Genomic DNA, 138,499 nt, shown 5'->3' on the forward strand with positions numbered 1-138,499 from the left:
TTGACCGAATTTTCATTGATATTGATATGGGATGCATCATATCACATAAAATATTTATTGAGTTATGTATGCAAAAAAATCAAATCCTAAACATGGTTTTTTTTTTCAAACCTATCAAGTATATATTAACATTTTTTTCCTAATAAAAAAATAAAATCTCTAATATTTGATAATTATATTAAATTCTGATTATTCAAATTAAATCAAGTTATAAAATTGTCTGATGATTTGGAGAGCTAATTTGTATGTGTTCTAGTCTCTACTATCTAGAAACTTCAATTCTAGTGAACTTCCTAACTTGCTTCTTATAATTAATATGGTCATCATTAAGGATTCCCCAACTTCAGTAAAATTTGTTACTAATTTTATATACTAGCTTAGTGTGAAAACGTGTTTTTCTGTATGCAATTTTTGTTAAGAAAAAAATTGTTGTAAACTTCTGTCAACATTTGTGTCGATCATCATATATGGAAAAAATTTATATTTGATGAATATATTGGCCTCGACTCAAAAATTGTGTACATAAAAAACTAAAAGTCCAAGTCAAGATCAGCTTATGAGAGTCAAGTCGGCAATGAGATCAAAAAATTAGTAGAATCACCCAATAGCCATTACAATCGTTACGATCATTACAAGCACTTCTTCACTCAGAAAATGGTAGGTTTGTGAGAAGCGTTACAAAAAGAGTCATTAAACTTTTTTTTTTGGTATAAATAGGGTGATCTTTACTTTGTAAGGACACAAATTGTCTTATTTACATACTCGATATTATATTCTCAAAAGTAGTTGTTTTGTAATGCTACTGACTCTATTACAATGTAGTATCTAAAGGCTCGAACTCACAACCTTCTAAATGAAAGTTCAACTCGAATACCATTAAACCACATAGTCATGGTCTTAAAAGTAGTTTATACCAAATAAAACAAGTGACTGTTTTATTTATAACAATTTATTTTTATAATTACCGTGGAGACAATTCACTCCCTCACTATTTATCAAAATAGACAATTTCTATACTAACATATTTTCAGAATATATTTTCTAAAAATCTCTTGGAAGCTGCTACATACATGATCAAAATGTATGATTATCATGTTTTTTTAAATGAAAACTTTTTTTTATAAGTAGTTGACTTTTCCATCCACCAAGCTTGGGGATAGAAAAATCTTATATTTTTCAACAGTGAAAACTAGCTATTTATAAAATCACGATATGTGTACTTTTATACACATAAAATTCAACACATTATACATATCTTTAAAAAGTATTTACAAATTAATTTTCAAGTTTACCCATCCCTTCTAATTAAAAAATAAAAAAAAAAAAGAACGAGAAAGAAGATAGGTTGAACATATTTCTCTTATTTAATTGGTTTTCGTCTCTAAAATTTATGAAAAAATAATTTTATTCTTAATTTTTTCAACAGAGTATTTATGTATCTTCACCCTTGTAACTAACTGAGCTGTCTATGCGGACTCATTTTTCTCTTCCAAATATTATTTTTGGATGTCCACGCGCGGTTTGACAGTACAATAAATTTTGTTTTATTCATTAATAATTATTAATAGACTGCAGGGACGGAGCCAGGAATTTTGTTGAGGGGGGGCGAAATAGGGACCGATTCAGAAATTTTTTCCAGTATAGGCGAAACATTAAAATAAAAAAAACATTTTTAAAAAAAATTACCTAAGAAATATATGTGTAAATATTATTGGATATGGATGAAAAATAAAACATATCAAAACTTTATAAAAATATTCATAACAAAATATGAAACATAATTAATTTGATAAAATAATTTGAATATGTATATATATATATATATATATATATATATATATATATATATATATGTGTGTGTGTGTGTGTGTGTGTGTGTGTGTGTGTGTGTGTGTGTGTGTGTGTGTATTAAATATTAAAAAAGCTATTAAAATCATAGGGAAGGAGTCAAAAAAAATTGTAAAATAATATTGACAACAGAAGGAATTGAACCCCTAACCTTTAATATAACTAAACACATACTCTACCAATTAATCTAACTCATTTTTTATTGACAATTAACAGTTTTTTTATACTAATACTCAAACATGTACTATATATACATATATACATACACATATTATATATGGGGTGGGGGTGGGGTGAGGGGGGGCAGCTGACCCCCCTGCCCCCCATCTGGCTCCGTCCATGTGACCCACTCACCTTTAATAAATAAATTAAATCTTTTTTTTTTGAAAACAATAAATAAATTAAATCTATTCATTAATTAAATATAAAAAGAACCAAACAAATATTAACACTTAAAAAAGGTAAAATTAGAAAAAAAAATTATAAATCTTTATGGATTTGCATTTTGCAGTATTCAATTCTTTAATTCATATTTATTTGGACGACGAGTAAGGTTAACGACTTAACGTAACATGCATCTCAACCATATCCACTACATATAATTTGATTTATTTTGTGTAATAATCCCGGATTAGCGCGGGGTTTGAGGTATTCAACTATTAAAGACCAGACAATTAATTAATTAATTAATTACTTAAATTAATCAATTTAGGTGGCTGCATTATGTTTCCCCGGCCTACATGCAGAAGAATCCAAGTAAACTCCCTTTTTTGGAGGTTTCGTGGTTTACCAACGTTGTTTCAGTCTCCTGCTTTGTCTCCTATAGTCCTATGGAGAGTTCAATTTTGGTACATGGTTGGTGAGATATATATTTGGTAGGTGGTTTGAAATTATCTGGTATCACATTTCTAATCAGACAAATGTTACTCCCTCCTACTAAAATCACTAGATAATATAATATTCATTTCATAACCTTTTTTTTTTTTTTTTTTTTTTTTTTGTAAATACTCTTAAGTCTTTACAAGTTAGTATCTATTCTATACTTTTTCAATATATCTCAATCCAAAGAATCAATGTCCACTATTGGAGTTCAATTTGTAACCACCCATTTAGAATGATAACAGATGTGTCATCACACTAGATGGTAGTTGGCTTCATTTCTTAACGTTAAATTACTATATAATATAATATTCATTTCTTAACATGACATAGATCCCAAAAAACAAACAAAAAGAGAAAAAAATCATTATTTCATGGATTATTCGTAACCCCACAATGTGATAATAAAGAGTGTAAATTTTGTGTGATTTGCTATCTAATATACATAATATATTTAGAAGAGGATTTATTTAGTGCATACTATTTTGAGCAGTGATTGTGATCTTCTTTGTTAAAAAAAAAAAAAAAAAAAAAACTATGTAATAACTAAATATTGAAATGTATTCGATCAATAAAGTGACGGTAATAATTAATAGAGATGCATGCAAATATCCAAAAAAAAAAAAAAAAACTTTTGGTTTCAAGATTATTGGACCATTTTTACATTTGAATTTGTCATCGACTAATTTTTATTTTTTTATTTTTTACATTTATTGGTCCTACGATTTTTATAACTTTGTCACATTTGATCCTCTTTTCTAATTTTCAGTCACTTGTGACCAAATTTGTACCTTTATGTTATTGAGCATAAGTGCATAATAATTAAGTGAATTTTGAATGACAAAATTTTCATTTTCTATGACATTTTACAATTAAAAAAATTCGATTAGTCACCAATGATCAAAAATTGTGTCAGAGGACCAAATGTGACAAAGTCATAGAATCAAATGTAAAATATAATAATAATTGAGGTGTACCAAATGTAGAAATGGTCCAATAATTGTGAGACAAAAGTAGAAAAAAAAAAATATTTCAAAAAATATAGTAACAAGAATTTTGGTCAAATTTTTATACATGAGAAAGCAACACACATTGACACAAACTAGAAAAATAAACGAAAGAAACAAAAAAAAAAAAAAAAAAAAAAAAAAAAAAAAAGTACATATATAGAAAATTATACTTTTAGTTATTGTCTCATTTAGTTACAGTGTTACACTTTGTTTTTGTTTTTAATTGTGCATAATTACATCATTGATTTGCATTTTTCTGTCACAATTAGTCATCCATTCAAAACTATGTTCATTCCATGTTTTGACATATAGGCCCTGTTTGGTAAAAAATTAGTCTATAGACCAATTTTGGCTTATTTGATCACTATTAATTGTTTGATTTAGTTAAAATATCAATATAAATGTTTGGTTAATTAGCTTTTTGCAACTCCAAAATGCTAAAATTAAAAAAGCTACTCCTAGCAACTTTTTCAATTAGCTTTTTGAGAAAAGAAATTATATCAAACAGCTAATTTACCAAACACTTTTCTACAATCAGCATACTCTCCAATTAACACAATCAGCTATCAGCCATTTTACCAAACAGTGCCATAATTTTTTTTTTTTTTTTTTTGAATGCTAGGCTCGAACTCACAACCTTCCAAATAAAAGTCCAACCCGGGTACCATTGGACCAAATTATATGTTTTGACATATAATTTAATCATTCAATTAAAAAAATTACAAAAGAGATTGAAATTACAATTTGGGACAAGAAACTTAAATGATGAAATTAAATGTTAGTTATCTTTGTTAAATGTGGAAGGATAAAAAATTAAATAAAAATAATAATCGTGATGATAAATAATAAATGAAAGTCAAGAATAAAATGAACCAAAATTTAAAAGAGTAAGGCAAAATATGATAATATCATAATAATCAAATACTAAGAGTGAAAGTTATTGTTTCATAAATTAGAATCCCTTTTTTTTTGTTTAAACTTAACATTTGAAACATCCAAACAAAAAAAAACAACAACAACAAATAAACAAACAAAAATTCATGCTTTCTAGTTCAAAGTTTGGCCATTTTGATCTTATCTTTGTATAGGCTTTGTAATTAGTGAAGATTCTTCTTATGATGATTAAAGGTTGAATTTGTGTTCCAATGGTATACAATTTGGGTTTGTTCTCCAACATAAATAATTGTTATGTGATAATATATATCCCTCTATATATATATATATATATATATATATATATATATATATATATATTATCAAAATAGAGGGAATTTAGAGACCGCTTAGTAGTCTCTTATATCGATTTACTTGAGACGAACTATTTTCATGAGATTGTTTGAATTAGTATATTTAATAATAAAATGCCTGAACATTAATATATTGTGGAGTTTATAATAATAATAATAATAATAATAATAATAATATTGTTTAAATTATATTTTAATTTGTAGTTCATTAAAGTGGTAAATTATAAATATATATATATATATATATATATATATATATATATAGAGAGAGAGAGAGAGGGAGGACACATCTATCCTTAACCAAAGGTCAAGGGTTCAATCCTTGGCTTTCATAATATAATGGTGCAGCCTTAAATCTCCAACCCAGTTGTCTCATCCAAAAGAGATGCCTACAATTCAGCGAGGAAATTATTCACTGTGTCCGACGGTGGAAATCTCGGATATATCCAAAAAATATATAGAGAGAGAGAGAGAAAAAGAATTACTTACGTTTTTTGTATACTAATAGTGTAAATGAATATTTGGCGTATAGTGTAGTTTAACATAAATGAAAAACCTTTCAAAAAGAAAAACATAAATGAAAAAAAAAACATAAATGAATATTTAAGACTTAAGAGTTAATTCCATTTTTTTTATCTTGGATTTATAGGTGATAGTCTATTTTTAGTCATTCTTTATTGGAACATCCACATTTGGTCCTAGTATTATTGTGACATGATCATTGTTGGTTCTTTATTAACAAAATAGTTTTAAATTTTTAAAGTCGTTAAATACAAAGGCATTTCGATCTTCAATTACAATTTTTTCAAAAAAATAAACATAAAAATATAAAAGGGTCAACTCACTTTGTATAAAAATGATCGAAATGACTTGGTATTTAACGATATTTCAATAATTTTGTTGACGGCGGACCAAAAATAGTCATGCCACAATAATACTAGGACCAAATATGGTTGTTTTGATAAAAAAAATGACGAAAACTAGACTATCATCTATAAATTTAGGACACAAAATTGAATTAACTCAATATTTAATGTAGTGTAAATACATTACAATAAAATTCTTTAAAAAAAAGTTAGAATTAAAAAGCTTATTGAGTTTTTTTTTTTTTGAAAGGGCTTATTGAGTTATTCAAAAACAAAGAAATATATAACCCGCATTAATTAATCGACCTAAATTCAATACTCGTGGTAAGAAATTTAAGGAAAAAGGAGTTATTCAAAGCACCGTTTTCTTTTAAACTTTGAAGAAATTTTACCTTCTCATTTTTTGTTTGATAACGAAAAAAATTTATATTTACTATTTGAGTATGTGCATAAGTAAATCTTATTATTGTGTAATAGCTCACAAATAACACATGAGAGATACCTTTAGTTCGTTTATGTGAAAATGACTCATAAACCACACAGAAAAGGTAATCGTACAAATAATAATAATAATAATAATAATAATAATAATAATAATAATAAAATCATATAGATTTTATCAAATGAATATCAACAAGAATCAAACTTGTAAACTTTTAGTACAAGAATCACACCTCATACACTCACTTAACTACACATTTTAAAGAAGTTTACTCGTAATTTTAATTTATCATGTGTGAGCCCGTTCAACATTTACTTGTGGATTTTGATTTGTGAGTAGGGTTTGGAAATTCCAAGTATATTTTGGATAATATTATAAGAATGATTTGTTTTTACTAGAAATTTTATCACACGCTATTGAATAAAATTGTTGATATCAACACTATTTTTAAATATAATTTCCCATATTAATAAATGCTTATTGAAAATTGGGAATACTCTTACAACATGTTTAATTGGTTCACGAAATACATTAGAAATGGAATAACATTTAAATAAAACGTATTTCGTTGTTTGGTAAGTTATTGTATTCCTGAGAATAGTATTATGGGGCCTCTGTTGGACCACATCGACGACATTCAACAACAATCAACAAAGGCCCAATGGCGATTGACGTCGGCTTGGTGATAGATTTGTTGAAAAAATAGCAAAAAAGGCAAATTAAGTGGTTATTTTGTGATACAACTATATGTGGGGTCCACTTTTGATGTGGGTCATTTCACGTGGATTCGGGTTTGATTGTAGCGAGACGAACAAATTAATATATTGTAAGCTCAAAACAGATAATGAGTTAATGAAAAATTGATTATCAAAATACACCAATTTTAGTTGGAAAATGAATGTGTAAAGTCTTGAAACAAGCACTTGTCCCACATTGGAAAAAAAAATTAAAAATTACATCACTATATATACAAGAACCTTTTAAAAGAATGTTGAATTGTATAGTATATAGACTATTTCTCGTGTGTTACGAATATAGTCTGGAAAAGTGACTGGCCTAGCAGGAACCAACCACTTGAGGATGACGTTTTCTATTGGAATCGAGAAAATTAAATCAACTTATTTTCCTCAATACTAGTTGCAGTATTTAATTATAATTTTTTAAAGTTCAATTCAAGAACGTAATTACTTTTTTTGTCAAAAATTATAAAGTATATTTGACCATTTCGGTCTCCTACTAATAATAATCAAACTTCATAACTTATATTATATTCTAAAAAATCTAAATTCAAATTCAAACATATAGCCCTCATAGGAGACATAGGTTAATTAACTTTTGTTGGGAAATCAAATGCTAGATATAGCCTGCGGCTATTCATGGTCTATATTTGTGGTTAAGCCTAAAAGGGTAATGTTATAGTCCAAAAGAGGGAAAATGACACTTTTTGCATTTGAACTATATGTTTATAGTAATTTTTTTGTTTCAATTATTTATGTATCTATATTAGTTTATCAAGTATTTTAAAAGTAACGATTTTTCACCATATTTATTAAATACGAATTTAGACTATTAAAAATAAAAATAGCAGAATTAATACGTAAACATAAATAATTCATTATTGTTAAATTTCTGTTTAAATTTTAATTTTGTTACTAGCATTAGTTTTAAATTATAATTATAGTGTTTGCAAACGGTGTATGTTCTTTTTTTCTTCCATTTAATCACATTCAACATACAAGCAATAATTTGTTGAAAAATGAAATTGACTTGAAATACATATTTTGTCATTATTTTTAACAATTCAAAAATCTATTTAATAGAAAGGGGGAGAAGTCTAATTTTGCCTGCAAGTGTATGTAATTTTGCCTTGTTAACATTCATTGATCGGGTGCACAAACTTTCACTTATAAGTGAACCTACTTTCACTTAGGTACACCAAGTTATAACTATAAGTGCACATAGATCTGGACACGTGGCGCGCGTTGAATTGTTCGCAGTTCTCTCCTGGACGCGGTTCGAACTTGAACGCGAGTCTATGTATGAGAATAACATGTTATTTTATATATCCTAACTATTTAGATTGATAACACGACAATTTGATTTTAATTATTTAATAACACTTCATTAATATAATATGGAATAATTCACAGTGGTACTGAAATAATAATCAATTCGCTAATAATAAATATAAAATAAAATAAGATACTATAAAATAAATACATAATGTGATAATTCATGAACCTAATTCTTTATGTAGTATGATGATACGTCTTTAATAGTATGCAAGTCTTGAAATATCATATTTGCTGGTGGAAGCCAAAATGGTGATTGCTAATTACTTGAAGCTCTAGTTCTCCAGGAAATTTTGGGGAAAAAAAAAAACAAGTAAATCACAATTTTTTTTTTTTTTTTTAATATTGTTGTTGTATACATTACAGGGTTCTTGACTTCTTTGTATTCTAGTGCTTGATGTATTCTGCAAATATGTAATGTCTATGATGAATACATGATCCCTAATTTGTAAGTGAGCTATAAATTTTTTTGCTTTTCATATATGTGACGAATTTTTAAAAATTCTGATAAATGATGGTAAATTTATAGTTAATTGATCCTTACAATTTGTACATTATGTATTTATGTTGGAATCTGGTGGAATCATATTGTGTGTCTGTGAGTCTATGACTATGTATATGTTGAATTGTTGAGCTATAAATTTTGGACATTTCCATATTAATGATGAATTTTGATTATAGTATGGATTTATGGCATTTATATGTTCCATTAATATGCATGAATGAAAAATTGTATTAAAATTTCTCCCTTTCAAAAAAAAGTATTAAAATTTCTCCAAAAAAAAAAACTGTATAAAATGTGAATGTTGAAATGTGGTGGAAGTTTGTTGTAAGTATTGCGTATGTTCATTGAGCCTTAATTTTTGGACATTTTCATTAAAATGATAAATTCTTATTAAGATCTGAATAATTGATTATTGATATATTATGTATTTCTGTTTGATGATTGTATAAGTCCTAAATTTGGACAATTTCATGTATATATGATTACTAAAATCTGATTATATTATTTATTGTATGAATGTCGGTGTATGTCTGTTACGGTATGTATGACTATATTGTGTATTTGTGTTCATTTGTTTACTGATTCCATCCTTATAGATGGAAAACATTAGTGGATTTGGACATCATTCCTCCTCAAGTCGTCAACTAAAGAAGAAGGGCTTTAGATGTGATTAATAAAGATGGAGGCTCAAAAGTACAAATTATATAAAATTCAGGGTCCAAGAAATAATAATTTCATTCTTAGAACTGCGGTAATTTCAACTTGAAAGGCACGGAAAATGGCGGCTTTAAAACTTTCCCGCCAAAATAGCACCATAGAAATAGAACTCATATTTCTGGAATCTTCTTGAACACGTTTGCCTGTTTCGCACACGGGCTGCATTTCAGTTGGATTAGCTCCGCGACGACTGAGAGACTGGTGATTAGCTATGGTATGCATTTCTCTCTTCATCGAAACCCTGGATTTTCCGTCTCAGATCACTGAATTTTCTATCCTTGTACGCCACTGTTTCCATTCGATTTCTATTTTGTTGGGAAATTTGATTTGTTATAATTGAAATTCCATCATTGTATGAACAATTTTGGTGGTAATTACTCTGTAGCAACGTTGAGCGGTTATATTCTTCTGGACGGATATTGTTACGGTTTTAGGCTTGTTGTAACTTGTAAACAAGGAAGGGAGTCCGATGTATATAAATTTGTGGATTCTGAAATTTTGCTTTGGGGGAAAGTGAAAATATCAATCTTAGGAGCTTTCTACAAGCACATATTGCATATGTTTTTGACAATTATAGGATATAGCTAGTCTGATATTTAGTTAGGAAGACTATTTCTGCCCTTCTATATGAGCCTAGGCCATTAATTATTTTAGATGTTCATCAGTTTTAGTGTCAATTTGAATCTCAGAATGTTTTCCAGAATCGTCTAGTTGCAGTTGCAAATTTATCCTTCTAAAGAAGAAGAGAACACACACACAAGCATGTTGTTTCATATGGACGAATGAGCCTTAGGGCTTAGGCACATATCATATATATTTTGTGAACTTGCTTCTGAATATGGAATCAGCAAAAATGGATATTCAAATGTTTAAATCATTATGGCTTAGAAGTTCAGTTTTGTGTCTGAATTCTGCGTGACTAGTACATAGTGGAGAAGTGGCACACATTGCTTTTGTGAACTTAAGCATCTGACTTCTGTTGTGCTGTTGTGCAGTCAAAGAAAAGAGGCCTTTCCTTGGATGAGAAACGAGAGAAAATGCTGCAAATCTTTTATGAATCACAAAACTTCTTCCTTGTAAGTCATGCTCTTTTTGTTCTTATGGTCTTCAAACGAATAGAGCTTTGGTTCCTTTGAAAAACCAATGCTCCCTAGACTTCACAGAATTGTAGAGAAATTCAATTGCTTATAACTTAACCTTATCCCCTGTGTTTTCTGCACTTGTACTGGCAACAGCAGAAACTAAGTCCTATTTTGTTTTTCTTACTATTCTAAATTGTGGTGTCTCTTTCTTCTGGTTTGGGGCCTGGGGGATGGGAGGATGGCTAACTTATGTCAACAAGTGAGCCCACAAGCTAAAATCTTATAATTATTGTTGTTGTTGTTATGCTTAAAAGTTCCAATAGATAGTTATTATCAGAAATTTTGAAAGTACTTGGCACTATCCAGAAGTGAATCAGTCTAAAAGCTTATGTTTTAGTTGAGCCATAAACATATTTTATCTTAGTGATATGAAGTTTATATCTTTTCTTTGCATTTATCAGTTAAAGGAGCTTGAGAAGTTGGGTCCTAAGAAAGGTGTGATTAGCCAGACTGTAAAAGATGTTGTCCAAAGTTTGGTGGATGATGACCTTGTTTCAAAAGACAAGATAGGGACTTCTGTGAGTAATTTTCCAGATTTGTGTTATTACAATTTATTTATTAAATTTTGTACTGCTAAGCACAAAATTTCCTTTGTATGTACTATGCACTTCATTATTTTGTGTTTAGGATGTTACAAGAGGTGGTTTTTTGTTACTGATGGAATTGAATTTAGTCGCATTATTTGTTTCCAATTATATAGAGGTTATTTGTGGTTTGTTGTTATGATCGAGGTTGTTCATTGTTATATCTGATTGAGCATTTTGCATATCTATTGTGTTATACTACCATTTTGAGATTAAAAAAAAAAAAAGAAAGAGGATGTAACAATGTTTATAAATTTTCAGGTATATTTTTGGAGCCTTCCTAGCTGTGCTGGGAACCAGGTGACCATACTTTACATGTTATGTAGAGTATATTATGTGGAAACTACTTTTATTGTGACAATTTAATCCATGATACCTATTTGACAGTTAAGAAATGTGTATAAGAAGCTTGAGGCTGATCTCCAATCCAGTAAAAAGCGGCATGTGGAACTTGTTGAACAATGTCAGAATTTGAAGAAAGGACGTGAGGAATCAGTAAGTGCACTGGGTTATATATGTTTTCGTAATAATCCATTTCCAAGACCTTTTATTAGGATCAGCTTATTGGCCTTTCTGCATTGGATGCATCAGGATGAACGAGAAGAGGCGTTGGAGGAGTTAAAAGCTACTGAACAGAAACACAAGGAGTTAAAGGTTGAGACTACATCCTTATGTTTTGGATAACAAAATAGTGTATTTCTTGCAATATATGAAAGGAGACTACACTAATAAGTGCATGGATGATTCATTCTGCAGGAAGAATTGGCACAATATGCAGACAATGACCCAGCTACTGTTGAAACAATGAGTTACTGATTCTTCTGATAATTCAACCAAATCATTACATAAAAAAATGCTCATTTTTCTACATGCCAGGGTATATATATATACATATATAAAGATTTTAAATCATTCTAACGTGTTGCATTCGTTTGACAGGGAATGCTGTTCAAGTTGCTCATGCAGCAGCCAACAGATGGACAGGTTTCTCCGTTTGTGTTATCGAGTCCATACCTCATTTCGCTCGAGAGTTTTTTTTTAAAAAAATGGTTTGCTTTGTTTTCTGACAAATTCTTGTGTGTTACAGATAACATCTTCACACTGAGACAATGGTGTTCTAATAACTTTCCTCAGGCCAAAGAGCAACTCAATCATCTATACAGTGAGGTAACACTTTCCCAGTACACGGATGTAAGCAGATCATAGTAAAACTTGAAGAAAACCAGGATTATATAAGTATCTCTGTTTTTGGTTTTGTTTTGAAATTCAGGTGGGAATTACAGATGACTTCGACTATGTGGAGTTGCCAGCGGCAGTACCTCATCCTCCTGTTGGAGATCAGATAGCAAGTGACTCCGTTTAGGTGGTTCTCAAGAACTTGCTTTATGTTCAAGCACACTTATTACAAACGCAAACCACCCTCCCCCAGCTCTTGGGAGTTGAGGCCTCAGCTAAGTAGAGGGCATGAGTTTCTATTGCTCCGTATCTGATATGATATTGCTACTGAATGTATATGTATAAACCTTGATTTAGTCATTTAAATCGATGCCAGTAGATTATAGTTATGCTTTACAGTCAGCAAGACAAGTATATTTGTGCTTTTTCAAGTATAGAAGAATGAAGTGGACAAATCACATTATTATTTTTAAAATACAATTTCAATTAGATGGTTGGTAAAATTGCCTGTAGTTCTTTATACATAATCAGAGGTTTCAAGTGTAAGAGCAAATATGCTATTTTTTTGTGTGTGTGTAAATAATGAAGTGTTTTGGGTTTTTCTCTATCTGTCTTACAGTTCGGATTTACCCGATTAATCTCAGTTCGTTTTGGGAGGCATGATAGTTGGGTTCAAGGGGAATCAAACTCGGGTTATCCCTAAAATCGTCCTCATAAATAAATCATTATTTGTATACTGAATGTACATTATTTGATATTATATAAAAAATTATGTATTTTCAAATAATGTACTTTTTATTTATGGTTTACACAAATGTGTGAACCATGGTCTATGGAATACAATCGTTATGCCGTGCATCCGTATGCACCGTACATGGTGCATACGGATGCAAAAATGACGTCGTTTTGACATCTAACTTAAAAAAAAAAAAAATCAGAATTGTATAACTACACATTCATAATTTCATAACTATACATCCAGAATTACTTAACTACACATCCATAATTTTATAACTATAAATTCATAATTGCATAATTACACATCCATAACTTCATAATTATACATCCAAAATTATATAACTATACATCCAAAATTACATAACTATACATTCATAACTTCATAACTATAAAATCAATTGCATAACTACACCAACACCATGCATAATAATGGTTGTATTCGAACCAGATGAGGCCGAAAGTTTTGGGTCGTCATAGTAAACCAATTCTTAGAAGTTAGAAGGCCCAAAGTTGCACTACCTCCGTTAAGTCTGAAAGAACAAACCCCTTCGCCGAGCCCGTATATATCACTCATAAACAAAAACCCTAACCCTAGAAGTTATCAGTCCTGACCGCTCGACCTCACCAGCGTACTTCTCCGCTTTCTTCCGGCTACACAGAAATCGACCATGGGTAATCTCAATCTCTCCTGTTATTGCTGGCCTTGCAGTATTTATTTTGCTTTAATTTCTGTAATTTTTCAATTTTTGATCTGGTTCATCGCACAATTCCAGGTAAGGTGCACGGTTCTTTAGCTCGTGCCGGTAAGGTGAGAGGCCAAACGCCTAAGGTTGCTAAGCAGGACAAGAAAAAGAAGCCCCGCGGCCGCGCCCACAAGCGCATGCAGTACAACCGCCGCTTCGTCACAGCCGGTGAGTCTTTTTTTTCTTCATCAGTTTCCGTCTTTCAATTATTTTTATGTGCTGGATCCACAATATCTTTTTCCCATATGTATGTGTTCACGTCTGCGTGCTACATTGTCGCATTTCAAAAATTTGCAGTAGCGACCTGAGAGCTATTGCCGCTCCTATCATTTATAGGATGTCTGAAATCTTTAATTAAGTTATCAATTATTTATTATTTTAGTTTGTCAAATTACTCTAAGATGTTGCCAGAATTCTCAAGATTGTTGTCTTAATAAGAATTCAGATCTATACCAATCTCATTTACAAGACTATTGTCTAATTGTACCTTAAGTTGATACATTTTAAGGGGATGTTAAGATGTTTAGTTCACGGGAACATGAGATTAGTGAGTTAATAGAATTATTTTCTAAAAGGTAATGTGAGGTTACATGATTTCCTCCAGTTTGATTGTAGGATGTAATATTACCTTAGAGTTCTCAATAAAACTGATAGATGTGGTATAAAGGGCAAACTGGCAAAGTGGAAATATTTTAAAGTAATAATGTAGGTAATCACATTACCCTTACTTTATCTATGTATTATTTTTTGGTTGGCGGGGTAATGTTAGGTTATCACATAACTTGAACTAAACAAGGAATTTGAAGATAATCATGCTCGCATTATCTTGGTAATGTTATATAACATCAACTTTTGGTTGAATTTTGCTTTCTGGGTTGGTTTTTATCTTTTCTATAGTTAGATTTTTGGCTTCTGAGGACTAATGAATTGGTGAAAAACTTCGTCACTATAAATTGTCTATGCCCACTTTTATAGGGATCTAATGCTTTAGTCTCTTGTGTTGTTATGGTCTCTTCTTTGTACTTATTGCTATGGGTTGTGAATTGTGATTTTTCATGTCAAAAAAATGCTGAACACGAATGTATATAAAATTTATATAATTATTGGCAGAGGAATTGTATAATCCATATATGGTTGTTGAAATTTGTAGTGATTGCTTTATGACAGATTGTAGAGATTCAGTTTTTGTCGGATATATATATATTTTTTTTTAAATTTAGTATGATATTTATGCTTGGTAGTTGTTGATGTTTTGTGCATTATTAGCATCTGTAGCGTTATTTGATTTTTTTTTCTGATCCGTGTTCTTGACTTCTTGTATACAGTTGTTGGCTTTGGAAAGAAGAGAGGACCAAACTCTTCTGAGAAATAAGTTATTTAATGGATCCTCTTTTTTTTTTTTTTTTTTTTTTTTTTAAGATATGGAGTTTGGAATTGGGATGATGGAAAGTTCCATATATCTTGTTGTTATAGAATTTCAGTGGCTGTACTACACTACAATTTCAAGCTCGTGATGATGTATGTTGAACCTCTGCCTCGTTTGTCATTGGATTAATACAGTCATTTTGTTCAATTCTCATTTTGTGCTGCGTATAGTTGTTATTGGATTAAAATACTAGGGGTGTAAATGAGTTAGTTGAGCCTGAATAGTTCAAGATCGAAAATATTTTACATCCAAATGTCATAATAATAAACTCAAAACCAAAACTGAGACAATTGAATTTCTATTATTTCTTTGTTTTTGATAAATTCAAAACAACCTTGAATTTACAAGAAATGATTAAGGCCATAGCTTTATGACCATAGTTGATAAATTATATAACTTGTTTTTAACTTTTAAGTGACTCAGTTTGTATGGTTTGCTAGTCCACTAGTTGATGGGTTGGGTTATAAAGAGTATGATTTGGCCCTTAGCCTGTGATGGGCCAGTTCGAATGAGCCAAATTGACCCATTTTGACACATTACGCAAATTATGCTGTGGACTCGTACACAATACAAATCCAAAACGACGACATTCCAATTGAATTTTTTTTTTTTTTTTTTTTTTTTGATTTTGTCTTGCCGTTATCAGCATTATTCGTTTGTGGAATTATGAATATACAGTTATGGAATTATAAATGTACAGTTATGAAATTATGAACTTACAATTATGAACATAGAGCTTTAAAATTGTAAACATAGAGCTTCGAAAATTATGAATGTACAGTTATGGAATTATGAACACAGAGCTCTGACATTATGAACTTACAATTATGAACATATAGTGATAAAATTATGAACATAGAGCTCTAAAATTGTGAACATAGAGCTTCGAAAATTATGAATTTACAGTTATTGAATTATGAATGTACAGTTACGGAATTATGAATGTACAGTTATGGAAGTATGAATGTACAGTTATGAAATTATGAACACAGCGCTCTGACACTATGAACTTACAATTATGAACCATATAGTAATAAAATTATGAACATATGCTCCTATATCGAAGCGATCTGAATTTTTTTTTTTTTTAAAAAAAAAAGATGGAAGATAATGGTGCCACTAACAACACTGTTACCGTGTCAACAATGCATGCTGGACGCGGGTCTATAGCATAACTATTGGACACATTACGTTTTTTTTTGTGTAGTCCAGAATTAATGAGTAATCTTCGCGTTGGATTGTAGGCACTTTTTATCCAAAAACAAAAATTGAACATCCTTTGATTAAGAATAGATAAATTCTTTCCACTCAATCACACCTCTCAGATTATTTTGTCACATTACTGATTGACCTAAAAAAATGTAATAGATTGCTTTCACAAATTTAATCCCTATCTTCTCACACGAAATTCATTCCCCAAAGTTACAACCTACTTTGTAATATGATACCAAGTAACCAACTACTAAACAACACAAACTTTCGCCTCATTGGCTTTTCTACGGGTAACGGAACCCCAACCCCCCCCCTCCGAAAAAAAAAAAAAAAAAAGGTGTCCAACTTAGATTAGATACAAATTTTTATTAAAATACATATAGAATTTTAGTTTAAAGGAATAAGGTTCGAATTGGTCACTGAACGTAACCTGAAAATGCAATTAGGTCACTGAAACGAAAAAGAAGTGCAATTAGGCCACTAAACACACCAAAAACGTGCAATTAGGCCACTGAACACTCCAAATATATGCAATTTTACTGGATAGCAGGTTACCATCAATTTTAGCAGGTTACCTGCTTACGTGGCAGCTGAGTTGGCATTTTTAATAAATTTTAAAGTAAATTTAATAATAAATTTTAATTTTTTTAAATAAATTTTAAATTTTACTTGATTACCATATATTTTTTTAATTTTTTAAAAAATTTATTAAAAATTATTTAAAAATGCCAACTCAACTGCCACGTAAGCAGGTAACCTGCTAAAATTGATAGTAACCTGCTATCAGGTAAAATTGCATACATTTGGAGTGTTCATTGGCCTAATTGCACTTTTTTTTTTTGTTTAATGGCTTAATTGCATTTTCAGGTTAGGTTCAGTGGCTAATTTGAACCTTATTCCTAGTTTAAATAACAAAAAGGAACAAAAAAAAAAAAAAAAAAAACGGAAATTTATTTACGCTGATGGTGGGGTCCGTCTGCAAGCGCCCAGAACATTCCGCGTCGACCGATTCTTTCAAACTCAGATTACACGGTTAAGCAAAACCGAAGCCCAGACTCCAGACACGGTGAAAAGCCTCCCAAAACCCCCACTCACGCCGGTGTCCGCTGGTTCCATCTTCCCTGAAGTTCTCCTGATCCATCTTTTATCTGTTCTTATAAAAAACGCACGCACTGCAAATTCACATATCTTTTTTCACTTCGGTCGCGATTCTCCACTGATTCTGTAACCCTAAATTCAGGTTCGTTTTTCAATTTTTCATCATTTATGCAAAAATTTCTTACACTTTCTGTGCTACTTTATACTGGATGGGATGAGAGGTTCCGTACTTCTGTTTCCTAGTTACGGATTGTGTTATTTCTCCGTTTAAATGTCTTGTTTTTGGAATCAGGGATCCTAGACTGGTGGAATAGCGAAGATGTTTTCTCGGATTTTTGGCAAACCAAAGCAGGAAACTAATGCTCTCTCGACTCTAGATAAACTGAACGAGGTAAGTGTCACTCTATGCATGATCATCTCGTATTCATGTACGGAGTATAATTTTGTCTGTTTGGAGGTCTAATTTCTTTTGTATGGGAGTTTAATTAGTTTCTAGTTCGAATGATATTCTTATGTAAATTGTTGTGCATCTTGTGATATTTGTAAGTGGTGTGCATCATTTGCTTTCCAATAAACTGCTATGATACCTATTCTATTCTGACATCAATATCAGCAGGATTTGGTTGTACAAGCTTCCTACATGTATAGGAAACATTTTGTTATTTGGAGATTTTTTTTTTTTTTTTTTTTTTTTTTTTTTTTTTTTTTTAATCTCAGGAAGAATAAATATATCTAGTGTTTTCATGAATTCCCCTTATATTTCTCTTGCTCTTAGAATATAGTTTCATGCATTTGAACTGTTCCCTGTGATTTGAGTTTCCCATCCTCCACATTTAGTCTTTTGTGCTTAAATTTACTACTTCGTTTGACTAGACACTGGAGATGCTTGAGAAGAAGGAGAAAGTACTTCAAAAGAAGGCCTCTTCAGAAGTTGAAAGGGCTAAAGATTTTACAAAAGCAAAGAACAAGAGAGGTATTGCCGGAATGCATGTGTCTTTTATTTGAAAATGTCCCATACTTATATGGATCTATGCATTCTGCCTTCTTGGCCGATTGTTATTGCCCATGAAAATTCTGTTAAATCCATTTCTATGAGGGTTAGTGAAAAATATTTTGTGTTTATTGTTATTGGCTTATTGCAAAGCATAATATCATGAAGTGGACTGATGAATGTTAGATCCCATAAAGGATTTCTACTAATTGATTTTTAACTTCTCGCACTCATTTGATAATGCAGCGGCTATTCAATGTTTGAAAAGGAAGAGGCTCTATGAGCAGCAAATTGAGCAGCTTGGAAATTTCCAGTTGCGCATCCATGATCAGGTTGACTATGATAGTTACACTTTGCACTGTCCTATGGTGTGTATTGGCCATAATTTGATTTACAAATTAACTTTCTCAATGTTCAGATGATAATGCTTGAAGGAGCAAAAGCTACAACCGAAACTGTAGATGCCCTTAGAACTGGGGCAGCGGCAATGAAAGCAATGCAAAAAGCCACGTGAGTATAAGAAAATAAATTTGTGATTGCCTGATGTAATTTTTTAAGTGCACATTAACTTAACAGCATAACTTTACGAAGGAGGACATAGTGTTTCAGAAATCAAGTGCTAGTGGCCCGTTTTCTTTTTCCTTCAGTGTTGAACAGTACATTGTAAACAGATCGCTCATCTTTAGATTCATCCTACTTTACAGGAATATTGATGACGTGGACAAGACAATGGATGAGATAAATGAACAGACTGAGAACATGAAAATGATTCAGGAAGCATTATCAACTCCAATGAGTGCAGTGGACTTTGATGAGGTTTGTCCTAAGCTCAATTTACATCTTAATTATTATTTTTTCTTTGCATTCTAGTTGTCCGGAATAATTTGCAATATCTCCAATTTTTGTCAAACAGGATGAACTGGAAGCTGAACTTGAAGAATTGGAAGGTGCTGACTTGGAAGAAGAACTTCTTCAACCAGCAACCACTGCCCCTGCCGCACCAGTGCATGTCCCAGCAGGCAAACAAGCAGCACGCCCAGTTCCTCATAGGAACACCGCTGAGGATGATGAACTTGAAGCATTGCAAAAGGAAATGGCGCTTTGAGCTAAATCCTTACGATATCTTGACCACCAGGACGTAGTACGCTGGGAATGATGGCAGGAACAAAAAGGGAAACCTCCTACCTTGGATGGTCATGAACTCTTAATTTCGGTTGTACTATATCCACATTCCATGATTTGTGACAAAAAAAATTGCCATCAATTCATTAGTTTTGGTCATTATGGAGTGTTTAAATTACTGTCCAGGTCAATATCCTTTGTACATGTATCCGTCTATCGTAGTATGTTCTTGCCCATAAATAGAATATTAAATTATCATAAAGATTTTTGGTGTGCAACTTTTAAGAATATTAGAGTATGTGGGCTACTGACCTTATTACAATTTATTACAATGTAGTATCTGTTAAAATATATATATATATTAATTAGTATGAGATATCTCACTTGCTTCCAAGCTCCTATAAACTGTGATTTGTCCATTCTTAAATGTAAATTATCTTTCGGCTTCTTGAATAGGACCTTGATCGAGACCTCTCGTACAAAATCAAACGGAGTATATTTATTTATGTGGTTGGATTCAACTTTACAAGATTTTAGTATTACAAAATCTTATATTTATTATGTTATTAGATTATTACAATATTTTTAGCATGAAAATCATATATTTATGTTATTGGATTATACAAGTTTTAGAGTTTCCTTGAATATGATTAAGTAGGGAGAGGATCCCTTAATTATGGGAGTGAGATTTTGTAATTATAGAAATGGAGACTAAGAGGATTCTTCATAAGATAAACTTGGCAACAAGAAAAAAGGTCCAAAAGCATTAAAAGATTTACTGAACTTCGTTCAAATTCATGCATAATCTGAACAATAATCATACAAGAGTTGAAAAAAAAAAAAAAAAAAAAACATATACACATGGTAAAAAGAAGGGGAAAATTCTGAAGAAATGCAAGTAAAACAGATAAAGAAGTTTACAATTTACCAAGAAATTCTGAACACATGGAAACTGAAATCCGAGTTTTTGGAAGTCAAAAACTAATAGAATATCAGATCAAATCAATACTCTAAAACAATCAAAATGCCAGTGTCAACTCCTCTAGAGACTAGAATTACATCCATCCCCCACTGCTTAATGAATAATGTAGGTAATTGCCAGAGCCACAAGCATAAGAACATATGCTATTCCTTGATCAATCGCCACTCCTGCAAATCCACAACCCATTATCACCACCATAACCCCCAATCACACTCGCATTCCAATCCAAAATGGCAACAGATTTGAGTATACGAGAGAGACTTACCATCGCTTGTGGGCGCAGGCGCCGGAGCGGAGACTTGGGCGTTAATGGAAGGAAACCCCAATGCCAAAATCAGAGCAACAACCGCCATTAATCTTGTCATCTCCATTTGAAGAATCCGCAGAAGAGGTTTAAACTTTAAACCTAAATCTGGGGATTTAAAGAGGGGTGGAGATGAAAGATAGAGTGTTGGGGAATGGAGAGGATATATCATATACAGAATATGTTGTGTGTATGGGCCGCCGTTCAATTATTGGTATCGATGAATCTGGACCGTTGATGGAGGAGGGCACATGCGTGCCCCCCTGCTTGGTTAGTTGCACGTTCTAAACCCAAGTCATACTGAGCTGTGCATAGTTGTATGGTGGACCTCATCTCAACAAAATTCTTCACTTCACAATTTTGATTTTGAATCTAACTCTATTTGCCAGTTTTTAAGTTTTAAAAATTGTATTTGTCTTCTACTTTTTGGATGGGTTTGGTTGAAATGATGTGTCCAGATGTATCACTTTTTCTAATTAAATGTTAGGAACAAAGCATCAAATAATCCATTGAATTATTAGTGTTTGTGTAATTGGGTGATTAAACAAAAAATGCAATTAAACTATTTAACTTTATAAATTTGTGCATATAGCATACATGTTATTGTGTTAGGGTATCCGTTCCAGGAAGTAAATTGATTTTATTTAATATTAAACTCATAGTGATATGGATTATTTCCCGAGTATACTTCCATGTACGTTCGGAGCGTTTGATTAGTATTCAAGTCAGGGTCGGATGTCTCATAGGGAATATTTTATTCTTGAAGGGTCAGGACCCTCACCTATATAAGGGCCTTAACCCCTCAACACAAGGGGCTCATTTTTCTGACAAATTATGCTATGCAACCGTGTACATCATGCATGGTGCACACGGGTCTAGATTCATAATTTCTATACTGTAGATTCATAATTTCTAAAATGTAAAAAAAGTTAATATTTTATATTATGTAAAAATAATAAAATATTTATTGACGAATAGAGATCAACATACACTCATAAGTACTTTCTTTTACTGCGGAGTCTAGTGTATATTAAATAATTGGAATAAGGGTCAAATAGGTCATCGAACTGCACATGATAATACAATTAGGTCACTGAACTCAAAAAACCAACAATTAAGTTTCTAAATTAACCAATTCCTAACAATTCATCTAATTTGAAGATTTCTAACAGGTCAACAACCAAATTAATTATTTTTTAAAAAATAAAATTTTAAAATTAATTATTAAAAAAAAAAAAAAAAAAACAGAAACGGCCGGAGACGAAGAAACTTCTTCGTCTCCGGCCATTTCTCTTTTTTTTTTTTTTTAATTACTTAAATAATTAATTTTTAAATTTTATTTTTTAAAAAATAATTAATTTGGGAGGATGACCTGTTAACCTGTTGGAAACTTACAAATTGGAAGATTTGTTTGAAATTGGTTAGTTTAGGGACCCGATTGTTGATTTTTTAGGTTCAGTGGCCTAATTGCATTATCTTGTGCAGTTCGATGCCCTATTTGACTCTTATTCCTAAATAATTTAACATTTAACAGTTAATAATAATATTTAGAGTAAATACTCAAAATGGTCCTTCGACTATAGCTAAATTCACAAATTAATCTTCGACTTTTAATTTCAACCAATTAAGTCTTTAACTTTGTAATTTTAACACAATATGGTCCTCTGTCTATTTGACCGTTTGTTGACTGTGATTTTTTAGGATATATATATAATTTCATAGTCCATCGTCGGTTTTTTAAGGTTCTGGTTGCATTTCCAGACCGCACTGTTACATTTGAATCCACTGCCGAAAGCAATCTACCAAATCCAGTCGCATTTCTTCATCCTCCCTTTGAATTCAATGTAGTTGAGTTCGTACCAGAGCGGAGAAGACGACGTGTTTCTGAACCAGTGCAACGTCATCCTGGAGGCCTCCACGTGCTCCGACGAGAGCTAAAGATTCTTCTGGAGATCGTCGATCACGGTCAACAAACGATCAAATAGATGGAGGACCAAATCATGTCAAAATTACAAAGTTAAGGACTTAATTTGTTGAAATTGAAAGTCGTGGACCAATTTGTGAATTTATCTATAGTGGAGGGATCATTTTGGGTATTTATTCTAATATTTATACTACTATAGAGAAAATTTCAATTTTGGTCCACTGACTATTGCACTTGTGTTAATTGCAACACTTGACTTTTAAAAATGTTAATTTAGTACTTTGACTATGTAATTTCTATCAATTTTTGTCACGCCGGCCAAATTGCCGGCCAAATCTCACCGGAAAATCTTAAACATTTTTTAATTTTTTATTTAGGGGGGCAAAACAGTCATTTTACGTTAAAAAAAATTAAAAAATTATTTACTTCTTCTTCTTCCTCAACACCTTCTGGAAGCCGTCGGAGTTCAAGCGCCAAGACCGGTCGGCGGCGGTGTTGGTGTCCGACAAGAGGAGTTGCTCCTTGGAGGCGCCGTGATCGTCGAAGTCGATACTTACTGCCTCCACCATTCGAACAGCAACTGAACCTTACTTTCTCACCTTCTCGTCGAAGTTCTCGCCGGCATTCGAACAGCAAAAAGGAATTCATCGTCGAAGTTCTCGCCGGCCAAATCGAACATCAACTGAACCTTACTTTCTCACATTCTCCTTATCTCTTTGTGAATGGAATCGAAATTGTGTCCATGCCGTCTGATTTATACTTCAGAGGCGACAATAATAATTATCCGATAATAAGTGATGTCCATTTTGATAACTCCACAGCCATGGAAACTCCGTACAGGCTGAACGTTGGGGGGGAGGCTCCTGGCGTAGATTACACTTCGGCAAGGGTCAATGGGTCATGGACAAAAGTAATAGAAACGCCCTTTTTTGGTTGTTCCATGTTGATGCCGGCGACGAGGGGAAGGATGTCGGAGGAGGGGAAGGATGTCGGAGAAGAGAAGGATGTTTAAATAACATGAAATGACACTTTTGCCCTTTTTATTTAAAATGTTTAAGTTTTTCCGGTGAGATTTGGCCGGCTATTTTGAGATTTAGCCGGCGTGACCAAAATTGATAGAAATTGCATAGTCGAAGTACTAAATTAACATTTTTGAAAGTCAAGTGTTGCAATTAACACAAGTGCAATAGTCAGTGGACCAAAATTGAAATTTTCTCTACTACTATATTCAACTAACTAATAGAAGTGTGACACATACATTTGTACAAACTTTTATGAAAGTTTTACACACAAATTTTAATTGTTATATCGTGCACCAAGATGGACCACTAATATATATTGTCATTTTAAATATATTGTATGTGTTTTTTAGTAAGATATTTATATTTATATTTTAATACATATTTATTTTAAGTATAAAATATCTAAAAAATAAGTATATAATCAATTAAAAATGAATATGTAAGTGGTCTATGAAACAATTTGCTTATAAATTCTTATTATTTAAATGATAAAAAATTACAATAAAATAAATCAATTTAAATTATATATAACTATCGAGTTCAAAAAAATCAATTAATAACTCACTTAAAAATCACACTTTAAACATGCTTGGAATTTTGTTTTTTTTTTTTTTTTGTTTTTGAAATGAGAATTTTGGTCATTTATGAGCAGAGCAGATCCGCTATTCCTTGAAAGCCCAGACCCAAATATATCTTTATGCAAAAACCCTATTCGTAAAAAACCCTCTACACTCTACAGCTTTGAGTGCTTGACGGGAAATCAACGCGAAAATGTCAGTTGATTCCACGCCGCCGGTGGACAAGCTCTCCCTGAGCGACTCCGTCGCTAAAGCAGAGTTCTCACAACGAGTCCTGATAAAGTCTATTCTTGGCCGTCCAGACGCCGGAGCTGGACTCGCCGGCCAAGTCGTCAAAATTGGTGGATGGGTTAAAACCGGCAGGGAGCAAGGGAAGGGGGCGTTTGCATTCCTGGAAGTGAATGACGGGTCGTGCCCGGCGAATCTACAGGTCATCGTCGACGCTGCCGTTCACAAGCTCGGTGATTTGGTTGCTACGGGGACATGCGTTCACGTGGAGGGACTGCTGAAGTTGCCCCCTGAAGGCACGAAGCAGAAGGTCGAGCTTCGGGTTCAGAAGGTCATCGCGGTTGGTACTGTCGATGCTGCTAAATATCCTTTGCCGAAGACCAAACTCACACTTGAGTTTCTTCGGGATGTTGTTCATCTTCGCTCGCGAACCAACACTGTATAGTCTCTTTTACGCTCTCAATTTACATTTTTTCTTTGTTGATTAGCTGATCTCTAGAATTTGAAATGCAGAGGGGATGCGAGTGAATGTTTTTTCCCAATATATCATTTTTTTTAAATGTTAACATTGTGATTTAACAATTTTAGTTTTCTAAAGGTCCCTGCGGATTCTGAACTAAATATCCAAATTGGTGAATTCATCATTTCCCTTTTGGAAAAGACTATTTTCTTACCTGAAGAAAAATTGTTACTTCAGATGAGCCTATTTTATAAAGTTTTAGTTTGATGCCTTCAAATATATGCTTTTATGAATCCTGATTTAGGTTTTCTCACTTTCCTGTCATACAATAGATTGATTTTATATTCATTGATATGGATTGTTCCTTATGACATATGCCTTCCTAGGGTTAGTATTTTTATTCAAGTTTATGTTCCTTCAGAAAAGAGAAAAGAGAAAAGAGAAGGATGATAGTCACTCAAAAATTTCATAAATGATCCTCTTTCCTGGTGTTCCTTCAACATATTGCATTGGATAATTCATTTTATGAGTTCTATTTATTTATTTATTTATTATTATTATTTACTGAAATCTAGTTTTTGCACATTCTTTTAGATTTCTTCACTTGCAAGAATCCGCAATGCCCTGGCATATGCCACTCACACATTCTTCCAAAAGCATGGGTTTTTATATGTCCATACTCCAATCGTTACCACCAGTGATTGTGAGGGTGCTGGAGAGATGTTTCAAGTCACAACTTTAATTAGTGAGGCAGAAAAATTGGAGAAGGATATGAAAGAAAACCCTCCTCCTTCTGATTCTGATATCAAAGCTGCTGAGCAACTTGTTAAGGAGAAAGGAGAAGCTGTTGCTAAACTAAAATCTGAGAGAGCGAGCATTGGGAAAGATGATCCTGGTGTTGCTGAGATCAATAAGAAAATAAGTGCTGCGGTTGGTGAGCTAACAAGGGCTAAGGAGAATCTTGCGAAGTTGGAAGAAAGATTCAAATTGGGAGAGAGGTGTAAGCATGCTGCTGGTATGCCTATGAAGGATGGGAAGATTGACTACTCTCAGGATTTCTTTGCCCGTCAAGCCTTCTTGACTGTTTCTGGGCAGTTGCAAGTTGAAACTTATGCCTGTGCACTTTCTAGTGTTTACACATTTGGTCCAACTTTTCGAGCTGAGCATTCCCACACTTCAAGACATCTTGCTGAATTCTGGATGGTGGAGCCTGAATTAGCTTTTGCTGATATTGAGGTATGCTGATGTCTGATGGTAGTAAACATTCCTACCCAACCCTGAGGACCTTTGGAGTCATTGTTGCTACCCTGTGGTGTGAATGTTTTTTTCAGGTTCTTGTATGCATGCATGAATTTGAAATTTTGAACCCTTTTTGTAGGATGATATGAAATGTGCAGAGGCATATGTGAGATTTCTGTGCCAGTGGTTACTTGACAACTGCCTAGATGACATGGAATTTATTGCTAAGTTTATTGACAAAGGTGCCATTGATAGACTTAGGTTGGTTGCTTCATCCGATTTTCGTCGGATAACTTATACAGAAGCCATTACCATTCTTGAGGAAGCAACCAAAGTCAAAAAATTTGAGAATAAAGTAGAATGGGGGATTGACTTGGCATCTGAACATGAAAGGTAATACTTTTTTGTCCTTGTTGGTGCATTACTGCATTTTTCAACTCTTTGTTCATGGTAATCCTATATTCTAGGTACTTAACTGAAGAGCATTTTAAAGCACCCACTATTGTGTACAACTACCCAAAAGGGATCAAAGCATTTTACATGAAGGTCAATGAAGACAAGAAGACAGTTGCTGCCATGGACCTGCTTGTCCCAAAGGTATGTTTGCACTTGCCAGTTCTGCTAAATGCTAATGTGTAATACCTCCAATTTTTCTAAAGTAGCAGTTTTCCCATACTTCACTGCTTCAAATGGCATGATGTACTCCTGCCAATGATGACCTAAATTCACAGGTGATATTTGATGTTAGTTAGTAAAACCCCTCATGGTATAATGCCAATTGACTCTAGGTTGTAGGTTTTTATTTTTTATTCTTAGGGTAAGAGCTGCCGAGTCATTTCAAAATGAAAGGAAAAATATCATGGTATTGGTTTCAGTTGTATCATCCTTGCACACAAACATTCAAATTACTGTTCTACTAGTTTAAAGTATGCCAGGAGCACTTATCCAAGAAAAGTAATAATTTAAAAAGATCAGTAGATGTGGATACAATCAAAGCCTTTCTGCAAAAGAGACTATAATCAAAGGCTATGTCAACATTTTTAAAAGTTGTTAATTCTACTTTTAGTCCCTCAACTATTTTTTTTTCATTTGTAGTCCTCAACTTCAAAATTGACCAGATTTGGTATGTGATTTTTGAAAAATTACCACTTCTAGTCCTAGTCAAGTACCAAATGTGGTACAAAATCCGGTTTTAAGTACTAAAAGTGGCAAGTTTTCAAAAGTTGGGTATCAAATCTAGTCAATCTTGAAGTGGAGGACCAAAAGCGAAAAAAAATGTAATAATTGAATGACTAGAACTGGCAAGTCTTTTAAAAAGACTTATTTCCAATTTAAAAATTTTGTTTTAGAAGCTTGAAGAATGCAAGATCTGATTATTTAACCAAAATCTGTCCAAAAGAGACTATCTATCAAAATTTTCTCCATATTGTTTGAAATCATCCTGTATTGTGGTTTGTTTGCCTTAGTTGAAGTATATTTTGTAACTTTGTGTGTGTGTGTGACTATGAAGTCCTTAAACTCTAATAACCTTTTGTTTTACAGGTGGGAGAACTAATCGGTGGAAGTCAAAGGGAAGAGAATTATGAGGTCCTCAGAGATAGGTATATGATGTTTTAGTGTTTGTAGTATTCTACATTTCTACTATTCTTGATCGGGTCCTCTGGTCCATGCTACTATACAAATAGAGTTTTATGTTTTTCAGACAAGTTTTTTCTATCCACAAAAAAAACTGAAATAAATTGGAGGTTTGATCCTAATGGACATTTAATTGCAGGATACTGGAGATGGGTTTGCCACTAGAGCCGTATGAGTGGTATCTTGACCTTAGGCGCTATGGTACTGTGAAACACAGCGGTTTTGGTTTGGGTTTCGAGAGAATGATTCTGTTTGCAACGGGGGTGGAAAACATCCGAGATGTCATTCCCTTCCCGCGATATCCTGGAAGAGCTGATCTCTGAAATGATGTTTCATAGATTGTTATTGGATCCAAGAGATTTTGAAATCGAAATAGCCTTGTGTGCCCCTTGAATTTCTTTACTCCCTATTTAGATAAATATGAATACATATGATGACGATTTGTCATACCCTTTTCACTGAATTGAAGATGTAGGATCTCTGTAATCTCCATTGTTCAATTATTGCACCAAGACTTTTGTAAAATCTGCTACATTACTTAACTAAAGTATATCATGAATTTGATACATATTGCCTTTGTGCATTTTGGCAATATTTGATTATTTGGTGGAGTGAAATATCAAGATTTTAGTTTTTATTGTTTCTTTGGGAAAATGGTCAAATAAGCTTTTAAACTTTACCTGAAATTTTGAAAAGTTAATAAGCCCTTTAACATGTTCTATTGAGACAATGAAGTCTAAAATCTGGTAAATGATGATAATCTAGTGGTTGGTGATGGTTGAATTGTCGGCCGATTGTCTTTTGTTGGAGATTGCCTTTTGTTGGAGAAGACAACCACTAGTCGACATTTTTTGTACTCAGGTGCGATCTTCAACAGTTAAAAAAAGTATAGAACAGATATTACGTAATAGAGTTAAAAAATTGTAACAATAATTCAGTCTTTCTACAGCAACTATGTCGTTATTTAATTTAAATTCTTTAATTTTTTGAATATAAAAAATAATAATAATTTGTTAATTTTTAATTTAATACGGAGTATTTGGAGACAATGCCTTCACCATCAGTTAGACAGTTACATATGAGCAAAATTAACCGGAATGCTAATTGCATAATTAACCATTTTGGCTTTTGCAAACTATAGTTTCAAAGTAGAGAAAAAAGAGGTAATAAAATTTAAATCGTGGAAACGATGTCGCTTCGTTTTGTTCAGACTTGAGAGAAAGGCTGAAGAGTAATGGTAACAGAGAAACATGATTTTTATTTTCTTTTTCACGCGGCGATGCAGAAGCTTACGAGAAAATGGAGGCAACCTCGAAGCAATGATTTCTTCGACGAAGAAGATCAATTCTCCCTCCCAACTCGCGATGATTCTCGCCCTATCGACTCTCATGGTCTCTGTTGCGCCCTCCTATTTGTGTATATATCGCCACTTGTTATGATGTTTGTGCATAAACGAGCCTATCTCTAAACTAGGGTTCTCACGTGCTATAGTTTACGTTTTTCAGAACAAGAGGAATTGGTTCGAACACTTGAGAGAGCTCAAGCTCAACAATCTCTCCTATGGAGGGTATGCATTCGTATCATTCATAATATCTTTTATTTTATTCTGTTTGGTTATCAGACTGAAATTTCTTTTCTTTTTGATCGTCTGTAGAGTATTTTCGCGGGGCTTCTGTTCTGCTATGTTGCGTTCCTCATTTTCTCAATATATCAGCAGGCATATTTTCCATGGGAATTGGTATTGCTCTGGGAATGCCTTTTATTTATTTATTTTGCCTTTTCCAAATCTCAACAGTTGTGGTTTTAGCTTAACTGTTTACTGTTATTATATACTCCGTAGTACTTATTTACTTGCCTAGTTGCCTGACATCATAAATTACTATAATTTATTATTGATAACTAAGCTGGGTTCTTGAAATTAAGAGGGCGTTTGGTACTGGGAATTAAAAGGTGGAAAAATTATTCCCACGTTTGGTTGCAATCTTTGACTTAGGAAAGTTCGGGTCCATGGGAATTACATTCCATGATATCAAGGAAAGTAAATCCCACCTAGGGAGGTAAGATTCTTTTTCCCTGGTGGCTAGGAATCTATCAAATTTATTCAATTACGAATTTATCTTTGTTGATGTCGGATTAAAGCCTCTTATAAATATAAAAAATTTGTTTCTCACACCATTACACATTGTTTAACAAATAAATTTACATATAGGTACGCAGTTAAAGTTTTCCGTAATCTAATTTGCAATATGATATACACACACACACACACACAAACATATGCACTACTCCATATATAACTTGATTAACTTGAGTTTAATTTTTTGGATACTTAATTAATTCGATAATTTGGTGATTTTTTTGTCATATGGTTTATTAATTTACAAGTAATTTATTAAACTCTCGATTATTTGTTATATTTTTTTAATGTTTGTTTATAGCAAGGATATATTAGAGATTATAAAAAATTTCCTAGGAAAGTTTAAACGAATCAAACATGTTAATTAATTTTCCCTGTAAAGTTATTCCCATCAAACATTTTCCCAGGAATTTAATTGATGGGAAAGTACCAAACAGCCTCTTAGTGCATACAACTATGGAAAATGATTTTTTTTTTTATTTCTTTAAATTCTGAAAATGGTTGGAAATGAACAATTTTAGCTTTCACAATATAAATAAGAAAACCATAGGTTTCATATTTACTTGTTCCTTATTGTTTTTCCATTTTTATTTTCCTAGAACACACTTCATGTGATTGTTATCTCCATATTTAGAATTTGATGGGTTGGTATTAAACAGTTAAAAGGTGAACAGTGGCGTGTATTTTATTTTTATTTTTCAAGCAATAGCTTCCATTTGAGTATGATTGTTAGGACTCATGTTTGTTGTTTCTGTCTAACTGAACAGCGATATCATGCTTACTTCATGTATGAAGTTGACCCCCAGAGCATCATTGCTGCAGGTTTATACTATTTTTTTCTGTGCTTTAGTTTCCTAGCATCTTAGAGGTTATTTTGTAGTATAAGATTTGCATAATGATAATGCTTTAGCTACAGTAATCTATAAATACATTTGTTTGAAGCTTCATTTACTTTGAGCATTTTTTCATATGGCATAAGTGGTGTTGATCTTCTTCCATATGTGAAGATATCAATTTTTGATTTACCTAATTTGTGAGTTCTTAAAGGAGATGGCTGGGAGAAGGGTAAAGGGGCATAGTTGGTAATTGGTGTAGCTAACCAAAGGAAACAAGTAAATTATTTGGATTGTTGTCTAGAGTTAAAAGAAACATCGAGGATTTCATTATATACTAAATTAATAAATATTTTTATGAATGTGGTTTTGAACTGGTTGTATTTGTATCATAGTGATGCAGTTTTTTTATGTTACACCAAGTCATTTTGTATTGCATTATCACATTGGAATCTCAATTGTCTACAGATTGGGTAGCTATTATGGTGTGCTTGATGACCATTAAGGGTATGCTGCATCATTCAAAGTACCAGAGGAAATGGCTTTGGTTTTCCTGCTGTCCTGGCCTATTGTTGGCAGGGTTTTGGTTGCATCATATGCTGAGGTAAGCTCTCTCTGTGAAGAACAAAAAAATAGAGTTCTCTATGACCAGCAGTCTTTTAGCAGTCACTATTATTGTCCTTTGTTCTACTGAATAGAGAACAAAAGTAAATGCTACTATGTTCGAGAACATTATGCACTCTTGTCTTTTATTTTTTGATAGTGAGGAGAGGTAATTTCAATGCTGCAATCTGTGCACTATGTACATACTTTTTTGTTACTATGTGCCTTTACCTTTTATTCTATACAGCTTCAGTATTGCTATTATCATAGTGTAGTTTGGATATAGTATCAGTACTATATTGCCATAGCTGCCCGAGTATCAAAACTACATAGTTGTAGGATCAGAATGACAGTATTGTATCAATATGATGTTGGATAATATTAATGGTGAAGACACAGTTTAAAACTGTATCCACGGACACGTTGCACCATAGAAAATTCTTAGTTAAATATATTCCGAAAATTTCATGCTACCTGGTCATCCTGCTGCCAAAGTGTCTTCTGACTTACAATTTTTTCTTTTCAAGAAATCACCCTATTGCCTTCATCATTCAATTCCTCTACCTCTTATTGCCTAGGGGTGATATTATACTCCTTTGTGTGCTTGTAACCTTTACCTACATTTGTGATGCAGGTTGGCAAGGTTTAGATGGGACATTTTATGGCTTCCATTTGGGCCACTGGGGTAATTCTGTTTTTGGTTTGTCGTAGCTCTTATCTGCTGACTAACCTGATTCCTAAAGATGTTCATCATTCTCCCATCATTTGCAGTGGAGCCGGGGTCTGCCTTTATGTTGACCATTTACTTAATGATTCCTCTGAAGAAGTGAGGAAGCTCCGTAGTTATATGTATTCTTTTAAGGCAAGTTAGTGGATGTGCACTGATTGATTTATAAGCGGATATATCATCATTCAAAGTCACATCAACAATGAGATTTTTGGCTCGCTGAACTATACTCAAAAGGTCAAGTCATGAGAGCATTTTTTGTTCTCAGATCAAGGTCCACACCACAGTGATTCTTTGTCCTTGAAATGTAAACTCTTGTGGCATGGCTTGTTAGGTTGTGTGGATATCATCTGATCCTCTTTAACTCAATCCTAGTGGTTTGTTGTGCTTAGGGTCTCTATCATTTTTTCTTTCACTTGTAATTACAGGGTACTATTTTCTTTCCTTCCACCCACTTGTTGCTGTTACAATTCAATCTCTATTGCGTGTCTCATGACCTTTATCGTATGCAAGCATTGTCACTAAAATATTTCTTTGATTTAAGGGATAGCTCGCAGTTATTGTGGGAAGGTAAATTTTGGTGAAATGTTGTTTGTGAGTTGAACTTAGAATAAATCAACTATTTAACTAATTTAGTTGGTATTTCCTGTAACTAAAAATATATGCAATTATGGTTTCCTAGTTTTACCATTTTCTTTGTTGACACTTGTACACTTAGGAACCTAAAAAATCTCCTCCCCTCCCCACTAACAACAACTATGCTCGATATAATTGTATTATTATAGAAATACATATAAAAATTATTATACTATAATGACTTATAATCTTTTCAAATAATGTAAGTGTATAATTAAAATAATTGAGCATGTGTTCCATTAATGATTTTATGCTCAACACGCCCCATCACGTGTGAGGTATGACTCTGATACTAAATGAAGAATGTGTTAAAAGTCTAAGTTGATAATTACATTGCACCTAAAAGTCTAAGCTGATAATTAGATTGCACATTAATGATTATATGCTCAACAAAAATATTAAGGGTGTGTTTGGTTCGCACATAGAAATTGGAATCGGAATGGGTATCAAATACTTGGTAATGGTAATGGGTTTTGGTGAAAGTATTTAACATGTTTGGTAGTAGGGTGGAATGAGAATGGTTACTAATAATAGTGCTTGAGAATGAATAAGGGAATTAAACCCTTATTTTACTTGGGTATGAGTTTTCCAATTGATGGGGTATTCGAAACCATAGTAGTGTTCTAAAAACTCATCAACCAAATAACAACAATCACTTTCATACCCATTCCTATGGGCAAAACCCACCAACCAAACACACCCTAAGTCTTGTTCTAATTAATCAAAAAAAGATTAATTAAACTAAAAAAAAAAACTAAAAACATAACATAGATTCGTTTTTTTAAATGCAATAAAATGATTTTCAAGATTTCTTATTTGTAATATTTGATGCTCAATTTTGAATGCTATGTATATAGTCTGACTAATTAATTGATCGAAGTTTATGTTAAATTTTATATTTTATATTTTACGGAGTATTTTTTTTAATACACTCTAACATATTCCGTTATATTTATTTTGATTTTTTTTTTTTTTACAGGAGCATAAAGAGTTAATGCCGTATCCACTGAGGTTCGAACGCACAATCGTAACCTTGATGTCATTAAATCACAAGGTCTCAACATACTTATTTAGATTATTAATTTGGTAATCATAAAATTAAGTGGTAGCACTCAAATACAACGAATCATCTTTGACCAACAACGGCAGACTATATAAAAATGATGGGAGGATAGTAGATGCACTGCATAACATAATTGATAATTCCCCAACTGGGGAATACATTTCTCATATTCCAAGTATCTAATACGGGGTACATTATTATCAAATAAAAAAGTAATTTATTATATATATATTTTTTACTATATGGAGTAATTATATATAAGCGCACTGAAGTGAAAAATAATCAAAATTCGCTGCGGAAGTTGTGACTTGGTGAAAGACGAGAATAGAGGAGGCGAGGATGGATTTGTTACCGGCGGAATCATCGCAGATGCTGCCGAAGAAACACCGGTTCCGTTCATTGAAACTGGTGAATGTGAACATGGAGGAGGCCTTGTCGCAGACGCCGTACGGAGTCGACTACGGCCGCCTCGACAATGGTCTCACTTACTATGTTCGATCCAATTCCAAGCCCAAAATGAGAGCTGCTCTCGCACTCGCCGTCCGAGCTGGGTATATTCTTGTCTTTTCTACCACTATGCCTCCTGATTTCATTTCTTCTACTGTTTCAAGTGCTACGGAGTATGCATCGGCACTGCCTTCTGATTTTTCACTTCCGTTTCTCGCAAAATTTTGAGTATCACTGTTCCTTAACTATTGATTGCGTGATTATTCTTACCAACTGCCGCAGAATAGGTGATAAACTACTCTAATGCTCTGTAATATGGTTGAGCAAAGGAAGAAATTGATAATGTCCTTCTGAATATCAGTTTGTGGTGATCGTTTGCAAATTATGAATGATTTTAATGTATTACTACTAATGGAAATACAAGTTCTCATCTCAAACTTATGAGAGGTCTTACTTTTAGGGAATTATTATCATTTAAGCTGTGTGATTTTAAATTTGCTTCCCTGAGATTCCAATTGTTCAAAGATCAAAGGTTTCTTTCAAACAGAAACTCCATTTTCAATTCAGTTCGTTCAGTGAAAAAAAAAAGGAGAATTTAGGGGACCTTTCAGTGGTTTTACTTTTTGTTTGCGTGTAGTATTTGCTTATTTGGACCATGCATGCTTTCATAATTATATTAGATATACTGATTTGCTAATCAAGTTCAGTTCAATTCATGGCAGCTCAGTTCTAGAAGAGGAGGAAGAGCGTGGGGTTGCTCATATAGTAGAACATCTTGCTTTTAGTGCCACTGAGAAATACACAAATCATGATATTGTTAAGTTTCTTGAAAGTATCGGGGCAGAATTTGGTGCCTGCCAGAATGCAGTCACATCTGCTGATGAAACTGTTTATGAGCTCTTTGTTCCTATTGACAAGCCCGAATTATTGTCTCAGGCAATTTCCATCTTGGCAGAATTCAGCTCAGAGGTGTTGATAGTTGTTCTTTTGTTTTATAATCTTTGAGATCATATCATGTTTTATAATCCCACTCATTTTCATTAAGGTCCGAGCGTCAGAACATGACTTGGAAAAGGAAAGAGGGGCTGTAATGGAAGAGTATAGAGGAAGTAGGAATGCTAATGGACGGATGCAGGATGCACACTGGGTCCTGATGATGGAAGGTTCAAAGGTAACATTTCTGGTTTAATTGATTGAATTCCTAGTTTTCATCTCATCTGGCCATCTAAATCAAAATTTATGGATATGTACTGTACATCTTGTCTAAGAGTCATAGCACAATGAAGAATATAGCTGGTCCCATTATCCTTTTCAATTACTTTTAGGGAATCTCATTGTTTGGTAACTATCTTCTTTGTTAGAACCATTATATCTTTCTAACTATACTGTGCTTATAGGTCTGGTGTTTAAGAGTGTAAGAAGGATTAAATTGAAGGATAAAGTATATTTACCTCCTTTTGTTTGATTTATCATTCCTTTATACTTTTGTTCTTGGTGTTGACTCAGAAAAGTTCATGTCTACTAATATAAGAACTTAGAAGGGGATTTTCAGATATTCAACTAGACTAGATTATGTTGTGTTGGATAATTTGCTCTGGCAAGAACAAGGAAGGATTAAGAGGACAAAAATTGGATAACACTTTCAAGGCGAACTAGGTTCACTTTCCTAAAAGTTTCTTATCAACCCTTTACCATAGCAACACTTTACCATAGCAACAGGATAAACAGATAAGAACTTTTGAGATACAATGTAGGTGTAACAATTGAATTTGGTTGCTTGACAAATTCAATCACAAGGGTAAATACGAGAAGATATTTGTCAACGTGTATTCTACAAAGGAGTACATATACTTCAATGAGAACGAATCCGGAAAAACTAGGAAATAGAAAATAATTTCCTATTAAGGAAATAAGGAAAATAATTTTTCTTCTTTCATTTCCTCACTTGCTGCCATTTTGCTGTATTACCTTTGTACATACATGCTTGTACCTTTGCCTATTTATAGGCAAAAGAATGGAAGTTACAAAGCATTTGAAATTGAAATTTTTAATGCTTTTATTAGATAGGAATTATCCTTTTTCGAGTTTCAACTGTTCAGCCGCCAACTTTAAACAACTCAAATTTGATTTTTCAAATTCTTCATGTCCGAATTGGACTTTTATTAGCATGGAAGGAATAATTATTTGTACATACATATATGTATATACATACATATACACATATATCGTACATCAAATGCTATAAATGTCAGCATTTCAATTACTCCAATATTCCGGCGCTAAATAGTTTACCAATTTATTCAGCAAAATCATTTCATTTATAATTTCGCAAGCTTAATCGGGATAAAATAATTACCTCACGATTAATAATCTTATCCATCATCTAACATTAGATGTGATTATTTATACACTCCACGACTCCAAATAGTTACACAAATGTTAAATCACATGCACATAAATAATGAATATTATAATTTTCCAACATGTTGTGGATTTGGTTTCATACTATAGATAATGGATAGAATACATCAGTAATCAGTTTGCTTTAGTTTAACTTTATTAATTGCCAAGAGCACTTGAATTCTGATTTTTGGAAACTGGGTCTTCTAAGCTTTTATTTGGTGCACTTTGAATGATGTTCTTTTACTTGGAATGCCTTTTTGATGTGGGTATGAACTTCTTCACTTGCAGTATGCTGAGCGGCTGCCCATTGGACTGGAAAAGGTGATCAGGACTGTTTCTCCTCAGATTGTGAAACAATTCTATAAAAAATGGTATCATCTGCGAAATATGGCGGTGATTGCCGTAGGGGATTTTCCTGATACACAGGTCGGGATAATGACACAGATTTCTTTTATGTATATAAAGGAATTAGCTTGTACTTCATAATGCATCTGTTTTCTTCTCTTTATGGCAGAGTGTTGTTGAGTTGATAAAGGCCCACTTTGGATATAAAACATCTCCACCTGACCCGCCTCCTATACCATACTATCTGGTTCCATCACATGAAGAGCCACGATTTTCATGCTTTGTGGAATCTGAGGCAGCTGGAGTTAGTATTTTATTCTATTCTTCATCAATTTTTTCAGATATATTATGTTTTTATGTTTCGCATTGATTTTCTAATAGGAAATTTTACTTTTGGATTGTCTTTTGACAGTCTGCTGTGATGATTAGCTGCAAAATGCCCGTGGATGAGCTTAAAACAGTGAAGGATTATCGTGATTTGCTTGCAGAATCCATGTTTTTCCATGCCTTAAACCAGAGATTTTTTAAAATATCTCGTAAGAAGGATCCACCTTATTATTCTTGCTCTGCTGCAGCAGATTGTCTTGTGCGTCCAGTGAAGGCCTACATTATGACTTCATCCTGTAAAGAGAAGGGTACTGTTGAGGCTTTAGAGTCGATGCTGACTGAGGTGTGCTTTTCTTTATCCTGATATTATGATTTTTTTCCTTTGTCTTTTCTAATAACTTGGATTTCAGGTTGCTAGGGTACGACTGCATGGATTTTCTGAACGTGAAATATCTGTTGTTCGTGCTTTGCTGATGTCAGAGATTGAATCTGCCTACTTGGAGAGGGATCAGATGCAATCGACAAGCTTAAGAGACGAGTATTTGCAGGTGCATATACTTGTTTTCTCTTTCTGTTGTAGGACTCTGCTTAGCTTTAATTGCTGACTTCTTTATTTTCAGCATTTTCTCCGTAACGAACCTGTTATTGGGATTGAGTATGAGGCACAACTTCAGAAAACTCTTTTACCTCGTGAGTATCCACTATTATGATCTTTCAAAAAATCTGCCCTTAGGCTCTTTTAGACAGGGAGAATAGGTATAAATTGCTTGAACTTTTCTTGTGGTTAGATATATCAGCATCTGAGGTGTCTAAATACTCAGAGAGGTTTGGGACATCATCTAGCTGTGTAATTAAAACAATTGAGCCCCGAGCAACTGCCACAGTTGATGATCTGAGATCTGTTGTTTTGAAAATCAATACATTTGAACAAAAGCAAAGCATTCCTCCTTGGGATGAAGAAAATATTCCAGAAGAAATTGTCTCTGTAAAACCAAGTCCAGGGTAAGTCACATCTTTTTAGACAAATCTTTTGCATCGGATATTAAAAGCAGTCTAGTCTCGAAGGATTAACATTGTGACAATTTGTTGTTGCTATGTTTAATGATTATTGTGTGGTTGTCATGCCTTTTCATTTTTATGAAACAGCCAGATAAGTCATTGTCCACGAGGGTGATTTTTGTGAATTAGTGTTTTTCTGGGAGCTGTAAGGATTCCAAATATATCACTTACACCATGTCCACCTTTTGTATATGTGATTTTCTTGGTCTGGCCACTGCCTGTATTTCTTGAAAATCAAACTTGAACTTTACAGTTATAATGCATTCAAGATGCTTGGGATATATCCTATGCAAATTGTGGATAATTTCACAACCACTTTATGTGCCTTGGTGCTCACTTCTTTACCATCCTGATATCTTGTTCAGGTGGATTATGCAGCAGTTTGAATATCAGAATGTTGGGGCCTTTGAGTTTGATTTATCAAATGGCATGCGTGTCTGTTATAAATGTACCAACTTTCTTGATGACCAGGTATGAAATTCCTAGGCACCGTGTTCTATTAGTTTTGATATTTCTATGCATCCCAGTACCCTTGAAATGTCCATGTCTTTTGAACTCTTAATGCTCTTCCTTCCCTTGATAGCATCCATTGTAGAATTTTGATGAGGATTACAAGCCTGCAAAGTCTGGAAGTTACTATTCATGTAGGGAGTGATAGCTGTATCAGAAAGGGGTTTAGATGAAAACTTATATATAATAATTGAATTGTATCTTACAAAGTTTCTAAGGTTCCTAAAATTTCCATCCAGAATTCCTCAAGAATTTGTTGGTTTGGATGTATCAACTTGTTATGGAATGTACAAGTAATATGGAACCTATATATATTACGCAACTTGGACTCTTGGAGATTTATAGGGATTTGAGTAAGTAGTCATATGGAAACTTATTTCCTTATTAGAAGTCTTGTAGCATGTATTTATAGGGCTGTGTATTCGGTATTCCCCTTTCTAAAACAGATTTATAAACCTTCTATTCACTTTCGTACAATATATATTTTGTTATTCCTTGATTCTTCATCTCTGCTTCCGCCTAACTGGCGGGTGGTTGTTATTCTCCACCCGCCAAGCCTTTGGATCTTTCAAATTCAACACAACTGAATCAAAATTGGTTTATTGTGTTAAATTCATTTTTCTTGTGGGTTGATGGGGCCTTGAGCATGAACCTCCTGTCCTACTGAAAGTTGATGGAGAGCCAGTTCTTCCCTAGGTTTGAGTAGTTGGCCAGAAAATGGATGATTGATTAACCATGTCAGTCTCTCAGACAACATACATTTTCACATTATTTTTTGTAGTTTTTATCCCCAAGAGTGGTATCAATTACCACGATTGTCCTTTTAGCGTTTGGTGAAAAGAATTGTAATTCCGTGGGAAAAGAATAAGGTGAGAGAATAAAGTAGGAATTCAAATTACATTGTTTGGTAGGGAGGAATAGAATTATTGGGAATGAGAAGGGAAGAAGTGGTATAAAGACTAAAATGTCCTTGTGTAATAATAATACTAATAATTATCAAAGTCTTTTTCTTCCTTTTTCCCTTCCCTTTCCCATTTTGTATTGCAATTTTCTTTCTGAGGGAAGATCTAATATACTTTTTTGTCTATCCACTTATGAGTTGATGAAATGCTTTTTATTTCTATTAACATCTTGTTTAAATAGGTTTTATTCACAGGGTTTTCATATGGGGGTTTGTCTGAACTTCCAGAAAGTGAATACTTTTCATGTTCAATGGGCTCAACCATTGCTGGGGAAATTGGTGTTTTTGGCTATCGACCTTCTGTTCTTATGGATATGCTTGCTGGAAAACGAGCTGAAGTTGGTACAAAGCTTGGAGCATATATGAGATCTTTTTCAGGCGATTGTTCACCTTCGGATTTAGAAACTGCCTTACAGGTTTGCCCTTTCTAAAATTACCAAAGAAAAAGTTTACATGCACTAGAGTTGCTGTCTAATGGATACACCTCAAGCATGTGTTTTTACAACTTGGAATGGTATGAACTGGCTGGTTGCTCTAAGAATAAAACCTTGTAATGAGGAATAATGTTGTTTTTTAGAAAGGTTGTGGTCCCTGCAGAGTCTTGGATCAAACTTTATTCATTTCATTCCGTATTATACTATTATGATGCACAGATTAAGCTACTTGAATCACATCTGCAGTATAATAAATATAATGAAATTGATTGTTTTAATTGTTGTTCAATCAAAGTGAAGCCATCCTAGAATTTCTCAATATCTTTTTAGTTGTTGACCATCCAAAAATTTGCACTTGTTTTGTGATGTTAACCTGCCTGCTTTCTGCAACATGGCATTCCCCCTACCCCAGCTCGTATATCAACTCTTCACCACAAACGTGGAACCAGGGGAAGAGGATGTCAATATAGTGATGCAAATGGCAGAAGAAGCTATACATGCTCAGGAGAGAGATCCTTACACTGCATTTGCAAACCGTGTACGGGAGCTCAATTATGGGAACTCCTATTTCTTCAGGGTAAAGTCTAATCCCCTTGCCTGTCTTTTCATTTTAGTTATATGCTTAGCTAATTTATCATTTCATTGAATTTTCTTGTGCAGCCAATTAGGATTAGGGATCTTCAAAAAGTCAATCCATATAAAGCATGCGAATATTTCAATAATTGTTTCAAGGACCCCTCAACATTCACTGTTGTGATTGTCGGGAATATTGACCCTGCCACTGCTTTTCCACTAATATTACAATATTTGGTAAGCCATATGACTTCCCAAAGTTTTAAGCCCTAGAATATTGAACAATCTATATTTTGAATTCCAATTCTTTATGCAGGGTGGAATTCCAAGGCCTTCTGAACCCATCCTGCATTTCAACCGTGATGATCTTAAAGGCTTACCATTTAAATTTCCTTCATCCATAATTAGGTGGGTTTCAGTATAAATTTGTAGTGCTTGTCTGTAGTTGGATTGCTAAGTATGAAAAAAAAAAAAAAAAACTTGGGTTCATATTCATCTTTGCATTATTATGTGATGAAGTGTCTGTTCATCTTGATCACACCGACTCATTTAACAAGTTTCATGTGCTTGTAGAGAAGTTGTTCATAGCCCTATGGTGGAAGCACAGTGTTCAGTCCAACTATGCTTTCCAGTTGAGCTTAAAAGTGAAGACATGGTATGGAGTGTATTTGTTTGTTTTTAAGTCAATACCTGCTGTATCTAAATGAACCTTGTTTCGTTTTTATAAGAGTTTTTAATTATATACTGCTTCATTTTATGCCTACTAGATGGAAGATGTTCATTTTGTTGGCTTTCTTAGCAAGCTTCTGGAAACTAAAATAGTACAAGTTCTACGTTTTAAATATGGCCAGGTGCATTCTCATCTTCTCCATCCTTTCCTTTAATTGGTTTCTCTATAATATACTAATTCTTGTGATCCATATTTTTCATAGATATACAATGCTGGAGTTTCTGTGTTTCTTGGTGGCAATAAACCTTCGAGAGTTGGCAATATTCGCGGTGATATTGGCATCAACTTTTCTTGTGATCCAGATATTTCATCAACATTGGTCAGTTTCCCCATCTTATATTTGTTATTTCAATTATGTCTGGTAATTCCTTATGTTACACTTTTCTTTCTTGAAAAGGTTGACCTCGCATTAGATGAGATATTGCGGCTTCAAGAGGATGGACCCTCTGATGAGGATGTTTCAACTGTGCTAGAAATTGAGCAGAGGGCACATGAAAATGGATTGCAGGTAATGTTCACAACAAGATATTTGTAATTTGAGTATATTTCACTTCAGGACACATTTTGTGAAGACTTGTTACATTTGAAGGTTTAAATTAGTAGTTTGAAGGTGCTCCCAGTTAACCAAGTATCTGTATAGTTTTAAAATTAATTCCACATCAATCTCTTTGATAGTGCTGATGCATTTGTGCTATTTCAGGAGAATTGTTATTGGCTGGATAGGATATTGCGCAGCTACCAGTCACGGATCTATTCTGGTGATGTTGGTGATTCTTTTAAGGTTTGTCTCATTCATATGTAAAGTTGTTTCCTCGCATTTCAATTTAAAGTTTTCAATTCTACTTTGAATGTAGTCAATTCATGTACATAGTAGTAAAATAAAAGTTCTTTGTTTTGAGGTCTAAGCACAGCTGAATTCCTCTTTTCCCCCAACCTTCATTAGACTTCCACCTTTAACGCAGTGTTTGATTTATAAATATTCATTAGGCCAGAGTCCTCCTAGATAATTTCTTGACACTCTAATGCAGGTGCAGGACGAGGCACGTTCCAAAGTTAGAAAACTATTGACTCCACTGACAGCCCAAATGGCATTGCAAAGAATCTTACCGTTTCCTTGCAAGAAGCAGTATACTGTGGTAATTTTGATGCCCCAAGCATCTCGTATGAAAAGACTAAAGTCACTTGTGTGTTCTGCCCCAAAACGGTATTGTACAGATGCAAAGGTTAGTCCTGTCTAGTTTATGATATTATGATTCACTAAATTTTCAGTGTCAAAACATAGCCCGCCCTTTGTTAGGTGCATGAGTGCATTAGGCTCTTTCCACGTTACATATGGCCCCGTTTGGTAAATGGCTGTTTGCTGTTAGCTGATTGTGTTAATTAGAGGGTAAAACTAGTTGATAACATTAGCTGTTGTAGAAAAGTGTTTGGTAAATTAGCTGTTAGCTGATAGCGGTTTGGTATAATTTCTTTTCTAAAAAAGCTAATTGAAAAAGTTGGTTGGAGTAGCTTTTTGAATTTTAGCATTTTGGAGTTGCAAAAAGCTAATGAACCAAACACTTATGTTGATATTTTAACTAAATCAAACAATTAATAGTGGTCAAATAAGCCAAAATTGGCCTATAGGCCAATTTTTTACCAAACAGTTACATTTATTTATGTTTGAATACTGTCCCGTTTCAGATTTTGGCGGGCACAGCTGGTGTAGCGGTTTTGCTTCTCACTCTATGGAGATATTCACGGAGCAGCCTGAAATCGTAATTTGGAGAGAGGATGATTAGGAAGGAAGGAGGGCAGTGAAGAAGAATCCATTGAACCCTTCAAAAACGGAATCGTAGTAGCACTAGAAGTACCGGGGTGCAGTTAGTAGCCTCATTGCTTCAAATAATCAGCATCGGCATCAGCCTCAGCCTCCTCAATTGTTGTACCATAGAATTGATTGGTTGTGCAGATTGTTAGGAATGGCGTAACAGGGTGGGTGTGGGTTAGCAGTTCATTCTCATCTGAACACCAGCTTCTCCTATAGTTTCTAACCTGAAAGATTGCTGATTATGCTTTTCTTATTCTAGGTATAAGATTTTGTCACATTAGACAAAAATAAAAATGGGGGCTTTAACAACAACAATCAAATATAAAGCTTTGAACAAATGGGATTAATTGCGCCTTCATAAATGAGGTGTTCACTCAAAGTGCTCTTGATAAAATTTGGTGTGGTGTTTTGGCATCAATTTTTATTTTTTATTGGATAGAAATGGACAAAAAATCTCAACTTATTTTATTTCTACAACACTTATCAATCAATATAATCAATGCAAACAATCCAAACTTGCCTAATCTAACTAACGGTTAAATTTTGTCTTCTTCTCCGTTGATTCATTGGCAGGTTTTTTGATTTCATTGTATCAAAATACAATAGTGATAGATTTAATTGCTACCTTAAAAAGTGTAGAAGCCTAATTAATTTTTTAGGTAAAGTTTGAAGGCTTATTTTATCATTTTTCGTTTTTTTTTTTTTCAAAACATTCTCATTTAGTCTTAATATTATTGTTACGTCATTGAACTGCACACCAAAGTGGAATAAGGGTTAAATAGGTCACTGAATTGCACACCAAAGTGCAGGTCATTGAGACTCAAAAACAATGCAATTGGGACTCTGAACAACACAAAATCATGCAATTAAGTTTAATGATTACGGAGTAGTAACTTGTGGTTGAGTGGAAATAACTTATCCATCATTGACCTTGGGTCCCTGAACAACACAAAATTATGCCGTTTAATGATTACAAAGTAGTAACTTGTGCTTGAGCGGAGGTGATGCCGTTTAATGATTACGGAGTAGTAATTTGTGGTTGAGTGGAGGTAACTTATCAATCCTTAATCAAATGTCAATGATTCGATCGTGCAATTAGGTTTAATGATTAGTGATTACAGAGTAGTAACTTGGAGGTGTGGTTAAGTAGAAGTAATTATTTCATTCTTAACCAAAGATCAATTGTTCAATTATTTGATCTTTAATTTTAGGTATGAAACATGTTTAAAGATCAATTTCAATTATTTGATCTTTAATTTTGGGTATGAAACATGTTTAAATTTCTATGTCATCTGTCTCACGCTATGTCGAACTATGAAAATTCTGGATATACCCTACCCAAAATGATTACGGAGTAGAAGTTTGTGTTTATTGGTTAAACAGTCCTGAAAAGTCAAAACCCACCCCCCATTAGAAGAGAACTTCGACGTAAGAGAACTTCGACGTGAGTCTTCTCTTCTTCCCCGCTGAACGGCAGCCAACCCACGCCTGCTTATCAACTACCGACCGCCACCTATGTTTACCCTTCATCTTCTTCAATCCTCCACTTCTCATTTTCAACTACCACCCACTACTTCATATTTTTCTCAACCCTATGGCGCCCAACCATTTCTACGCTTTTCATTTCCAACTCGAACTCATTTGCAACTAAACCCATGTTCTCATATTACCAGCGCAAGCAACACCCGGAGATCAGAAACCAAGAATTCCCTAACCCGATTGGAAGAAAGCAACATCTATGGCGACAAAGATGAGGAGGAGGTGGAAGGCTTTGGTGGATTCAGAGGGTTTGGAGGGATAGAAGAGGAGGAGGAAGAGGATGATGAGGGTTTTGGTGGCTTAAAAGGGAGAGGAGATGAGAAGGATTATGATAGAGACCCTGAGTTTGCCGATATACTTGGCAGCTGTGTCGATAACCCTCAAAAAGCTATGTCCAAAGTAAGTTACACTTGGATTTTGATTCTCTATTTTCATTTCGATTTTGATTGGGTCAGATTTGAATAGAGTATTGATGTTTTTCAGTAATATAAAGATTACAATAACTTTCATGGTTTTGTTTGATAATTCTGGGAATTTAGCTGTTCCTTTTGCCAATGCTCATATATTCCTTTACTTTACATGCATATCAGATTGATGACAGGTTTAGACAGAAAAGGAACAAAATTTTGCAAACCAAGACTGGTTCTGGAATACCCATGAAAGTGAAGTTCAACAAGTAAGTAAGCTATCCTGGGTGTGTGCACAAATACAAAGTTTGTATATTTGTGAGAAAGAATACATCATGAAATGATCCAAGTACAGAATATTTGTTAAAATTACGTTAACAATGGGCTAACTTGGAAGCGGCAAAAAATGTATATCCGTTCCGTTTTATGCTACTTTGTTGTAAGTATATCCTTTCAATGACTTACTCTGTGTCTTGTGCATTGCTAGGTTTGATTTTTCAAACTCGTATATATGGTTTGAATTCTACAATTCCCCATTGGAGAAAGATGTGTCTTTGATTTGTAATGTAAGTAATTTTTGCTTCACTTTTGATGCATCTGCAAATGGATTTCAACTGACTTCTTGTTGACTTGGTTATGTCACAGACAATTCGGTCTTGGCATATTGTTGGACGTCTTGGTGGATGTAATTCAATGAATATGCAAGTAAAGTTCCTGAAATTTTACTTTTAGTTCATTTCTTTAGCAGGAAAAAAGGGAAGAAAAGATTAATGAATCACTAAAAGGGTCATGTTTTTGTAGGTTTTTACGAGTAGTTCATTGACTTGTGTGAATAGACTTAAAGAAAAAAGGGAAGAAAAGATTAATGAATCACTAAAAGGGTCATGTTTTTATAGGTTTTTACGAGTAGTACATTGACTTGTGTGAATAGACTTAAAGAATCCGGACTCTTCCTTGTTCCTTGCAGTTGTCACAGTCGCCTATGGACAAAAGACCAAGTTATGATGCAATTCAAGGGGCAAATGTAACACCAAGTACATTTTATAACATAGGTGATCTTGAGATTCAAGATAATTTAGCTCGCATTTGGTAATGCCTCTGCTTTATAATAGTGTTTAGAGATATAATAATATGGCACTAGTTGCTTATTAATTAGATTTGGTTTAATAGGGTCGATATTGGGACGAGTGAACCACTACTCTTGGATATACTAATCAATGCATTGACACAGATAAGTTCTGAGTAAGCTTCTGACTCTCTTTCCCTCAAGTAAATCTTTGTTCATTTTCCTCCACCCCCAACTCCCTGAATAAGTGAATATCACTTGAAATAATTTCTTGCAATAAATTTGACAATGATTGTCTAAATGAGCACTCGAATGTTTTGTGTATCATTGCTTTTGCCCGAAAAATATGCACATGAGCACATCTTTAATATGTAACACACACTTGTTGTGTTTATCTGATCAGCTATATAGGAATTAAGCAAGTAGTATTTGGTGGATCTGAATTTGAGGGGTGGAAAGAGAACTTGAAATCGGAGGATTTGGGCTACAATGTACACAAGATTTAGCTGCCGGTGCAGAGTGCAGAATGGCAACGTGCAGAGTGTCTAGCTGCCGGTTATTATAAAGTCCAGTTTGTTTCAAGAGATGCCACTGCAAGCATTATGTTCTAGATGGAGATATCTAAGCATCCTGATAGTCTACCTGATTTCATGAACTAGAACATTATGATCTTCTACATTTGTAACATGTACTATATTTGATTAGAGTCATCAGCTATTGCGCTAACTCAAAAAGTGTATAAAGTAGAGAATATTTTAGAACACCTGACTGTTAGCTAAGAATTTGTGTCTGGGGTGTCATTTCAATTGCTTCTGTAATCTTAGGCATGCATGTATTACAGTGCATAGTAAATGAGACTGACTTTGCAATTTGCATAACAATTCATAGGTTCACTGAAAGGACAAGAAACCCAACCAACCCAGTTTAATCTCTTACAACCAAATGCTAAGGTATGTTAGTTTCACTAAAACTACAACAGGCACGGCACAGTTTCCAACAGCTAAGAACCCTTCCTCTTCACATAACTTATACTCAAGGTTGAACAGAAACCTTGTCTGCACTTAACTTGATCTGTTTCATCCTTTCATCCACTAGTTTCTGTAGTTGCTCTTCCACATTAGCTTGATTTTCATCATCCTTCTTACAACTTAAACCGTCATCATATTTGAACATCACAAATGACATCTCCTGGTCGTGCTCCGTTGGAACTTCAACCACGCGCTTTCCACCAACTTCAGAATCTTTTCCTATAACATCGGCCTTTACTTTATCTGCAATGATGGCTCTATACCCCTCCATATATTTTTCAATTGGATCCAAGCCGAGATAGACCAGAACCTCCCAGCACTGCAGCAATTGTTTCTTGTTGATTTTCAAAGTTTTCCTAACATCCTCAACAACACTTGCTGGTGGACGAAACCTACGTACATCACCAACACTCCTTTTTGCAGGATTTTCTTGCTTCAAACGCAAGACATCTGACTCTAGCGCACTCTTAATTGGATCAAACGCCAGCAAGCGCTCAACATCAATGCAAGTTCTAACATGTTGAAGGGAGTCCTCTGGCTCTTCAACAGTCAGGTCATAAACATTTTCACGTATAGCAACATTGTTTAGCACCTTGACAAGGCAGTTGCCATAGCCCTTGCGTTGGTATTGGGGTAACACCAGTATCTGCCACCAATAAGCATTTGTTAAATGCTAGAATGATAACTGTCAATATACCAACATGCATATCGAATTGAGCAAAAAAGCCCCTACTTTATTTTCTGTTTTTTTTTTGGGTTTGAAAATGCACTTCTTTTTCTATTTGCTAGATACCTGCCCAAGTCGCATGCGTGCACTGTCAGGATAACGATGAAACCTATAAACAGCTGCAAAACCAAGCATCTGAAGATGTTCATCCTCTTGGGAATCGGAACACTTCTTGACCAAAAGATATATTTCCCAGCTTGGATCAGTAACATCAATAGGGTTGCTACCTGTTTCACAATAATGGCTTAGTAAACTGAAGCTGGACCTTAGGATTGTCTAATTAGAGATTAAAGCAAAGCAAGCATCAATTACCATCAACTAAGAGAAGTACAAGTGGCACCAACCGACAGTAAAGGAGCCCCAAAGGTTCTCCAACAATGCGAAATACCTGAACCAGCAAAAAAGATACATGTAAATCTCAAAACTAACAACCTCCAGGATGCAAACACAGCATTTTGAGCTTTCTTTCAAACATCTATACAGACCAAAAGAGTGATTTTTTTTTATTCTAGGAGCCCCCTTGGCCTTTGCTACTGTAGTCTACAAAAGGCAAGATTAAATAAATAAAGCACAAGCTTTACATAATTACATTCTTGTAGCTCTCTTTAGGCTCATGCTATACATAATAATTTTATGCAATCATCCTAGTTGACATTTTGCAGCTTTAACTTAATGATTTAGATCAGCATTTAAGAATTTGCACTTTAAGATTTTTTTTTTTTTTTTTTGAATATTTGGCAGGAAAATGTACTACAGAACAAAACCTAAAGAGGTGACTATACTCATTTCTATTCCTTATTACGCAAAAAAAATGAAGAGAAGGCACCTCAACCTTATGTTCAGTTGAAGTTTCGTGTTGTAACAATTCTGCATTTGAGACAACAGATCTGCATACGCGCATAAGTCAGAAAATTAGTTGTATTGAGAAAGAAAAACACAAATGAATGAACATCCCAACAAAGGATCACATCAGTGATTGCAGTTCAGATCGAAAAGGAAAAACAATGAAAAGCTGGAAGATCAGTATTGAATTTGGTTTCTCTGATTTTAATTTTGAAAAATGTTCAAGTGAACTCTTCTTTCTTTTGTCCTAAGTTACTATAAGACTTACTTAATGTAATGCCTTTCAGTTGAGAAGGTCTGAAGGAACACGTCTTTTTCTTCAACAAGGTTCTCTGCAAAAATACACTGCAAGATACATCACCATTAAACTCTGGATGTTGATAACATAGCCCAAATTATTATTATTTTTAATTTAAAAATAAAAACTGAGGCTAGTACCTTGACCAAATGGTCAGGGGTTCAAAGTTCAAACCACACCTGAAGCCATCCTAGTGAGGTTTTGTTTAAGTCCTTCATTTGTAGGGAAATTAATTCACTTTTTTGGGGGTGTTGTATTCAGTTGTTGTAAATTATTGTAGTGGCAAATTCATCAATTGTATTGGAGATACTGAGATATTCATTGAGTTGTAATTTGATGTATACTATTGGTTTCAAGCAAAAATAAATAAAGAGATAGCATAGCAAAAAAGTTAAACCAGTTTTTTTCTAAATTTACCTGAAGAGCAGACTTCAGATCTGTTATCCCTCTGCCTCCCTTGTGAAAAAAAAAAATTCAATGAAAGGCTATAATTAGAAATAGCCATAGGAACACTATCTCATTTATGTAAAAATCAGTGTTTGCCTCTTGCTTAGTGTGTGGCACGCATATTACGAAAAGTGTAAGGGTGATGAAACATAGTCAATAATGTGAGGCTGACATACAAGTGTTTTATTTACTAAAGATTAGGATTGTTTAATTTAGTAATTCAGTAGCCAGTTAAAATCAAAGGAATAATTTCTCCAGTAACATTCTTGAAACACAATGGACTTAGGCCCAAACACTAGTTCTTCCCTTTCAGAGTGGATTTCCAGATGCCAATAAATAGGAGAAGAAATACTTACATCTGAAGAACTCTCAAAAGAAATATCAGCATATGCATGAAAAGATATCACATTAATCCAGACTTTAATCTGCATAATTCATTTCACAAATTTAGTGGAAAAACATGAAATATTAAAGGCAAGGGCGCAAGGCATATTATACAATGTGACATTGAGTTCAATGCCAAGTGACAAACCAAGAGGAGCTCCCTCCCCGTTAGCCCTGATAACCAAAAGATGAAGAAGACGAAGAAAAAAAAAACAAGGAAGAAAACTAGCAGAAGGATATTAGGAGCCAAAAAAATAATAATAATAATAATAATAATAATTACCTTCAAGCCCTTATAACCATAAAACCTTCGACGATCTTCATCAAAAAAATGGTCCAAGTCAATCGGTTCAAGAAGGAAACTATCTGGAGATCCCACTTCCTCTCGTTTAGAAACTAAGAATCAATCCCAAAAAAACAAACAGTAAACAAGCATAGAAAGTTAAGAACCACTAGTATGATTCAGTGAATTTTCAATTAACACTGCTTGAACGAACAGATCCTAGGTTCACTACTCAAACCAACGAGAATCCTTCTCATCGTTGGAACAAATTACTAGTGTCTGAGCACCCTTAATATAAATAAAAATATTTTTGCATTCAAAATTGTAATAACACCTCAAAAACTATAAAATGGTACTGATTAACGACGAATTCGTACCCAAATATATATCGATGCAGTCCACAGCTTCAATTCCATCATCTACGCAGAAGAAATTTGTACAAAAAGGTCAGAGTGAATAGAGAGAACAGCTAGTAACAAAACGCCGAAGGGGAAGGAAATGGAGCTAAGTAAAGTCCATTGTAGCTGAGTGACTCACCGGTTATGAATCCAATTCGACGTCGTTTCTTAGGTTCGGAGGTTGATTTGGATGAGGAAGATGACTGGTTCTTCGTCCCCATCTCTCTCGGTTAGGGTTTTTGTCGGAGCGGGAAAAAAATGTTCAGAGGCGCGGGAAATGCAGGCAAATGGATACATATATAACTGTGGGTTCGCCCGCCCCATTTGGGCCTGAATCACCTCTCTTTATTTATTGGGCCTGGCCCATATCTCTATTTCTTGGGCTTTCGACACCAATTTAAATTAATTAATCTACAGTAAACATCAAGGGCGTTTGGTCTAGTGGTATGATTCTCGCTTTGGGTGCGAGAGGTCCCGAGTTCGATTCTCGGAACGCCCCTTTTCAAACGGAAATTTTGCAGTTTTTACTGGCCCATATCTCTATTTCTTGGGCTTATGAAAAAACACTTAGGGGGCGTTTGGTTCAGGTTATATTACATAACCATGGGAATATGACATTCCTGAGCTTAGATTCCTATGTTTGGTTCATACTATCTGAGGGAATATAACATTCCCAGGGAATGGAACATTCCCTCCACATAGGATTTTGAAGGGAATGTGATTCCCTTCCTTTTCTTAGGTAATGTGAGATAACCTTGGATATTTATAAATTTTGCTATTTTCATTCTAATTATTTAAAAATATATATTTTATGTTAGCTTATATATATATATATATATATATATATATATATATATATATATATATATATATAAAGATAAAGATAACCCTAAACCAAACATAATTATATTATATACCTCAGTCTTAACCAAACACAGGAATTTAACATTCCCAGTAATCTAACATTCCCAGCAATCTAACATTCCCTAAGGTAATCTAACATTCCCTAAGGTAATCTAACATTCCGTGAACCAAACGGCCCCTTAATATTAATTAATCTACAGTTGACGTCAAGGGCGTTTGGAGCAGTGGTATGATTCTCACTTTGGGTGTGAGAGGTCCCGAGTTCGATTCTAGGAACGCCCCTTTTTTTTAAACAGAAATTTTCCACATAGTTTTGCAGTTTTTACTGTTCCCGTTGCAGTAATATACTCTCTGTTGTATTCAACTTGAGTGAGACAGTGGAACACTTGGAGTAAATACATGCATACATTCGAAACAAATATGATATGAAGTACAACATATGTTATTGCTTCATGTTTTGAGAATGGAAAATAACAAGAGGATATAACATTTTTCCTATGAGAACTTGTATTCGAATTTTGAACAAATATGTACATGACTATAAAATCTGGAGGACTTGTTGGCTTCTTCTACACAGTAGAGAGGAGGTATGATTCAAGAAGGCCGCGATAGCCTAACAAACATATTCACAGATCATATAAAGCCATGGTTCTGGACTTCTGGCTAAAAGCACATATTGATCATCCAATGGGGAGAAGAAAGCTGAAGCCGGTGAGAACTAATTGGCAGTCCAATCATGTACCATAGATGATTGATGTTGCCTACCAAGAAGCTAGTTTGAGCAGAGAGACCGAAGAGAGGAATAACTTATTATAGGCTATGGGAAATCCAAGCGTCTTTTGTTCCTTCTTTCCACATTCCCCATCTCCATCTAATCCCCGGGCAGTAGGCTGCACACTTTGAAATGAGGTTACAAGAGACGTTGGAGACAACATCACAGTGGATCAATAGTGCTATGTCTGACAGATTAGGGCAACTCTCCAAGACTGTTTTAATGAATGATAGCGTACTATCAATATTATTTAGCACTAGATATGCAGTGATGTCTTTCAACCCCCACATATTAGTCCTAACTTCCAAACATTCAGGGCAGAGGTGCCTCTCCAATTCAGACCAAACCCCAGCGGCCAAAGTCAGAGTTGTAACATTTGGGAAATTTCTGGACAACGACCCAAGACAAATACCTGTTCCAACAGGTTCCACCCAGTTTATCTTGCCCAACGTCAAACTCTTAATTGTCTTTGAAAGCGGAAGTGTGCAGAGCAGGTCGCCAAGTTCCATGGATTCAAGATGAAGGGTTTCCAAGTTAACAAACTCTTCTACTTTTAAGTAGTCAGATTTCTTCAGAATACAGAAATGCATTTCAGCCAACAAGGGGGCATCAATGACAAGTACCTTCGGCCTTACACAAGTGAGTTTGAGTTTCACAAGTTTTGGAGCAACTACTGCCACAGAGTTTGGGGCATTAGACACCGTCCAATAACAACTCCTTAGGTCCAAGAGATGAACCCTGGGGTCTTTAAGCCCCCCAACCCCTATCAGATTAAGAACTTGTAAACAGGGGAAACACCCAGAAATGTTGTCAAGGTTTTCATCATCCAATCTAACATACTCAAGTGTCAAACTTGTGAGCTTAGGCATTGGTTTTAAACCATTCACTGACAACCAGGCATTCTTAATCTCTAAATCAACAAGATTATAACCTGCATATACAGAAAACAACCTTTCAGCAATGACCTTAACCTATAATCATCACAAAATAAGACATACAAAAGCAACCAAATAGCTTCAATAATGTTGTCGAAAAACATGTTTAAGCTCAGCTAGGAACCAATTCAGAACTTACTAGAGCTTCTCCACTTCCAAGCATTAGCATTGACAACAAAACAGAAATAATGTGTTCAAAATTTCCATCTATTTTTTATTTAGTCCAAATATTGAATAATCGTGTGATCGAATTCATCATCTAAGAACAGGATATGTGTGAATGTGAAATGAGAAGGGGCTCACAGTGAGAAGAAATGACAGCAAGCACACTGGATCTCCGCCAACATGACTGAACCCAGAAATCCGAAATCGAAACGGATGTCAAGCTCTGAGACACCCTCGGCAGCCACTCCTCCACAAAATTCACGTCCGTCAAGTACAAATCCTCCTCGTCTTCGACATCGTCATACGACGCCGTGCGGAGCGGCTTCTCGACGCCGATGGATACGGACTTGACGATTCGCAATTCGGAAAGGAGTCGGCGGAAGATCTGTTTGAAGGGAGTGACGGAGGAGCGGGTGAGGGGGGAGCGGTACTTGGCGTAGCGGTCGAATGAGCAGAGGAGGCAGACGGATTGGAGGTCCCTGGAGGTGGAGTTTAGGGTTTTGGAAGCGATTCTGCAGCGAGCGAGGTCGGCCGGGTCGGTGAGTCGACTCAGGATTTCGAGGAGTAACGGTGGAGGAAGCTCGTCCATGCTCTCTCTCTCTCTCTCTCTCTCTTGGTTGGGGCAGACGCGTGGGAAATGTGAATTCTACTCCATTTTATACTTTGGTCCGACGGACGATATGTGGCTGATGTTGGTTTGTTCAGTCAAAAGACAGATGTTTCAAGTTACCGGTTTAACCCTTACGTTTTATATTATGGAGTTATTTTGACATCATTGTATATTTCTTAGGACATGGGTTAATGACAAAATTAGACAAAAAAAAAATGATAAAAATATAAAGCTTTTTAAAGCTAGACAAAAATATAGAAAACTTATTTGTCTAATGTGTTTCTTGTATGTATGTAGCGTGTCTGCTCAATCGATAAATTGTCGTCGGTGAGAAACGTAAATCTCACCTCCGTCTCTCATTGCCTTCTGAAAATTAAAAAAAGAATTGATAATAAAAAGATACTCATCGATCTTCTTGTTCAAAGTCTATTTTCATATCTTGATTCGGAGATCAACCTTGCAATCGACGTTGGAGTTTGTGGTTTTTTACGGCTACTTTCCTCCTGGAATGCTCACACGCTGTCACAAGGTGACTTTGATGCCAACTTTCTTGGTTTTCAGGCCATTGACCTTCACTGTCACCTTAGTCTCCAAATTTAGTGTAAGTGGAAAAGTCTTATTTGATTTCAGCTTTTAGATATCTCTAGCGGGGTGAGTCTGCTTTGAGGTGGAGATTGTTGTTTTCAGAGTGATGGTGTTTTTAGTAGACTTGCGCCTCTCTATGCTGTATTGAGAGACGACGAAAGTCTCACGTGCGTCTCTCCCGACCGACGACAGTTTGCCAATCAATGAAACTTACCTATCTCGTATATATAAGTACAAAAAACACATTTGACAATTAAATTTTACCTATTTGTGCCCAACTTTCAAAAGCTTCATATTTTTGTCAAATTTCTTTATTTTTTACCTATTTCTATCATTAACCCCTTGGACATCTCCCACCATTTTCTTTATACATGACAATTATTTTTCTCCACATTATTAATACAACAATACTTATTTATCTTTAGGTGATCACTAATCACTAATATATATAGCCCAAAACAATAGTGCTATTGCTTGTTTGCCAATAGCCTTAAAAAAAGCCCCAATACAAATATCCATCAAATAGCCCAACTAAACTCTGTAGACAATAGACATACCCTTCTCCGCTTCTCAGCTTGTCCAGTCTCCAGTCTCTCCGTCTCAGCTTGTTGCTGTTGAATGATTGCTGTCTGTTCAAGGTTACGGTAAGATTCGCGCCATGTGAGTTATAGCCCGACCCGAACTCTAAAGCCTCGCGTTTTGAGAACGCAACACACAGTCGCAAGTTTTCAACTTTATTCCTCGCTTGCTTGCAGTGCTTAACCTTCTTCGCTCAATCACTCTCTGATGTAAACACAATGGGAGAAGCTACCAGAGATCAGAACCGAGTTATGGACGCCGTACGAGCTACAGTGTTTAAGAAATCGGAGAGCCTCGACGGCGAAGGCGGCTGCACCAAAATTGAGGGCTATGATTTCAATCGCGGCGTTGACTACCCTCAGCTATTGAACTCACTGCTCTCCACTGGCTTCCAAGCATCCAACCTTGGCGAAGCCATCCAAATTGTTAACGAAATGGTTTGTTTCATTACTCGTAAAAAATGTTTTTTTTTTTTTTTTTGGAGTTTCTGTTGGACTGTTTATCTCTGAATTTTTGCCCACAAAAGCCGAAATTCCCTACCAATTCCCACTGCCAGGCTCGATCCTGTGTCCCTACACATTAATCAATTGAGTTACCCGTGCGGGGTTTAGCTCTGAATTCTGCACATAAAAGTTGAGAGCTTCATTACTTGCTCAGGTTTTGTGACATTGTCGAACTTTTTGCATAGCAGCTGGATGACTGTACATGAGATATTTATTTCTAGCATTTTACTGATTTTTGTTTTAAATTGCAAAGTCTGAAATTTTCCTACAATCAATATAGTGAAGAGTAAGAATTTAAGATAAATGCTTTGTTTTATTTTCAGTAGTTTTTGAAAGTTTAGTTTAAAATCCATTGAGCCTTTAGTTCTAATTGCTGAAGTGCTTGCATTTGGTTTTGTGAAGCTTGATTGGAGGCTATCCCAAGAACCCATAATGGAAGATTGCGATGAGGAAGAGAAAGACCCTGCTTATAGAGACTCAGTGACTAGCAAAATCTTCTTAGGCTTCACGTCCAACCTTGTTTCTTCTGGCGTTCGAGACACAATTCGCTATCTTGTTCAGCGTCACATGGTGAGTAATGTCGAAAGCGAGATAAGCTACTTGGTTTTGTCTCTGTGTTATCATATTGCAGGGGACTTAATTACAAAACTTCATCGTCATCAAACAAATTATTCTTTTTCTGTTACTTGCCATGTTAGTTTACCATACCCCCCAGGTGCTTGTCTGTGACCTGTGTCTCTAGATATAATCAACACAAATCAATTATTTTGATTCATTCTAAGTAGTTGTGCTTGCCCCTCTAGGTACTTAAATGGAGCACTAAATTTGTTGAGCGAATATGTTTTAACCTCATGTTACTGTTTTCTTCTGTTGACTGACATGATAATTTAGCATTTGATTCCACCCTTCTTATCTTCACCGTGCAAAATTTTCTCACCCTTACAATTTAGAAAACAGCTGTTTAAGTTGTAGTTTTGGAGTCGAATGTTTTAGCATTTCTCAAAACGTTGTCAATGAAGGTGGGGGTTAGAATTTAGTGTTCACCGCCTCTCAGAAGAATTATTTTTACATAGGTTACTCTGATAAGAGTTAGACTTCACTGCCTCTTAGTAGAATTATATATTTTATATGCATAGCTCATAGTATGATATAATGCATCGCTTTGCCTGGCTGCAGGTTGATGTAGTGGTTACAACGGCTGGTGGTATTGAGGAGGACCTCATAAAATGTCTTGCACCAACTTACAAGGGTGATTTTTCTTTACCTGGAGCTGTATTACGCTCAAAGGGATTGAACCGCATTGGTAATTTGTTGGTTCCAAATGACAATTACTGCAAATTTGAAGACTGGATCATCCCAATTTTCGACCAGATGTATGAAGAGCAAACCAAACAGGTATTGGTCTTTTATGGTACACAAAATATTAGCCTATGAAAATTATACTAAAGAATTGAGCATTAGTTGTTTTTTAGCCTACTTTGGTCATTAATGAATTTGCTGAAAAAGTTAATTTTGATTGAGTTTTTAAATTTTTTCATGATGAGTGCTACTTATGTTCTCTACTATCTTCAAAACAAAGCATGTTGGTAAAATTCTTACTCAGTATTCTTAAATCCACATCTAATTGCTTCATATTGAGAGCATCCTTTTGGTTTCTTGGTGGACACTTGATATGCTTGAAAGATATCTGATTTGCTAAACCTTTGTCTCCCCCCATCATTGTCTCCTTTGTCTTCTTCTTCCTCTCCAATGTTTAAGTAATAAAGACCATTTTTTTTCCTTTTTGCTGCACAGAATGTATTATGGACACCATCTAAAGTTATTGCTCGCCTAGGGAAAGAAATTAATGATGAAAGCTCGTATTTATACTGGGCATACAAGGTACCTTTCCAATTTAATTCCATTTGTTCCATCTGTTGAACAATTGTTCCTCAATATGTGCAATGGGAATAGGAAACTGTAGCTGTTTATTGGAATGTTCACTGTTTATTGAAATTTCTTCCTAAGTTTTAATTATGTTATGCTGATTTTCTTTGCTCCCCAGAACAAAATTCCTGTCTTCTGTCCTAGTTTAACTGATGGCTCTCTAGGCGACATGTTATACTTCCATACTTTCAGAAAGGAAGATCCAAATAATCCAGACCACAACCCTGGTCTAATCATTGACATTGTGGGAGGTAATTGATCTTTTTGCTTGCCCCTATAGAATATTGATTAATTAAGAACAAATTGATAAGTGACTAGTCCGTTACTAGATATCAGGGCCATGAATGGTGAGGCTGTTCATGCTGGTTCTAGGAAGACTGGAGTGATTATCCTTGGCGGAGGGTTGCCTAAACATCATATTTGCAATGCCAATATGATGCGCAATGGTGCAGATTATGCAGTCTACATCAACACGGCCCAAGAGTTTGATGGAAGTGATTCTGGTGCCCGTCCTGATGAAGCTGTGTCGTGGGGAAAAATACGTGGTGGAGCAAAAACAGTGAAGGTTAGGAATCTTAAGTACTTAAGTATAACAAATCATTCTTGAAATATTTTTACTGCCTTGTTTGGAAAAGCCTGATAGAACTTTTCTTAAATCCCATTGTTTCTTTTACTTGCTTGTGATAAAAGTAGATGGCAGTACTTTAACTCATACTCCATGTTAGACTTCAGATTGAGTGGTCTAATTTGTTGTATTCTATTGGGTTTGTCTTGCGCCAGGTACATTGTGATGCAACCATTGCTTTCCCCCTTTTGGTAGCCGAGACATTCGCAACTAAAGCTAAAAATTCCACAGTCAATCAATAGGTGGCAATATATATATATATATATATATATATATATATATATATATTCACATTAAGGCCTTGTTGTTGCATAGCATAGATTTGATTCGACAAAACCACTTGTTGCTAATTTATTTCCTAATATTGTCATTTCTTGGACTTTGCCGTTGCTAATTTATTTTGAGGGAACTAAGAGCATCTACAACAGTTTTTTTTTTTTTTTTTTTTTTTTTTTTTTGGTATTTTCCTCCTGCAAATGAAGTTCTTTGTGGGGCCCAAGAGAAAAGGAGAGAAGGAAGCTCTGACTTGCGCGTGTGGCACAATATTTGCGCCCAGTAGGCACGTGCTACTTCAAAAATCACTACTATTGAGGATGTCTTAATTTTCCTTGCCGGGCAAATGTGTTTTTACTATTGAGGATGTCTTAATTTTCCTTGCCGGGCAAATGTGTTTTTATCTTAAAGAAGAATTCTGAGATGGGACTTTTTGGAATTTAAACAGTATGTGTATCTTGATTGTTTTGGATGATATAGTCAATATATGAAACATGCTTTCAAACTTTCTGTTACATACAAATATAATTTACATTCAAGTATTTTCATGTTCCCAGCTATTATTCATCTAAAGCTATTGAATTGTAGTCTGTAGAGCATAACATGCTCTCTCTTGTGATATTTATGTACTCATTTATTTATTTAGTTCTGAAAATGAATGTAACTCAATTGTAAATTTGCAATTATTTCATCTAACAAATATAATTTAATAAAGTTTTAATCACAATTACAATATCCAATAACAACATATCTAAATAAATAGATAGACCGACTCCAATTCATGATTGAGGTCAGTCTTTTAATCTAATGTTCTAACCTAATGTCATCAAGTTAAGTAGTTAACCTTATGTTAATAGAACTCATGCCTAGAATCCTGTCTCCGGAGTTTATAAAGATTAACAGATAATATTAATCTACGATGCATAAAACCTCAGGGAGTTGTACTACAACTCTACAACTAAATCAACTTTGTCAAGTTATTGGGACATAGAAGCCAAAAGTTCACTACAAGTTTCATTAAATAAAATACATCCATTTATTTCAAAAGGAAGACCCAAATATAGGAAAGTCTACGTGCCGATCAGCACCATGCTGATTTGCACCAAGTACAACACAAAAATGCATGTCTAGTTGCACTGGTGTAACCTACAAAGCTTTTATGGTTGTACTTGGTGCAAATAGACACTGTGCTTATTGGCACCTTAAAATTTCCCATGATTTATACAACAAAAGAACCATCATCTTTAATCAATCAAATAATACAAGAGGAAGAAGAATCTCTGTGCAAAGAGTAGCCTGTTTCTGTTTCTTTCAAACCAAAAATTCTTTTATCTGCAAATAACAAATAAATTAAGCAACCTCCATGTCTGTATACTATCAAACAAGATTACTCACTTACGGTTCATCCGGAGGGACTGCAATTGAGCGGCAATATTTTCATAGTCTGGAAGCTTTGGATGAACATGACTAGGTTTCTTTGTACTGTCCTCTCTAGCTAAAGTACTACCACTTGATCCAGATGCCTTGGGAGTTTGCGTGTTACTTGATGATTGTGTTTTCCTGTCAAAATGGGATGCTTGTTCTGTTGTTGATGTCTTCCTTTTTTCTTCATCCAAATATGTCTTGGACTTGGAGACTGGTCTTCCCAAGCTATGCTGTTCATGATATACCCATTGGCCTGAGGTTTCTTGCTGCGACTGGATTTCTTGTTTTCCAACATCATAAGATTTCCGAGTATCTTTTTGCTGTTCTTGCACTTCAGCAGCGTAAGATTTCCTTGTGGGTTTCTTGGTGTCTTGTGCTTCATTGGATAAATTCTTTGTACTTTTCTTGAGTTCTTGTGCTCTGGCCTCAGAGAAATTCTGGGAAGATTTTCTTTCTAGACTTGAAGAACCAGATGTTTCTGACTTGATATGAACCTGGGAAGAGAAGTTTGTTTCTGAACTGGGAGGAGAAACTTTTGTCCTTCGAGAAAATTGGCTAACCACGTGTTTTCTATTTATGTTGGGTTGTTTGGGAGATTCCACTTCTGAATCAGTGGAATCAAAATAAGTAACAGAACCTTTTGACCACCTTGGTTTTGTTTCAACCTCTTTGTCCAGCTTCATAACATCTGGTTTCCTCCTGTCACTTGAGATCTGCTGAGAAAGTTCTTCATCAGAACTGTCAGTATCAAAATCACGATGGGAGGTTGTCATTCTTGAGCTGGATTTGCTCCCTTTCTTCATACTTCCAGAATGGACAGAGCCCAAAACACTTTGAGAAGCAGTAGACAGTGAACTCGTGGCAGAAACCTCTTCAGATTTGTCAAATGAAGAGATTTGATGAGTCCTTGTATATGGAGGAGTAACATAGCCCTTATGTCTAAGACCGCCTCTTAACTTTCCAAAGTTCAATTCATTCACATAATCAGAATTAGATTGAGTTGACTTCTCTTCATCATCTATCCATGCATCAGTTGAGTGTGACAAGTGGGCATTGTCCTTGGCTCCATCTGCCACTGAGAGCCTTGAATGGGAGGACTTTAATTGGTTTGTTCCGTCTATTGAACTGAAAAATAATGATTCATCATTTGCATAGTCACCTTTCCTATAAGCATCTACCGAGTCTTTCTCATTAGATGAATGTGACAATTTTTTACTCTCAGTTCCACCAGTTTCACTAGATCTTGATCCATGACTCTGGGAGCGCTTCCTGATAAGCTCAGGCTGGTCCATATCTTCAGTTTCAGAGCTCACGCCATCTGAATCATCAAAGGTTGCATGGACAAAATTCTCTGCCTGTGGTTTTCCCCCAGATGCCTCCTCCAAGAAACTTTTAGGGGACTCAGGAGGTGAGTATCTTTCTACAAAAATTTGTGATGTCAAAGTAGAGTTTTCTGGCAACTTGCTGGTGTTCATTCTAGGGCTCCAATTATCACCTGTTAAGGAGGGATGAGTAGGCGATTTTCTTTCAGGTGATGGAAAATAAAATTTGGACTGCTGGTCATCATATATGGATTCTGTATGGAAATTAACAGCATCTTCATCATCTGAGCTAGATTTATCAAAAACTGCAGATACCACATCATAAGAACTTGTCTTCATATTTCCCTGGTAAACACGCTCTTCCTCGGCATTAGCAAAAAGGTCATTGCCAGCTTCATATACAGGCTTTTGGTTGTGATTGTTATCATCATACCTTGAAGTGCTTGAATGAGAAGCACGAGGAACATTGTTAACTTCAACTGTTGTCCTCTCTTCTCCAAAATAGTTCACGTCTTCCTCATAGTCACTCATGCTTTGAGGTTCAAATTCACCAGTGTGCTTATAGGAAACCTTTTTTGCTTGACTATGCTCTTCTTTTGATAAGTTTGTCTCTCTAGACCTATCTGGTTCTCGAGGACTATGTAACAAGTCATTATCAATTGAAATTTCAGATCTTGGAGAAGCCTGTGAACCTGAACTCCTTTCATTATCACCATCATCATGGTAAAATTTCCTACTAGCTTTCATCATATTATCATGTTCAGAACTGCCAACTTCATCTTGTAACCTAGAATCTCTACGAGTAAAGGATTTATCTGGGAAATCATGATGGCGCCGTTCAGCATTCCTTATTGAAGCACCAGAATATGCCTGCTGTTCATCTCTTTCAATGCTTACATGAGACCTCTTTGATTCGGTTTGGTACTGCCCAGGCATCCTTGAAAGTTCTGCAGCCGCTCTTGCAGCCATACTTGCACGTTCTGCAGATTCAGCAGCTGCCTGTGCTGCAGATGTAGCATCCTTGAATTCCATATTCCAACTCTGCCTACCCATAGAGAAATTGCCATTCTCGGGAAATGATTGCCCAACTTCATTCATTTCAGACCTAAACCCTGATACAGGAACCAACACTGAGGTAAAAACCTAGATACTGTATGCGCAAACTCACTAATGGCTAGATTAAAAATACCTGAATGTCTACGTTCAAGTTGAGAAGAGGAAGAAAGCACTGTGCCACTAGTGCCACCTTGTGAAGCAAAACTAGGGGTTGTCATTGGGGATCCTTTTCTCTGCTCTGAGACATTCAATGATTCATTATACACCTGGCTATAGGTAGGTGGAGTTCTGACTTCTGAAGATTCAAAGCGAGGAGGATCTTCAAGCACCTTACTGGGCTTCTCGAAAGTATTTGGTCCATTCTGGTCAAGCATTTGGAGAAACTCAGTAATGACACAGAAAAGGAATTGACCAGAGTCCTACCTCAAGATAGTTTTTGATGAAATACTTTACCAGCAAGTCACTGGGTGGTAAATCTGATTCTCCAAATGAATTAGGATCCCATTTGACACCTTGCTCCTCAGCAATTGCAGTCAATATTTTAAGCTTGGTTTGCCCATCGGGTGCTTTAGCAGATAACTTCTCAATCAACTGGAAGAAAACATGACAAAATCAGTGAAGCTTGGTTGCTAACTTTACTATGCAAAACTAATCAGTTCACATTATATCACATGTTAAAAAGTTGAAAGGGGAGTACATCACAGGTAAGACATGAACTTACAAGGCGACTAACACCACAATCTGGACGCAGTTCAACAGCTCCAGTGATGAATCCACTCCCATATTTTACTTTAAAGTGCTTCCGGACATCTATAAGTTCTGGTATGTCTCCACATCTTGGTGATGCAAATACTAGACTTGTAATGGCTTCCTTCAGGTCGATGGGACAGTTTCTGTAGATCAAAACAACATTATGATTTATGAAACCTTCAAGAAGTCACTATGTCACTACAGATTAACTTTCCCTACACTACCACATGGTTTAACTTTTGATCAGTTTCTGGAAAGATTGCAATAATGCATTTTCCCACACTACAAGATGGCATATGTTTACATACTTTTGTGATTCAATAATAGGCAGGCGTGCCACAATTAACTCGCAGTATATCTCTAGAAGATCATATGCTGCCATCATCTTCTCTTCCCTAACAACATGTTCCACCTGCAAATTCAAGGACAAAATAAATGAATCTAAACCTTAATACAAATTATGTTGACCAGACCTTTACATCACTAGTCAATGAATCCCTTTGTTTTACGAAATATCAAACAAAATCAGAAAATAAAGGAATCACAAACGCATCGCCATCAATAAAACGACTGCACAAGGTCCATATACGCTAGATTAAATGAAATCAGAAGCCAACTATTCACACACACACATACACACAGAGACAAAGAGAAAACGGTGACTCAATAAAATGAAAATATGATAATTACGCGGATTCGAGCCGTTTGGTTATGCCCTGATTCAAGCAACTGCGCCAGCTCCCTTTTCATCTGCTTCACTTGCACTTCCTTCTTATTCCTCATTAACTTCAGTCTCGATGATGCCAACTTTAGCGACGTCTTACTGCGTGTATATATCAGCAACCACATTCAACAAAAATCACTTCAAATCAAATTTAACCACAAACTCAAAATTACGTAAACACACATCAATCATCAAACTAGAAACTGAATTTTACAAATAACAACAACAAAATCACCATTTAGCAGAATTGAAGCTTTTCGTGAGCTTCTCTTTGGAACTCCGCAAAAAATTACTCGATTTCTTCATGGCTTCGAGACCGTAAGTGATTCAAAGAAAGAAAGAAAAAAAAAATCAAGGAAATTAAGAACTGAATTCGTGAATTTGATGAACCGTATATATAATCTATAATCTAATTGATCAACAAAAAAACTTTCGGAAAAAAAATGGTAAAAGGAAAGAATTAAAGGCGAATTTACAAGGAAAGAGAGAAGGAGATTCGTTGGAGTGTTAAATTGAAAGAAGGATGAGTGGACTTTTAGTAATCTGCGTCTCGAAGAATACCATTTTTAAAGTGGTGGGACAGCCAATGAAAGAAATATAAAATTAAATAAAAAAATATTAACTGCGTGTAAAATTTTACAAGTTTCTGTGTGTTGACTTGACTGAGTCATGGGCGGAAGGATCAAAGAAAGACGCTATGACAAAAGGAGAAAGCCGGAAATTGAAGTGAGAATAGGGAGAAGACGAAACTCACGAAACTCACGTTAACAAGTTTGGAATATGCATATTCCACTCTTATTATTATTCTTATTCCAGGATTGCTCCGTAATTAATCATTCTTAAACTAGTAAAGTTTATCATAAATTAATTAAATAAAAATATTTAATGTAAAAATTTATGTTTATTTAATGATATCTACTCCGTATTATTATGGTGGTTGATGTAAATAATTTGGGTAGTTGTATTTCGCCATCAAAGAAAGTGAAATTATGGCTTAGCAGTGGTGTCCTTTACAAACTGTCAAACATAAAACGACGTTTTAACGTGAACAGGTAAAGTCGTTTCAGGGTAATTTATATCGTGCACCAGGGCACACATTGCATTGTGCGCTCTGGTGCAAAACAATGTCGTTTTGTTTTTTGTTTTTTGTTTTTAATTTTGTTTTTCCGTGTTTGCTGTTAACTTGTTAAAAAAAATTATGTTTTGAAAATGCACATAATTATATACTAAAATGTACATGATTGTATATGAGAATATACATAAACTTTTAACTGTTAAAAAAAATAGCGTATTCGAAGGTACATAATTGTATAAAAAATTTAAATAATTATATAAAATAATATACATAATTGTATAACAGAATGTACATAATTATATAACATAATACACATACACTCTATTGCCGCAACTCTCCACACAACTTATCAAAACGACATCATTTTGAGAGATGTGAAACGCACAGTGCTATATACACCGTGGTGCAGGATATAACGATTGTCGTTTCAGCCACCAGAGCCGAAAAGTAGAAACACACGTAGCACGTCCGAAGGTTCCATCAATTATTGCTTAACGCGCTCTGCGTCCTAATCCTATAATGGAATATACGAAATCAAGTACCAATCATGATTATGCCTGACCATTAAGGGTGGTTTGGTAATTGGCACCCTGGTATGACTTTTATTATCATCTGGGTTCTGTGGGTTGTAGAAATAAATACAAAATTAAGTTATATGTGATAAAATCAAATACGATTATATATATTCATTTATTTATCTTTACTTCTTCAACTAACCATACAAAAACATATTACGGACTACGGAGTATAGTATTGTGAATCATGAAATTGTATTCTTTTTAGAATTTAGGCACAATCCCTTATATTTTAATTTTAGGAATAAAAAAATATTGTTGTAAATGAATAATAATTCTAAATAAAGAGGAATTGAGAAAATGACAGTTGTTATCCTGGTTAATTGTTATAGAAAAATAATTGATTCAATCCTTACATTATAGGGTTGGGATCATGGTTTTACTCTAAAGTTAAAATAATGTCTTAAGTTTTTAATGTGTGATGATACCAAAATAAAAATTTGGTTATAATATGATGATCCCATAATTTTGTGGGATTTTTTTTCCTGTATCAAACAAGTATTAATTCAATTATTCCAGCGGTGAATTCCTTCCCACAATTTATCAATTCTTACATTTGTGATTTATGTTGTAGCTAATGAGCCTAACCGACTAAACAAGAAAATAAACCACAAATAAAATCAGGAGTTACATCAAACTTCATAGCAAGCAGAGATTGAATTTGTGGAGTCCCCATAAAATACACTAAATAATCTTCTACACTCAAATCAAGCTATTGTCCTAGAATAAGAAGATAAATTCAAACAAAAAAACAATAATGTTTCTAGAGAAGGAGATTGACAATGAAAGTTTTTATAATAAAAAAACTCTAAATTGTACAAAATCTCGATAAGAATTCTTATTCAAGTCATCAAACATGATCTTGAAACAAAAGAATTAAGTGGTATACGTATATCTACCCAAGAAAGCTAATCAAAGTTCAGTCTTCATGTTGTTCAACTGACTAAACAAAATGGCCATGTCCATACCTTGTACCATTGTTGGCACGGCTGTATCATAAGGACAGTCGCTAGAAAATCCTTCCTTTCCTGACTTATGTACTGTCTGTATGCACTTCTTGAACTTCTCATGGCATTGGACATTTGTCAAACCTGAAAGTTAAGAGCATCTAAGTAAAGAAAAACATTAATAGTAAATATACCAAACAGTGTTGGAAAGCATTTTCCACTCAGTAAATTGCACTATCATTAGTTTGGGAGAAGGCATATTCATAGTTATAGAGTATGATTTAACAATTGAAGTGTATAATTCGAAACTGCAAGAACACATCATGGAACCAAATGGTTTTCCTTGCTGTTTATCAAACATACAGCATGCTACAAATTCCAAGTACTGTAATAAAAGCATTATCAAACAGGAAAAGAGATTACTCCACAAAATTGCAAAACCCATTGTCAAAGCTCAAAAGTCGCAAAAATGTAAAAGAAACAAATCATGATTTTCAGTTGAAACATTGAACCAAAATGAACACATGCCTAAAACAGAGAAATAACTATTGCAGGTTTGCAATGAAAAGCTAAGTACAACAAACAATATAAAATCCTGCAGACAAAGCTTACAATAACTCACTCAAATTTCAAGTGATTCAACTGAAATAAACAGCATCACCAGAAACATAAAGTGTTGTGTAGGTTGAATCTAAAGTTAAATGAAGGCATGTGCCCAAAAAAGAAGGTAAATTGAATGTACTTAACAGTAGCATTGTGTTTCAGAGTACAAATGAGGTGTAGAGAAACTATAATAGACAATTAGGCCACTTTCAAACTAGGAATTATAGAATAGAGCCCTAGCAATGCTAAGTTGTAACAATTTTTTTTTTATAATCTAATGTGACAAATAAATTATCAATAGACTGGAAAGCCAACATTACCAGCTTTCTCTACACATTCATCGTGAATTTCGCAACAGGCATCAAGATCATCGCAAGGTTTCTCCCCTGGACATCCAGTCCAGCCTACTCCACAATACTTCCCATATTTAATTCCAATCGCTATTACAATTTTCATAAAATGTAAATAAAATTAGAACTATTGATCATTCACATAAATGTTTTAAAAATATATAAACAGTCCATGTCAATATAATCAAGAGATTGAAGGGAACGGAGAAATACAGCCACAGTTTTCCGCAATGCACGTTCTACTGCATCCAATCTGTCATTCACATCAAGCATCGAAATTCTTAGAAATTTTTCTAGTAACACAACATCTGATTCATGAAAGTTGTACCTCCTCCCGTTGTGAATGTACCATGCTGATGCAGCGTGAATTTTTGCATAGCATTATGATTTGGTTGGTGAGAATTACCTGAGACTTGTTAGCTGATTCGGCGGTGGAAATTATAAAGGTGGAGAAGACGATGATTGTAACGAGGAATGAGCCGGCGGCACCTTTTCCGATGAGAAGTCCGGCGTGCCACTGCATTTTTTGTTTTCTTTTGCTTCTCCTTCGCTCTCTCTCTCTCTCTCTCTTTCTCTCTTCCTCTCTCTCTCTCACTCGTTTGCTTAGACAGTTAAACTTCGCCGGCGGATTTGTATTTAGACTTAGACAGTTAAGCTTTGTGCAGAAACTTCGCTGTGTGTTGCGTAGCAGACGCCTTCTGATTGGTGGATCTCGTTCTGATTTTGATGAGTCGGATTGACCCGAATGAACTACCGTTACTGACTGAGGGTAAAAATGCCATTATACTTCTCAGCATTTTTCTCATTTTTTTCGTGGTAAATACAACCATGCAAACAAAACAGGCCACTAATATTCTAATCAAATATGTATTTGAATTTTATTAGATAATAATAAATAGTAAATTTAATAAAATTTGACAATAATTTAATTACAAATTATTTAGAGGCCAACATGTCTATTAAACATCAAAATATGCAAACTAATCATGAAAAATTATGAATGTTTAAAAAAATATTAAAATATCATGATAAAATAATTATCATAATTAGATATATACTTAGGCTAATTGCACCGGTAAAAGAATATGATAATTATTCATTACTCACTATTATAAACAACAAATTAAAATATACTAGAGATCCTCATATTAAATATTGTCAAATTATTTGCTAAAATTATAGCCTAGAGGCAATTTTTTTGTTTGAAAAAAAGATCAAATATGTCACTAAATTTTATTATACAAAAAATCAATCAATTAGGTTTCTAAACATTTAAAAAGTATAATTAAATCATTAAACATGTTATTTTTATCAAATAAATTCAACAACCAAATTGTCACCGGAGATGATGCCAAAACCGAAATAACATATCATTTACTAGTTCTTGAACATTATTGCCTCAATATAACATGTTAAGGGATGTAATTGTACTTTTTAAAAGTTAAGATACCTAATTAACTTTTCAAGTAAAGTTTAAAAATGTATTTAACTAATTTCTCTAATTTTTATTCAGAATACTATTTTATTACTTGTTTATCTATATTTTAATGTTAATTTTTTGTATAAATATTTAATTTTTATATTAAGTAGACAATTGTGATTTGTGAATTGTCCTAATAAGTAATAACTAATTTTTGACCCATCCAAATATTAACTTCACTTCTCAAAACGAATAAAAAAAATTCAATGTTACCAAGAGCCATTGGTTCAAATCGAAAAGACTGAATTATTTAAACACAAGGTGGGGAGTTCAAACTCGCAGTCGCATAACATTTTTGTTACTTATGATAGTTTCAACATCAAAACATATTAAGAACACCACTACATAGTTCATCAACCTAGGTGCCTCTGACTCTGAGGGTAGAAAAATTGGCACAGATTATTACAGCAAACAAATTTAGTCACTGATTTCTCAGCTTCAAAAATGTTTTGGAAGACAAAACCTTGCAGTATTGAGTGCCAGTCGCTCAGATTATCCTAACCAAGACAGAAAGATTGTGGTTACCCAGCTGGTTCTTTTCAGGGATAGTAACCGGTGAACGTAAATCCCCTTCCTACTATCTCTCCAGCACAATACCATGCAAAGCATTCGAGGCCGAATAAAGCAGCTGTGCCAGCATCCTCGACCTTCAATTCGTGCCTATTCTTCCATGCCTGCTTGACATAATCAACTTCCTTCCAAAAGGCCTGGTTACGGCTGGGGATACTGAAAAATAACAGATTTAAGAAAACATCTATCGTTAGCAAGTGATGCAGTAACCTATACAAAACTTTCCAGCTTAAAAGTATGCCATTGAGCTTTGTTGCTTCAGCCATTTCAAATAACTGAACAGAGGCCATCACATTAAACTTAAGAATACTGAAACTCAGCATAATGTATTTGTGGTTCTCTGGGAGGGAAACAACAATTTTGGAACACTAGGGACACAGAAAGATGTTCATAGTCCCTTAATGAACTCCAAAAATCAACTATATTATTTAAATTTTCAGCCAGGTACTGGAATGTAGTCAAATATATGCAGTTATGGGAAAGTAAGGTACTCAATCAAGAATGGGAGTTAATGCACAATATTCACCTAGTAAAATAGAACCATTACATAAAGTAGTTAAAATGGTGATACTTTTTTTTTTTTGTTTGGATATTAGGGAAGGATAATGACAAAGCAAAAAGACTGAACACATCTATGTCAGGCAATGCCAACAATGTCAGTAAAAATGAGTGGCTTCAGTGCTTCACGCCTTCAAGGGAATGGTTAAAATGGTGGTACTTTGAAGCAAATAAAATATAATCTATAGCATAACAAATTTTAACCAGTGGAATAGAATGATGAGATGGAATTGTCTCTATAGTCTGCGATGCTGCTTTTGTCATATTGGATACAACAGCTGTGTACAACTTAGTTGCATGGACTACTCTTGTGGCTATACCGCTATACTGCTATAGCGGAGTTAATTAACACAACGTCAACTCCATTGGTTAAACCCTAATCCCTGAAGATCATGCTAGCACAGAACAAGAGTCCTCTTGAACAATTCTCAGAAGAATAATTTAATGTCTTCAGTCAGCAGAAAACTACTTAAAGGGCAAGTATACAGGTTAATTTAGTCAGCCTCACAATTAATGACAGCTTCTTCAACTAAAAATCCATACACCCCGCAGAATAGTGTGTGTGTGTGTGTGTGGGGGGGGGGGGGGTGGGTATTCATCCACACTGAAATTTCACCAGCACTCCGAACAGGCAAATACTGAATGAACCTCTTTTCTTTCCAAATAGTCAAATACAAAAGAACTTCATAGAAAAAAGCTTGTATTTTAAATACCTCAGAAATCAAAGATGCCCTTAGAAATGGAAAAAGTATAGCTCACCAGAAGTCAAAATCAATCCACTCATACTAATTTCAACTTGCAGGTTAAAACAAGAAGTGCAAAGCAAGGATTGGAAATCTCCAATTCAGCAATTCTCCATCAAATCAGTTAAACTCAGCATCCAGGCTAAAAATAAATATGCAAAGAATCACCTGGCAAGACGAGTGTAGAAGAGCTGTTTAGATAATTCATTGCACTTTTCCACAGTGGATGGCTCCACAATATACTGCTTGTTCTGATCCAATGTCTGTTTGTAGATAGCACAACTATGCTTGGTAATAAACTGTTTCGCTTGGCATGCCTTTGCTTGCAGTTGATGAAACTTGGATGCCATTAATTCTTCTTTTTAAAATATCCTAAAATTGAAAAATAAGTTACAAAGGTCAATTGAACAAAATACTATCTGGATTTTGGCCATTTACTATGACAAAGTTGTACACTAGTACCAACTAGGGATATTATATAAAATCATGGCGATTTAGATATCAATAATCAATTAATACCAAAAATGAATTTTGGTACCTCATAGCTTCAAAAAATTAAATAGATGTTTTCAAACAAAACAATGAGAATATGAAAGGGAGTAGCCATATGATAAGCATTGAAGTGTAGCATACTTCTCGCAAATTTTTAAAAGAAAGTCATTTCACAAGGGAAAGAACACACAACACACACACGCGTGGGCGGAATTGCTACTTCATTCCTGGGATCAACTGAGGCTAATTGATTTCCGCTTAACTAAAGACCTCACATTCTTCAACTTTCATATAAATTGGAAGAGGCATGGATATGAATTATCCTGTTAGATTAAATGTTTTATTTCTCTAACTGCTCGCATCTGAAATTCTGAATTAATCCAGTGATACAGTCACATTAGAAGACGGCAACACTTTAAGCTCCTTCCGACTATCAAACACTACAATAGACAAGGCCAAATAGAAACCATGCAATCATCGATCAATTCAATCATTCCACTTAACACCCAATTCACGGATCAGAAGGAACATCATCAATCAATTCAGTCAACAGGTATAGACTATAGCGACTGACAATTCAAACCACGATCCACTTATCAACATAAGAACATTGTACAGATACACAGTTCGACATCCACGCACGAATGTCTAAATTTGTAAACAATCAAAAAACGCGAGATCTGGGAATAACAACCTGAATACAACGTAGAAATAAAATGCAAAAATTAATAAATAAAAGGAATCAACGAAAGGGAATCGGAGCATAGGGATACAAATATGGAGCTTCCGACTTACCGGAGTATTGGTCAGAGAAGACGGCGAGGATTTGCTACTCCCGCCGCTGCGCTGCGTCTATTGACTCTATTCTAGAAAGAGGCTTTGAAGGGAGAAAGGAGAGAAATCAAGAGTATCACACGCCCAATGAAACTTCGTATTTCTACTGTTATACTTCTCCTTTGTTTTTATAAAAATACGTATATATTTGTAGAATCATAATTGCCCTAGTCCATCATCAAAAAATAATAATAATAATTGCCCTAGTCCTACATGACTAAAGTCAAAACTATGCATCTTGAGTTATAAAATTATGCACTTTAAAATATAAAATAATGCAATTATATTTATACTGATCTACTTTAAACTATAAAAGTGACACACATTAACTTTAAATATATGCACTTTAAAAATAAAACGACGCAATTTAATAAGAAAAACAACACATCTTAGGGCTTAAGCTATTAAAAATGCACCTAAAACTTTAGACTGATGCATCTTAAATTATAAAATTATCGTACCTTAAGCTTTAAATATACGTACCGTATAAAGAAAAACGACACACTTTAAGTTATGGAAAAACACACCTTAAAGTTTTAACAAAAAATTCACCTTAAGTTCTCAACTGACTATTGACGCACCTTAAACACATAAATCATGCACCTTAAGAAAGAAAACGACACACCTTAAGTTTGACCAATATGTAAAAATACCAAATTTAAAAAAAAAAAAAAATCTTCAATATGGGCTATTGATTTTGATTAGATCAAGAGTTAAGATTAAACTCCATCTTTTACCTGAAGATTATTACCGCATTTGATCTCTAATATATACACCTGTGTGTGTGTGTGTTACATGTATATATATTTCTATTTAATTTGATTTGTTATGTATTATATAATTTACAACATGATTCATTATACATTGTATTGTATACATAACTATTGTATTTTGAATATTATTGTTGCATACTGAACTTCTTTGGCATATGATTCATTAATTTATAAGTAATTTATTAAAATTTCAAATATTTGTTATGCTTTTTTAATGTTAGTATATAGCAATGATATATTAAATATTTTAAAAAGTGTCATGGAGAAGTTTAAACGAACCAAACATGTTAATTAAATTATTAGGTAGTTTAATTGTTATGTTTCAAACATGTTAATTAATTTTCATTGTAAAATTATTCTCATCAAATATACTTTCAAGAAATATTTCCCCATGAATTTAATTGAAGGGAAAGTATCAAATGGAGAATGACCTCTAAGATTTACATGGAGTTTCGAGTAAATTTACTTTGAATTGGGATGAAGTGTATAGTTAAATTATGATATAACCTGGTTAGTCAAAAATTCAATTATTAAAAAAGAAAAAAAGAAAAAAAAATAATACGAGTATATTTTGATCTTTTAAGTTTGGGAGAATGGTCAAATAGACCCTTTAACTATACGTCAAATTGTAATTAGTCCATAAACTAAGAAAAACTTCATTTAGATACTTTAACTTATCACATTTATGAAATTAAGTTAATTAATAAGTTACTGACATGATAATTGAACAAGGTAATGGATCTATCCCGGTGTGTCTAATCTATCAAAGCAGTCAAACAACAATCAATAGTAAAGAACATGTAAAACAATTACAAAAGCCCGCACATTAAAGCACCAATCGTTATGCTACGGACCCGTGTCCAGCATGCATTGTGGACACGGTAACGGTACCGTTAGTGGCACCGTTATCTTCCACCATTTTTTTATTTTTATTTTTTAATTTCAGACCGCTTCGTTATAGGAGCATATGTTTATAATTTTATCACTATATGTTCATAATGTCAGAGCTCTGTGCTCATAATTCCATAACTGTACATTCATACTTCTATAATTGTACATTCATAATTCCGTAACTGTACATTCATAATTCAATAACTGTAAATTCATAATTTTCGAAGCTCTATGTTCACAATTTTAGAGCTCTATGTTCATAATTTTATCAATATATGTTCATAATTGTAAGTTCATAATGTTATAGCTCTGTGTTCATAATTCCACAATTGTACATTCATACTTCCATAACTGTACATTCATAACTCCGTAACTGTATATTCATAATTCAATAACTGTAAATCCATAATTTTCGAAGCTCTATGTTCATAATTTTATCACTATATGTTCATAATGTCAGAGCTCTGTGTTCATAATTTCATAATTTCATAATTTCATAACTGTAAATTTATAATTCCACAAACGAATAACGCCGTTAACGACGAGATGTGTGTGTGTGTATATATATATATATATATATATATATATATATATATATATAAACTGGAATGCCGTCATTTTCCCTAAAAACAACGTCGTTTTGGACTCGTGTCCACAATGCATTGTAAACACGAGTCCACATCATAATTTGCGTTAAAACATCACCTCACAACGTCACTTATTAGAAAACTGTTTTTATCATTATTGTAATCGTTACAAGTTTATATTATAAAGGGAAAATGACACTTTTTCTCCCTATGTTATATGCTTATAACACTTTTTTCCCCTAAGTTATTCATGCATCCACATTTGCCCCCTCAATTATTATAAAAGTGGCAGTTTTTCCCCCTGATAATATTAAATGGACATTTCTACCCTTAAAATAAATATTTTATTTATTTATCTTCTTCAACAAATTATTGCTTATACCTAGGGATGACCACGGTTCGGTTCGAACTGAACCGAACACTATAGCAATCAAATAAAAAAATTTCGGTTATAATTCACAACTACTAGTAATAGCTTAAATTTAGAATTATAATATTTGCAAATAGTGTATGTTTTTTTTTTTTTTTAACATTTATATTGACTTTCACATATAAGTATATATAATCGTGATTTGGTTTTTATTTTAAATCGTCGATTCACGATTTCGGATCCAATTTGAACTGTTGGTTCAAATTTTATTTTAAAATTTTATTTTTTATTTTTAAAGTATTCGAAAAATTCAAAAATTAATGTATTTTATTTTTTCAAATCGTGGTTATAATTTGTTGGAAAAGAAAAATAAATGAAATATTTATTTTAAGGGTAAATATGTCCATTTAATATATCAGGAGAAAAAATTGCCACTTAAATAATTTAGGAGGAAAAAGTGCTATAAGTATATAACACATGGAGAAAAAGTGTCATTTTTCCTATTATAAAAACTAACCGCATATAAAAGGAGGACACGCTCAAATTCTTGTACACATAACTCATAGTAGTTCTAAAACTACTTTCTATAATTATCGCCTATATAAATTGCACACTGTGACACCAAAGAGCTCGCGTCCGAGAGATCTATCAAATCAAAGAGAAAAAATATGGACGAGCAAGATATCACAATCGGCGAAAATTTCCCTTTATTTTCGCGCAAAAAACTATCGCATAAACCCACAACCACCAATTCCGCCGCCGCCCCTCCCAGCACCGCCGCCGCCGAAAACCCTAAGAAGCTCGACAAGGAGAGCGACTCCAATCCCACCGCCACCAACCACATCTCCTTTTCCGACTTAGGCCTCTCGGAATGGGCCCTCCAGACCTGCAAAGAGCTCGGCATGAAGAAACCTACTCCCGTTCAACGCCACTGCATTCCCAGAATCCTCGCCGGCCAAGACGTCTTGGGCATCGCCCAGACCGGTAGCGGCAAAACGGCGGCCTTCGCCCTTCCTCTCCTCAACCTCCTCGCCCAGGATCCCTACGGAGTGTTCGCTCTCGTCGTCACCCCCACCCGGGAGCTCGCGTGCCAACTCGCCGAGCAGTTTCGCGCCCTGGGTTCCTGCTTGAACTTGCGGTGCGTAGAGGTGGTTGGAGGGATGGATTCCATCAATCAGGCCAAAACTCTTATGCAAAGACCCCACGTTGTAATAGCTACTCCCGGAAGAATCAAAACTCTGCTCCAACAGAATCCTGATATTCCTTCCGTTTTCTCCAAAACCAAGGTAATTAATGTCCATTAATTGTAATTGTTATGAAATGAAACATAGATTAATTGTGATTTAAATGAAACATAGCTCATATTTATATGCACATGTAAACATATAAGACATACACTCATATTGTTCTTTTAATTCGGTGCAGTTTCTAGTTCTAGATGAAGCTGATAGAGTTCTAGATGTTGGTTTTGAAGAGGAACTGAAAGTAATTTTCCAATGTTTGCCAAAGAACCGCCAAACTCTGCTATTTTCTGCAACAATGACTAGTGAATTGCAGACATTGCTTGAGCTTTCTGTGAATAAAGCGTATTTCTATGAGGCATATGAGGGGTTCAAGACTGTAGACTCTCTCAAACAGCAGTATTTATTAACTCCATCAAACATTAAGGAAGTTTCTCTTTTCTGTGTTTTGTCCAAAATGGAAGATATGGGCATTCGATCTGCCATCGTATTTGTTTCCACATGCAGGTACTATCTATTTGGTGCTCTTATTCTGTCGTTTTACTTGTCTTCTTATTGTTTATATCGAGGATCAACAGACAATGCCTGCGTAGAAAAGTTTTCTTTTCAGATTTGATTCATTTATGTAGGAAATTGCTAAAAGGAATTTAATACTAAACACTAACCTGGGGTCTAATCTTGAAAAGAAGATAGTGTTGTAGAAGAAAGAGTTTTATGCTCTAGTCTTGAAAAGAAGATGAGAAGATAACGGTATTTGATCTGGAAAATATTAACCTTTTGGAGAAGTATGCTGACCTTTAACTCTCTTCGTGATCACTTCTTTATGTCGGAAAAGTCACAGATGCTGTTTTGTGGTTGAGCAGGACTTGCCATTTTTTAAGCTTGTTATTGGAAGAACTTGATCTGGAAGCTGCTGCATTGCACTCGTTCAAGTCTCAGTCTTTGAGGCTCTCTGCACTTCATAAATTCAAATCTGGGAAGGTCCCTATCTTACTCGCAACTGATGTTGCCAGCCGTGGTTTAGACATTCCAACAGTTGATCTAGTGATAAATTATGATCTCCCAAGGTTGTAAACTTGATAAGATCTCGTAATGTTGCCAACAATGATGTAGCAGTTCCTTATGCTGACTTGCCATTGTTCTACTACAGGTATCCACGCGATTATGTTCATCGTGTTGGTAGAACTGCAAGAGCAGGTAGAGGAGGGCTTGCTGCTAGTATAGTTACAGAGGCAAGAAGTCAATACACTTCTTCTTTGACAAACCTTTTTTTTTTCTCCAGATTTTTAGCGTAACACGAACTTTCTTCTTTTGCTTTGTATTTCCTCTGTTGAGTTTTGACAAGTTGCATATTTGCGCTTTCCCGTGATACTGCAGTATGATGTGGAACTACTTCATGAAATAGAAGCTGTCCTTGGCAAACAATTGGAGGAGTTTGAATGCAAGGACAAAGATTCTAATGATAATATCACAAAGGTATATGACTGTTTTGTGTCCATAACACAAATATTCGGCTAGTCCTGCCTTGTCCTAATATTCTGATTGCTCGTGAAGTTAATCATACTTTTCTTATACATGCCTTGAATCTCGAAGTGTTTGAGATTGATTGATCTTCATGTTTTGACAGAATTCAAAATCTAGGATTTTTGCTGCAACTTTCTGAACTTAGTTGTTTTCAGGTCTTCAAGGCTAGGCGTGTAGCAATAATGAAGATGATGGACGATGGGTTTGAGGAGAAAGCAAAATCCCGAAAAGCTCAGAAACTTAAGATGCTAGAAGAGAAAGGTTTGTTAAAGAACAAAAAGCGAAAGAGAGATAGAACTGGTATGCACTAGAAGAATGAATGCTTATAAAGGCAAGCAGAATGGCAATATCTTTTTCCTTTTGATTTTCTTTATTATAATTTTTGTTGTATTTTTGTTTCTTAGTCTACATCATAATTTCATTGTAGCTCATAGAATGACATAGTGACATACTGCATCAAGAAAATTCATTTACATTGTTAACTTGAGGAAGACACATTAGCCCTAATGAACACATTATGAACATCATATGTTCCTTGGTTACCTTAAAAAAATCAGCTAGCCACTCTTGACTCTACCATACACTTTAAGTATATTAAAAAAATAAAAATAAAAATAAAAGTGTAGAATATGGATCTTGTTTGGCAGATGAGAGTTCATGGGCTGGAAAGGGGCCTATCAAGGGCTAACTATAGGCCTATTATTTCATGGATCATGGTCCCCTTATAACATAGACAGTGGCAGTGGCATCAGTTATATTAATGCCACTGTAATTAAGTATATGTAATGCCACTGTTCCAGAATATAAGTAATGCCATTGTAATATCTAATCTAAAAACATAATAAGTGTCAATACAAGTTATGTCCTTGATTTTTGTCCCTTTTTTATATGCTAATAAATATATACATTTTGCTTTAATTGTTGTACATTTATTTGCATTGGACAAAATCACCCTTACACCGTTATAACACCGTTAGTTTTTAATATATCTACCAATCTTACCATACACCTACATCTATCCTATCTTTTTCCTATTTTTAATTATCATTTTATTAAAATTATCATATAACAATTAATTTAATTATAAATTATATTTTAATTAAATATTTATATGAATGTTAAATTATATGTGTATCATATATATATATATATATATATATATATATATATATATATATATATATATATTATTTGTGTATCCATATCAATATATCATATATGTGAGTCTTAGCTTAGTATTATTTGTAAATTATTATTATATAAAAATATAATTTTTTTTTTTGTTTTGATCACTATATTATTCAAATATATGATAATTCAAAAGTATCATCGCTTTAAGAAATTGCAAAACATAATTTTAACTAATTTTTTAAATTTTATTACTTCCAAATATTTTAATATTGGGCATAAGTTTTCGCGCATCGCACGTACAAAATGCTAGTGTATATATATATATATATATATATATATATATATATAATAATAATAATAATAATAATAATAATAATAATAATAACTATATATATATAATAACTATTTTGGGGCGAGGCGGGGGGAGGGGTATCCCGTCCCCGATGAAAAATTACACGCATTTCCCGTCCTCGACTATGTTTTCTGAATTTTTTTTTCTTCTATTCTCGTCTCTGTCAGGATGGGAATGGGGATCCCTGTCGAGGACGATGCAGATTGCCATCCCTAAATTATACCAATAACTCTTGGTTTAGTAGTTTAATTAGTTGACCATTCACCTCTAAGATGTTTGAAACCCATATGGAGCAAATTTCATATGTATTTTAGTCCTCATGTATACAAGGCATTAGAGAATTATATATATGATGTTGTAAAATTCTCTTAAATATTGAAATGTGTGTGTATTGTATAAAGAGGAAAGGAGAAAATGCTTCTACATGAAATGTGACAAGATAATGCCCTATCAAAGCTACGATTCAGTACACATTTGTTCTCTGATAGACATGCCTAACACAATAACATATGACAAACTCATCTCTCTCTCTCTCTCTCTTGAGTAACTTTCAAATAGTACTAAATACTAAGGGCATCCTCAATAGTGGGGGTTTTGGTGTAGATTTGAGGAGTTCTTATAGGTGTGATTAGAAAAGAGAAAATGAAAGGGTAGGGAAAAAGAAAAGAAAAAAAAAAACAAAATCAAATTCTAAAAAACAAAAATAAAAAAATAAAAAGTAGATTTACGCGCCCAAGAGTTGCACCTCACATGTGTGAGGCGCAACTCTTTCTTCCCACTGTGGGATCCACACCACTGCAAAACCTTGGGTGCTTGTAGAGTTGCAGAACCACTCCAAGCATTCTCTCTCTTCCAACAAAGCATTGCAACATAAAAATTTGTACAAAATCTCCTTATGGGGTTGCTCTAATCAATTGCTATTGCGAGCCTAAACAAAATGATCTTGATGTGAATTATTAAATATATATTTTTTCTTTTTCATTTTTAAAAGGGAGATCAATAATTGTACTACAATCTTTCAAACAAAAGGAGGACAAAATAGTTTTCATAGGTTTTGACACCACCATGCTGCATGGTCCATGCACAACTTCCATTATAACATTACAATTGTAACCTTGAAAATTACAAATTCGATCTAATGAGTATATCATTCATATCAAGAAAATGTAAGAGGTACATTAGTACATACCTATGACCTAGTTAAGTATAAGTCTGCCAAATTCTGTTAGGACAAATGGACAATAGTGAAAATTAATAGCAACTCCATCACATCCCATCTAAAATGTTATTATTATACACACCCTAGTCAACTCTAGACCAATATATAGGAATTCCAATTTCGTATAATATATCATTCATTTACATTAATATGCTTTGGTACAAGCAAACTAATTCCAACTCATATTAGACAATCCCAATTAAGTTGATCAGGTTGTTAACTTAGTAATGACAAAATTACAAATTTGATTTCCAGGATGAATTATTGATTTTCTTGATTTGAACCGGTCAACTATGAACAACATTACCTCCTCTTAAAAAATAATAACTCATATAACATAGGAACAAGTTGCAGGTTTTCCTCATAATAGTAAATATATATATATATATATATATATATATATATATATATATATAACTCAAATTGAAACTAATGTACTGTTCCAATAAAATCCAGTCACATCGATCATACCGTAAACACTGGTCAAAGTGTTGCGGTTTGAGTAAAAAATGTGACTAAAAAAATCAAGAATTTAAGGTATTAAATGGCCCCATTATTAATCTTGGTTCTGTTGTTCATGAAACGGCGGATTCTGTCGAGTGCAACTTGGAGTGTTTGTTCAGTCATGTTAGCAAAGCAAACTCTGAACCACCCTGGCTCCGAGCAATGGCAAGAAGATCCCGGTGATATATTCAGCTTCACTTCACGCAAGAATTTTTCCCAGATTTCAAGTTCGCATTCCCGCGTGGGTTCCTTCAAGAATGGGCTCAAATTCATCCAGCAAAACAGACCGGCGTTCCCTTTCAGGCAATCGATTCCGGCGGCTTTTAGCCCCTCCACTATCATGTCGTAGCGCCGCCTCAGCCTCTGGCGGTTGGTGTTTATGTAGTGTTGGGTGAAGTCCCTGTCGGAAAGCATGGAAGCCAAGAGCTGCTGCGTGTGCGAGGAGATTAAGGTGAAGCTCGACATTCGTCTGGCGGTCGTCACCACCTTGTCGTTGTAGGAGTATATCGTCCCGACACGGAATCCCGGGAGGCCTAGATCCTTGGACAGGCTGTAGACAATGTGGCATCTTTCGGAATCTTTGTGGTCTCTGGATTCCAGAATCTCTGCAATGCTGACGAATTCGGAGGAGGAGAATGCGGAGCCGGAGTAGATTTCGTCGGATACTAAATGGATGTTCTTCTTCGTCGCGAAATCCAGGATGTCTTCCAGGATTGATCTTTGAATGGTTGCACCCAATGGGTTTGATGGGTTTGTTATTAGTATCCCTCTGACCTTTATCCCCTTGGATTCAGCTTCATTGTATGCTGTCTCTAATGCCGTCCGAGTCACCTGAAAATTGGTTGAACTGTCACAATGGACCGGCACAATCTTCACCCCCGTTCTCCACCTCAAATCTCTATCAAATCTGTAATAAATAGAAAAACACACCATCAGTCAATCAGAACTGTCTCATTAGCCTTAACAGTTGCAATATGAGAGTTTCACCCTCTTGTAGGAGGATCAGATAGGGGTTCTCCCTTACTAATCCTGTCATGTAGTGGGCCCTTGGGATAGGAAATGTAGGGCCCTTAGAGCGACAGATTTCGTTTTTTGTGGACAAAAACAGTAATGTCTTGTTAATTAAAAATATATTTTGTCTAAACTGAAGATTTACCCTGGATAGTATGGGGTTGGAACGAGCAAAGCATCGCCGGGATCAGCTAGAATGAAGGTTAAGAGCTCGTTAGCGGCGGTGGCGCCGGCGGTAATGACAACTCTTTGAGGATCAAATCTTGCTCTCCCACCTCGAATCTGTTCCATGAAGGAAGCCATTGCCTTTCTGAAAGAGATAAGACCATGATAGTCTTGAAACAACGCGTTTTCCCTAAACCCGGAACTGCTTGTTCTGGTTTCCGGGTGCTTCTCCAAGTACTCTTCCAACAAATCAAACGAAACCTAAAACAAACAAACAACAACGTAGTACTCATGTCAACAACATTATATATATTACGTCGTACCATTATTATTATCGTTAATTACGTGTGGTAAGATGATGAAGAAGATCAGAACTTACTTGATTCTCTGCCAAACCCATTTGTATGACTCCCAAAGGGTTATGCTTTTCATGAAAAGGGTCTTCGTCATATGCTTTCCACCCTGCAAAATACGGCGAGTTCTCGCCATGGGTATCAGACACGGCAACCTTTGATAGCTCCACACAAGGTTGTTTTTGTTGCTCAATCTCAATACCCATGGCTAATAAGTATAATATATCTATCTACAGTAATAATATCTTCTCTCTCTTTCTTTGGGAGAGAGAGAGAGAGAGATGGGGTATATGTAAAATGGAAGGAAGAGCTAGCAGAAGAGAAGTGTGGGATAGAATGAAGGGTTTTGTGAAAGGGCCTCTATATATATAGAGGAAACTAAGCTAAAATAAGATCAAAATTCAGCTTTTAGGAATACTACATGTATATAATATATAATGATTAAATATTGGTTGGTGACAACTGGTATATATTTTTCATAGCATTTCTATATCTCAATCTTCATAAGATTCCCTCAGCAGATATAGTGGTTGATGGGGGTGGTGTTTTTAACTTAACAAAACTATACCGCCGCCCATTGATTGTCTACTTTTTCTTCTTTTCTTAAAATTTTTTAACACTTGCTTGATCTCAATTCATTATGTAAACAACAATTGCTTTTGAGATAACTATCTATATATAGGATGTAAATCCTAGTGCAATATAATATGAACAAAACATGCCATCCACTTATATATGTTCTAGACTTAGTTTACCCGGCCTCATGCATTATATATTGTTTAATTTCTAAAGTAATACTGATGTCATCCAAGAACAACTTAATTAGCCGACCAACCTAAAAGAAGTTGATAGTTATAGGTTCGATTATATTCTTAGGATCGATGTGTTGTGGGTACTAGTATACAAGCATTTGGATAGCCGCGCCGATGAATAAGTTTTTTTTATTTGGACGATGAGGGAAACTCGCAGTTAGTACCGAGGTGTACATGTACTAGGTAAATCCATTCATGTGTAATAGCCTACAAACCACACATATTTTGGAATGGCAAGTCAAATTCGGAATCACTACCTAATAGCCTACAAACCACACATATTTTGGAATGGCAAGTCAAATTCGGAATCACTACCGAGGTGTACAACACGTAGTAGCTAGGTAAACTCCGCTCCGGTATAATAACTTGCACTCTACATACTATACAAATGAGAGGTGAATTGCACTATCTAGGAAGACCTTATACGATGAGCTCGATTAAGAGGGTGTTGGTCAGAATCGAAATTGTGACAGTACATTTAGGTACGAGAATCCTGAGTTACTCTTGGTCTTAGACTTTTGTAACATATATACTAATATTGTCACTTTTAATGTTTGATTTTAAAATCAACCAGAAACAATATGCTATTATGGTCAAAATATTTCGAGTTTCTTTCAACATCTATATCAGTAACATAATAGAATTTCTTTTGACATATATATATATATATATATATATATATATATATATATATATAACTTAAAGTTCAAATTAATATTTTCAAAAAAATATATATTTTACATTTATAAAAGCATATTCAAATATTATACCCACCAATTAATACCTAAATCAACATAATTAAATTATTTTTAAAGTTAAATACTATAATTAAATATAATTGTCAGAAGACATAAATATTTGATTTTTTAAAAACCAATAAGCCTAAATATGATAATTGTAAAAAGTATTTGCACTTAACGAGATTCGTAGTATATTAAAATAATGTAATTTGCATTAAGACACATGTCAATAATGATCATTTGGATTAGGTACTAAATTGGGTTTAAGGTACATTAATTAGGAAGGAAGCGGCTTCAAAAGCATGATGGATATATTTAATAATATAATATACATTATATCATTGCAATCTAATTAAGTAATATATATAGTTAAAGACTTAATTAAAGTACTTCCTTAAAAAAAAAAAAGACTTAAGTACTAAATACTAGCTGAATCACGAACTTTGATTAGAGTGTTTAGAATTGAATTTCATTTTCTTTAAACCAAGTTTTAAGTTCGTTCTGTGGATGGAGTAATAACTTTAAAAAAAAAAAAAAAAAAACTTTTATGTGCCAGGAGCAATTCTAAACACTTATTATTATGTCAAAAATTATACGAGTAATTAGTAATAAAAGTGTAATTTTATTTTTTTTATACGCGCAATTGACCATGTGATCTCTTCAGGATTAAGTGCTTATCATTACGCCAAAATATATAACTAGCTAGTAGCGAATGCACAATTTTAAGGTTGAATCTCCAACCCTAAACGCCTCCACGCTCCGACACGACAGAACTGCCGCTAGTAAGACTCGATCTCAAGTTATTATTTTCAAATTTAACCCCTATGACTAATTGAGCTGCCTATGCGAGTAATCGACATTGTATTGATTCGACGTTGTATAATTTTTTTTGAGAGCTACTGACTCTATTACATTGTAGTATCTATTCATCTATACTTTCTCAACATATTAAAGCACAAAGAGTCAACACCGTCTCCACTGATAAATGATAATAATCTCTTACGAGAGGATAGAAATTAGAAAATAAAAAGAGCGCTAAATACTAAGCAGTCAATGGGTCAAAACTGCATAATACTAGACAGCTAGCATGTATTAAAGTGGGGAAAAAAATGTTATCCTATGAATGCAACTTATAAACTACACTACTACTCACTTCATTATTGATTCTTGTCATGCAATCTATTAATGGCAAATCTCATGTTGAGCGATTCTTGCACATGGATCACCCACTCTCTTGATATATTTTAATGAATATTGTGTTGGTAATTTTATCAAAATTGACATTTTGAGTGACATTTTGTGGAACAAATGTATGTGGCGTCTATTTTTTATCTGTATTAGATTCAAGTATATTCGAGTTTGACAAAGAAATCAATATATTATATGCTTATTAAAATTGATAATGGATAAATTTGAAATTGATTATCAAAATATACTCATTTGAGTTAGAAAAAAAATGAAATAACGGGAATATTATTTGGAAGAAGTTTTTGTCCCACATTGAAAAAGGAATGCGAGTTTGCACTAATATATTACGATTCACTTTTTGAAATAATTTGAATTGTATAGCACTCTCTCACGCGCATGGTATCTCAATATAGTTAGGTGAAACATAGAGCTAGGGTTCGTCATAGGTATATGTACTAGCACTTGATCTTGACAATATGCAAAGATATAATTTTTAATGATTTATCTTGATAGAATTCAATTGCATTGCTGACATGATATGTATTAAAAGTTTTATTTTTCAGTTGTCATGCTAATTGGGAGAAAAAATTCAAATGCTTTACGTGTTGGGAGACGGTTTGAAGAGCTAGATCCATCATCATGCCATCGAAAAGTAGGACAAAAAAATAAAACCGTTACCATCGCTTCATCCTGACAATTTGCAAAGAATTTTTTTTAATGATTTATCTTGATAGAATTCAATTGCATTGCTTACATGATATGCATTAAAAGTTTTATTTTTCAGTTGTCATGCTAATTGGGAGAACAAATTCAAATGCTTTTAATAGTTTAATTGTACACCGTTGAAATTTAGTGGTTTAATTGCACAATAGTTATAAATTTAATTGGATATTTGACACTTTTATTACTTAAATGTTTTGGCATATTATTCTATGTTTGAATCCGAGATAGTACATTATTGAAGTAACACTAGAACTCTTTCAATTTAATAAAGCCCTTGGCTGGTTTGCAAATAATTATTATTTTTAAATATTCAATACGTACAACAGAATTTTCAGACATAATTACATAAATAGACATATAATTAGACATACCTAATAGAGTCAAAATGCGACTTTCATCATTAGTCAACAAGTGATAATTAAGGTTAATCCTTGGGATTGCAGAACTTAACCCCTAATGATTGCCAATGATTAGGTGATGATTCATGATTAACAAAACCTAAATCTGAGTTTTCAGTTGCTTTAATAATTAATCATATCATTATATTGTGGACCATCATGTGCAAAATGGACCAGTGACATACATTGCATGTTTATTTTTAAAATACAAAATGTTCATTTTCATTGCATTACATATTAATTTTTAAAAATTTACTCTTAATGTTATATATGTAGTTTCATTTTTAGTATATTGCTTAAAAATTAATATTTATATGTGATTGCATTTACAATGTGAATTATGGTCGATAGTAAGAGTTGAAATTGGCATTAATTAATGTAGGGAATGGGGCCATCACGAGGGTGTTTGGTAAATAGTTTTTAGCTGTTAGCTGATTAAGTTAGTGAGTTTGACTAGTTGATAACATTAGCTGATTGTTGAAAGATGTTTGGTAAATTAGTTGTTAACTGATTAAATGCAAAATAAATTTTTCAAAAAGCTGATCAAAAAATTATTTTGAACAGTTTTATGAATTTTAGTGTTTTATTGCAATAAGATGATACAAAAAACTAATTAATCAAACACTCACTGTGTCCGACTGTGGAAATCTTGAGTATACCAAACAAAAAATTGTTTGTTTAACCAAGTCAAAAAACTAATATTGGTCAAACTCGTCAAAATTGACTGATACGCTAACTATGTTACCAAACAGGGCCACATCTTCTAATAGTTTTTTATTTATTTATTTTTTAATTTTAATGTTTGGTATACAAATCAGAAATCAGAATTTTAATGATCTTATGCAAGTAGTATCTTTGTCAAGCCGGCCATTGCTCACTGCCTCATTGGTCACTGTGCAACTTAACTACTATTGGATCTTCACAATTATTTGCTTTCACAAGGACTATATATATGCTTATCCAATATCTTTCTCGATTTTCTTCTATCTTTTTTTTTTTTCAATAATTAAATAATTCAAATTAAATATTATAAAAATAATGATTTTTTTTTTGTTCACAAATTAAAAATATATTATATTTCTTTCAATTTTTAGCACAACCGTGTTCATCGGACAATTAGTTTGATAACTACAAAATTCAAATTTTACTCTTTAATTGATTGGCCTTGCAAAATTTAATTGTCGGCTACGAAACATGGAACTGGTGCACGATATAACGATTGGTAATTAAGGGGGCATTGAGCTCCCCTTTTAAAGAGGGATCGAAGTTCAACGACCTCTTTTAATTACTTTCTCGATGTGGATCCAACATCAGTTTTTTTTTTTTTTTTTTTTTTTTTAAATTACTACTACTACTATTATTATGAATGCCCTTTTTTTTTTGTTTTTTTTTTGTTTTTTGTTTTTTGTTTTTTTTTTTACCAACTAACCGCTAACATTAAACAACTGATTTTATCAAACATTTTTTTTTTTTTTATAAATCGTTAATACAGTCAGCTAGTTAAACCTGCTAACACACAAACTAAACCGGTTACTAACTGCCGATTGCCAAACAAGGTCAGTATTTCTGTGTTAATCTTTGGTAAACCAAAAGTTGAGAAGGGGGATGAATTGAATAGACTTCAGTTTTAAACTCTTTTCTAGATTTTAATAAATTAGCTAGAACAAGTGTGCAACATAAGTCTTCTATTTATACTTGCATGAAGTTAATTTCTATCTTATCTTCAAATTCAAACATTTTCAAATTTGTTAATTTGTTGGTAGTTGGTATGTACTCATTCACAGGTCAATATATAGTTGTGTTTATAGCTATTTTTCAGGATTTGTGCCTCCTAACTTGTGAAATACTTTATCTCCACTTTTTAGCACAAGTTGATGACTATTTTTTGATAAGTTTAGTTGCTCATATTGTCTTTCTTTGTGTTTGTCACGATTTTGGCGTATTATCCTTGGTAGTAGTTAGAGATTTTTTTTATTTTTTTTATCTTTAATTTTTTAAGAGTTAGAGAAAAAGATACATTTTTATTTTTCTGAAATTCAAATATTATTGCCTTATAATCCTAACTTAAATGTCTCTTCTAATATTTAAACTTTTCCATAGTAACTCGTCTTCTATATCTCATTACAACTCTACTTCAATTTGACCATTTACTCATTTGTTACAAAGATTTCTATCGGAGTAGAGTCTTCTTAGCTTGAATTGGTCTCTTCCATCAAAAATTGCCTACTGAATTAGTGAGCTAAATCCGTGCGGCCAACCTGAAGCATTTCTTGAATGGATCTGATGTTGAAATTGAATGAAATTAAAGTGGATGACAACTAGCCTAGATCGAGGTTTATAAAGCCAGCAGAATTTAAGGAAAATTAAGGGAATATTATAGGATCCTAATAAGGCCACGTTTGATGAGGTGAATATAAATTAAAGCAGCAGAATAAAACATGTGTAGTTAGATTTATATCACTAATTAACGTACATACAGCTCATGTTGTCGATAAATTCTTAGAAAAAGACAATGTTTGATTATTTCATATGTTGTGCTTCTGGACTGCAAATGAACATACAAGCTGTACCCTTAGATATATCCTTCATAATATTTCAATGCTGCAATATAATTTAAGTCTTATTGTAATATTCTAGGTAGGTATGGTAGAGTTAGTTGCTGTTAGAGGTTCTCATTGCCCCTACGTTGATGACTTCAAATGTGCTTAATTAAATAGGGGGTGATTAAGGAAGTCAAATTGGGATTAATAACATTGGACAATAATATAATTAGTTTGAGACAACATCAATCTGATTGAACAGTGTTAGGATCAAACGCTTACCACTACGCCAAAAGATATAGGTCCTGTTTGGTAAAATAGTTAGTTTATCAGTTAATTTTAGTTTATTTTGACCATTGTTAATTATTTGACTTGGTTAAAAAATCAATATAAGTGTTTGGTTAATTAGCTTTTTGTAACTCCAAAATGCTAAAATTCAAAAAGTTGCTAAAAACAACTTTTTCAATTCGCTTTTTGAGAAAAGAAATTATACCTAACACCTATCAGCTAACAGCTAATTTACCAAACATTTTTCTACAATCAGCTAATGTTATCAACTAGTTATACTCTCTAATTAACCCAATCAGCTAAGAGCTATCATTTTTAACAGCCATTTACCAAACAGGGCCATAATAAATAGTGAAGACCCAACTTTATAAGCAAAAGTTATAGGTAGTAGCTTGTTTTGATACAAATTGTCGTATCAAACACTTACCATGCATTACTATACGTCGTTCAAAGCTATAACTAGTAGCGAATGCGCAACTTTATTTATTTATACTTGTGTGGTAGTCAATGCCATGTTTCGATGACATAATGCTAATCTCGGCTCTCCAAGTGTCATGGGATTAATTGTGCCTTAGTGAACGTTGTTAATAACTTAATATAGTCAATAATCCTAGTCTGATCTAATGTCTCAAATTAACAATGAAAGATTATAAATATTAATAATTTTATAAGATTCTTGTCGTGGAATGTTTCTAATATCTACTACACTACTATAGGTCTCACCCTTACGATATCTATTCAAAGAATAAAATAAAAGATTTGTACAAAATTGTAGTTAAGATTTGCATAATATGAACAAATCTATGTTACATAAGAAATCCAATTATTTTAATTAAAAATAGGAAATTAAACTTCTTTTAATAGATACAATGAAATTTCATTGATATTAAGTATTTTTTGGTATAAAGTACACATGGAAAGTATGCAAATTAAAGACAAAATTTTAACACCTAACTTCGTCATCGATATGATGGATGATCAAACGTTTTGATTATTCATCAAGAGAGCAATTAACATTAAACTAAGCAAGGAAAATAACAAATTTAATAACTATCTACTTTATGCTACTCGACCACAAAATTATTAGCATATTTTATCTCACTTAATTTGAATGAATTAATTAATTGTTGAAAAAAAAAAACAGAAAATCCAGAAAGATATAGGATGAGCATAGTGCTTGTGAAAACAAATAATTGTGAAGATCCAATTGTAGTTAAGTTTCGCAATGACCCAATCAGCAATCGCCGGCCTGACAAAGATACTTGCGTAAAATCAACAAGATTATGATTTTTTTTTTTTTTTTAAATTCTGATTTGCATACCAAAAATTAAAAAAATAAAATAAAAAATAAAAAGGAGAAAAAGAAGGTGCTAGAAGATATGGTGACGCCACTCCCGACATTAAGTATTAATGACGGCCAGTTTCAACTCTCATGCATAATTAAAGCAACAGAAATTATAACTAAGGTTTAGGTTTTAATAATCATGTTAATCATGAATCATAATCATATAATCATTGGCAATCATTAGGGTTTAATGATCTACAATCCCAAAGGTTATAACTTAATCATCACTTTTTGACTAATAAAGTCGCATGTTTGACTCTATTAATTTCTCTAAACATATGCCCATATAATTATATCTTTAGAAATTCTGTGGTATAGAATATTAAAAAAAAAAAAAAAACTCAACTAAGTTGATTTGATAATATAATCACAACGTTTCAAGTTTAATTTATCGTGAGAACTTCTATTGACCTTCTTGATTTGAACCAATTAATTATAACGTACAACCTATGTCGGACCAAGAAAGTGTTGACAATAATCAAATAAATAACATTTATGTACGATAATTATATTCCACCTACATTCAGAACTTGTGTAACTGTCTTTGATATATGATATTATTATCTAGCCATTGTAATCTTTATCATTTGGTTAGAAAATAATTAGACTTGATGTTTACGTACAATTGTGAACTACAATTTAACCTATTATTTATCATTTGTTTTTGTGTTTTTTTTTTTTTTTGTTTACAATTAATTAAGTATTGATGCTAAATCTTCAATAATGATGAACCATATCAAACTTCATACTCATGGGAATCTGAAACGTACACTAGCCTAGCAAAGCCCAAGTATAGGGAGGTGGGATAAATAATTAATCAGATTTTGTTGTTGATGAGGAGATTTCAGTTTTCAAGCCACATACCCTTGAGATCGAATAAACAACCAAAAGGAGAAAGGAGATGGAAGAGATCTAATGCAAATTATTGTGGATCATTATCCACACAGCAACGACGTCGTGAATTTTATGAGTTAGAATAATGTACATTATGAGTTAGAATAATATATTTTATGTGTTAGAATTTAAGATAATGTATTTAATGAGTTAGAATAATGTACATTATGAGTTTAAAAAATATATGTTGCAATGGATGGGTTGCGTGAAAAAAAAAAAAAATTTACACGAAAAATGACGTTGTTTTTTAATTGTGTAGACCACGGTCCACGCAGTAACTATTGGAGATCGAAGTAGCATGTAAGAAACATAAATAATAATTAACAAACTCTCTATATTGGGCCAGCTTCTGTGCCTCTCGGAGCGAACCGGGTGGACCTGGACCGTTAAACGGATAGAGAAAGACCCGGACCACAATGTGTGGTTGACACAAAAAAAAAAAAAAAACAAAAACAAACTCTCTATATATCTAATAAACGAATGAATGGAGATTTAAACATACGTGGTGTCATTAATGTAAATAAGTAAAAAAAAAAAATTGAATGAAGAAAGTATGTGTATATATATACATAATTACATATCCAGAACAATCCATGCGCGTTAAGTTTACTAATCTAAAAACAATGTGTATACTATTGAGCATATAGTCATTAATATGCAATCCAACTATTAGCTTAAACTTTTAGTTGAGATGGAACACATACTTCAATTTGGTATTAGAGCCAAGCGACTACGGTACACGTGTTGCTTGGAACCCGCACCTCACACGTGAGGGGGCGTATTGAGCATATAGCCATTAATGTAAAATCCAACTATTAGCTTAAGCTTTTAGTTGAGATGGAGCACATACTTTAATTTATACAATCTTCGTACACAGCATTTAAACATGCAAGTTTTGGACCAAAATAATGTGGATTTCTCTCAAAATGATCGACATGGATTTATCTCAAATTTGTGCATGAATTATTATTATTATTATTATTATTATTATTAAATTATTATTATTATTATTATTATTATTATTATTATTATTATTATTATTATTATTATTATTATTATGTTTTACATATTTAGAAAAATATCATTACCTTTTTGAGTTAATACCCAAAATCGTCCTCGACTATAGTGGTTTTTCTCAATTTCGTCCTAAACGACTTTGGTGACCTAATATCGTCCCAGACTTTTGTGTTTTGCTCAATTTAGTCCCAGACTTTTGTGTTTTTGCTCAATTTAGTCCCTCATTTGTTATTCTGTCCATTTGGTGTTAAATAAATAGACAATTCAGTAATTTTAATATTGGCATCTCTTTACTCATAGACATGTGAACTGCGAAATTCCTTTTTTTTTTTACGAATTACTCCCAGAATTACTCCTAAAACTGCGAATATAAAATTTGATTTGCAGATCCGGGAGTAATTTTGAGTGTAATTCGTACAAGAAAGAGAAATTTTGCACTTCACAAGTTGGAAGTAAAGAGAGATCAATATTGACATTACTGAATTGTCCCTTTATTTAACACCAAGTTGACGAAATAACAAATGGAGGACTAAATTGAGCGAAACACAAAAGTCTGGGACGATATTAGGTCACCAAAGTCGTTTAGGACGAAATTGAGAAAAACCATTATAATCGAGGACCATTTTAGGTATTAACTCTTACCTTTTTTCATTTAAACTTGAAGATTTTTTAAAAATAGTATTGTTTTCAACAAAAGCAATGTTATGCTCCTATCCAATCAAAGTGATGCTATTTTTCATTAAAATATATCAAGATCGAGTGGGTGATCCATGTGCAAGAATTGAAGCAGTCAACATGAGATTGGGCATTAATAGATAGCATGACAATAATCAAGAACTAGAGAATGTGATGATCAAAGTCAGTGTAAGTTGCATTCATAAGATAACATTTTTTTTGTATTTTTCCCACTGTAATACTAGCTGTCTCTTGTATTTAATTTGCAGTCTTGATCGACCCATTGACTGCCTAGTATTTAGCACATTTTTTAAATTATTATTATTATTATTATTATTATTATTATTATTATTATTATTAATTCTCTTGTCAAAAATTAATTTTGAATAGGAAAAATTATAAAAAAATGTCCCTCTATAATATGCCAATTATCAATGTCACCCCTGAATTATGAGTGGTGTAAATGTTGCCCCTCAATTATCAAAATGGTGCACATATAGCCCCTCCCATAATGGACTTGTGGTTCCCCACCGCTGTCCATCGCTGGTATTTTGAATCGAGGGAGGGAAAAAACAACTAAATTACATATTTACTCCGACTTAATGGTGTCGTACACTAACGTGGAACCACATGTTCGTTACGGGAGGGGCTATATGTGCACTGTTTTGATAATTGAGGGGCAACATTTACACCACTCATAATTCAAGGGTGACATTGATAATTGACATATTATAGAGGGACATTTTTTACAATTTTCCCTTTTGAATATATATATCTAATATTTTGTAGGGCATGCACCACTTTTGCATTGGAGATTGGTGGACAATTGTTAATATATACGGAGTATATGTTAACTGCATATACATGTCATTTCGAAACAGAGTTCAGAATGCAAGGTAGACCTTGATCCATTTATTGTATAATTTTTAACTAGATGGGGGGGGGGGGGTACCTGAATCACGGGATTAGGCAAGTGCCCACAACAAGGCCAAATCCATCTCCCTTTTTGGTCTTTGGTAAGATTCGAATCTTGCACCCTACGGCTGCTAGCAAATCAAAAAAAAAAAAATTTAGTACTGTTGACTCTATTATAATGTAGCAAAGCAAATTTTATGAACTTATTTTGATTAGTTGATCACTCCTTGAGCTGTGCACTGTACTATGGGTTAATATATAGTCTTTAACTATATATATAGCACTTAATTAGGCTAAAAAGATACCCCTCAAGTTAATCATATATTGGTTGCAATTATACAATGTATATTATATATATATCCCTCATGCTTCTGAAGTTGCTGCCAAATTAAAGTGCTTTAACGACAATTTAGTACCTAATCCAAATTAAATGATCGTTGACTTGTGTCTTAGCTGAATTAATCGGAATTATTGTATTTTCTAGCAATTGATATTGTGTGAGACCGTCTAATATATATAAGAAGACGTGTAACATTTTTTAGTGAAAACATAATAATTTTTCATGAATCCATAGAAAAATTCATATTTTCTAAGCAACTCACACCCCTTTCACTTAAATCAATACATTTTTTTGGTTATCATATATGATTTTAATACACTACAAATCTCATTATTAACTGCAAATTAAATAAATTTTTAAATTATCAATTAATTATTTTTATTATTGTAATATTCCTTCATAACCCCCTTATAACAAAATTGTGCACTATTATTTAGAGTTGTTAAAATCAAAAGACTAAAAGTAACAATGTTACTCAAGTCAAATGCAATAATCAACATTGAATTCTTGTATAACTCTTGTACATAAAAGTCATGAGTTTGATTATTGTCATATAAATCTTCTCATAGTGTTGTCTAGCTAAAATGTACAATAGATTGAAAAGAAAAATTAAAACTATTAAGGCAAAAACTTGTGTGATACCGTCTCACGGATCCTTGTTTAAACGTATACATTTCTATTTTAACCTGACCCATGTCACATATAAAGATTCGTGAAAAGGTATTACAGGAGAGTCACTCAAGCTATTAATATCAATAATTACGTGAATTGCAGTAAGATAATGAATTGAATGAAGCTAATTTAATTAAGGATTTAAGTTTTCTTTTAAGTACAAAATAAAATGGGCGGCGGTGTAGTTTTTGTTGAGTTAAAAACACCACCCCCATCAACCACTATATCTGCTGAGGGGATCTGGTGAAGATTGAGATATAGAAATGCTATGAAAAATATATACCAGTTGTCACCAACCAGTATTTTATCACTAAATATTATATAGATATAGATATGTATGCCTAAAAGCTGAATTTTGATCTTAGTTTAGATAAGTCATTTCCTCTATATATATAGAGGCCCTTCCACAAAACCCTTCATTCTATCCCACACTTCTCGATCTTCTGCTCTTCCTTCCATTTTATATATACCCCATCTCTCTCTCTCTCTCTCCCAAATTAGAAAGAGAGAGAAGATATTATTACTGTAGATACATTATATTTATATTTATTAGCCATGGGTATTGAGATTGAGCAACAAAAACAACCTTGTGTGGAGCTGTCAAAGGTTGCCGTGTCAGATACCCATGGCGAGAACTCGCCGTATTTTGCAGGTTGGAAAGCATATGACGAAGACCCTTTTCATGAGAAGCATAACCCTTTGGGAGTCATACAAATGGGTTTGGCAGAGAATCAAGTAAGTTCTGATCTTCTTCATCATCTTACCACACGTAATTAACGATAATAATAATGGTACGACGTAATATATATAATGTTGTTGACATGAGTACTACGTTGTTGTTTGTTTGTTTTAGGTTTCGTTTGATTTGATGGAAGAGTACTTGGAGAAGCACCCGGAAACCAGAACAAGCAGTTCCGGGTTTAGGGAAAACGCGTTGTTTCAAGACTATCATGGTCTTCTCTCTTTCAGAAAAGCAATGGCTTCCTTCATGGAACAGATTAGAGGTGGGAGAGCAAGATTTGATCCCGAAAGAGTTGTCATTACCGCCGGTGCCACCGCCGCTAACGAGCTCTTAACCTTCATTCTAGCTGATCCCGGCGATGCTTTGCTCGTTCCAACCCCTTACTATCCAGGGTAAATCTTCATTTTAGACGAAATATATCTGTTCTTTAGTTAACAAGACAGTTCTTGTTCATAAAAGACTAAATCCGTCATCCTGAGGGCCCCACATTCCCTATCCAAGGGCCCACCACATGACAGGATTAGTAAGGGAGAACCAGTATCTGGTCCGCTTACAAGAGGGTGAAATTCTCACACTGCAACTGTTAAGGCTAATGAGACAGTTCTGATTGACTGATGGTGTGTTTTTCTATTTTTTACAGATTTGATAGAGATTTGAGGTGGAGAACGGGAGTGAAGATTGTGCCGGTCCATTGTGACAGTTCAACCAATTTTCAGGTGACTCGGACGGCATTAGAGACAGCATACAATGAAGCTGAAACCAAGGGGATAAAGATAAGAGGGATACTAATAACAAACCCATCAAACCCACTGGGTGCAACCATTCAAAGATCAATCCTGGAAGACATCCTGGATTTCGCGACGAAGAAGAACATCCATTTAGTATCCGACGAAATCTACTCCGGCTCCGCATTCTCCTCCTCCGAATTCGTCAGCATTGCTGAGATTCTGGAATCCAGAGACCACAAAGATTCCGAAAGATGCCACATCGTCTACAGCCTTTCCAAGGATCTAGGCCTCCCGGGATTCCGTGTCGGGACGATATACTCCTACAACGACAAGGTGGTGACGACCGCCAGACGAATGTCGAGCTTCACCTTAATCTCCTCGCACACGCAGCAGCTCTTGGCTTCCATGCTTTCCGACAGGGACTTCACCCAACACTACATAAACACCAACCGACAGAGGCTTCGGCGGCGCTACGACATGATAGTGGAGGGGCTAAAAGCCGCCGGAATCGATTGCCTGAAAGGGAACGCCGGTCTGTTTTGCTGGATGGATTTGAGTCCATTCTTGAAGGAACCCACGCGGGAATGCGAACTGGAAATCTGGGGAAAATTCTTGCGTGAAGTGAAGCTGAATATATCACCGGGATCTTCTTGCCATTGCTCGGAGCCAGGATGGTTCAGAGTTTGCTTCGCTAACATGACTGAACAAACACTCCAAGTTGCACTCGCCAGAATCCGCCGTTTCATGAACAACAGATCCAAGGTTAATAATTAATGGGGCCATTTAATACCTTAAATTCTTGATTTTTTTTAGTCACATTTTTTTACTCAAACCGCACCGTTTGGACTATGTCTGACGTGACAGAATTTGATTGGAGCATATATATTGCGATTTGGGTTTTTTTTGTTTGTTTGTTTATTTTTTTGTTTAAATCTTGGAATGGAGTAATCCACTTCCATGATTTGGAATTTGTTTATCTTGACATATAATGTAAAAAATAATATGAAATTGGAATTCATCAATTCGATCTTATTGGTCCATATATACTTTGTTTAGGGTATAATATATGCACATGCATATATGGACATATATTTATAAAAATGTGTTTTATTATGCATAGTTAATATGCTGCAGCAGCAGCAGCCACAAATTTTGAGTATGAATTATGAGTTATATGAAATTCTCATGAGTTCCAATGTTAGATACACGTACGGTTGGATTCAAGCTGGATGAATAGATTATGCATCAAGTTTTGACTTTTGACAAAGACCTACTTGGAATTCAACTTATATTCAATTAATTAATGCCATCAAGTACCAGGACTATGTGGTCTAATGGTATCCGGGTTGGACTTCCATTTGGAAGATTATGAGTAGGTTGAGAAAGTATATGAACAGATACTACAATGTAATAGAGCCAGTAACTTTCAAAAAAAAAAAAAAAAAAATTAATGCCATCAAGTAGTGCTTGTATGCCAGTTTATTTATTTGTTAAATATATATATATATATATATATATATATATATATATATAATTTGGCTCAATTTTTTTAAGGAAGATAAAAGTTAAAATATAATTCAAATATATAATGTAAAAATTATAATTTATTAAAAAATAAATTTTACAATTATGAATTTTTATAAAAGGTATGTTCGGCATGTCAATATGTAAAGTTAGTAGCTAATAGCTAAAAGTTGAAAATGGTTAAACTAACTAATAGCTATACACACACATGCATGCATAAATGCATAATACCGAAATGCATGACGCGAATTAACCCCATTACCTCTCATCAAGGGTCTCAAACTTTGTCAAATCCACATAATCATTAGGGGAAATCGCACTTTTGGTCCCTCAATTGTTGCCCGATTTGCAATGTGGTCCCTCACTATCAATTTCACTCAATTGGGTCCCTATTTGTTGTAAAACGTAGTCTATTTGGTCCCCCGGTTAAATTTCCCTCAAACTATAGTTAAAACCATGGATAGAAATGTAAATTCACAATGGCTTCCATTTACCCCTTTCCTTCATTTACGTTTACCCCATTCTCCCAATCTGTTTAGCCCCAAATCAGAGTCAGCCCTAACCCACACCAATTCGTCTTCTTCACAACACTCACAATCTTCGATTCACGTACCCATTCTCCCTAATTGAACGAGAAAACGAATTTGATATTGCACGACGATGGCTTCAAACAACTCCGGCGGATCAGTTGAATGGATTCCAGAAGTGCGTTGTTGGTGCGGCGAAGTCGCTCCAGTAAAGATGTCCTGGAGTTATGCCAACCCTGGAAAGCGATTTAGAGCATGCCCACGCTATGGAGTACATGTAAGCATCTTAGATGATTTTAGTTTGCTGTTCTTAGGTGTTTGAGTTTTAAATTTGGATTTGTTTATTGATTTTGAATTGCAGGGGAATGGAAACTGTAGGTATTTTCAATGGTTGGACTGTGATGTATCTGAGCGTGTGTCCAAAGTGATTCGAGGTCTATTGAAGAGGTTAGATAAGCAAGAGAGTGAAATGCAAAGGTTTCAAGCAGTGATTGATGAGAAAAATGTCAAGCTTAAGAAGAAGAGTCTTGCTTCAAAATTTAAATTTTTTTATGGTTTTGGATTTGGAATTATTGTAGGTTTTCTTTCTTTCAAGCTTTGGATGAGAAGTGTTGATCCAATTGTGGTAGGCTAGTCCAGTAGAACTAGAAACTATGTACCTGGCAGCTTACTGTTAATGAATTATGTTTTGGATTAATGAACTATGTACCTGCTGGATTATGGTTTATGGATTTGGAGTGTATTATAATGGATTATTCTAGTGCTAATGCTATTGTCTGTTAAGTGCTATGAACCTATTATGAACCTAGATATTCTAATGTTATGTGAATATGTTCATTGCCTAAGCTGTTGGATATGAAGTTGTGGATATGTTCATTGCCTAAGCTGTTGGATATGAAGTTGTGGATATGTTCATTGCCTAAGGTGAAATCTGTTATGTGAATATGTTCATTGTCTGTTAAGTGCTATGAAGATGTGGATATGTTCATTGCCGAACCTGTTGGATATGAAGCTGTGGATATGTTCATTGCCTAAACTGGATATGAACTTGCAGAATATGAACCTGTTGGGTATGAATTTGCTACAACTGTTAAGGTCTAACTGTATACATAACCAAATGAGCAAAATACATTCATTTTAGCAATTTCAAGCAAGCAAGGAACATTCATAGTTTGCAAATGCCAAATGTATCTACTGACATTTTTAGGATAGGCTTTCATTGTGAAATAGCCTACCAGAAACATACAAAAATAGCAAAAATATCAAATGACCAATTCTGCAAAACCACTTGGCCACTTGAAAAGAACATGACAACTAAGTGAGCTACACCATGACACCTTGCTTGTTTAGCAAAAACATACAAAAAAAAAAACATACACAATATTACTTTGTTCCCTTATGCTCACATACATCAGTTTTTTCTCTTGGCCAATTTCTGAAATTCATTTAGAGTTATTACTCTCTGAGCTGATTTGTTCTTGTCAGCAACACTTGAAGCATGGACTTGTGCAGCAATAAAACTAGACTGTTGTGCCACCTGGTTCTGATGTGGTTGTGAAGTCTGAGATCCCATTACCTCTTGAGATTCCTATACAAACAAGTGGTCAGTAAGTTAAAAGAATATGTAAAAAAGCAACCTATATCTTGAAAATTCAATTACCATATCATTAAGCACAAATGAGGGGACTTGTGTTTCAACTGGGATGTCTTCAAACTGTCCTTCTATATCACCTTGACCATCAACATGCTGATTTTCCAAATCAATATCTTCAGCCATTTGAGATACCTACATGATAATAATATTAGATATAACTGTCAAATAATACAAATGAAATGTTAGACTAACTATCACATATTATCTGTGGATTTTTAGCCTTGCAAGTAGTCTTATTGTGCCCAGTCAGTCCACATACTCTGCACCTCTTCACCTCCCCTAGTTTCTTTGTTCTGACTTGAGTCTTTTGTTGCTTGCTCTCTTGAACTGGGTCTATCTTTCTCTTTTTCCTAGGCCTACCAGGTTGTGATTTATATTTAGGTGGTAGTGGTGCTGGAAGATCTATTTTCTGCCATAAGTCTGAAGATTGAATGGGAAGTATAGCAGGCTCATAAGCTCTCAAATAACTCTCAACTGAATAGCATTGATGTACATAATCTTCAGGGCTTTGCCTCTGCTTTCTTATAGCAGCTACTGCATGACTGCAAGGAATTCCAGTGAGATCCCAGGCTCTACAACTGCAATGTCTTTGGGCTAAATCCACCTTGAAAGCCTTGAAGTTCTGATCATCAACTTGATAGATGTTATCATGTGCCTTGTAAGTACTATACCTAGCTGCCTTATCCTTTGCCTCTTCAAGACATTTCATAATTTTGGGACAAATCTTATGTGGATATGTCTTCATTTTGTCTCTATTTTTCTGCATTCTAGTCATAAGATATATCCTAATCTTATCACACATTGTGAGGATATGCTTGTCCCTAAAACTCAATATAGTGCTATTCCAGCTCTCACACAAGTTGTTCAGTAGCATATCTGTCTTTGGAAATGTGCTAAAAAAAGCCCTACAGTAGTGACTAGGTTCTCTGGCAGCCAACCACTCAGCAGCTTTCTGATCTTCTTCCTTTAACTCATCCATAAGCCTTTTAAAATCTGCCTCTGTTGTGCTTTTACACACAGCCCACAATTTCAGCTTCAACACATTTCCAGTAAAACCATCCTTGAGAAAGTTAGCATGCATATGCCTTACACAAAACCTATGTTCTAGTCCAGGAAACAACTCATCCACAGCTTGTAACAAGCCCTTTTGTTTATCAGATATAATTGTCCATGCATGAGGATTACTTGAAATGTTTAAATCATTGTCAAGCAGCTCTAAGAACCATTTCCAACTATCCTTCAATTCTCCCTCAACAACAGCAAATGATATTGGAAACATGCAGTTATCACCATCAACACCAACAGCAGTTAAAAGTTGCCCACCCTTTTGACTACCCTTCAAATGGCAGCCATCCAACCCAAAAAAAGGTCTACAACCTCTAAGAAACCCTTCTTTGCAAGCTGCAAAGCAAATGTATAATCTAAGAAACCTAGGTCTCCCATTAACACTAAACTCACTGTCTTGCTTCATCTTCACAGTTGTCCCAGGATTGCTTCTCTTTAATTCCTCACAGTAATCATTCAACAACTTGAATTGCTCACAATCTTGACCATCCAACTCCTTTCTAACCTTATGTTTAGCCCTATAAGCTTGATGTTTTGTGACCTGACAATGCAATTTCTCTTTCACATGCTCTTGAAACTATCTTCTACCCCAATCCATATTCAGTCTAAAATCATCTTTGTATAACCTAGCAAGGAAACCTGAGTTAACAGTTTTGTTTTCATCTTGGTCTCCACATGTGTGTTCAGGGTTGTATGTCTTAATTTGAAATGGACATCTAGGATTGCTCCTTGAGGCAAAGATTGTCCAACTACATATGTCATTGTGTCTACAATAAACCCTTACTCTTCTGCCCTCATTCTTTTTAAATTTCACATCCTTTCTTCTCATTGCCTCATGATACTTTACAGCCCACTTAAACTTAGAGGCAGATTTAAAAATCATTCCCAAAACAAACTTAAACCCTTCTCTTTTCAGGTATCTTTCTTGGAAGACAATTTCAGTACCATTAACCTCCCTCTCAGAATCAGAATCAGCTAAACTCCTAAAAATTTCTTCAGAAATGACACAATCAACATCAGAAACTTCTACATCAACAGCATTGTTCACACCCTTATTACTTGGTCCAGGACCATTAACTTCTACCTCTACTTCTTCAAACACAGTATTTGGGCCATTCACTTCCCTCTCAGATTGTTGTTCACTTGTCTCATCTCTGTCCTCACTCAATAGTGCATCATCTCCCAAAGACCTAGATAACTGCACTTCATAGTCCCATTGATCATCACAGTGATGTTCAACATAAATGTCCAACTCCTTGTTTCTTGGAACCTCTAAACTAAGCACTACAATATCAGCATCTGTGCTCAGTTTTCTCACTTCAATCTTTTTGACATTTTTTCTACCCTTAACCTTAACCCAAAATTGGGCCTTTTTATCACAGAACCTTAATTGTTTAACCATCCTCCTTAAATCCAATAGACTTCCCTCTTCACAGTTAAAATGATCAAAATACTCCTCAAACTCATCCCTATATTCAACTTTTGGCTTCAAAACCAGAGTACCACCAATATGCAGTTTAATAGTAAACACAGATGAATGCTCACCAACATCTATAAAGGAGTAATTTCAAATTAAAAGACAATTTAACAGTTTAGATGAAATACAAACATGGTCCATTCACAGTAAAGACAATTTCAAACATGGTCCATTCACAGTAAAATACAAACACAATAAACTAGAAGTACAGTTTGGTCCATTCAATATCAGTACACTAACTATGGTCCCCATATGGTCCCCATGTGGGTACAACAAAGTAGACAACTGGTCCCCCAAAACCCAACCTTGCACATGCGAAAAAGAAACATACTCCAATGGTTGAAGTTCAAATATATAAATTTATTAAAGTAGAATGGGTCCCTAGTAAGCAATAATTCCAGAATCCAACACATTCCACATGCTTTAATCTCCAGAAAGAGAACAAAAAAATACCTTTTCTGATAAAAGTAAAGCATATGTGAGTTTTAGATACTTACACGTAGGAGTTTTATTGGAGCCATTAATCCTCCTACTAGTCATGCCGGTGCTCGTGCGTGCCTCGTCGTCCTCTTCGAAGCCTGGGGATAATGGAAGATTGGAGTAAATCGCTAGATTGGGGGTTAGGGTTATCAGACTGTAAGTGTGCAATGGAGTAAAATTATCGGAGTCAATGTGGTCAAGGAAGGGGGTAAACGTAAATGAAGGAAAGGGGTAAATGGAAGCCATTGTGAATTTACATTTCTATCCATGGTTTTAACTATAGTTTGAGGGAAATTTAACCGGGGGGCCAAATAGACTACGTTTTACAACAAATAGGGACCCAATTGAGTGAAATTGATAGTGAGGGACCACATTACAGATCGGGCAACAATTGAGGGACCAAAAGTGCGATTTCCCCTAATCATTATTCATATAAAAAATTATAACATATTAATTAAGAAAATAATTTTAAAAATAAAAACTATTTTTTTAATTAGTTACATGGGAGGGGATAGTCCAGTATACAAACTCTATTAATTACACAGGCAAACGTGAGTCACACCCGCTGCATTTGCCCAAACTAAACGCTCATCAATAGTCGTCAAAAATCATAAAAATTAATTATTTTTTTAAAGGCAATGAATTTTTGAACACGGTGACAATGACAAGTAGGGAAGAAACTAAGAAAACGTGATTGAAGGAATTGAAAGAAGTATTTGAAACAAACTAAGAAGAAAATCCCTATAAAAAAAAAAAAAAACATTGTAATATATAATGAATGAGAATGTTGACTTTGGAGGGGAAAAGAGACAGAGGTATAAAAAGAAAACAAAGTCCTTATTCTATTGGAACCAAAGGCATCATCTGTGTTAACAAATGTTGTTTTAAAGTTGTGTTGGTATCTAGCAAATATTCTCCTTCTTATCAACTTTTGGTACGATTTTATCATCATTATTTGAATAAATTGTTTTTATATGTGGCAATTTGTGAGTGGTTACATATCATCCAAGAAGATCATTGCCCTCACAATAGGGTACCAAAGATTTTTTACTTCTATTTTTATTTTCAAAACTTCTACACACAATTAGCGATTGGTAGTGAGGTTACTAATTAGGTAGTGGCTCGGGAGATGTCTCTAAATTATTGCATGTAATTAGGTGTATTATGTAAGTATAAGAAAATAATTAAAGTTACACTTTCGCTATTAGGTATAGCATTTGGCATTTAGAGAGCCGAATCTAATATCCTGAAATAAAGTTGCACTGTCCGAGTCTAATTATAAATAGTTTATTCTTATGAACATTTTTTGTTTAGTTTAAGCATATGATTAAGTGTGTCTCAACTCTCAAGCAAACATTATTAATTACTCAATGTAGTCAATAACCCTAAGTCTAATGTCCCAAAATAACAATAATGATAAATAAATAAATGTGAAGCATTTTATAAGATTCTTGTCATGGACTGTTTCTAAAGACCTAAACTACTATATCTAACTCACCTTTGAGATATCTGCTTAAAGAATAAAATAAAAGAATTGCATAAAATCGTATTTAAGATCAGATTTGCTTAATATGAACAAATCTATGTTACATAAGAAATCTGAATATTTTAATTAGAAAAAGAAATTAAACATTTTTTAATACAATGAAATTACATTTATACTCCCTATTTTATGGTGCATTAGAACATAGAATTGAAGTAGATGCAACTATTGATAAGATTTGGATGGTTTATCTAAGAGGCCGGGCAATCTCTAGTTAAGTTGACCAGACAGTTAGTTTGGTAATCACAAGGTTTCAAGTTGTGTCCGTGAGAACTGTCCATTAACTTTCTTGGTTTGAGTCGGTCAGCTACTTGCAACATAAGTTGGTTTATCTCTTTGTGGTCCTTTTCCCACTGAATTACAAAATAAGTTTCACTTAAAGCACATTTTTAGGTATGTAATGATTGTGGACTTCCCCGTAAATAAAAGATATTTGATCTTAAGGTTATCATGCATCATCACTAATATTCAATATCACAAACTATGAGTAGAAGTCTTGATCTTCACAAATTAAAATAGAAGTAAATATCTTTGGTACCCTATTGTGAGGGCAAGGATCTTCTTTGATGACACGAAACCACTAACAAATTACCATATTCAAATGATGATATATAAAATCGTATGTACCAAATAAATGTTGATGAGAAAGGAGAATATTTGCTAGACATCAATACAACGATTTTAAAACGAAATTATGTGAACACACATGACGTTGGTTTCAATAGAATAAGGTTTCTCAAAGATTTTCATGTTTAAGGACTTTGTTTTCTTCTTTCATCTCTGAGCCTCTCTCTCTTTCACACTCCAATTCAAAAGTCCAAACTCAATATTTTCATATATCCGTTAGGATATGAGTTTTTTTGAGGGATTTTGTGTTTCAAATACTTCTTTCCGCGACGAGTCTTAGGATGAGTTTGAAAATTCAAAAATGATTTTCAAAAGTCATTTTTTAATTATTTTATCTGTATTTGGCTATCAATAAAAAATTAAAATGAACAGAAAATACTCATTTCTATCAAAGTAAAAAATGGTTCATTTAAGCAAAAAATGTCTTTTTTATATTTTTATTTGAAAACATTTTCCGGATTCCTCTCAAGCTCAGTTCTCTCTCTATTCCTTTGGATGATATCAAATAGGCAGGGTTAGTTAACCATCTGTCTAGTTATTATTTGAAGTTTTGAAAACTAAACTAAGTCAGTCCGCAAATTATGCTGTGCAACCGAATGCACCATGCGCATGGTGCATACGATGCAAAACGACGTCGTTTTGGTTAAAAAAACGCGCGTCCCACTTAAAAAAAAAAATCAGGTTCGATTTCCGTCAATAGCATTTTTATATATCCATAAATTCATAACTATATATCCACAAATTCATAACTATATATCCACAGTGAATGAATAAAGTAAAAATCCACAATAAATGAAGTAAATATCCACAATGAATGAACTAAATATCCACAATGATTGAACTAAATATCCACAATGAATGAACTAAATATCCAGAAATTCATAACTATATATCCAGAAATTCGTAACTATATATCCACAGTGAATGAATGAAGTAAATATCTACAATGAATGAACTAAATATCCATAAATTCATAACTATATATCCAGAAATTCATAACTATATATCCACAATAATGTTATTGCCGAGAATTGAACCTGAATTTTTTTTTTTTAAAGTGGGACGCGCATTTTTAGTTAAAACAACGTCGTTTTGCATCGTATGCACCATGCGCATGGTGCATTCGGTTGCACAGCATAACTATTGAAGTCAGTCTACCCTTGTTAAAATATGAGTTTGGTCAACGGGATTAAACAAAAAAAAAATTGGCCTAGCCCAACCCAAGGCCCAACAATTTAAAAACATTTATGTTTTTTTCTTTGATTTATTTAGTTTTAAATTACTACGTTTATCAATGATCTATTAAACAATAAAAATCTTGGTTCAGCCTACAACCCAACAATTTTTTTTAAAAAAAATCTTAAAGAGTTAATACCCAAAATCATCCTCGACTATAGCGGTTTTTCTCAATTTCGTCCTAAACGACTTTGGTGACCTAATATCGTCCCAAACTTTTGTGTTTCGCTCAATTTAGTCCCAGATTTTTGTATTTTTGCTCAATTTAGTCCATCATTTGTTATTCTGTCCATTTGGTGTTAAATAAATAGACAATTCAGTAATTTTAATATTGGCATCTCTTTACGCATAGACATGTGAATTGCGAAATCCTTTTTTTTTTTACGAATTACTCCCAGAATTACTCCTAAAACTGCGAATATAAAATTTGATTTGTAGGCCCGGGAGTAATTCTGGGTGTAATTCGTACAAGAAAGAGGAATTTCGCACTTCACAAGTTGAAAGTAAAGATACATCAAGATTGACATTACTGAATTGTCCCTTAATTTAACACCAATTTGACGGAATAACAAATGGAGGACTAAATTGAGCGAAACACAAAAGTCTGGGACGATATTAGGTCACCAAAGTCGTTTAGGACGAAATTGAGAAAAACCACTATAGTCGAGGACGATTTTGGGTATTAACTCAAATCTTAAATTCATTTAGTTCAGTGTTATTATATTTATCAATACTTAATTAAATACGAGTCAGGTTAGACCAAGCCAAACAATAAAAATCTTGGCTTGACCCGACCCACATTCCAATAAATAAATAAATATACTTTGTTATTTCTTTAGTTCAAAATTATAATATTGATGAATTTATGTATTTTTATTATAATAAATTACAAGTTAATAATTATTTATTTACATTTTTTATTAGTACTGTCAAAGTGGGTCGTATGCCTCTTTAGGCCAGCGACACCGTGAATCAAATTTTTGGTGTATTTTTGTGTGCCGATCCGCTGATTTGACAAATATGCTTAACAGTTTTTAAGAAAAAAATGTTATTAAAAATTAAAATCATGATTCAATAATTCGTGACTAAACATTAAAAAAATTTACAAGAATAAAATGAAAATAACAATAAATACATTGCAATAAAAGTAATATATATATATATATATATATATATATATGTATATATATATGTATGTATGTATGTATGTATATGTGGGCAAGATCTGGTGTGGCTAATGTTTTCCGTGAGGTCGTGCGGTTTTGCACCATTATGTATGCACAAATACACCACCATGTGTTCAGGAATGCATTTATTCAGCACTACACAGTTTGTAAAATACATTGCACCCAGTCTGGTACATTTCTGAACACGTGGTGGTGCAAAGTCACACGACCGCACATAAAATATTAGTCACATATGAATCAACTTGTATATATTATGTGTTTAATATAGCTAAAATTTTAAAACATATATTATCTAGTGACTAGTACTTTATCTCAACAATTAGTCAATAGTACCTTAATAAACACTAGCTAAAAATAAATTAGGTGGAGTGCATGCTCTAATGAGTAAATTTAAGACTTCATAATTAGTGATTTTGCCTAAAGTGTTATTCACCTTCCATCTGAAAATGTAATAGCAATGCTATCAAACTACAATGTACTTGTACTTGATTGATTTTGCAGAATTTAATTTTAATTGAATAAAAGTTGAATTCCAAGTAGGTGTTGATCAAAATTGATGCATAATCCAACTTGAAGCCAACCGTGCAGCCATGCAACTCGTCAAAGTAAAAGAATTAATACTTACTACTTCGGAACTAATGAAAATTTCATACAATGTAACTTATAATTCATACTGAAAACTTTTTATTCATTACGAAACAATAAATTTATTAATACAACCACATTCAAATTTAATAATGACTTTTAAATAAATGAAATTAAAATAGGTACTACTTGGTGGAAATAATATTGGTCTCGAGTTTCAACCCCAAAAAAATAAGCCTAATTAAAATCGAAATCTAAGAGAGCAAGCTCATAGAAAATGACCTAATGATTTGAGTATTTGACTTCAAAGTAGATTGACTTGGCCAAGGTTAGATCGGCCGAAGTTGGGCTAACCAAGGCCAAATCGACCAATACTGGACGGGCCTAGCTAACGGACTCAGCTAGAGGGAGCCGCAGTGCATGCCAGAGCCATTTTATGTATGGAAAATACAGAGTTAATCCGTTGGGACTACTCCATTTGCTTGGGGAGCACTACCCTACCACTTGATGCTACCCAAAGATTATTAGGTTGTCCTTATTCCTACAATTATTGAACCCCTTTCAAGATGATGGGGAAGGTATTATTGATTTTTTTTTTTTTTGTTTGTTTGTTTCATTTTGTAAGCCTATGTGGCTTGCAAGTTTGCAAGCTAGCATTGACTTTTATTTTTTAAAAAAATATTTATTTAATTTATTATTTTATTATTATTTTATTATTATATTTATAATATAAAATTAGAGTGAGATCACTTTTGAAAGTGAAAGAGTATTGTAGGGATATCGAGAAAATAGCGGAGAATTTACTATATAGATTTGATAATGTGGAAGTGAGATCTACTTTTGAAAGTGAGAGAGTATTAACATGGATAAGGTTAGTCTTAGAGTCACTTTTTTTTTTTTTTGAATGCAGCCTTAGAGTCACTTGTTTACTACTTTTCTTAATAAATTTATAATATGCATTTCCAATTTCCAACAAGTAGTTTACTACTTTTCTTACAAAAAAAAAAAAAAAAAAAAAAGCCTTCGATCAACAGCTAGTTGTTAAACTTGCATGCTAAAATCATTTATGGCCATAAATGATCAGATCCTTAGCGTCAACTCTGGATTCTATAATGCCGGATCAATTCATGTGCATGTTCCTTTGACCTGTAAAACGACAAGAGTTTGGCACACATATACAATAATCAATCACTCAACATTTTAGTATTAATAACTTACCAATTACCCAATACTCAATTATTTTTTCACAAGTTTCTACTTGGATTCACAATTTCCATTTTTCCAAACAGAAAACAGAGTTGGAAAAGAAGTAAAGGGGGAAAAAAAGAAGAAGAAACAACTGAACTCCGAAAGGCAGTAGGTTTACCCGGCTGTTTTTTTTTGGATGTCAAAAAATAAATGCAAATTAAAGATTATATAAATACTCCAAATAGTATCACCAATTAACAAAGGTTGAGTTATATATTTTCATATAGTGACCGCAGACTTTCATGTAAATCAAAAGTTGAATTATATTATATTTAGAGAAAAACTAAATACATGTAACCCAAGGCCAAGGTACTAAAGACACGATATCATCTAGTTGACACACTTGTTAGTTTTCTTGTGAATATGCAAAAAAAATGTATATTAAATTAAAATTTACTAACTTATTCAATTAATTTTTTTTTATTTTTTTTTAGAGAAAATGGTCAAATAGGCCCATAAACTCTACTCCAAAGGTCAATTAGCCCCCTAAACTTTACAAAAGTGCAATTAAACGCTCAAACATGTCAAATTGGGTCAATGAAACCCAAAAACCGGTAAATAACCTATTATTACATGTCATTTCAACTCCGGCAACGAATTTCGGCGATCGACATCAAGATCCGGCGACCGTCGACAAAATCAGGCCGTCCGGTCGTCTTCCACTGAAGAAGACGACCGAACGGCCGGTCAGATGGTCGTTCTTCTCCAATGGAGAAGACGGCCGGATTTTTTCACCGGTGGCCGGAATTCTTCGCCGGTGACAGGATTTTTTTACTGGTGGCCGAAATTCTTCGCCGGAGTTGAAATGACCTATAATAACAGGTCATTTATCAATTTTTGGGTTTCATTGACCCTATTTGACATGTTTAAGGATTTAATTGAAATTTTATAAAGTTTAGGGAGCTAATTGACCTTTGAGATAAAGTTTAGGGGTCTATTTAACCCTTTTCTCTTTTTTTTTTTGTTTTGTTTTTAATACTATCAACTCTATTATAGTTATGCTGGATAATTTGCCTAAATGCAAATAGCCTAATATGATTTGTGAATAGAGGCGACTACTGGACCCATTTTAACTCAGCCCATGTTGAATTGGTCCGAGATTCGGAACGGTCCGGCGGTCCAGTCCGTTTAGCGAAAGCCCATGGAATTAAAACAGAGCTTGAGATTCTGGGTTAGGAAACTGGTGCCCATTCCCAAATTGAGACCGGGTGGTACCCATGACCCGACTTGAATACTACTCCGTATATGACATGCCTATACTGGGTAGATTCTGGAAACGAGAAATACAGGACCTTACACCCTCCAGAACTCTTCGCTAACGGAACGAGTCCTAGTCAGACCGGTAGATTCTCAGACTTCGAAGCTTCGTTCTAATTAATTTCTATCTCATCACATGCATTCTCATGTTTTTTATGCATATTCGTACTCAATGTGTATGTAATGTATTCCTTACCGCATTTTTGTATTGTGAAATTGTAGCATCGCTACGATTTTTAGCTTGACGCTTAACGTGTTTTGACAAGTAAGTTTTGTATCGTATACTGTGCTGCTACAATTGTTTCATTTTTTGTTTAAGATCTTGAGATTGTAGGTTAACGATTTTGGAATAATTGATTGGCAATTTAGTTTGAAATTTTTAATTTTTTTTTTGGTATTTGTAGGTAAAGGCATATGGAGTAATTGATCCTAACTTCTGTTTGAATTATTTTGAAATTTCTAAGCCCTAGATGTTTTTTAGCTAAATGCATTTGGAGTAATTGATTGTTATTTTAGTTGGAATTAGTGTGAAAATTTTTAAGCTCTTTATGATTTGAAGATAAAACTCATAAAAGAGTTTTGAGCAATTGATTGCAATTTTAGTTTGAAATTTCTAACTCTTTGATGATTTGTAGGTTAAGGAATTTGGAGTAGTCAATCTGAATTTTAGTTTGATATTTCTATATTTGTTTATACTTTGTAGAGAAATAGATTTGGAGTAGCTGATTGTAATTCTTTATTGTCTTACATAACATTTTGAAACTGACTAATTGTACTTGGAATTAGGTGATGATGTCTATGGATCCCACTGAAAATGGTTCAACTCAACTTACACCTACTCAAATGGCCGGAGAGAATGATGTAGCTGGACACAATAATCAGGATGGTGATCATAGCTCAAAGAAGAGATTGAGCTCTAAGGTACTCAAAACTTTTGGTGAATTATGTCATGGAAGTAACTTTTCATTCATAAAAGTTGTAGTTTGGGAACTGCTTCTTTCTCTAGTGACTTTTGGATTTTAATTTGTAAGCTCCTTAATTATCTGAAGCCGGTAAAGACTCCACCCATCTTGTTTATATTCTTCAATCTGTAATTATAGGATTGGGTTGGTTGAAATGACTATGAACTGACAAACTGTAACTATATGCTTGTAAGGACTTTGGTTCTACTTCATCTTTGATGCTTGCTACTGGAGTGCTTGTACAGTGTTTTTTTATCATCAGTTATGCTAAAGACAAAATTGTATCCACAAAGCTACAACTGTAAAAACAGGATTTCCACATACCTAAATTTTTTTCAAAAATCCTGTATAAACCAGATTTCCTAGGCACAAGTGCAAATTTTAACTACTTTTAAGTATCTTTAAATATAAAGGTTTTATGCCTTGGCATCGTTGATATTTTGTTTATTGTATCAAGTGTATTTTGATGAATTAGTTAAATATTACCAATTTCAACGAGATGTGCCAATTTTGTTCTTTGCTCATGTTACTCTCAAAAATACTATTTGTTATACTTGAATTACTTTGCAGGGATTGTTATTGAAACTGTATAAAGTGAATTCCTCTATTCGAAGGGATTGTTATTGAAACTATATAAAGTGAATTCCTCTATTTGAAGGCAAAATACTATCTTTTATGTTTGTTTATGAAAACTACGTCCTGCTTCCTTGCTTTGAAGATCCGTATTATTTGTCTCTATATAGCTTTCTTTTCTGCTTAAGCTTCCATTGTTGTACTCTTCAGCATAGTGACTATGAGGATGAAAAAGAATCTTCTAGAAGCAGGGACAAGGAAAGAGAGAGAGCGCGTGATAGAGATAGAGAAAGAGAAAGAGATAGAGAAAAGGATAGGGGTCGAGAGAAGGATCATGATCGCCACCACAGGGATAGAAGCGAGAGGAGGAGAACCAGAGATAGAGATGATGCTGCTGATAATGAAGACCATTACAACGGTCAGGACTCTGATAGGTGTGAGGATACCTGTGGCAACTTTCTTTCTATATTCATTGGTTCTATTGTTTGCCAGTAGGATAATGATGTATATACTATATATTTTCCATAGTCTTTTAATATAGGGTCATGCTTTGACAGTGCAAAGGGCTGCAATAGAATCAACATTTTCCAGATTGCATTAACCACTGAACTTTTATCATTCAAGTTCTAGTTTGTGATAAACTTTAATTTGAGTCGTCTAAATTGACTCTTTTGAGCAGTACAATTTGTGGTAGTATAGTCATGGGATTTCATAATATGACAGAACTGTCCTATTCAGGCCAATTTTAATTGCTGTAGTTGTTTTTAACAATCATGTATAATGATGTTTCTTGACATATTTTGGCTGAGTGATATATAAAATATTACTCTTTAGACAATAATCTTGCATGTTTTGTCTAAATTGTCCTATTATTGCCTGCAGACACAGAGACCGTGATAGAGAGGAGAGACATAGCCATCGATCTAAATCCTTTGACAGAGATAGAGAGGAAAGTCACAGAGTCAGGTCCAAATCCTATGACAGAGATAGAGAGGAAAGGCCCAGCCATAGATCCCGATCTAGGGGCAAATCTGATCATAGATCAAGGTCAAGGTCAAGGTCCCGATCTCGATCAAGATCAAAGAGGTAAAGTGCTAATTTGCTTTTGATTTCAGAACTCTTCTAGTATTTAGTACTTCCATATTTTAGCTAATTCTATTGTAGAATATTCCTGTCTTCTTTGAATACATCTAGTTATCTCTTTGGTCAAGGGCAGGGGGGAATGAACATTCTTACCTAGTAGTGACTGAGGTCACTTTTGGGGCATAGATCAATGTAGGAGTGTTGGACCAGCCTTAGCAACTGTCTAAGGAAACTCTGGTCATGGTGTTATGCTATTGGTAAAGAGGGTATAACCTTTTTGCGGGTTCCCTCTGTTGGAGAAGTGAATGTACTATGCCATGGAAATTGCTTTTTGGGCTGATGTAGTAGAGTTAATCTTTGTTGTGTTGATTTTATCATATTCTCTGTTCCTTTCATTCCATATAGATAAACTGATCAAAGTGATTTGCACTTGTTTGTCTCTTGCATCCTTGGTTGTTGATATAAATGGTAGTAATGATGTTTGTTTTCAGTAAAAGGATCAGTGGCTTCGACATGGCTCCTCCTGCTTCTGCAATGTTACCTGGTGCTCCCACTGTTACAGGTAATTATTTATTCTTTCATTTTTACCAATATAATATCTTGATAACTGGCATCTTTTTTTGTTTTTTCCCCCTTCTTTTGGACGTAGTGTGGAAAGTTCTTATCAAAATGCATGGTTTCATTTCGGTAAGTGTCCTTGGTTCTTTGATTTTGCACCAAGACCAATATAGACTTCTCGTCCCTAGATCAACTATTAGTTCCAATTTAATTGTTTACTTAGTGAAATCATTCTGAAACTGAGAGTGTTTCTGCTTTCTTGTTGTCTTTGGTGTTGTTTGTTTTTTTTGTATGTCATATCTTATGTTCTAAGAAGGCAATAATGGGCTAGTAGGCCCACTGTGCTGACAATGGGCGTGAGCCGACCTCTGTAGCTTTTATGTACAAGGAAGAAAATAAAGGTCTCTTTCATCTTCAACCAGGAATTTCCTGTTTGGTAGCTTTTCAAGTTTTTTATTTGATACTTATGTCAAATATTTTGTGGTACCAACTATTTTTATAACAAGGGAGTTCTTTTTTCATACGCCTCAGTTACCACTGGAGAAATAGCTAATGTGTTAAGACGGTCCTTACCATCAAAGTATAATTTCCTCATTTTTATTCGTTTGAGTTGTACAGGTCAGCAGATGCTAGGGACTCCTACTCCTATTTCTGGAATATTTCCAAATATCTTTCCTTTGGCTACTGGACAGGTATTCTGCAACTATCTAATATTCATTCACATTAGAACTTTTGAATTAATATTTTAATTCTTTTTGCTTGTTTATGGCAGTTGGGAGCTCTTTCTGTTATGCCAGTTCAGGCGATGACTCAACAGGTCTCTCCTATCACTGGTCTAGAATTTTAATGTTGTCCCTCCATCTCAAATTGAAGTTTGGACTTAGGAATTGGATATACCAAAGTGGTTGCTACTAATTAAAAAAAAAGAAGATCAATTTCTCATAAACTTTCAATTTGTTGTTAGGTATTTTGACTAGAAAAGTTCTATGGCATCATCCTCTATTATTAAAACTCTCATCCATTTGCAGATTTATTTATATATGTTGTTTTCACTACTTTTATACCCCCCCAAACCCCCCACAAATAAAGTTTCCTAGACTCCAAGACTATTTATTGTGTAATTTCATGTGAAACAGAAACAATGCCTCGACCCTAGAATTGTTATCCAAAAAATTTATAGAAATATGCCTTAAAAGAAGGTAAAAGTTAGATTGTGTTGACGCTTATAAAGCAACTTAGGAAGTCCTTTTTTTGTTTGGACTGAGGGAATATTAGAATTTTGTGAAACTAAACTATGGAATTCAATTTGAGCTTACAAGTGAGCTTAATGGTTTATGCCCTCCCTTTGATTTTTAATTTTTAATTTTTTAAATTGTGTAAAATAGGCTACTAGACATGCACGGCGAGTTTATGTTGGTGGACTCCCTCCAAGTGCTAATGAACAGGTAATTTGCCCCACTTGTTGATCATTTGTTTTTTATTTTGTTATATTTTAATTTTTTTTTTTTAAACTTCTGACAATGATTCGGTTGCTTGATATAGTTAAGTGGAATTTTATTTTATAAATTTTCATGCAGTCAGTGGCCACTTTCTTTAACCACGTAATGTCTGCAATTGGTGGAAACACTGCTGGTCCAGGTTTGTTGAACACTATATTATAATTTGTTCTATACATTTAATTAGAACTGCTTAATACTCATTTTGTGATGTATAGGTGACGCTGTTGTCAATGTTTACATAAATCACGAGAAGAAATTTGCCTTTGTTGAGATGAGATCAGTTGAGGAGGCCAGCAATGCAATGGCCTTAGATGGCATTATACTTGAGGTACTGAACATTTCATGCTCCTGATCTCACGTGGGTCATTATATTTTCTTTGAGCTTTCTGGATGCAGATATTGGGGACACACACAATTCAGTACTGTTACACATGCCTTTTTTTTCCTGCAGGGAACACCAGTTAAGGTCAGAAGACCAACTGATTATAATCCATCTCTTGCTGCTGCTCTTGGTCCAAGCCAACCATGTCCAAACCTGAATCTTGCCGCCGTTGGGTTAAGTCCAGGATCTACTGGTGGTCTTGAGGGTCCTGACCGTATATTTGTGGGTGGTCTCCCCTATTATTTCACTGAGGCACAGATCCGGGAGCTGCTGGAGTCTTTTGGGACACTTCGGGGTTTTAATCTTGTGAAGGATAGGGAAACTGGAAATTCAAAAGGCTATGCCTTTTGTGTCTACCAAGATGTTTCAGTTACTGATATTGCTTGTGCAGCTCTTAATGGGATTAAGATGGGTGATAAAACTTTAACTGTTAGGCGTGCCAGCCAGGGTTCATTGCAGCCTAAACCAGAGCAAGAAAGCATTTTAATGCATGCACATCAGCAAATAGCTTTGCAGGTAGATAATATTTCCTTTTGTTGTGCCCCAGATATCTTTATGTCTATAGCAAATGTTTTCTCAAGTGGTTGAATATATGCTCCCTTGAACAAAAAATGGAAACTGACTTGTGTCTGCAGAGGTTCATGTTACAACCTGGTGGACTGCCCACAAAGGTGTTATGCCTAACCAATGTAGTTAGTGCGGAAGAGCTCAGAAATGATGAAGAGTATGAGGATATTGTGGAGGATATGAGAACTGAATGTGGGAAGTTTGGTAAATACATTCCTCTTCAAACTCTGGTGCATATGAGATTTTTCATTTTCCTTTCCTAATTGACTATCAAACACTATTGTGACAATCCCTTCCCCCACCATGTTGAATCTACCTTACCTTTTCCTGGACTAAACTCTAAAGTTCTTCCTGCTAAATCAGCTTATTTCTGGATTGAATATGCATTTTTCAGATTTCATTATGCAGTTTATTCTGCTTAATCTTGAAATAAGGATCTCATTTTCATTTCCTTTCTTTGCACATTTATGCTGTAGGTGCTTTAGTTAATGTGGTAATCCCTCGCCCAAATCCTAATGGTGAGCCTATGCCTGGAGTGGGAAAGGTTAGTAAAAACTGTGTTGGTGCGATGCTTCCTACCTAAACGTGATACTTGACATGTTGAATTATTGGGGTCTATTTTTAGTTTGCTTGATTATTAGGGCGGTACTGACTGATCGGTAACTCCTCTCTCCTGTTAATAAAATTATTATTTGCTCTCAGCAGCGGTTCATGATTTTCTTCATTTAACTTGATGAAATTGTAAAGAAATGTGATGTACACCCAATGTCAGAAGTTAAAACTGTTGATTGATGCCCAAAAAGTGGGTGGCCAAGTGGGTATAGCATGATTCTCGTACTTAAGTCAGAGCTCAATTCTTGTCAACACCCTTTTGGTCGAGCCTGTCACACTGCGTCTTCCTAGTGTGGTTTACCTCTCCTATGTAGTTTGCGGGTTATTATACAAGAGTTTCCCTCATCACCCAAAAAAAAACTGCTGATTGATATTCTATTTTCTACAGGTGTTTTTGGAATATGCTGATATTGAGAGTTCTACGAAAGCTCAAGCAGGATTACATGGAAGAAAATTTGGTGGAAATCCAGTGGTTGCAGCCTTCTATCCTGAGAACAAATTCTCTCAGGGGGACTACGAGGGCTAGTCATGTCACTCTTACCCGTCTCTTTTCTTCCACCTCCCACCCCGGATTAGATTGTTGTGTACCTTAAACAAATAGATTTTCTAATTTGAACTTAGATGCCCTTCGACTATTTGTATTTGGCATTTTTGACTCATCGTCATTTGTATATACTCTTTACTCTATCCCCTTAAAATTATAGACTTAAATGAATTTTTAGTATATTCAAAATAGTTTTTGATTTATATGTAAATATTTTTTTAATTAAATTTCACAAATAATAATTAATACGTAATTATAATTATGATTTATATGTAAATATTTTTTTAATTAAATTTCACAAATAATAATTAATACGTAATTATAATTAATCTATAATTTGTAAAATAAATTGTTGATATTGAGGTTTTACACTTGCATTGAATACATGCTTTTGTTGTTGATGAATTAAAATTTGCATCAACTTTGGCCCTGACTTATGATGAATTGTAATAAGATATATCAATCTGAGTCTATTCACTAGTTTTTGTTTTTTTTTCTGTTAATTTAACGATCATTTATATTGGCCATCGCATAAGCCATTAAACATTAAACACTACTATCAAGAAACAAATTTCAAAAAAAAATTCTTATTATAAACAAGCCAATATTTTGTGTGAAAGGTTGGGTAAAAAAGAGTTAATTAAATAAATAAAAAACAAACAAAATATAAATACAACAATATACTTAAATTAATTAAAATTATTACAATTATTTTTAAAGAGATAAAATTATCAAAATCAAAATAATTATATATATATATATAAAGATAAATTTATCAAAATTAACCATTGCCTTTCACTCTTTCAGTAGCTCCCTCTTACTTTGGCTGTTTGGCGTGATCTTTATCTTTTAACTTATAACTTATTCCCATCGGAGTGTCGGACTAAAACCTCTCTCTCCAATGGCATCTTCTCTTTCTCCCCCGGAGGTCCCCATGGAGCTTCACGCAGTCAACCGTGAGAAGCTCCTCAATTCTCTACGAGCGCATCTCTCGTCATCCTCTCGTCCCTCTCAAGGCTTCGTCCTCCTCGAGGTAGAATGGAATTTCTCTCTCTGCTTCACATCAGTTTCATTACTATTTTCCTTTATTTATTTATTTATTTATTTATTTTTATTATTATTTGTTTTTACGATCATGTGTTTAGGGAGGCAAGGAGCAAACTCGATACTGCACTGATCATGAAGAACTGTTCAGGTACTTGATTATCCTATCCTCTCTATACAAAAAGGAAAAAAAAAAAATTTTGATATGCATTTGCAGTTCTGCACTTAGGTTCTAATCTTTTAGTTGTTCAAACACTGGTGTTGCAGTTGGGTATTTGATAACAGACTTTGCTGTTGGAATTAATTGACAAGGACTGAATTTCAATTGGGACTTGGGAGGAAGTGCTTTGGTTGTATTAATTTTGAAATTGTGATGAATTGCCAAGTATTTCCGTTTCTTAGTGAATCCATGTTGTTAATCATAACTTTTACAGTTTTACCACCCCCCTCTCTCTTGTTATGAACTTTAAGAGTTACGTTTATTGTTTGAATGAGCGAGTGTGCACTATTCTGGCCTGGCTTTATTAATTTCCGTTGGTAATTATATCTTTTGTGTCTAATGTGAGGTCGGCTTCCATTTTACTGTTATAGTTCTCCATCTTGATTGATCTAATTCACTGATTGATGGCTTATGTGTAGACAGGAGAGCTATTTTGCCTACCTGTTTGGAGTAAAAGAGCCTGGGTTCTATGGAGCTATTGTAAGCTTATTATTCTTGAAAATGTAGATTTTTTTTTCCTGAATAATCAATTACCTATCAGTTTGTGCATAATGCTCAAACAAGTTTTTCAACTCCCAACCCCCAGAATATTGTAAAAAAGAGGTTTATTATGATGTACATCATATTAGGTTAACTGAAAAATGTGCAGTTGCTGCTACAATTCCTAATATGCATGAAATCGGCAAATCTTAAATTCCAAATTTACAAAATTACAACAGAAGATTTTGAAAGATTGGAAAGAATAATCTTTTGGACAAATTAAATTTTCACCCTACTACATATAAGGACAGTCGGTATTTTCTTTCAAAATGGAGACCACTTATACGTGTTTGATTTTCTTTCTCTCTGTCTTCAGACAACAGACCAGATTAATTCTTTAAAAAGTGATTTGTTTCTTTGAATAATGGTGATGCCATCAACATGTATGTGTTCTTCAAACTTTTGGCTTCTTAGAACTTAGAAATCAACCTTGATTTTATTTCTTTGCACAAGGATGTAGCGAGTGGGGAATCAGTGCTCTTTGCTCCAAGATTACCAGCTGCTTATGCAGTTTGGTTGGGAGAAATAAAGCCTCTATCCTACTTCAAGGTAATTGCCCCTCTTAAAGTTGTCTATTTATTGTCCTGTTGCAATGATCATAAACCAATTAACTTATTTACTGCTTGTTTGCAGGAAATATATAAGGTTAACAAGGTCTTCTATACAGACGAGATTGTAAATGTTTTGCCGGATCTCTACAAAGGAATGGGAAATCCCTTGTTATTTCTTCTGCATGGGCTCAACACTGACAGCAATAATTTCTCCAAACCAGCAGAATTTCAGGTTCCTATCTCATTTTTGTTCTGGCTTGAATTATTTGCCAGTGGTTTGAAACATAGGATACTTTTTCCATCATTGCCATTGTAGTATTACCGTCGTGGCAACAATTAAACTGTGCAGACATGTTACCATCTGTGTGTTCAAACAAAATGTATGAAGGTGAAAGGCATGGTTTCAGCAACAAGAAAAGCCCTACATATTTTGGATTATATCTTCATGAAAAATTGCACTTTTGGGAAGCTACTATCAAATCATTTTGCTATAAGGCTTTTATTTATTTATTTTTGTTTGGAATAGAATCTAATGTCCATTTATCCAACCAAAATACTGGCACAACTGTACATATACTGAGTCATACTACAATTACTATCAAAATAGTCAACCTGAAAAGACTTCTGCTGCCCTGCACATCCTGAAGGCAGTGTCCATACTGAAAAATAGACAAGCAGTGTATGATTGTCCTTGTAAACTTGTAAATTTTTACCATTCTACTATCTCCATTTAAAGAGATTACTAGTAAATGTAGTTATGATATATTCATCATATGTTTGTAACAATGCACTATCGTACTTGGTCAGCAATCATCTTTATAGCTTTCTAGTTGTAATAGTTCGACTATTTTTCCTCCTCCTGTGATCATGGGAGGCTACAGTCTACATGGTAGTGTTGTCTGAAACATCTTCTTTGGGTGATGCATGGATATTAAATTCCACCCAACTAGAAAACCATTGTTTTGTTCTTTTTTTTTAATTGATTTTTTAAAAATTGTTCAGGGCATTGAAAACTTTGAGAGAGATTTAAATACATTACATCCTATTTTGGCTGAATGCCGTGTAATAAAGTCAGATTTGGAGCTTGCTCTCATCCAATTTGCCAATGATATAAGCTCTGAAGCTCATATTGAGGTTAAACTTCTCCTACTATGTAAAATAGTTATACTGATTTTAGCTATGGTACTATATTATTATTATGTTTGCTTCAAATAAATTAACATAATTTTGGTTGCATTTGCATTTTTCTTGTAGGTTATGAGAAAAATACGAGTGGGTATGAAAGAGTATCAGTTAGAGAGCATGTTTCTTCACCATACCTATATGTTTGGTGGCTGTAGGCATTGTTCATACACATGTATATGTGCTACTGGTGAAAATAGGTGAGTTTGCTTCTCAGCTAGCATTTATACCATCACCTCTGAGAAAGAAATTGTGGATGGAAGGTAAATTTAGAAATTACTGTTTACACACAACCTACAAGTTTGAGGTCTATTGTAAAAATTAACTTTCATCTATTCAATGGCATTTTGCAGTTCTGTTCTCCATTATGGTCATGCAGCTGCTCCAAATGACAGGGTATGCTGACTTCTTGTTTTCCTGCTAATGCAAAATGCTTAAGAAATTATGGAGTTCTATATTTTATTTATTTGTTTATTTTCTTATCAATAGCAGTTGGAGGCTGTCTTGTTTATTTTTGACTGTTTGAATGAGTTTAATTAAGACAGTGATATATGTGTGTGTGCTTTTATTTTATTTTTAATTTGTATTGTTTGTGTGTGTATATGGGCACTCATGAGTACACTACTTTGGGGTAGGGATTCTTGTCGGAGATTTTTTATTTTTATGTAGTCAACCATAGGGACAGTTTAGTTTACTAAGGTTCTAATATATACATATGTTACTGCTAAAAGTGAACTGCGAAACATTAGAAGCTAGGAAGTTCACCCAATAGGAGTAGAGTGTGATGTAAATGGAAGTCCACATGGGAATTACTGATGCACACATGGTTCTGTTCTATAGTTTACCACTAATAGTTGATGTTTTCCTGTGTTGTCCAGGAATTATTATTAGCCCTCTGTTTTTCACCAATTTTTGAATTATCGCTATTTGTTACGTAATATTATTTTTTATTTATTAAAAAAAAAAAAAAAAAAAAAAAAAAAAAACACAACAACAACAACAACAACAACAATACAACAACACCAACACCAACAAACAAACATAGTTTTTACAATTTTATGCATACCTTTTTATTTGTTGTTTCTGCAGACATTTCACGATGGAGATATGGCACTGCTTGATATGGGAGCTGAGTACCACTTTTATGCTTCAGATATAACTTGTTCCTTTCCTGTGAGTGCATTTGTTTAGTCAGATTAATGGGAACTCTTGCGATTTCTTACTTTTCATGCAATTCTTTGGATCATATATTATTGTCCACACATATTTTCTCATGAGGTGATTCTATTGGACATGCAGGTGAATGGGAAATTTACTTCTGATCAGTCTCTCATATATAATGTGAGTGATCTCTTTGTTAAGCAATAATAATATCCTTAATGCCATAATCTCTTGGAATGTGCAAAGTGTTTTGCATACATGTATTTGCAATTATTGGGGTTTCTATTTAGCATATTTCTTTCATCTTTAACATTTGAAAAAACTCAAAACTTACTTTGTTATAAGCAGTTTAAAGTATTTGAGGGTTTAACCATGTGTGTACTGTCCATTCTATGAGAAGGGCAATACAGTTCTTCCACTGGGTGAATTTGTGTAGGTCCATTTGAATCGCAAAAACTTAATTGGCCAAAATTCTGGAATTTCTTTTTACACATGTCCATTTTGCTGAAGCATCATTTTAAAAACTCCATCGCTGTGGGCAAGGAATTGCATAGTACAGTAGAATATTGTGTTAGCCAACTATCAATCTTCAGTATAGAACATAATTGGTTTGGAAACATACTATATAGCTACTGGGGTAGGGGAGAGGAGCGTGGTGGCAACTGGTTTGACCACTTTCCTTTACTTTCACATTTCTAGATTGGTGATTTAGGTCTTTCCAGTTTCCACTCTTTCACATGAACCTTCCCCAGTCAATCTTATTAACCACTTCAATCCCCAGCCAAGTTGCAAAGGATGAAGGTCTCTGTGGCCCACTGCAGGCTGCATGGTAAACTTTGTCCAGAATCGTAAAGAGTTTATCTGCTTTGAAGAGATGCAAGACTGATATATCTTATTGCCTTTCCATCGGCTTTACTTTTCCAGGCAGTCCTTGATGCTCATGATGCTGTTATATCTACTTTGAAACCTGGAATTAACTGGGTTGATATGCACAAGTAAGACTTGAAAATCAAAATTTTGATTGAATTAACTTGCAAAGTTTTGATTCAGAGATCTAGTACCATTTTAGCTTTCCCCTTAATTTGCAGATTAGCAGAAAAAGTAACATTAGAGTCATTGAAGAAAGGAAACCTAATAATGGGGTATATTCTTTTTCCACTACATACAACTGTCATTATAGTTGGAGAATGTCATTTGTTATAATAGGGTTATACTGCTTTGTGTTTTTACTCCCAGTGATGTTGAGAACATGATGGCTGAGAGACTGGGTGCTGTTTTTATGCCTCATGGTCTGGGGCACTTCCTCGGCATTGATACTCATGATGTTGGGGGTTACTTGAAGGTTACGTGTCTTCTCTGCAAATTTTACTGATTAGGCAAATTGCAATTTACCAGAACATTTTGCTTCAAGTGCGTGATAATATTCTTATTTGAAATACTATGAAGCAAATAAGTTTACCTCAATTTCAGGGAGCAGAGAGACCCAACGAACCAGGGTTGAGCTCTTTGCGTACAAGCAGAGAACTGTTGGAGGGAATGGTGTGTACATGCATTCAAACCTACTGCTTTGATATTTTCATTGACATATTTACTTTTTTTGGTAGTTTATTGTTTGCCTATATATCACAGAATCCCATGTTTTCTCCTACCCAAAATGAAGAAATAAACAAATTTTGAAGAGATCACCTAACAAGAATAGTAAAGTACTTAAGATTCCCTTCAGTCTCCTGCATTGGTTTTATCCTTCTCTCATTCCATTTTTCTGAACAATCTGATTAAATTCTAAAACTGAGTTAGATCTAGACCAAAGCATGGAGACACCTATCTTCTGTGCGCTCATGCCTTCCACGATAGTTAACTGCATAACAACACTTCTAACCTGCTCATATTGAGTTGAGAGTAAACATAAAGCATTGCTGCTGTTGCAGGTGATAACGGTGGAGCCTGGATGTTACTTCATTGACGCATTACTAGTTCCCGCAATGGAAAACACAAAAACATCTAAATTCTTCAATCATGAGGAGATCCGCAGATTCAGAGGTTCTGGCGGTGTCAGAATTGAGAGTGATGTGGCAAGTGTTTACTATTCGACTCTTGAATTCTTGAATTTTGATTTCGACTCTTATACTACTATGCTTTGCTTCAATTGATTGTGGCGCCACAACTCACACATCTCTACTTGTGTATGTATTCTCCCTTCTCCATATCTACAGCGGATCACTTCGGATGGTTGCATAAACATGACTAAATGCCCTCGAAAGATTGAAGACATTGAGGCCGTGATGGTGGGTGCTCCCTGGACTATCAAAAAGACCAGTGTTGGCTGTGTAAATGGAGGGATTTAACTTTCAGAATGGGCATCAAAACAAATAGAGAAATGACAAATTAAAAAGATAAATTGCACATTTTTTTCTCTCTGAATCCCTTTTTTTTTCTTCTTCTGATAATGATTTGGTCGGGTGATATAGTTAAGTAGAATTTTGTTTTATCAATTTTCATGCATTCAGTAGCCACTTTCTTTGACCATGTAATGTCTGGAGTTTGTTGAATACTTCTTCCACAGCTAGCTATCACTTGATGCAGCAACAATGGCAGACCTCTTAATCATGGTTGCAAAAAAGAAGAAGTTTGACATGCCAAGTGTGCTTAAACACAATTTAATGTAAATACAACAGAAGATATAGTACTTTGCAAACAGGAAGAGAACTGGATAAACGTTAGAAATTTGGGATTATTGCTAGCGATGTTAGCTACTAAGCAGGTTCCACCATAAATAAAAAGTATATTTTTAATATATTAAAAAATACATTATTTGTGTACATAAAGTACATTATTTGAGTATTGAAGTATATTATTTTGTATATTATCAAATAATGTACATTCAATATAGAAATAATGCATTTTTAATATATTAAAAATGTATTCTGTATTCATGATTTCCAAAAAAATTTATCGGTAAACGTGAACTTGGGTCTGAGCCTAAAATATAATTTGCCATGAGCATATAAGTAGTTTTTTTTTTTTTTTTTTTTTTTTTTGGTGGCTCAAACATGAGCTTATTAGGAATAGGGGTAAACAATTCGGTTCAGTTTTCTCAAATTGTACGATCGGTAATATATCAAACAACTGAACATAACCGAATACTGTTTAGTTTTAATAATAATACGGAGTAATAATCAACAACAACAAAGTAGTTGTTAGGAATATAGCGGAATAATGCGGAAGCGAAGAATCGAAAATTGAGAATTATAGAAGTTAAATAATAGGGGAGAATATAATAAATGACAAAATAAATTAATAAAGTGGGAAAATATAAATATATATATATTAATCTCTTATAAAGAGAAAACAAAGGAATATATATATACTCTACGTATGATAAAGAAGAAAGAATGAATGAATTGATGTTGCATGAATTACAAAAGTTAAACAACTATTTATACAATTAAAAGTGAGAGAGCTATGCGGCATTTGCGTGAAGCTCCGCAACAATCGGTGATGGCATGCAATATGACGTGCAAGAAGTGAAGACATGCATAGCGACGTGGATGGAAGTGGTCTCCACAGGTTTGAGCCACAAAATTTATTATTTTCTAACAATCTCCACCTTGGATCAAATCCATTGTGGAAATTAACAACTGGAACAGCCGACTAAGCTCAAGCATTGCTTGAACTTAATAATAGGTAGAGGCTTGGTGAGCATATCTGCTGGATTCTCCAATGTATGAATCTTCTGAACGACTATATCTCCCGCAGCTACAACATCTCGAATAAAATGATATCTGACATCAATGTGTTTGGTTTTGGCATGATAGGTATCATTCTTGGTGAAATGAATAGCACTTTGACTATCAGAGAACACAATAGTGTGACCTTGTGAAACACCAAGTTCCATAACCAAACCTCGTAGCCAAGTAGCTTCTTTGACACCCTCTGTGGCTGCAATATATTCCGCCTCAGTCGTAGATAACGCAGCAATAGACTGAAGCGTAGCTTTCCAACTGATAGCACAATTACAAAGAGTGAAAATATAACTGGAAAGCGATCGACGTCTGTCAAGATCACCACCATAATCAGAATCTACAAAGCCCACAATATCAGTAGATGCAGAAGAATTTCGATCAAAAACCAAGCCCAAAGACGAAGTGCCCTTTAGGTACCGTAGAATCCATTTAACGGCGTTCCAATGTTCCTTACCAGGGTTATGCATGTAACGACTCACAACACTTACAGCATGAGCCAAATCAGGTCTAGTGCATACCATAGCATACATAAGACTTCCAACAGCACTAGAGTAAGGAACTTTTGACATATAAGCCACATCAACATCAGACTTAGGGCATGAACCAGAGGATACCTTAAAATGTGCACCAAGTGGAGTAGACACAGGTTTACAAGTGGACATATTGAATCGATCAAGCACCTTCTCAACATACTTTTTCTGGGATAGATAAAGTTTACCCGCTTGACGATCCCTGTGTATCTCCATGCCAAGAATCTTCTTTGCTGCACCGAGGTCTTTCATCTCAAACTCATTGCTTAGTTGAGACTTCAACTCATCAACCAGAGACATATCAGGGGAAGCAATGAGCATATCATCAACATAAAGAAGCAAATAGACAAAAGACCCTTTAGAAAATTCTTTAAAATAGACACAACTATCATACTGGCTTCTTGAGAATCCTTGCCCCAACATACACGCATCAAACCGCTTATACCATTGCCTTGGAGCTTGCTTTAGCCCATAAAGAGATTTTTGTAGACGGCAGACACAATGTTCCTTCCCAGGAACTTCAAATCCTTCAGGTTGGTACATGTAAAGTTCTTCATCAAGCTCTCCATGTAGGAAAGCAGTCTTTACATCAAGTTGCTCCAACTCCAAATCAAAAAGAGCAACAAAAGCAAGTAGAACACGTATAGAAGTATGACGAACAACTGGAGAAAAAATCTCGTTAAAGTCAATACCTTCACGTTGATCAAAACCTCGAACAACTAACCGTGCCTTCCACCGTGCTTTCTCAACCCCAGGAATGCCTTCTTTCTTTTTGTAAATCCACTTACAGCTCAATGGGCGTTTACCTTTCGGCAACTCTACCAGCTCCCAAGTCTCATTCTTATGGAGACTTTCCATCTCTTCTTGCATAGCAACCAACCACTTGGACGAGTTGGCACAGGAAATAGCTTCAGAATAGCAGGATGGATCACCATCAACCTCCTGTGCAACTGAAAGAGCATAAGCAACCAAGTGGGTTTCATCGTCACTAGCGTACCTAGCAGGTTTTTTAATTGTCCTCCTAGGCCGATCTTGGGCAATAGAGTACTCTCGCTGTGGCTCGACGAGAGGTGCGGTACTTGTAGATGCATCATCTTTAGTATTACCATTAGTGGTAGTAATACTATCATTAGGCCTGAAATCAAACTCCACCTTATCACCAGTACTCTGCGTCTCATCTGTACTGGAATCTTTTTCAGAAGAAAGTAGTGCATTTTCGTCAAAAGTGATATCTCGACTCAGAATGATTTTATGAGAATCAGGAGACCATAGACGATACCCTTTTGACTCAGAAGCATAACCAAGGAAAATGCATTTGACAGCTCTCGGGTTTAATTTACCCGTACTGGAATGAGCATAAGCAGGACATCCAAAAACTCTTAAGATAGAGTAGTCAACAGGATTACCTGACCAAACTTCTTCTGGAATTTTGAAATCAAGGGATGAGTGTGGAGATCTATTTACCAAATAGCAAGCAGTAGAAACGGCCTCGGCCCAAAAATCACGCCGTTTCCATAACCCAGCATTAGAGAGCATACAACGAGCTCTTTCCAATAGAGTCCTGTTCAAACGTTCGGCAACACCATTCTGCTGGGGTTTACCAGGCAAGGTCTTGTGCCTGGCGATTCCATTTGCTGCACAAAAGTCATTGAAATCTGACTCACAGAACTCCAAGCCATTGTCTGTCCTGAGCTTCTTGACCTTTTTACCTGTCTGAGTCTCAACGAGTATTTTCCACGTCTTGAAAATAGAAAATGCCTGATTTTTATGTTTCAGGAAATAGACCCAGACTTTACGAGAAAAGTCATCAATAATAGACATAAAATATCTACAGCCTCCCATAGACTGGAATTTAGTCGGTCCCCATAAATCGGAATGTATATATTCCAATACATCTTTGGTACGATGTGTAGCAGTAGAGAAACTAACCCTCTTTTGTTTCCCAAAAACACAATGCTCACAAAATTGTAATTTACCCGTACCTGAACCACCAAGGAAGCCTTTCTTGCTCAGGAGATGCATGCCTTTCTCACTCATATGTCCCAGACGCATATGCCATAATTGAGTGAGATCCGCATCAGACATCGATGAGGATACCGCTACTGAACCTGTCACAGTACTGCCATGCAACACGTACAAGCTTCCAGAACGAGAAGCTTTCATGAGAACAAGAGAGCCTTTTATGATTTTCAGAACTCCACCTTCAGCTATGTACTTGCACCCCAGAGATTCCAAGGTGCCCAAGGATATCAGATTGCGTTTCAAATCAGGAATATACCGAACATTGGTAAGAGTCCTGACAACATTATCATGAGTTTTAATCTGAACACTTCCAATTCCACTAACCTTGCATTGGGTATCATTACCCATCAAGACAACTCCACCATCAACCGGTTCTAGAGAGACGAACCAGTCTTTGTGAGGACACATGTGGAATGTACAACCAGAGTCCAGAATCCACTCAGTTTTACTCCGTTTGTCACCGGAGCTAACAGATAACATAACATCACCTTCTGAATCACTTTCAACAACACTAGCTTCAGCAGACTTCTTTTCTCTCTCTTGTTTGTTTTTCAACTTGAAGCATTCAGTCACATCATGACCCTGCTTCTTGCAGTACTTACAGGATTTGTTGGACTTACGTCCTTTGGACTTGGATCTAGATTTTTTATTGCTACTCTCTGTTTCAAGTGAACGACCCCTTACAATTAAGCCTTCTCCTTTGTCCTCAGACTTAATTTCAAAATCAAACTTTTCTTTGGACAATAGGTTTGACTTAACAGTGTCGAAAGTAAGGGTGTTACTACTATTACCATACAGCATAATTTCTTTGAAATGCATGTATGATTTAGGGAGAGAGACAAGCAATAAAACAGCACGATCCTCATCTTCAATTACGACATCAATATTCTCCAAGTCCAATAAAATAGAATTAAATTCATCCAAATGAGATTTAATCGAAGTACCTTCCGTCATGCGGATTGTGTATAGACGCTCCTTCAGGCGTAGCTTGTTTGCCATAGTTTTGGCCATGTAAAGCGTATCCAGCTTGGACCATAATTCTGACGCAGTCGTCTCACTTAATACCTCACGTATAACCTCTTTAGACAGGCACAAAAGGATGGTTGAACGAGCCTTGTCATCCAAATCTTCCCAAGTTTCATCTGTCATTGCAGCCGGTTTCTTCTTCTTCCCAGCTAGCGCTTTCTTCAAACCGTTCTGGGTTAGAACGGCTTCCATCTGAACCTTCCAGATAGAAAAGCTAATTTTCCCGTCAAACTTCTCGATATCGAACTTAGTAACAGTCGACATCTTTGAAAATAACTCTCAATTAAACCGCTCTGATACCACTTGTTAGGAATATAGCGGAATAATGCGGAAGCGAAGAATCGAAAATTGAGAATTATAGAAGTTAAATAATAGGGGAGAATATAATAAATGACAAAATAAATTAATAAAGTGGGAAAATATAAATATATATATATATATTAATCTCTTATAAAGAGAAAACAAAGGAATATATATATACTCTACGTATGATAAAGAAGAAAGAATGAATGAATTGATGTTGCATGAATTACAAAAGTTAAACAACTATTTATACAATTAAAAGTGAGAGAGCTATGCGGCATTTGCGTGAAGCTCCGCAACAATCGGTGATGGCATGCAATATGACGTGCAAGAAGTGAAGACATGCATAGCGACGTGGATGGAAGTGGTCTCCACAGGTTTGAGCCACAAAATTTATTATTTTCTAACAGTAGTAAATCCAAGGCCATTGTTGCATACTCCACCGTTCAGCTCATATTCTCACTAGTATCTCTCTTAATTTTTTTTACTTTCCACTTTTACTGTTTGACGCAATTGTTCTTTGTCTCACAATTATCTCTAATTTGAGTTATTCGTACAATATTCATTATTTTCTTAGTTTATGTTTCTATGAAATTTATGTGCTTCAACATCATTCTAATTTTGATTTCTAGTGTTTGAAAATATTTTTTCAGTGCTTGGGAGCACTGAAATATTATTATTTTATAGTGCTGAAATATATTTTCAATGTATCGAAAAAATAATATTCTAGTGCACTGAAATTATTTTATAGTACTAGAATTTCCATTACTGGGGAGGATCATACTATTTTGTAACTATTCTAGGGTGTCCCCCTCTTCCCTTGATAAAAGAAAAATAATCTACACACAGGTTTTTTGAATTTCCGTAGCAATGGGTAGTAAAATATTCTATTAATTTCGTTAATATTTTATTGTCAGAATTGTCAAAACGGATCAACCCGCTTCGCGTTCAACTAAAAACGAGCCCAACCCGTTTATACGGGTCGAGATTTTCTCAACCCAATCCGTGTTGGCTCTCAGCCTGTTTATTTTTTTTATTTTTAATTTATATATTGTTTGAAGTTTTAATTTTTTGTATATATAATGGAAAAATGAAAAATCAAAGATAACAAGCATTACTGTAGTCACGAGTTCCTTGTTTAAAATAGAGCAGAATTCATTTGTCTCCCAACCTTAAACCCTAAATCATAGCCTCCATCATCTCCTAAAACCCTAAACCCACTCGAAGATGGATTCCGAGGGTCTAAACCAAACCACCACCGGCGGCCACGACAAGCGGCCAACGAAGATCAGATTCGAATACGACGACGAGGAGCAGCAGCAGCAGCGCCCGGACCAGGACGAGACTCTCACGGAGAGCTCGAATCTAGAGGTTGAGGAAGACACCGCCATGTGTGACCCCTCTGCCGATGAGGACTCCATGGTCGGCGACGATAAGACCAGCGCCGATTATTACTTCGACTCTTACTCTCACTTTGGTAATTTGCTTTTATTTGCCATCCCTTTTAGCTATATATTTCTTAGGAAAAAAAATAACATAAGTAATTAACTTCGTTTTATTGATTTGTGTTTTTCGGGTGGGAGGAAATAAGGAAGTATAATCAAATTGATTTTTGAATTTATCTTTTCGTATTGTAGTGTTGCACTCCATCTGTTTAGTGACATGGGAGAATTTGCATCTTTTAGTTGTAATGATAATGCACTATGCAGAGAGTTTTGTTCTTTATTTCTTTCTTGGGTGTTTATCTGATTAGGCTGAAGTATTTGGAATATAAATGTTTATTGAGGTATTCATTTAGTTATTGCTGTCCAATTATAGTTTTTCTTCAATGACCAAATCCATATGTTATTGAATCTCTATGAGTTGGTAATAATATGAGGTTCTGTATTTGATGTTTTACTAGCAAAGTTACATTGCAGAGTCATAAACTGGAACAACTTTTATTTGTCTTACTTTTCACAGTTGGTTTATTCTCATTTCAAGAACTAATTATTGTTCCCTTCATTTGTTGCTTGTTGTTGCAGGTATTCATGAAGTAAGTATTCATCTTTAGAAGTGGAGTATTTTATGTGGCTGTGGTTCATGAAGTTAGTACTATCAAGGTTTTTTCTTTCTTTGGGTTGGGGTGTTGTCCTAAACTTTCAACCATTTGAAAAACTGCCGTATGTGCATTTTCAGTCAATGAATTTACGTGACCTAGTCATGGGTGGGCAGAGAAAACCAAGAAGTAAATATAGTAAAAAATACTACCAGTAGTAATATTTTTTACATAAAAGCCAACTTCTACTCTCATTCACAGTTTCTCTTACCCTTTTACTTGGTCTCATTGAAATTACTCTTCCCTTAGATATCTGTGTTTACACTCATTTTAACATTTTTACTATCACAGGAAATGTTGAAGGATGTAGTTAGAACTAAGACTTACCAAAATGTCATCTATAAGAATGCTTTTCTGTTCAAGGATAAAGTAGTCCTTGATGTGGGTGCTGGAACTGGGATCCTTTCTCTATTTTGTGCAAAAGTTGGTGCTAAACATGTTTATGCGGTATGTATCCAATCTCTGCAAAGAAATTGCATTTTTGGTCCTTACCTTGTTAATTTGCATATATATGCTAATATGCAAGATTTTATTTGGTCTATATCTCATTATAGTTACTAGATTGTCTATGTAACCAACAAATGCAGGGGGTCTTTGTAGACAAAATTACGATATATATTTCCTCTTTCAGGTTGAATGCTCTACCATGGCTGGAATGGCACAAGAAATTGTGAAGTCAAATGGTTTCTCAGATGGTGATGCTCAGTTACTTTTGTATTATAATATTTCTTATATTTGTAGCAATTCTTTTGTTGTACTTTCCAGCTGATTCAGGTATACTGATTCTCTCATATTATCCTACTTTCAGTTATAACCGTTATAAAGGGAAAAATTGAAGAGATTGAACTTCCTGTTGCTCAAGTGGATATTATAATCTCTGAGTGGATGGGATATTTTCTGCTGTATGAGAACATGTTAAATACAGTACTTTATGCTCGTAATAAGTGGCTTGTAAGTATTCATTTAATGCACTGCTTTGTAACAAAATGATTTTTAATGCTTTAAAAGGTTTGCTGTATAAGCAAGCTTAGTTGTGTACAGATTGTTGAGTCCTCTCTTCTCTTTTTTGAAATTGTCTTCTAAGTTTCATGATCATACTTGTCATCTTCTATTGCAGGTTCCAAATGGCCTTGTGCTTCCAGATAAGGCTTCTCTGTATTTGACAGCAATTGAAGATGCTGACTACAAGGAGGACAAGATTGAATGTGAGCTTATTCTTTTGCCACGTGTCTTGTAGATGATGAATATGTGCTTGCTTCTGGATTGAGTCATGATATGCTTGTGTGTTTAAGTGCTTTTACTATCCTCAGTTCGTCTTGTCCTTTATGGGGCTTGGCTATCTAATTTTTTGTTTTTAGTCTCTAGTCTAGTAACTATTGGCAATTATTGAAATTTGCAGTTTGGAACAATGTATATGGTTTTAACATGAGATGCATAAGGAAGCAGGCAATGTCGGAACCTCTTGTTGATACAGTAGATAAGAATCAAATTGTTACCAACTGTCAGTTACTCAAGGTGGAGAGATCAAATTATTTTGATAATCAAATTTTCTTATGCCCTGCATTTTATTTTCCAGGCTATTGCAACGTGCACAATCACTTCTATTATCTGTGCACTGAGACATTATTTGTTTTTACAGACGATGGACATCTCTAAGATGGATGCAGGAGATGAATCTTTCACTGCTCCTTTCAAGCTTGTGGCAGAACGTGATGATTACATCCATGCCCTTGTAGCATATTTTGATGTATCATTCACCAGGTGTCACAAGTTAATGGGCTTCTCTACAGGTATCCTTTTATGCTTGAAGGCCCATTATTTGTTGCTCTCTCTCTCTCTCTCTCTCTCTCTCTCTCTCAAGTGGTGTTTTATGTGTTGTTTTCTTTCTTCCATCTCTCTTAATTATTATGAATGGAGTTCTGCACTGGGTAATATCGAATGGACAACAGCTGCTAAAACTATCACTTGATGGGTATTTCTTGATTATCCAATAAAAACATTCTGAATCCAGTCACTTTGTGTCTAATTACCATTACCAATGTTACTGGAAATTTAACCTTGGTCTTTAGCAATAACTTTGTCATGCTGTTCACATTGCTTAAAAAACAATGAAGGAAAAGGAAAATGTTGTCAGTAAAGACTTTTCTAGCGTTTAGTAGTATTCAGAAAGTGTTTCACACTTGTTAAATCAGGGTATATTTTGGGATATAAAGATAAAAGACAAAATGTTTTAAGGCGCCTTTTAATCTGCAAAAGGTTTTATGCCTATAGACATAGAAGTGATGTTTCCAGGTAACCTATTTATGTGCTTTTTAGTAAAGTGAACAATGCAAATCATTAAATATTTCACTTCTTTTCATGCGAAGTGAATGGGAAATGAGTGTCGTGTATTGATGATAACACAGCTGCTAAAAATATCATTTGCTGAGAGAGTGAGTATTTATTTGTGCTCTTTAAATCCAGTAGCTTGAGTGTAATTTCCAATATTGCTAAAGTTAGACAATTGCATCAAAAGCATGTTTGCCTTTTGTCCATACCTTATTGTAACTTGTAAGGTTATCTACTACTACTACTACTACTACACTGTTTGCTCCGTGTATCCCACCATTGATAGTATTTTGGCACGCAGGGCCAAAGTCCCGAGCCACACATTGGAAGCAAACCGTTCTCTACCTAGAGGACGTCCTGACCATTTGCCAAGGGGAGGCCATAGTTGGGAGCATGACCATTTCACAGAACAAGAAGAATCCCCGAGATGTAGATATTGTGCTCAAGTACTCCCTAAACGGTAGCCGTTGCGCTGCCACAAGAACCCAATATTACAGAATGCGGTGACAATTGTGAGTCGGCACAACACCAATGTATTGGTAAATTCATGGCGTCTTCTCGCCATCGTTTCTGCACTCTCAGCCCCCATCATTTTTGAAACGTAATTGCCCGTTTACTTCTGTTTCCCCCTAAATTGTTAAAAAGATCCTGCAATGTCCTTATTAGTAACTTGATTTATTTTCAACTTCTCTTTTCTTTTTTTTTTTTTTTGCCTCGGCTTATTTCAGTTTTATTTCCCATTTTTCCTTCGGCCGTGTTTGGGTGTTTGTATCTGTGTTGTGGTTGCCAAAGCATATACAGCTTAATGTAGTGATCGTCTGTCAACTTTGACAAACAGTGCTTTTGCACTGATTTCTTCCACCAAAATCAGCACGAGAGTCCTTACTTTCAGATTGCCTATAATGGGAAATCTCCTTGACAGCTTTTGCATACTGCTTGCTGTAATTCAAAATGGGATAAATAAAATAATTTAAAAAATTAATAACTTGCACGATTTATTAAAATAAAATTGTATATTACTTTTGTGGAGATAGTGGTTTTAATGTGAACACAATAATTGTTATTCTCACTTGTTTGGTGGTGTATGCTAGTCTCTAGTGCAATTTTTGTTTGCTGTATGCCTCTTTAGGGTTTCATCCTTACTTTTGGGTATGAAGCAGTTTTAAATTTTTAGGCTAATTGCCCACCTTTAGAGGTGTTTACAATTTAGTGAGTGAATTAGTCATTGTGTCCAGTGGAGATCTTAGGTTATACTAAAAAAATTAATTAATTTCGGAGTATCAATTTGCTTGCACGGACAGTTCAATTAGTTCTTGAGTGGTAAATTGTGTACAAGGATACATGGTTGAGCTCTGAAAGTTACAATGTGAGATGAACTTCTTGTGAACCTACCTAATAGGCTGTTGAGTTATCGTGATTTACTCATTTAGTATCCTATGAGCCTTTGAAGGAGATGTAATTTCGATTTTTGTGGTTAATTAATTACCCATTTTTTATTTTAATTTTTTTTAATGTATAATATTGTAAACAAAAATTACTATTACAATAAATAATGTTGTAGAAGACAAGGCTGCGTACCAAACAGCATACTGACGTAGTTTCACGTTGGTCAAATGTTGCAATCGTCAATTCGGACGTGTTTGGCAGAAATGAGAATAAAAAAACGTGTTTGGGAATTGGGAGGACAAAAATGGGACATTCTCTCTCCTATTCTTTTTGTTTTTAATTTTCTATTGTCTGTAATTTTAGCAACCACAATTTTTTTTATTAATAATAAAAATGAAAAAAAGAGGGGGAAGGACAAAAATAAAAGTGAGAAAAAAAAAAGGGAATATAAAAGGACAGCTAAGAGCTCCGGCCAAATGAAGAATAGAATCCGGACAACAAAATTGAGGAATGATTGATGATTCTCTTTTTTGGTAAAAAATGATTAGCCATGGAGTAAAGAAAATTGCAAAGTAAGCACCTCAATGACCTCATAGTTACTATTATTTGACTTATTATCAAAAATCTCACCAGACAAAAGATTACAATGAGCCAATGAGATAAATCAGTTTACGTTATCCCACAAAAAATAAAATTTAAAACTTTGTGATTACCAATTAAACGGTTCAATCAACTTAGTTGGGGTTGTCGCCTCTTTATTCTTTATTGGTGAACAAATAGTCATAGTTTCATAGAGTTCGGATTCAAGTTCGATCACTCTTAAATTAATCTAAAACGTCTTTTGAATTGAGTCAATATTTCGATCCTTTATCAATTTAGAGATAGTTGAGGATAAATTTTTAACCGATTGAAATACATTTTAAAACCTCGTATACCATTTTAATGATTGGATAAAAGTGCTACTTTAATGTAAAAATTGAAGAATAAAAATGAGTACGCTTATTAATTTATATTTCATGTAAAACTAGTAAGCTGCAGGCCGGACCTTTAAGAGTATGTTGTGATAGGAACACAACTCTGTATGTATAATGTTTGCATATATCCCAACACAAACATCATTATCTCCCTCTGTCAGACCTCTTTACAATCTTGGCTTCATAAAAAGAACAGAAATTACTTGGACTTTTACCCACCACCTCACTTCAGGCAAATTATGCCCCGGAAACGTGTTCACCATGAATGATGAATGGTGAACACGGATCCAAACGATGCCATTTTTACGGAAAAAAAAAATCGTTAATGTGGTGTTAACGGCGCGCGTTTGGTCAGATTATGAATTTTCTGTTATGAGATTATGAATGTACTGTAAATTCATAATCTCATAACTGCACATTCATAAATCCATGCAATTATGAATGTGCAGGCATGGATTTATGAATGCGCAGTTATGAAATTATGAATTTTCTTTTTATGAGATTATGTTGAAGAAGCTTGCGCGAAGAGGAAGTGAAACCGCAAAATGTGAAAGTGAAGAAGAAAAGTCACGCGATTAATTAAGGGAAAAAAAAAAAAAAAAGATAACGGTGTACTAACACCGTTGAGACCGTGTTCACCATTCATGGTGAACACGGTTCCATGGCATAACGATCCCTCACTTTACATTAGAAAATTTGTTAAAAGATTATTTGTTTTTAATGACGAAAAAAAAATTATGCTGATAAATCGCATTAAAAATATTATCATATGTGATTGGGTTGATTAAGGGAATGTTGACAATAATTCGAACTCAGAATTTTTTAGTACAAGAATTATGTTTCACCAATTTTTTTTTTTTTTTTAAATGTTTAAACACAAAGTGTTGGGTGATAAGTTCTTTTGTTTGAGTATATGCCATGTCTTGTTATGATTTTGTAATTATCAAAGATTGTTCTTTGATAATTACTACTTTGAATTCTATTTTTTTTAGAGCATGTTTGGTTCGATGAATAAAATTTATAAGGAAAAAAGTTTTTCTTAAATTTGAAAAAAATTGAAATTTTCTCAGTTTGGTTCATAGAAAACTTTCTTAAGACACACTTTGTAGTTTTGCATGGTACACATTTACATTTGAATGTTTGTTTCCGACCATCTAATCTTGCCCTATGAATGTGTGTGTGTGTGTATAGTTTGTGTGTCCCCTCTCGTATGAAAAAATTAATTTGTCAAACACTTTGTCACTTAATTGATCGAGTCAATTCGGTGCGAACGGAAATTAGTTTGAGTATAGTACGGATTTAAAGGTATCTCCTTTATGACACATATTGTCGTCTGACAAAAAAAAAAAAAAAAAAAAAAAAAACCAATTTATGTGCGTGCGTGCACGTAAACTAACCAACAATGTTAACAAACTCAGTAACGTAAAGTATTGTAAATTTAAAATGCACATAACATTATATATTGGGTATTGAAAAGTGGAGGGGAATATATATAAAAGTGTTTGATGAAAAGT

General features: G+C 34.3%; 19 protein-coding genes and 1 non-coding gene across 27 annotated transcripts; 13 read left to right on the top strand and 7 right to left on the bottom strand.

Annotated features, from left to right (window-relative positions):
- The first annotated feature begins 9,688 nt into the window (after positions 1-9,688).
- On the top strand, positions 9,689-12,983 carry LOC109186497 (meiotic nuclear division protein 1 homolog). 4 transcript variants are annotated; one of them, XM_019336499.1, is made up of 11 exons: positions 9,689-9,866; positions 10,582-10,662; positions 11,130-11,246; positions 11,574-11,612; positions 11,700-11,807; positions 11,904-11,966; positions 12,069-12,120; positions 12,252-12,296; positions 12,400-12,479; positions 12,583-12,713; positions 12,773-12,983. In XM_019336499.1, exons 1-10 carry the CDS (start codon positions 9,798-9,800, stop codon positions 12,673-12,675), a joined length of 747 nt encoding a protein of 248 aa, XP_019192044.1. In that variant the 5' UTR covers positions 9,689-9,797; the 3' UTR covers positions 12,676-12,713; positions 12,773-12,983. The 4 variants fall into 4 exon arrangements, with proteins under 4 accessions (XP_019192044.1, XP_019192045.1, XP_019192043.1 ...); XM_019336498.1 differs by having other exon boundaries at positions 9,690-9,866; positions 12,583-12,983; XM_019336502.1 differs by having other exon boundaries at positions 9,692-9,800; positions 12,583-12,983.
- A 4,654-nt stretch (positions 12,984-17,637) lies between these two features.
- On the top strand, positions 17,638-20,096 carry LOC109186498 (vacuolar protein sorting-associated protein 32 homolog 2-like). Its single transcript, XM_019336503.1, has 7 exons — positions 17,638-17,847; positions 17,998-18,096; positions 18,579-18,678; positions 18,943-19,028; positions 19,115-19,206; positions 19,401-19,512; positions 19,610-20,096. Exons 2-7 carry the CDS (start codon positions 18,025-18,027, stop codon positions 19,799-19,801), a joined length of 654 nt encoding a protein of 217 aa, XP_019192048.1. The 5' UTR covers positions 17,638-17,847; positions 17,998-18,024; the 3' UTR covers positions 19,802-20,096.
- A 476-nt stretch (positions 20,097-20,572) lies between these two features.
- On the bottom strand, positions 20,573-21,397 carry LOC109186500 (arabinogalactan peptide 22-like). The gene is made up of 2 exons (XM_019336505.1): positions 21,066-21,397; positions 20,573-20,967 (listed from the first exon to the last, which is right to left on the bottom strand). The coding sequence occupies exons 1-2, from the start codon at positions 21,274-21,276 to the stop codon at positions 20,894-20,896; spliced, it is 285 nt and encodes a 94-aa protein (XP_019192050.1). The 5' UTR covers positions 21,277-21,397; the 3' UTR covers positions 20,573-20,893.
- A 3,348-nt stretch (positions 21,398-24,745) lies between these two features.
- LOC109186494 (asparagine--tRNA ligase, cytoplasmic 1) lies at positions 24,746-28,792 on the top strand. The gene is made up of 6 exons (XM_019336496.1): positions 24,746-25,295; positions 25,911-26,552; positions 26,695-26,948; positions 27,023-27,152; positions 28,098-28,156; positions 28,330-28,792. Exons 1-6 carry the CDS (start codon positions 24,822-24,824, stop codon positions 28,511-28,513), a joined length of 1,743 nt encoding a protein of 580 aa, XP_019192041.1. The 5' UTR covers positions 24,746-24,821; the 3' UTR covers positions 28,514-28,792.
- A 604-nt stretch (positions 28,793-29,396) lies between these two features.
- On the top strand, positions 29,397-32,997 carry LOC109186499. Its single transcript, XM_019336504.1, has 7 exons — positions 29,397-29,581; positions 29,696-29,757; positions 29,845-29,928; positions 31,095-31,149; positions 31,629-31,764; positions 32,398-32,448; positions 32,535-32,997. Exons 1-7 carry the CDS (start codon positions 29,425-29,427, stop codon positions 32,632-32,634), a joined length of 645 nt encoding a protein of 214 aa, XP_019192049.1. The 5' UTR covers positions 29,397-29,424; the 3' UTR covers positions 32,635-32,997.
- A 1,362-nt stretch (positions 32,998-34,359) lies between these two features.
- On the top strand, positions 34,360-44,137 carry LOC109186844 (zinc protease PQQL-like). Of its 2 annotated transcripts, none has more exons than XM_019337009.1 (21): positions 34,360-34,740; positions 35,359-35,605; positions 35,682-35,807; positions 37,328-37,465; positions 37,554-37,688; positions 37,797-38,054; positions 38,122-38,259; positions 38,332-38,401; positions 38,500-38,713; positions 39,136-39,241; positions 40,424-40,657; positions 41,088-41,252; positions 41,336-41,485; positions 41,565-41,656; positions 41,822-41,903; positions 42,016-42,099; positions 42,181-42,297; positions 42,376-42,486; positions 42,679-42,759; positions 43,007-43,201; positions 43,662-44,137. In XM_019337009.1, the coding sequence occupies exons 1-21, from the start codon at positions 34,529-34,531 to the stop codon at positions 43,737-43,739; spliced, it is 3,033 nt and encodes a 1,010-aa protein (XP_019192554.1). In that variant the 5' UTR covers positions 34,360-34,528; the 3' UTR covers positions 43,740-44,137. The 2 variants fall into 2 exon arrangements, with proteins under 2 accessions (XP_019192554.1, XP_019192555.1); XM_019337010.1 differs by having other exon boundaries at positions 34,364-34,740; positions 35,364-35,605.
- Positions 44,138-45,188: 1,051 nt separating this feature from the next.
- LOC109186835 lies at positions 45,189-47,645 on the top strand. The gene is made up of 7 exons (XM_019336996.1): positions 45,189-45,726; positions 45,918-46,003; positions 46,222-46,300; positions 46,380-46,439; positions 46,702-46,823; positions 46,905-46,976; positions 47,204-47,645. Exons 1-7 carry the CDS (start codon positions 45,304-45,306, stop codon positions 47,304-47,306), a joined length of 945 nt encoding a protein of 314 aa, XP_019192541.1. The 5' UTR covers positions 45,189-45,303; the 3' UTR covers positions 47,307-47,645.
- Positions 47,646-47,669: 24 nt separating this feature from the next.
- On the bottom strand, positions 47,670-51,485 carry LOC109186834 (histone acetyltransferase type B catalytic subunit). Of its 2 annotated transcripts, none has more exons than XM_019336995.1 (10): positions 51,348-51,485; positions 51,188-51,229; positions 50,811-50,923; positions 50,500-50,568; positions 50,114-50,152; positions 49,667-49,743; positions 49,388-49,442; positions 48,868-48,943; positions 48,622-48,782; positions 47,670-48,474 (listed from the first exon to the last, which is right to left on the bottom strand). In XM_019336995.1, the coding sequence occupies exons 1-10, from the start codon at positions 51,427-51,429 to the stop codon at positions 47,833-47,835; spliced, it is 1,356 nt and encodes a 451-aa protein (XP_019192540.1). In that variant the 5' UTR covers positions 51,430-51,485; the 3' UTR covers positions 47,670-47,832. The 2 variants fall into 2 exon arrangements, with proteins under 2 accessions (XP_019192540.1, XP_019192539.1); XM_019336994.1 differs by having other exon boundaries at positions 49,382-49,442.
- A 150-nt stretch (positions 51,486-51,635) lies between these two features.
- TRNAP-UGG lies at positions 51,636-51,707 on the top strand. The gene has a single exon. It is a non-coding gene; the product is annotated as a tRNA-Pro (tRNA).
- A 786-nt stretch (positions 51,708-52,493) lies between these two features.
- LOC109186936 (F-box/LRR-repeat protein At4g29420) lies at positions 52,494-54,594 on the bottom strand. The gene is made up of 2 exons (XM_019337133.1): positions 54,083-54,594; positions 52,494-53,775 (listed from the first exon to the last, which is right to left on the bottom strand). The coding sequence occupies exons 1-2, from the start codon at positions 54,531-54,533 to the stop codon at positions 52,883-52,885; spliced, it is 1,344 nt and encodes a 447-aa protein (XP_019192678.1). The 5' UTR covers positions 54,534-54,594; the 3' UTR covers positions 52,494-52,882.
- A 1,095-nt stretch (positions 54,595-55,689) lies between these two features.
- Positions 55,690-59,185, top strand: LOC109186632 (deoxyhypusine synthase-like). Of its 2 annotated transcripts, none has more exons than XM_019336701.1 (9): positions 55,690-55,783; positions 55,895-56,155; positions 56,624-56,791; positions 57,398-57,616; positions 58,016-58,102; positions 58,266-58,398; positions 58,477-58,712; positions 58,928-59,020; positions 59,051-59,185. In XM_019336701.1, exons 2-8 carry the CDS (start codon positions 55,937-55,939, stop codon positions 59,012-59,014), a joined length of 1,149 nt encoding a protein of 382 aa, XP_019192246.1. In that variant the 5' UTR covers positions 55,690-55,783; positions 55,895-55,936; the 3' UTR covers positions 59,015-59,020; positions 59,051-59,185. The 2 variants fall into 2 exon arrangements, with proteins under 2 accessions (XP_019192246.1, XP_019192247.1); XM_019336702.1 differs by having other exon boundaries at positions 55,783-55,799.
- An 872-nt stretch (positions 59,186-60,057) lies between these two features.
- LOC109186631 lies at positions 60,058-64,852 on the bottom strand. The gene is made up of 7 exons (XM_019336700.1): positions 64,558-64,852; positions 64,289-64,421; positions 63,907-64,010; positions 63,570-63,741; positions 63,302-63,439; positions 62,982-63,210; positions 60,058-62,904 (listed from the first exon to the last, which is right to left on the bottom strand). The coding sequence occupies exons 1-7, from the start codon at positions 64,626-64,628 to the stop codon at positions 60,437-60,439; spliced, it is 3,315 nt and encodes a 1,104-aa protein (XP_019192245.1). The 5' UTR covers positions 64,629-64,852; the 3' UTR covers positions 60,058-60,436.
- Positions 64,853-66,599: 1,747 nt separating this feature from the next.
- On the bottom strand, positions 66,600-68,518 carry LOC109186723 (probable phospholipase A2 homolog 1). Its single transcript, XM_019336834.1, has 5 exons — positions 68,470-68,518; positions 68,279-68,431; positions 68,086-68,125; positions 67,843-67,962; positions 66,600-67,063 (listed from the first exon to the last, which is right to left on the bottom strand). The coding sequence occupies exons 2-5, from the start codon at positions 68,393-68,395 to the stop codon at positions 66,885-66,887; spliced, it is 456 nt and encodes a 151-aa protein (XP_019192379.1). The 5' UTR covers positions 68,396-68,431; positions 68,470-68,518; the 3' UTR covers positions 66,600-66,884.
- A 1,098-nt stretch (positions 68,519-69,616) lies between these two features.
- Positions 69,617-72,640, bottom strand: LOC109186724. The gene is made up of 3 exons (XM_019336835.1): positions 72,511-72,640; positions 71,392-71,595; positions 69,617-70,078 (listed from the first exon to the last, which is right to left on the bottom strand). Exons 2-3 carry the CDS (start codon positions 71,571-71,573, stop codon positions 69,892-69,894), a joined length of 369 nt encoding a protein of 122 aa, XP_019192380.1. The 5' UTR covers positions 71,574-71,595; positions 72,511-72,640; the 3' UTR covers positions 69,617-69,891.
- A 3,139-nt stretch (positions 72,641-75,779) lies between these two features.
- On the top strand, positions 75,780-78,488 carry LOC109186720 (DEAD-box ATP-dependent RNA helicase 36). The gene is made up of 6 exons (XM_019336832.1): positions 75,780-76,456; positions 76,596-76,918; positions 77,275-77,478; positions 77,562-77,643; positions 77,789-77,887; positions 78,091-78,488. Exons 1-6 carry the CDS (start codon positions 75,839-75,841, stop codon positions 78,244-78,246), a joined length of 1,482 nt encoding a protein of 493 aa, XP_019192377.1. The 5' UTR covers positions 75,780-75,838; the 3' UTR covers positions 78,247-78,488.
- Positions 78,489-81,107: 2,619 nt separating this feature from the next.
- On the bottom strand, positions 81,108-82,876 carry LOC109186722 (1-aminocyclopropane-1-carboxylate synthase 7-like). The gene is made up of 3 exons (XM_019336833.1): positions 82,697-82,876; positions 82,298-82,578; positions 81,108-82,048 (listed from the first exon to the last, which is right to left on the bottom strand). Exons 1-3 carry the CDS (start codon positions 82,874-82,876, stop codon positions 81,178-81,180), a joined length of 1,332 nt encoding a protein of 443 aa, XP_019192378.1. The 3' UTR covers positions 81,108-81,177.
- A 12,857-nt stretch (positions 82,877-95,733) lies between these two features.
- Positions 95,734-97,461, top strand: LOC109186234 (1-aminocyclopropane-1-carboxylate synthase 7-like). The gene is made up of 3 exons (XM_019336161.1): positions 95,734-95,952; positions 96,071-96,351; positions 96,600-97,461. The coding sequence occupies exons 1-3, from the start codon at positions 95,773-95,775 to the stop codon at positions 97,459-97,461; spliced, it is 1,323 nt and encodes a 440-aa protein (XP_019191706.1). The 5' UTR covers positions 95,734-95,772.
- Positions 97,462-111,081: 13,620 nt separating this feature from the next.
- On the top strand, positions 111,082-118,074 carry LOC109186845 (splicing factor U2af large subunit A-like). 2 transcript variants are annotated; one of them, XM_019337011.1, is made up of 15 exons: positions 111,090-111,182; positions 111,320-111,362; positions 111,884-112,018; positions 112,843-113,066; positions 113,515-113,718; positions 114,207-114,277; positions 114,892-114,965; positions 115,046-115,090; positions 115,659-115,718; positions 115,851-115,911; positions 115,988-116,100; positions 116,224-116,670; positions 116,790-116,925; positions 117,198-117,265; positions 117,722-117,859. In XM_019337011.1, the coding sequence occupies exons 3-15, from the start codon at positions 111,887-111,889 to the stop codon at positions 117,857-117,859; spliced, it is 1,773 nt and encodes a 590-aa protein (XP_019192556.1). In that variant the 5' UTR covers positions 111,090-111,182; positions 111,320-111,362; positions 111,884-111,886. The 2 variants fall into 2 exon arrangements, with proteins under 2 accessions (XP_019192557.1, XP_019192556.1); XM_019337012.1 differs by lacking the exon at positions 111,320-111,362 and having other exon boundaries at positions 111,082-111,182; positions 117,722-118,074.
- Positions 118,075-118,690: 616 nt separating this feature from the next.
- LOC109186918 (xaa-Pro dipeptidase) lies at positions 118,691-125,075 on the top strand. The gene is made up of 16 exons (XM_019337108.1): positions 118,691-118,910; positions 119,023-119,072; positions 119,561-119,621; positions 120,135-120,230; positions 120,315-120,464; positions 121,235-121,366; positions 121,487-121,614; positions 121,768-121,810; positions 122,504-122,587; positions 122,714-122,755; positions 123,500-123,570; positions 123,664-123,717; positions 123,812-123,917; positions 124,046-124,114; positions 124,504-124,647; positions 124,789-125,075. Exons 1-16 carry the CDS (start codon positions 118,779-118,781, stop codon positions 124,918-124,920), a joined length of 1,494 nt encoding a protein of 497 aa, XP_019192653.1. The 5' UTR covers positions 118,691-118,778; the 3' UTR covers positions 124,921-125,075.
- Positions 125,076-131,283: 6,208 nt separating this feature from the next.
- On the top strand, positions 131,284-135,492 carry LOC109186910 (probable protein arginine N-methyltransferase 1.2). The gene is made up of 9 exons (XM_019337098.1): positions 131,284-131,676; positions 132,224-132,234; positions 132,589-132,744; positions 132,929-132,992; positions 133,106-133,248; positions 133,415-133,502; positions 133,697-133,812; positions 133,937-134,087; positions 134,927-135,492. The coding sequence occupies exons 1-9, from the start codon at positions 131,427-131,429 to the stop codon at positions 135,130-135,132; spliced, it is 1,185 nt and encodes a 394-aa protein (XP_019192643.1). The 5' UTR covers positions 131,284-131,426; the 3' UTR covers positions 135,133-135,492.
- Positions 135,493-138,499: the final 3,007 nt, after the last annotated feature.

The sequence above is a fragment of the Ipomoea nil genome, unplaced genomic scaffold, assembly GCF_001879475.1.
Source record: "Ipomoea nil cultivar Tokyo-kokei standard unplaced genomic scaffold, Asagao_1.1 scaffold1407, whole genome shotgun sequence".
NCBI classification, from domain to species: domain Eukaryota; kingdom Viridiplantae; phylum Streptophyta; class Magnoliopsida; order Solanales; family Convolvulaceae; genus Ipomoea; species Ipomoea nil.

Excerpts from the sequence above, each read along its gene's own strand:
- LOC109186497 (XM_019336499.1), top strand. The coding sequence starts at position 9,798 with ATGGTATGCATTTCTCTCTTCATCGAAACCCTGGATTTTCCGTCTCAG. Across the intron at positions 10,663-11,129 it reads AATCACAAAACTTCTTCCTT|TTAAAGGAGCTTGAGAAGTT; the intron begins GTAAGTCATGCT and ends TGCATTTATCAG. Across the intron at positions 12,121-12,251 it reads AGCTACTGTTGAAACAATGA|GGAATGCTGTTCAAGTTGCT; the intron begins GTTACTGATTCT and ends TTCGTTTGACAG.
- LOC109186499 (XM_019336504.1), top strand. The coding sequence starts at position 29,425 with ATGGTAACAGAGAAACATGATTTTTATTTTCTTTTTCACGCGGCGATG. Across the intron at positions 29,582-29,695 it reads TCGCCCTATCGACTCTCATG|AACAAGAGGAATTGGTTCGA; the intron begins GTCTCTGTTGCG and ends TACGTTTTTCAG. Across the intron at positions 29,758-29,844 it reads AACAATCTCTCCTATGGAGG|AGTATTTTCGCGGGGCTTCT; the intron begins GTATGCATTCGT and ends GATCGTCTGTAG.
- LOC109186723 (XM_019336834.1), bottom strand. The coding sequence starts at position 68,395 with ATGCAGTGGCACGCCGGACTTCTCATCGGAAAAGGTGCCGCCGGCTCA. Across the intron at positions 67,963-68,085 it reads CATTGCGGAAAACTGTGGCT|CGATTGGAATTAAATATGGG; the intron begins GTATTTCTCCGT and ends AAATTGTAATAG. Across the intron at positions 67,064-67,842 it reads TGAATGTGTAGAGAAAGCTG|GTTTGACAAATGTCCAATGC; the intron begins GTAATGTTGGCT and ends CTTAACTTTCAG.
- LOC109186632 (XM_019336701.1), top strand. The coding sequence starts at position 55,937 with ATGGGAGAAGCTACCAGAGATCAGAACCGAGTTATGGACGCCGTACGA. Across the intron at positions 56,792-57,397 it reads ATCTTGTTCAGCGTCACATG|GTTGATGTAGTGGTTACAAC; the intron begins GTGAGTAATGTC and ends GCCTGGCTGCAG. Across the intron at positions 58,399-58,476 it reads AATCATTGACATTGTGGGAG|ATATCAGGGCCATGAATGGT; the intron begins GTAATTGATCTT and ends GTCCGTTACTAG.
- LOC109186722 (XM_019336833.1), bottom strand. The coding sequence starts at position 82,876 with ATGGGTATTGAGATTGAGCAACAAAAACAACCTTGTGTGGAGCTATCA. Across the intron at positions 82,579-82,696 it reads TGGGTTTGGCAGAGAATCAA|GTTTCGTTTGATTTGTTGGA; the intron begins GTAAGTTCTGAT and ends TGTTTGTTTTAG. Across the intron at positions 82,049-82,297 it reads CCAACCCCATACTATCCAGG|ATTTGATAGAGATTTGAGGT; the intron begins GTAAATCTTCAG and ends TATTTATTACAG.
- LOC109186724 (XM_019336835.1), bottom strand. The coding sequence starts at position 71,573 with ATGGCATCCAAGTTTCATCAACTGCAAGCAAAGGCATGCCAAGCGAAA. Across the intron at positions 70,079-71,391 it reads TTCTACACTCGTCTTGCCAG|TATCCCCAGCCGTAACCAGG; the intron begins GTGATTCTTTGC and ends GTTATTTTTCAG.
- LOC109186720 (XM_019336832.1), top strand. The coding sequence starts at position 75,839 with ATGGACGAGCAAGATATCACAATCGGCGAAAATTTCCCTTTATTTTCG. Across the intron at positions 77,479-77,561 it reads ATAAATTATGATCTCCCAAG|GTATCCACGCGATTATGTTC; the intron begins GTTGTAAACTTG and ends GTTCTACTACAG. Across the intron at positions 77,644-77,788 it reads CTGCTAGTATAGTTACAGAG|TATGATGTGGAACTACTTCA; the intron begins GCAAGAAGTCAA and ends GTGATACTGCAG.
- LOC109186835 (XM_019336996.1), top strand. The coding sequence starts at position 45,304 with ATGTTTACCCTTCATCTTCTTCAATCCTCCACTTCTCATTTTCAACTA. Across the intron at positions 46,004-46,221 it reads ATGAAAGTGAAGTTCAACAA|GTTTGATTTTTCAAACTCGT; the intron begins GTAAGTAAGCTA and ends GTGCATTGCTAG. Across the intron at positions 46,301-46,379 it reads ATGTGTCTTTGATTTGTAAT|ACAATTCGGTCTTGGCATAT; the intron begins GTAAGTAATTTT and ends GTTATGTCACAG.
- LOC109186494 (XM_019336496.1), top strand. The coding sequence starts at position 24,822 with ATGTCAGTTGATTCCACGCCGCCGGTGGACAAGCTCTCCCTGAGCGAC. Across the intron at positions 25,296-25,910 it reads TTCGCTCGCGAACCAACACT|ATTTCTTCACTTGCAAGAAT; the intron begins GTATAGTCTCTT and ends ACATTCTTTTAG. Across the intron at positions 27,153-28,097 it reads TGGACCTGCTTGTCCCAAAG|GTGGGAGAACTAATCGGTGG; the intron begins GTATGTTTGCAC and ends TTTGTTTTACAG.
- LOC109186834 (XM_019336994.1), bottom strand. The coding sequence starts at position 51,429 with ATGGGGACGAAGAACCAGTCATCTTCCTCATCCAAATCAACCTCCGAA. Across the intron at positions 51,230-51,347 it reads TCGAATTGGATTCATAACCG|ATGATGGAATTGAAGCTGTG; the intron begins GTGAGTCACTCA and ends TCTTCTGCGTAG. Across the intron at positions 48,475-48,621 it reads CACGCATGCGACTTGGGCAG|ATACTGGTGTTACCCCAATA; the intron begins GTATCTAGCAAA and ends TATTGGTGGCAG.
- LOC109186631 (XM_019336700.1), bottom strand. The coding sequence starts at position 64,628 with ATGAAGAAATCGAGTAATTTTTTGCGGAGTTCCAAAGAGAAGCTCACG. Across the intron at positions 64,011-64,288 it reads ACCAAACGGCTCGAATCCGC|GTGGAACATGTTGTTAGGGA; the intron begins GTAATTATCATA and ends TTGAATTTGCAG. Across the intron at positions 63,742-63,906 it reads CCTATTATTGAATCACAAAA|AAACTGTCCCATCGACCTGA; the intron begins GTATGTAAACAT and ends TTTGATCTACAG.
- LOC109186498 (XM_019336503.1), top strand. The coding sequence starts at position 18,025 with ATGTTTTCTCGGATTTTTGGCAAACCAAAGCAGGAAACTAATGCTCTC. Across the intron at positions 18,679-18,942 it reads AAAAGCAAAGAACAAGAGAG|CGGCTATTCAATGTTTGAAA; the intron begins GTATTGCCGGAA and ends TTGATAATGCAG. Across the intron at positions 19,207-19,400 it reads AAAGCAATGCAAAAAGCCAC|GAATATTGATGACGTGGACA; the intron begins GTGAGTATAAGA and ends CCTACTTTACAG.
- LOC109186918 (XM_019337108.1), top strand. The coding sequence starts at position 118,779 with ATGGCATCTTCTCTTTCTCCCCCGGAGGTCCCCATGGAGCTTCACGCA. Across the intron at positions 118,911-119,022 it reads AAGGCTTCGTCCTCCTCGAG|GGAGGCAAGGAGCAAACTCG; the intron begins GTAGAATGGAAT and ends TCATGTGTTTAG. Across the intron at positions 121,811-122,503 it reads CAGCTGCTCCAAATGACAGG|ACATTTCACGATGGAGATAT; the intron begins GTATGCTGACTT and ends TTGTTTCTGCAG.
- LOC109186234 (XM_019336161.1), top strand. The coding sequence starts at position 95,773 with ATGGGTATTGAGATTGAGCAACAAAAACAACCTTGTGTGGAGCTGTCA. Across the intron at positions 95,953-96,070 it reads TGGGTTTGGCAGAGAATCAA|GTTTCGTTTGATTTGATGGA; the intron begins GTAAGTTCTGAT and ends TGTTTGTTTTAG. Across the intron at positions 96,352-96,599 it reads CCAACCCCTTACTATCCAGG|ATTTGATAGAGATTTGAGGT; the intron begins GTAAATCTTCAT and ends TATTTTTTACAG.
- LOC109186844 (XM_019337009.1), top strand. The coding sequence starts at position 34,529 with ATGGATTTGTTACCGGCGGAATCATCGCAGATGCTGCCGAAGAAACAC. Across the intron at positions 42,298-42,375 it reads CAGATATTTCATCAACATTG|GTTGACCTCGCATTAGATGA; the intron begins GTCAGTTTCCCC and ends TTTCTTGAAAAG. Across the intron at positions 42,487-42,678 it reads CACATGAAAATGGATTGCAG|GAGAATTGTTATTGGCTGGA; the intron begins GTAATGTTCACA and ends GTGCTATTTCAG.
- LOC109186936 (XM_019337133.1), bottom strand. The coding sequence starts at position 54,533 with ATGGACGAGCTTCCTCCACCGTTACTCCTCGAAATCCTGAGTCGACTC. Across the intron at positions 53,776-54,082 it reads TGCTGTCATTTCTTCTCACT|GTTATAATCTTGTTGATTTA; the intron begins GTGAGCCCCTTC and ends CTGTATATGCAG.
- LOC109186845 (XM_019337012.1), top strand. The coding sequence starts at position 111,887 with ATGATGTCTATGGATCCCACTGAAAATGGTTCAACTCAACTTACACCT. Across the intron at positions 114,278-114,891 it reads TGGTGCTCCCACTGTTACAG|GTCAGCAGATGCTAGGGACT; the intron begins GTAATTATTTAT and ends TGAGTTGTACAG. Across the intron at positions 117,266-117,721 it reads CTATGCCTGGAGTGGGAAAG|GTGTTTTTGGAATATGCTGA; the intron begins GTTAGTAAAAAC and ends TATTTTCTACAG.
- LOC109186500 (XM_019336505.1), bottom strand. The coding sequence starts at position 21,276 with ATGATATATCCTCTCCATTCCCCAACACTCTATCTTTCATCTCCACCC. Across the intron at positions 20,968-21,065 it reads GCCTGCGCCCACAAGCGATG|GAGTGGCGATTGATCAAGGA; the intron begins GTAAGTCTCTCT and ends GTGGATTTGCAG.
- LOC109186910 (XM_019337098.1), top strand. The coding sequence starts at position 131,427 with ATGGATTCCGAGGGTCTAAACCAAACCACCACCGGCGGCCACGACAAG. Across the intron at positions 132,993-133,105 it reads GTCAAATGGTTTCTCAGATG|TTATAACCGTTATAAAGGGA; the intron begins GTGATGCTCAGT and ends TCCTACTTTCAG. Across the intron at positions 134,088-134,926 it reads GTTAATGGGCTTCTCTACAG|GGCCAAAGTCCCGAGCCACA; the intron begins GTATCCTTTTAT and ends TTTGGCACGCAG.